This window comes from Sinohyriopsis cumingii, chromosome 17 (genome assembly GCF_028554795.1).
Source record: "Sinohyriopsis cumingii isolate HCF-2022 chromosome 17, ASM2855479v2, whole genome shotgun sequence".
Classification (NCBI taxonomy): domain Eukaryota; kingdom Metazoa; phylum Mollusca; class Bivalvia; order Unionida; family Unionidae; genus Sinohyriopsis; species Sinohyriopsis cumingii.
In genome coordinates this window covers 117,085,277-117,210,005 of record NC_142977.1, presented here as the reverse complement: position 1 = coordinate 117,210,005, position 124,729 = coordinate 117,085,277, and the positions used below count along the sequence as shown (strand labels likewise).

Below are 124,729 nucleotides of genomic sequence, written 5' to 3'. Positions count from 1 at the left end.
CAGGAATTGTGATTTTCGAAATGGACTATATCTCTCGAGTTTTATACAATACCCCTCCACTTATATCTACAATACCTTTCGCGTAATGTATCGGAGAATGCTGCTACCTCTTTGTGGCTAACGATGGTGACATCGATGGATATGTCCACATATTCAAGAGTGATTGGACAGAAGACCGCGTGACGTGTGCTATAAAAGTTGAGAGAGAAAAAATTCAAATCAATAAAAAAAGTTCATTCATCCATTAGTTTACTGATAGTGTCCATTTTAGGTCATAGCCGATGCACCAGACAGGGGAGTGACTAGAAAAAATGTGGAAGGACTATGCCAAGGATGAATAGTTATTGTACAGCTAAATTCGTATCGTTTGAGTTAATAAACATAGAAAAAACAACTATATCATGTCTAACAAATCCTAAAGAAAATAAAACAAATTTTTATGAATTGCGCTCAATCATTATTAGTTCTTCACTGCAAGAATTATTGTTAAATTTTATAACAGTAACATATATTTATCTCGTGCAGTCATTGGAAATCACACACACACACACACACACACACACACACACACATATATATATATATATATATATATATATATATATATATATATATATATATATATATATATATATATAATTTACTTGTTGCCAGCGTAGCCAGCTGTTATGCAAGTACATTTTCTTTATTGAAATCAGAGAATCATTAATTTCTACCGATATTCCATAATTTAAATATATAGAAAGTCAAGTCGATTTTAATAAAACGTCTTCAATAACTCATCCATTATATAATCGTCACACAGTATCACACGTTGCCTGGTTCCCCACCAGTCACGGGGGCCCACTGGGTGCCGTGGATAAAGTTACATGTGTCTAAATAAGCAAGAAATAGGTATAAATAAGCCTATAATACTCAGCCTAACATAACAATAATAACAATACAAATAATAGCGACAGCTTAAGGACACTTAAAGCACATATCCCCATGTCTATTTTAATTGGACCAACCCACTATTCCTTAATCAGGTCCTGTTTGCTACCCTAAAACTTATTCACATTTGAAAGTTCACTTACCTAGAGTACCCTTACCTTACTTTAACATACCGTTCAAATAATTTCATTTAAACATTGAGCCATATGGTATAACGGTACCAATTGCGCAAGTCCAGGTGGGCGGAGCTTAAGGTGTATGGAACATTGTATTCAGAATTAAAGAACAACTCTAGCTGTGATTGGTGCATTATGTAAGAGTTGTACTTTCTGTTTGGCTTAAAAAAATGTTGAGCCTCTTGGCAACATGTGAGTTTGTGTTAATTTCTATCTAGATCATATTTTGTATTTTTTATGATTTTTTTAAAATATGGTACACATGGCTGAAAATGTGCTTGTTGTGACTAGATAACTCTAACCACTGTCTAGTTCCAGTAGAGTTATCTCTCTTAAATGCAATGGAGTACCTGGTTATGTCATTGTCAAATTGACAATCTAGCATTGTTCTATATGGCAGTGTGTGACATGCATGCCCAAGTAGGACAGAAAGTATACTTATTTCACAGAACATTAGCATTGAGGTATATGGAGAAACAATTGGTACCGTGATACCATATAAAGGTTATTTAGATCTGTTAGGAATAAACTGGCAGTATTGATCTCTTTGTTGAGTTCGAGGCCAAGGCCATTAGTGACACAACACGATATACTTGAGGCTCTGAAGTGGATCAATATGTATACAATATGGGTAGATGGATTTATACCAAGATATTAAATTGTTCCATATTTTCCAATATATTTATGCTAACATTACTGTCTTGATATAGATTTTACAATATTGTGTATTGTGTTGACGTTTTCCAATGTACAATAATTTGATATTGCTAGCGCCAATTGCCAAATATAATACTATTGAAAAAAATACAGAAATAAGTGATTTATTAAAATATTGTTTTCTTATTAGTGGGGGATATATTATTATCCATCTGCCTTCACGTCCGTCCGTCTGCTGAAAACTCTGTTGGGTTGAAAATCCGCAAATGGTTAAACATAGGTTGCACTTGTGATTACATGATGCTAAAGGGAATAATTCCACACCACCTAATCTCCCTCCCCCAATATTTTCCGTCCACCTTCCCGTCCGTTTCATCTATCCGTCGGTCAGTCTATCCCTAACTATGTAGCCTTCCAAGCAAGTTGCTCTTGATCCTGGGATAATATCTTCTTCCCCGCTCACATTTGTCTTCAGCTAGATGTGGCTAATTTCGAGTACAGATGAAATCTGCCTTAATCAGACGGTTCACCCATCATAGAAAGAAGATAACTTTAGCTCCCACCCCCACCCCACGGAAAAATAGAAATCTCTGTATCTGTGTGTCCCACACAAACACACACACACACACGTCAAGACTGGTACATGGTGTTTTTAATAACTAGTGGTCTGATTCATATACAGAAAACTGTGAGATGCATGTTTCTTTTATAACCATTGCATGATCTAAATATCAGTATCATCACGTGTGTAGTGCTTTCGGAACGCGTGTTAACGGCGTTCCAGTACTTTGCGCGTTCCTTTACCATTTTTGCGCTCGCCATTATCGCCCACCCAACCCCCACCCACATACGAGTATCATGCTTTCCCTCCCTTTTGTATTGCATTCCCTCCCTTTTTTATTTAGCACTACACCTTGTTAGTACCATTTTATTATTCTAAGACTTATTATCTGTACTCTTTGTGCACGAAATGAACATTACATGCTTTTCAATTTATATTTAACTGTTTCTGTCAGATTCACGTGATAGCACGTATATGGCCATTTATCAGCACTATATAATTAATAAGTAGACCTGTTCCTTCACATGACAGTTATATTTTTTACCACTATCTTCGGTTCGTTTTAGTATGGTAGTACAGATGTGTGTTTACCTTTGAGTAATAAAACTCTATTTATATAGACATAAAAACAAGGTAGTAAGGCATGTAATTTATACATGAAACGAAAACTGATATCTTTCTGATTCAGAAATAACCACGGTGCACGATGTATCTAGCATTGTGTTATACGAACCTCAAGTAAACCCATTTACCACTTGAGCTGGCAGCTTGCCAGATTACCCGTGAGAGACAATTAAGACAGGTTCTAACTTTTAAGTAGTCAACATGCATCTACCCAATTTATAATGCCTCTCAGATTAAATTATTATTTAAAACATTCTTTTTGCGATATGGGCATCCTTAAGAAACCGCAACAAAAAGAAAGGACAACGTTGAAGAAATAATAACATATTATCTCAAACTGGATGCTATTTTATTATAGCGGATGCTATTTTATTATAGCGGATGCTATTTTATTATAGCGGATCACATGCTTCTGATAAAACCTCTATACAATAGCAAACTCGATTACTATAGTTTTGTGCCAGTATCCATAATTCATATTACTGAGCTCAGTTCGAATTTAAAATCAGTGTGTGACACTGTAATTGCTACAATTATAATGTCAGCCACAAGCCATATGAATAGCTCATTTTATTAAAACTAAATTTTCATTATATAATTCAAAATAATAAATAGAAAGTGTGAATGAAATATTTCTCATCGATTTTCATTTCCATATTTTATTATTAGCTACTTTTTATTGTTTGTGTACGTTGTCAACATGAAAGCATTATTTTATGTTTAATTTCAGAACTTGGTTCATATATATTTTAAAAAATAAAACCACACTTCAATTCCTATTCGATTCTGAGAATGGTACCAACATTTGCTGTCGATGCATTGTCCTCTTCGTGTGTCATCTGTACTTGCTTCATCTATACGAAATGGGTATCATTTTGTTTAAAAATGTTTTCTTGTTAAATCCTTGAATGTGTAAAGAATAAAATAGTGTACCGGTGTGAAATAGGAAAATTCCAGTCCTGAGCTTATAATGGTAATGCTTAGGTAGGAACTTGGAAAAGCCTTATTCTGCCCTCAGAGATGAATACAGTGATTTCGTCAGATAATATCAATATGGTTTAAGGTGTTATAGTGTCCGCCTCGGATGCGGTAGGTCGCCCCTCTCCCTTTCTACCACTGACATTGGTCTGAAGGACCTTCTCCCTTTCTCCCACTGTGATTGGACTGAAGGCCCCACTCCCTTTCTACCACTGTGACTGGTCTGAAGGCCCTTCTCCCTTTCTCCCACTGTGATTGGTCTGATGGCCCCTCTCCCTTTCTACCACTGTGATTGGTCTGAAGACCCCACTACCTTTCTCCAACTGTGATTGGTCTGAAGGCCCTTCTCCCTTTCTACCACTGTGATTGGTCTGAAGGACCTTCTCCCTTTCTCCCACTGTGATTGGACTGAAGGCCCCACTCCCTTTCTACCACTGTGACTGGTCTGAAGGCCCTTCTCCCTTTCTACCACTGTGATTGTTCTGAAGGCCCCACTCCCTTTCTACCACTGTGATTGGTCTGAAGGCCCTTCTCCCTTTCCACCACTGTGATTGGTCTGAAGGCCCCAGTCCCTTTCTGCCACTGTTATTGGTCTGAAAGCCCCACTCCCTTTCAAAACTGTGATTGGTCTGAAGACCCTTCTCCCTATCTACCACTGTGATTGGTCTGAAGGCCCCTCTCCCTTTCTCCCACTGTGATTGGTCTGAAGGCCCTTCTCCCTTTCTACCACTGTGATTGGTCTGAAGGCCCCAGTCCCATTCTGCCACTGTTATTGGTCTGAAAGCTCGACTCCCTTTCTCCCACTGTGATTGGTCTGAAGGCCCTTCTCCCTTTCTCCCACTATGATTGGTCTGAAGGCCCCACTCCCTTTCTCCCACTGTGATTGGTCTAAAGACCCCTATCTCTTTCTAGCACTGTGATTGGACTGAAGGCCCTTCTCCCTTTCTACCAATGTGATTGGTGTGTCTGTTTTACTTCACGTGATCCAAATCACTCTCTCATCTCTGTATACCTGTCTGAATCTGTAATGTTATAGTTGACAGACTAATCGACCAAATGAGGAACAGAGGGATAGGTAATAAATGTATGCCTATGGTCAGCTTTAACTCAGCCTCTCTCTCTCTCTCTCTCTCTCTCTCTCTCTCCTGACCAACATAGCAATTAATTTTAAAAATGCATGAAAAAGAGCGTAGCGAACATTTTCCAGTAGGATGAGATTGACCTATGACAGTAACACTGACAGTGAAATCGACGGAACGATAGAGAAAATTAAAGCTAAAGGATAGCAACAGTCTTAGGGTTGATGGGCTTATCCTTTTAAGGAAAAACAACCCCGATCTACATCTTGTGGCGTATCAATGATACAACTTACATAGCAGCTCTCTCTCTCTCTCTCTCTCTCTCTCTCTCTCTTATATATATATATATATATATATATATATATATATATATATATATATATATATATATATATGCTTATTAATAAGCCAGTTTATCTGATCTAACGAAATTCCAGCATATTGCTTGATTACTGCGCAAAGTTAACAGGCCACACACTTGTTGCCATTACAACCAGTCTTATAATGGACATATATACAATGTTATTAATTCTAGGCATATGCTGACCGGTTAATTTGATATTGGTCATTTATATCCAGGTCTAAACCATGAAAAACCCTGTACTATCAGAGATATGCTTAGATAATGCATAAATCAGTTCCAAATTCAGCATAACATGTCCCTATTACGACACAAAGTCAGCTTGACATGTCCCTATTACGACACAAAGTCAGCTTGACATGTCCCTATTACTACACAAAGGGTATTATAACAAGCAGAATAATACAATAAAAATTAACCTTGGTTTTTTTTTCAAAACAGAACACCAGAACAAGGTTACAAATGGAAAAACCCTAACACCCACTCCTTTGTCTTATTGTGAAGCAAATTGTTAAAACGTTTTTTTTTTAAAAAAATTGTACATAAATAGCTTAATTCTGCGATTGCCACATGTAATAAGATTAACAATTACCGAAGCTAAAGTTTAATTTCACATGTCCATTATATCAAGCGGGAACCATACACTATGCCTATACTATTTAACAGTTGTCTTGTTGCCAAATATCAGCTATATAATTGAATCCCCTTGGTTCTGGATATTCATACGATCGCTCCGTTAATAATAAGGTCTGGCCTAAAGCAGTTATGGCCTGAAGTTAGTCATACCTTAGAAAAATAGGAGAAAACATTGCCATTGATTATTTACATTGCTAGTCAATATTATGCACTACAAAGTATATCGTCTTGTATTTTATTGAACTTTGTTTTTTTTTTGTTTGGTTGAAACATTTAAAATATCTTTTTGTTTATTTTCTTGCTCTTACAATCGTTGTTTAGATGTTTATTCTACGTTTAGCATTTAATTTGTATAAGTTTTATTCCGAAATTTATTTTGTCTTTCTTTTACTATGGGATGAAGATTTCATGTTATTCTACAACATATGGAGAGAGGTTGTCATTCTCGTCAAGCTTTCTTAAAGAGTGCTCTATCTTGTACGCCTATAGTATATCTTTCTCAAAGCTACACCATTTTGGTCAACCATTTCTGATTATTTTGTTTTCGGTTTTGGTAAAGTTAATTTAAAATGAAACATTTTTTCAATTTGACCCAATCCTTCCGAAAGACAACTGGTAAGAATTAACGGACTAAACTTTTGTTTCAGTTCTTCAAAGGTTGAACTGCCTCCCGTTTCTGGTAAGTTTAATTCTCCCATGAGTATGGATATATACTGGATTTCATAATTTTCTGTTTCAGTGTATACAACAGATCCGCTATCACCTGGCTGGGCAAATGGTTCTTCATCGACACCAACTGGCACACCAACAACAAAATTATGTTTATTCAGGCCAATTTGTTGAAAATCCGTTGAAAAGATGCATCCTCTAGTTACTACACCTGTCGAACCCTTTTGTACACGTGCTCTCCTACACCTATACGTTGGATGCTATCCATATCCAATATATGACATTTCCGAGTTTCATTTTTATCCTGGAAAAAGGGGTTGCAGCGATGTCTCATATTTGGATGAATCTTAATTACAGCGATATCCAACAATTTGAAGTCCGACGGCAAAGAGTGTGCGCGCATGCCAAGTGGGATTGGGGTCGGGCCAATGGTTGTAACATCTCCAGGCTTTACAACGATGTGACTGCTTGTAACAAAATAAAGGTCGTTACTCTCAATCCCATGTTTATTCATGAATAGGCCTATTGTGCCTCGGCGACCATCTGCACTCAAAAATGCATCTCCCATTCCTATTTTTCTGGGACTTTCAACTCCATCTGCTCCCGCATAAAGAGAATCCGAGAAGACTTCTATAAATATTTCACCCGGATAATCTACTAAGCATTTTCTGACGTTCGACTGAACCTCGTTTGCACGTTCAACAGTTTCTGCTTCTTTTACGAATACACACAGCTTCCCAAGCATGTGACCGACTGCTTTAACCTCTTTTATCCTGCAAAATAAATTTGTATTCAGAAATATTCAGGTACCCTATTGTTGCATTATAATTAAAAAATTTTTTTTTTGATTTTCAACAAGTAATACGTTGACGTGATTATTTCCAATTGGCATTTCCCCTAACGTACAAATTTTATATAAGAGAAAGAAGACGAAGAATTGTATGCATTTCTACGACTCTATTCTATATGTGTTATAAAGTAAAATAATCAGTATTGTGTATAGGTAATATAAACTGAATCTGTGACAGAAATAATTAACCTTGAATAAACCAAATAAACAGGCTCCTTAAGCCTGACAGAACAGTGGTAGTAAGCTCAAGGGTAAAGACTCAAGCAGTTCTTGGAAGGAGACGAAGATTCAAACGTACAAGAGATCAGCAAAGAGGAGACATGAGTAGATTGAAAATACATGAATTTGAAGAGGAGGAAGTCCTGTAAGAAACACAAACCTGAAGATAATTACAACAATAAGTGTCGGAGACGGATCAAAGTTATTATCGAAATAAAATAACAAGGAATGAGGTATAGTTAATCATCAAGTTCTACTGATTGCAAATGAGCGTCATTGTGTACACCTTAGAGCTAAGATAGCCATTGTAAATGGAAAGTCAATTCCTACACCGATACGCTATCTGCTGAAAATTTAATAGGCAACGCAATGAAAACTGGAGCTTTCCTAATGTTAGTGAAAGCAACACTCGTGATAAATGGTACAAACTAGTCACAATGACCTTATTTAAGAAACTGCTGACAAGAAAGCATCACAGCTAAATTAACTGTTTCTTTGTTTCACTCTTATTTCCCGGTCCAGTTTTCATTATGAAGTCTGTCATATAGTTCTTAAGGCATTTCATTCCCACAGACATCCACGAAAACATGGATGGAAACACACTTATTAAGCGTTCCCTTTTAGATTGGTTGGCGGCTAAATTAAGATTATAACAGGAAAAACCAAGAGATGTATAGATTGATTAAATGGTACAACAGTAAAATTAATTCAAGATAAAATATTATTAAGTATACATAAATCTCAACTGAGAAGACGAGTATGATTATAACTCCGTATCCAGTAAGTTATATACCGCAACATTTGTGGTACGCCAACCAAGCATGTGGATTATATACAATGACTGAAAAAGTTGACATCTGCGAAGCTGAGCAGCAAAATATACTTTGATAGTAGGAAAGACTAAAATTAAATATTTCATTGGTTGGTCCCAATCTCGATAGCTCCAGCTGGTGTAGTCACACACATGTGAAGAACCATGGCCTTCACGATCAGGTGTTTGAAACAACTACATGATATTAAGGACAATACTATGTCAAGATTAATAAAGGTGTTTCTCCACAGGATTTACCGACGATACTAGTGTTGGTGTTTACACTTATTCCACTGTCGAGTTTTGAGGCAGAATTAACCAGGGTTTCAACCTAGAGCGAACTCCATAGACAGCAACTAATGTTCAAGGACGGTCTAACTAAATCTTAAATAGACGTCTTGTTTCATGGACTGTTACCACTGCTATCGACATAAAAACTGGAATCAACAAATAAGAGGTCATAATCATGAATTGTAAATCCCTAAACAAAAGACAATAAATACCTAGGTATCGTTTCAGCAGGAAACAAGAAAGATGAGTTGAGATATAAAATCAGAAAAAAGGCTGTTTGGACACAGATTAAAGTACGAAACTAAATGAAAGAATCAGAGTCTCAAACATCGATGGGTATAGTACGAAAGGAGTTATACAAAATTAACATAAAGGCTATAAATCTAGGGTTAATCCATCAGAAGATCTGAACAGACTGCAACTTCCTAAAATGATAAAGGAAGAGGCCTCAAAAGCCTTTAAGACATTTGACGAAGAAAGGATAAGCATAGAAAAGTACATCAGAATAGTTGAGAACAAAAGGAATACTGAGATGGATTGGCAACAAGGAAAGCACATAAAACGAAAATGACAGTGGCAGATCGAATAATTTTATGACATTTTGCAGGGAGACAGAATAATAAATCAATGAGATCGTATGCATTTTGGTCTTGCGATCGAAGAAATAAAATAAATAGAAGTTATATAATTGCAAGGAAAGATTATGCACGTATCGTTAACACGGTGAAAGCCGATCATTGTGCAAAACGAGAACTACTAACCATACTAAAGTCAATTATCTGATTAGGAAGCGTGCACAGTGTTAGTATAAAGTCATAACAAGAAACAACTAAGTCGTAGAATAATCTGTCCAATAAATATGGGTTTAAATTGTTAATAAATTTTACGATTAGTGGATTTATTGCATTGATAATTTTGAGCTGTTATTTTTGAGCTGTTATTTATGAATTACTGCAGAGCATTCTTAAATCTACATAATTAAAATCAATAAATAAAGTGTACTAACCTTCCAAGGAGATTTCTCCAGTTTTGCAGGTCCGGCATAACCTCAACATATTTCTTTTCATCGATTGTCTTTTCCATAATTCTCAGAAGTTCTTGCCTTAGATGTGCTAAAAGGTCTATTTTAACCCTAATTCCCTTAATTTTGCTACAAATCTCGAGAAAGTAGCTTAGTAAGACCTTCGAAACGTCATCGGCAATGGTTTTTGAAAATTCCTCGAATTGTTTCCTTAAGCTAGATTTTGCCGCTCTTTCTCTTCGCTTTCCATAAGTATTGTGTAATCTTTCAACCAGTCTACTTGTAGAAAGTAATTGCGCGACGGAATTACTTTTACTGTGCTTTTCAGCAATACTCTGCAACTGTGTGATCAGATTAAATTTCGTCAGCTCAGATTTAGGTAGGGCTCTTTCGACAAAGTTCCTTGTTTCCAAAAGCTTCATGCATTCTTCATCGTACTTTATTTCCTCTAAATACTCGTTGACTCCAACACCTTTCAGTTCGTATATGCTTACAATCTCACCTATAAGCACAGTCTTGGTGACACGAACAATTGCGATATCGATAACTTTGTCCAGTTCAGTCGTCTTTTCAGAAGACGTGGGTCCACTGGTCAGAAGTAAGTCTAATATGGTTAATGGAGTCTTTAAAAACCCCATTATTGCTGTGGACAGTCGTTCCTTTGCATCTTCTTGCCCAAAGATACATCCACGTGGATGTCTTGTTTTCCTTGTGGCCTCTATCAAGTACTCATTCAGCAAATGAAATGCATTGATAAATTTGTGCTCCATGTGGTTGCTAATGGCAGTCGACAGGTCCGTTTCACTTTGATAGACAATGTTCATTTTCTGTTTTAGAAGACTGCGCAAGATTTCCAAATTATTGACAACCAAATCTTTCTCCGATTCATTCTTGGCATCTACAAAGAACAGCATGTTTTCTACTCCAATGCAGGTTTTGAGTTTAAGCAATGTCTCCTTTCCCTAAAAACGAAATTTACATTTTAGTCGTAAGCAATGAAAAGGATTTTGCTAGATATTCAGGTAATAAACTTGGAATAAATCTTTCACAACAAAACACTGACATAGGCAATTAGTAGTACATGCACTTTGATTTCATCAATAGTGCCGAAAGTCAAGATTGAAGGCGTACTTCGTTTTTAAACCAGGCAAAGGAAAACGACATCTATAAGTTTGAAATAACTTTGAAATAAAACTGTTTGCTGATAAATGATAAGGAAAAGGTTTTATTTTTGCTAAATTTTACAAAAAGCACATTTTGGTCATTCTGCTACTTTTACACCCCTTACTGATGATAGAGAATGAACGTTTTCTTTGAAGAAAACCATAAACACAAGCTTGCAAATTTCCATGAACCTGGATCTCTCTGGACAATATAGCTAGGTAATCTTTCTGAACTGTAACAAGTGACATCAACCACAGTAGAAACAAAAAATATGTATTTGATTAATTATATTTAGCGATCAGTTTGATGTGCATCATGTCTGTCGGTCATTTAACATGGCGTAGGAGAATTTATGTGCATTGAACGTTGCCGTATTATTTTCATTCAGTTGAATACCTTGGATATATACTTGATTGTTCGGTTATATATTTCATTGTTCTGACAAACTCACCTGGGATCACACATGTACAGGCCAAACCAGATGGTCTGAAACCCTTGTCCTTCAACCTCATCTATTACTAGTGTACAGTGCATAGTATGACCCTAAATAAATTACATGTTGAAAAGATAAGCAATACCTTTGGCGTCTCAATCATCCTGATGGTACAAATAGCCCCAAACAGTTTGTGTTTCTTTTCTTTGTCATCCAACGAAGGTATTTCGTCCAGAAGGTGAGTCTCGACCTTTGTAGGTCTGAGTTCCTTGACCAAATCCGCCTTCGGGATTTTGGAATGAGTCGTGCCGAACAGGTACAACATAGCGCTGGAATTGATCAATTGATTCACGGCATCGCTGAGGCACCTTGATTTATATTTCTGCGGTTTTATACTGTCTGAAATTGGGCCTTAGAAAAGAAAGAAAAAATGATCTGCATATAGTGGAGGAGTATTTTTCTCTAAACCTTATTAAAATTAAATCTGGAGAGAATGCAGATACATTTGCATAAAGACAGTAAGAGATAGAAAGAAGTGCTTATAATAGGGATACATACACAGACACTCGTTTAGGTAGATACATATGTGTATAGGCACAGAAAGAACCTTTATGCCACTGTGTACTTCATGCAAACAAAGTTATTATAAATGGGCTAATCAGTATTTTTACAGGTTAATACCTTGTAAACATGTTATAATAGCCGTCTGTCTTGAATTGTGAACAAATTTCATACATTAAGTCTATTAATGAAAATACGATTGGTGTCCGTGTATGTATCAATATATTTTACAGGTTTTTAAGTATGATTATATATGTCACCTGGACGCACGAATTCGCCATTAGAACTTGTGTACACCAATCAGCAAACATTACATGCTGGAATCGTATGTGTTAAATGTTTGGTTGTTGTAACAGTTTTTTGCAAATGACGGCATATCGTCATTACTAACTTCATAGTTTTCCAAAAAGCGGAGACGGCATATTCTGTTCTAGGATAGCCGTGAATTTTTATCTTATGACCAAGAGGAGTCACTTAAAAAAAAAATTTCAGTTTGAATATATATCCAAAAAATAGCATTCCTCCATATATTTCATGGTTCTTATGGTTAGATGTTATGAACTCTGATGAAAGATCTCTTCAAGCCGTTATCTATAATAGAACATATGTTCAAGACAATACTGATATTTCACATTACGAAGTATGAAGCTCAACCATTTGGGGTGTGTATGTACAGAAACAACTGTTGTAGGTGGCTTAATGTTAAGGTAGAAACACAAAAACTTTAGCTTAGGAGGACCTATGACTTGCAAATAACCAAAATAATCTTACATATTTCAAGTCTCTTGTTTGAACGCTTGGAGTTTGGCGATTGACTGGTACGCAATTTAACATATTTAATAAATACATATGGTATTCGATCGACATACTTTCTCTTGGACTAGTTTAGAGTGCAAATTCTATTAAATATGGCCACATCAAGCTTTAACGGTTTGTTGTTAGTAACAAAATAATTATGCATTTTGTTGTACTCTGTTATTCCTGGATGTTTGATAGTTTCATTAGTTTATATCTGCTGTATAGATACAGCTGTTTCGACCTTTTTCGCATGGCCTGGAACACCATTTCGAAATCTATTCGTGTTTCAAAAAATGTAATAAAAACCTCTCTTAAGTCAGTAAGCTAAATATGTATTTGTTGGTCTAGTCTTTTAGACACTGGGATAAAGCTCTCTCAAGTCAGTAAGCTAACTATGTATTTGTTGGCCTAGTCTTTTAGACACTGGGATAAAGCTCTCTCAAGTCAGTAAGCTAAATATGTATTTGTTGGTCTAGTCTTTTATACACTGGGATAAAGCTCTCTCAGGTCAGTAAGCTAAATATGTATTTGTTGGCCTAGTCTTTTAGACACTAGGATAAAGCTCTCTCAAGTCAGTAAGCTAAATATGTATTTGTTGGTCTAGTCTTTTATACACTGGGATAAAGCTCTCTCAAGTCAGTAAGCTAAATATGTATTTGTTGGCCTAGTCTTTTAGACACTGGGATAAAGCTCTCTCAAGTCAGTAAGCTAAATATGTATTTGTTGGCCTAGTCTTTTAGACACTGGGATAAACCTCTCTATCTAGTCCTGTATCAATAACTGGCTATTATACATATCTCACATTACAGGGGCCCCGAGTGGCCGAGTGGTCTAAAGCGCTCTCCGTTACGGATCACTGCCATCACACCTCTGTCTGCGTGGGTTAGAGTTTCGGATTCGGCTAACGTGGGTATGTGAGAGAGGTTGCCAGTAGCTTCTTGTGGGTCGGTGGTTCTTTCCCGGGTTTTCCAGGGTTCTTCCTCCACCATTAATACTGCCCGCCATGTATAGCCTATCGTGTGCTGAAAAATGGCGTTAAACCCTACAACAACAACAACAACAGTTTAATTTTAAAATGCATCCACTTACCATAAATCTTTTCGAATCTATAGAATATGTCTTTCAGTTTAGATTGAAAGTATTTGATTCGAGGAAAGGATTCAACTGGAGCTTCAACTGTGGTGTAAAATATGTCATCCTGAAGTCCCATATCTGTGGATGAAGCTCCTTCTTGTACGTCCATGAGATTTAGCCAGTGTTCTGCAAAGTATGATTAAATATAATCATTGTCTGCAATGTGTCATGAACAAAAAAAAAGGATTATTTCAGTCGAAATATGTTCTGAAAAGGTAATGCATGTTAAGGTATTTATGCTGCTGAGGGCTTTTAGCTTTATAAACGTCTTGATATGATTGCCATGAATACCTCGCGTGGCATACAACACAGCGATATTTATCGTTTCATGTTATACGTTCACTTCATTTCATATTGCCGTAAGTTGATATAGATATTTCAGTAGTTCACAATAGTTTGTACAACTCGAGCTGGGATGTTATGAGTTTGCTATGACTAACAATTAATTATTCCTTTCTAAAATTAACTACATATAGGCTGCTTGCATCATGTGCGACTTTTAATGTATAGTCTTTCATTTCCAATGCATAATGACAAAACTATTTTGTCTTGATGCTTAATACTTTATTCGATCAAATTTACCATGAATGCACGGCACTGGTGGCCTAAGTGGTTAGAGCGTCCGCATCGGATGTGGGAGGTTGTGGGTTCGAACCACGGCCTAGTCATACCAAAACATATAAAACTGGTACTAGCACCTGCCTCGCTTGGCGTTCAGCATTAAGAGGTTAGTGTTAGGTCTGGTCTCAGTGGCAATTCTCATGGCATTACCAGAGCTCCAAGGGTGTATTTCTATATTCCACTGCATATGTATTTAGCAGTACATCAACCACGTAAACGTTATACAGAGTAAGTATGTAGTCCACTAATGACAGGGTTAAATTTTTTAATCATTCTCTTATTTATGTTGGTTATACAGAGGTTATTAAAGCGTTCCAAACAAATTTAACTGTCAAGCTTCCTTTTCGGAAGTTTAAGAGCGTGACAGTCTTAGCGATTCAACCATATTTTCTTTAGGTACTTCGAAGATATCAACCACCTGGTTAGGCATATGATAAACTAAATGTAATTAAAACCATTATATTGACAAATAGCAATGTAACATGTTGTATACACAAACCATTATATTGACAAATAGCAATGTAACATGTTGTATACACAAACCATTATATTGACAAATAGCAATGTAACATGTTGTATACACAAACCATTATATTGACAAATAGCAATGTAACATGTTGTATACACAAACCATTATATTGACAAATAGCAATGTAACATGTTGTATACACAAACCATTATATTGACAAATAGCAATGTAACATGTTGTATACACAAACCATTATATTGACAGATAGCAATGTAACATGTTGTATACACAAACCATTATATTGACAGATAGCAATGTAACATGTTGTATACACAAACCATTATATTGACAGATAGCAATGTAACATGTTGTATACACAAACCATTATATTGACAGATAGCAAAGTAACATGTTGTATACACAAACCATTATATTGTCAAATAGCAATGTAACATGTTGTATACACAAACCATTATATTGACAAATAGCAATGTAACATGTTGTATACACAAACCATTATATTGACAGATAGCAATGTAACATGTTGTATACACAAACCATTATATTGACAAATAGCAATGTAACATGTTGTATACACAAACCATTATATTGACAGATAGCAATGTAACATGTTGTATACACAAACCATTATATTGACAGATAGCAATGTAACATGTTGTATACACAAACCATTATATTGACAAATAGCAATGTAACATGTTGTATACACAAACCATTATATTGACAGATAGCAATGTAACATGTTGTATACACAAACCATTATATTGACAGATAGCAAAGTAACATGTTGTATACACAAACCATTATATTGACAAATAGCAATGTAACATGTTGTATACACAAACCATTATATTGACAAATAGCAATGTAACATGTTGTATACACAAACCATTATATTGACAAATAGCAAAGTAACATGTTGTATACACAAACCATTATATTGACAGATAGCAAAGTAACATGTTGTATACACAAACCCAGTCATATTTGTAAAAATATTTTTGTTGTTGTTGCGAACATCAAAACTATTGATATTTTATATACAAAACAAAAACAGTGGTTCAGAAAAATCAGTAAAATGAAATCGAACAACTGTGCAACAGATACCAGAATCTTCCTCCACCAGTCAAACTGGTGCCATGAACAATCGCTTTAAACCTACAAAAAAAAATGGATTTGCCTTAGCGAGCCGTGCAAGTACATTTGATTCCAAGGGTTATATGTTTCTCGTTTAGTTTCCTTTATAATCTATGGCATAGTATTTTGTAAACGGGATGATAATAGTGAAAGAGATGTAGTCACCTTGATTAATACCATTGCTAGCAATACTAATTTATTCTTAATGATACTTCTATGGCTGACAGCTTTACCAATCCAAAGAAATGGATATTTCGTACCACTTGACACACACACACACACACACACACACACACACACACACATATATATATATATATATATATATATATATATATATATATATATATATATATAATGACGGACTTAATAGAATGGACAGTAAAGTGTGGTACATGTATTTAAAACTATTAAACTTTTTGTCTCCGACAGGCTCACCACCCAAGTGACACAGGAGATCCATGACAAATATGATCAGCTGGTAACTATGCGCAAGCCGTTCACGGAAAATGGTCCACAAAATGGGTTTCAACTTGGACCCTCCGTAGCAACAGACAACAAACCAGCAGCATACATGGTCTCCCGCGCCATTGTGGAAACCAAGGCTTCACTTATAGGTAAAACTGTGGATACAGGTAACGTTGTCCAAATCGTTTCTGCCTCCGAGGGACATTCACAATCAAAATTTGTAAGCTCGTCGGTCACACCATCAACTCTAATCCTTGATAAAGTTAAGGCAAACAAATTGGCGGGCTCATACATAAGTTTTTCTACCCTCATGAATAACTCACAGGATGCTAGTTTCAAATTTCAGTTAGATACGCACAGTACTGGCCCTGTACTTAGCATTGTTCCAAAAATTAGGAACGTCCAAATCACAGTAGGACAGTGGATTCTCGATACATGTATAAAACAGCTGGGTAGGGTTTTTTTTTTATAGCAAAAACAGATATATCAAATGCTTCCATATTCTTCCTATTTGTCCTATGTAATATCATTGTTTTAGCTTTTTGTGGTGGAGCATGTATTGTTTTGACAAATGCTTACCAATGGGTTGTAGTTCCAGTTGCAAGATATTTGAGACCTTTTGCAATTCTCTTCAATGCAAACACAAAGTTATCTATAACATACATGACGCAGATTTTGGACGAGTTTTGATACTAGATGCAACTCGTGTCCAATGTCAGCAGAAGCTCGATCTCTTCCTGACTGTATGTGCCGACATCGGCGTTACTATAACTGCGGATAAAACATTTGCCTCGTCAACAAACATGACGTAACTCTGATACGAATTGGATTCCGTGAGAATGGAGGTTCGCCTTCCCACGGACAGACTAGAAAAATGTAATAAACTCGTACATTTATATCTTGCTTGAAATAAAATTACTATCAAGGAGTTGCAATCCATCATATGTACTCGTAACTTTTCTTGCGCAGTTGTTTTGCCGGGACAAGCTTTTCTTAGGCGACTCATCAACTTGACAACTGTCATCGCAAAACCACATTAGATTAACAAAAGAGGTAAAGGAAGATTTAAGGGCCTGGCAAAACGTTTAAACCGGTATTAACGGTAGATCCTTATGCCTGACATTTGGCTTACCTCCGACACGTTGGACTTGTACACAGATGCTTCTGCCTCAGTTGGATACAGTGCCATCCGGGTCACACACTATTTCTATAGCATCTGGGATCAGACATGGGCATATCAAAATATAACGCTTCCAGAATTCTACCCCATCGTTCTGGCAGTTGAGGTCTAGGGAGAACACTTATCCAATAAATGTATCTGTTTCCACAATGACAATAAAGCATTAGTTGAAACCATAAACAAACAATCCTCTAATGACACAAAAATCATGCATTTCATTCGCAAATTTGTGCTCTTTTGCCTTAAATTAAATATCTTGGTCAGGGCATAACATATACTGGGTATACGAAACAGACTCCCCGATGCCCTTTCTCGCCAACATGTTTCGAGTTTCTACGCCATGGCTCCCTATGCGGACTCACACCTTCATCGCGTTCTGCTTCTTCCAACCTTGCTCAGCTAGAGCGTACGCTTGACCATTTGCTTAAAACATCCTTCACCCAGCTATACAAACCACCTATAAGCGGGTTTGGACGCTATATAAGAGTTCACATCTGACAATTTGACCGTGTTCTCTCTATCAGTTTCAATAATCAATATTGCCCTTTCAGATGCATTTAAGAAATGCATAAGGTTAGGCAAAAAGGTCTCAGCTTTGTAACCCTTCAATAACCTTTTCTAAGATTACCATTCCGCCGTGTGTGCTAATTTCTCTTTCAGGTCTCGTGGGTTTCACAGACCTAGATCCATGGGCATCGACCGTGCTTTACTGGGATATCATTCACTCGACCCGGACTAATCTGTGTCTACCTGCCTTTTCGACCGCCAGGAGCGAACGAGGATACTCTAACACATCCGGAAGACCAACAGCGCATTCAGAAAGTACGCGCATCCGTTTTAAAGTTTCTTCCCAATCCTCCATACATGCTGGATATATCCTAACTACCAGGGACTATGAGGGTGCTCTACTGCCCCGGCAATACAGAATTCATTGGTTTGATTTTGATCAACATTAATCTTTTCTTTGATGCTGGACATTTTTGTTCTTTGCCCCACCTACCTTTTTGTGGCTGCCAGAAATACAGCAGGCTCTGTTTGCGGTATTTCTGTTTATGGCGGTTGCAGCTCAAAAAATGTCTGTATTATATGCTATGTCTCATTGTTCATTTTCTTAGCACGTTTACACTATAGACTTTGTCCACATAGTTATGTTATGCTGTAAATACATAGCAAATATTTGGTTCACTAAGATCATTTATGTCCAATACAAAGTAATGAAAGTGGCCAGCATCAAACACAACGTTTGTCTTTGTTTTAATGATGTACCCATATACTTTGACTTTGTAATATTTGCACAACTGACCTTGGGTATTCTGTCCTTTTACTCTCTATTTTCCTCTTGACTCTATCGTTTCGGAAATAGTAGGCTGGTGCATGTGCATTTCATTTTACAATCTCATCAAACAAGTTAATAATACAAACCATCGTTCTCATTCACTTTCGTTCTGACAATAACTTGCACCCCTCTTCTACGTGTGCATGAACACATCACATAAAACGATTTACGCTCGCGTAAGGACATTTATGGGATGTGTGATTGGGTCTACAATTTCCCGCCAGATTTGTCGTGTAACGCGCTGTCAAGGGCCAATATATTTAAAGCTTTCAATCACGTGTTCTGCCCAGCCAATCGCAATGCTCTCGCTCCGGCAGCGCGCGGAGGTGTTCTCTCTGATAGGGACTGCAGCGTCAGTTGAGCCAATTTCCTTCTGGGGTGTGGACGTGTTTCATTTTTCTGTATAAATGTTTTCCACCTCCACCCCATCATACCTACCTGTATATAATTGTTATATGCTATCTTGTTAATTATATGTTTGTTTATTGTTGTTTTTTGTTTTTGTTGTTTTGTTTATTTATTGTTATATTTTTACTTTCTCCATTTGTTCGGTTTTTAGGCTGTTGCATCCGCAATAATCTCTTACAAGGTTATACGGCTTCTACAGTATCGTTGTATTATAATACCGCTCGTCTCAGTGTTTCATTTGTTAGCACCTTTACTTGATATATTTTGTTCAATGTTACATTGCTGTAAATACATAGTTTAGGTTGAGTCTGCTCAGTATATAACAATCATGTTTACGGCGGTTGCAGCCTCAAAAAATGTTTGTATGTTATGCTACGTCTCATTGTACAGTTTCTTAGCAGGTTTACGCTATAGACTTTGTCCACATAGTCATGTTATGCTGTACATACATAGCAAATATTTGGTTCACTAATATCATTTATGTTCAATACAAAGTCACGAAAGTGGCCAGCATCAAACACAACGTTTGTCTTTGTTTTAATTATGCACCCGTATACTTTGACTTTGTAGTATTTGCACGACTGACCTAGGGTATTCTGTCCTTTCTGTCTCTTCCTCTTGACTCTATCGATGTCGGAAAGAGTAGGCTGGTGCATGGGCATTTCATTTTACAATCTCATCAAACAAGTTAATAATACAAACCATCGTTCTCATTCACTTTCCTTCTGACAATAACTTGCACCCCTGTTCTACATGTACATGAACATACACACACACACACACACACACACACACATGTGTGTGTGTGTGTGTGTGTGTGTTGACGGACTGTTAAAAGAATGGACAGTAAAGTGTGGCATTTAAAATTATTAAACTTTTTCAAAATCACACGGCTAAACGAAGCGGAAAAGGCACCACATCCGGCACTGAATGTATCTGGGGAAGCAGAAAACTGGTTATATTTAGATTCAGATGACGTTCAGGCCGATTATTCGGCACTGTAAGAAAAGTTTAAGAAGACATTATTCCCATCAGATGTCTAACGTCACAATCGAATGAGAAATCTTTTTCAGTGTTTCTGCTAAATGACTCTGTGCACGAATATCTGAGGAAAGTTAAATTGAAGGGGATGGACCTGGAAAAATCGACATCAGAACTCAGTGAGATTTCCATCAATGTACTCATCCAAGTTTATGGTCTTTCGTCGTGACTACGGAGCCAAAAACACTGGAAGATGGTGCCAAATATGTCAGCATGCTCATTCGGTGGAGACGATAAATTCGACAAATGTAGAATGCGAGATCTGGAACTTAAAGCTGAAATCGAACAGCTGAACCTCAAACACAATCCTCTTAATACTTTAACTGAGCAACTAGAAGGCCGAACCCGCTGGGGATTCCAGGGACTCAATACTCCTATGTGGTGAGTACCGCCATAAAACATCAGAGTGTTGGTTCCAAAATGTAAGGTGTTTAAATGCAAACAACTGGGACATATCAAGGCTGCATGTCGGTCTGCGCCATACATATCACCAAAAGCAAAATCAAGGTAGAAGCATGCGTATCCCAGAGCATCGTACATAGATACCCAGGGATAGGATTTTTAACGTAGCTTTAACAATTTTCCACTCATATCGCTACGATGTCTGCATTGTGGCAGTTTATAGTGATGTCTAGCACTGGGGAATCATGCCGCAGACATGCAGCATGATGTCCCACCCAGTCACGTTATCCTGACACCACGGCGACCAGTCCTAACACTAACCTCTTAATGCTGAGAGCCAAGCGAGGCAGATATTAGCACCATTTTGATAAGTCTTTGGTATGACTCGGCTGGGGTTCGAACCCACGACCTCCCGCAGCCGAGGCGGTTGCTCTAACCACCAGGCCACCGGAGCGGTACCATTTTTGTATGTCTTCGGTATTACTCGGCCTGGTTTCGAACCCGCGACATCCCACCTCCGAGGCGGACGCTGTAACCCATTCGCGTGTGTGTGTGTGTGTGTGATTTGGATTTTTAACGTTGCTTAAAGACTGTTTCAGTCATATCGCTACGATATATGCAGTGTGACAGTTTATAGTGATGTCTAGCACTGGGGAATCATGCCGCAGACATGTAGCATGATGTCCCCCCAGTCACATTATCCTCACACCAGGCTGACCAGTCCTAACACTAACCTCTTAATGCTGAGCGCGAAGCGAGGCAGCTGTTAGTACCATTTTTGTAAGTCTTTGGTGTGATTCGGCCGGGAATCAAACCCACGACCTCCCGCATCCGAGGCGGACGCAGTAACCCATTCGTGTTATATATATATATATATATATATATATATATATATATATATATATATATATATATATATATATAAAGAGAGAGAGAGGAGACTTACGGGATGGGTTGATCAACTAACAGCTTGCTGAAGGAATGGAAAGTTAGATTAACTGACTAATCCAGAGACCGATTTGACTTCTTGAAAAACTGTATTGTTTCCGATTCGATACGGCTGGGTAGGTAATCTTACTGTGAAGCAGACTGAACAGTTCAGCTACTTTAGGTAAAGTTCTTAACACGAAAATTACAAATACAGGATACATATCATACACTTTCATAAATTATAGTATGTCTTGATGATGGTCAATATCTGATTCGCGTTTTCAAAATGGGGATTTTGCATACTGTCTTGTACAGATAAAATAGCTAGGTCACATCTTACTATCTTGTATCTGACAATTATAGTGAGACTGGACAACGGTATACAATATTTAACTTACCTGCATATCAATCCCTATCCATACAGTCCTGCATATTCACCCCAAAACCATGCATGTGCAGGTTCCTCGCGTATGGGTTTTGAAAGTTACAAAGGTGAGTTATTCCGAGAGTACCTTTGGGCTTACGTCTGTACAAGAATGTAGCTGTTAACATAAGAATATATTTTCCTGTTTCTATTGTGCTTTGCCATACAAAACACTCAGCTTAATTAACGATTAAAGTCTGTTCAGTTTCATACTGTTGTTAAACACTCGAATCGAATTTGTTTATAAAATTAGTTTTGTGGCTCAATCTGTTGTAGTAAACTTTGGAATTTCCGATCGACTTATTTTTAGTAGCCTGTCATATAAAGCACTTCATTTCGCGTGTGACAGAGTTATCGTTCGTAACACCATGTGTCGAGCAGTTGGTGAAGCATACACAACGAAACACACACCAAAATGCAGGCTTACACTTGCCGTTTACTAAGCGGGATTTATCCCCAATTCGAGATATGATATTTCAAGCACATATCATTCTAGACAACAGGTTTGTATACGTTTTCCGTATGAATAAAAGGCCTTTGTAAGAGGTTTTTTGTGTATCTTACAAGTTTGACTATTTACACGACAACGAAGTCTAACAACCAGTCATGTATATTTTATTAATCCATCTGTATAAACCTGTATTTTAGAGGTCACATACTGTGTATGATTTCATTATTATTTCGTGCACTGTGAATATAATGGTCGAAACTTCATTCTTTTTCATTTAAAATTTAGAGAGTGCCTCGATAAACAAGGTACATCAGTAACCTGCTGTCATATACGCAGATGTAAGTACGATGTTAAATTACCAACTGCTCAAGATGTTCTTGTATTCTAATCACAAATACTAATCAATTAGGAGGAAAACATGGATCACTATATTTAGTGATGTTCTAATAAAAGGCCTTTGCAAAACCTTCGCTTCAGCCAAATGTATATACTTAAATAAATAGTTATTTCATTTTAGTCATTGTTATGTTCGTTATCACCGTCATAAATGTCATTATTATCATCAATTTAATATCAGAGCTAATGACAAACATAGAGTTAGTGCAATTTTTAAAAAGCAACCATATACATATCAATTTTCATATTTGATCGATTGATTGATTGATTGATTGATTTGTAGCTCAACTGATGGATAGGTGAATGGATTAACTGTTTAACCCATTGAAGAAGGAATAATTGCTCCTGTGCTTTAATGGACGATGTCTACATCTTTAGTCACACCGTCACTCATATCATCCCTGGGTGGAGTGGGAAGACAAAGGGAGTAGAAGAGTTTACGGTTGAGCGACTCTCGGGGGAAAACTATTTTCACACGAAAAGAACACTGCAGGTAGCATATCACACGCTGTCTAAATTGTAAATGCCTTCACGGGGTCAATATCTGAAACAAACGTAATATGTGATTCAGAAAGGAGACAAATTCACAAACGTACCATTTTTAATCTTTTTTTGGCAACACACGAGTTCAGCTCTGCTCAAGGGGAATGACCAAAATCATTCAAATTTATGTGCATTCCTACAGCTACATCCATGGATGTATATCTAAGTTACGGAAATAGCCGAACCATGTTCAGATTGCTCTATTTGTATGGCTTTGAAATTATTTGTGAACACAAGACTTTTGACATGAATTTCAGTGTAACAATGATGAACTGTCGAACAAGTTATTTACGGGGAACGAATACGTCCGTCTTCTTGGGAATATATTTCAATGTATCGTCTCTAGTTAATTTTTCTGTACAGAAAATAACAGTTTGCATAAAAGTACGTTTAGGATCAAACGGCTTCTACACATTGGAACATAATGAGAGCACAAAATTAACATGATCTGTGTATCTCAATAACAGAGCTATACTGGTTGAACTGTAAGATAGAATACGAATGTAATTATATCCGGCCCCTTCGTTGCATTGTTCGTTTCAAACTTATCCGAATAATTTTGGAAAGCATAAGAAACTAAAAGACGACACCACTCTTTATTTTTGTCAAGAAAAGGGAAACACAGTGCTCAGGATGAATCAGACCAGGGCAATATAGACTGCTCAGTGAATGGACCTTCAAAGGAAGTGAACAAGTAGAAAAGCCTTGAAACATGAATGAGCACTGGAACATTAGACCTGAAATAGACTGAGTTTGAGTTTGGTCCAAAGTAGAACAGGATTTAAAACTGGAATTTGTATTGGTGGCTTGGCTTGCAGTCACATGTCCAGACACGGATTAAGGGAGCATCCCGTAAGGATTCATTCGGAATATTACTTTATTATTTCCTTTCTGAATTTAATACACATGTTAGATAGTTTTCAAGTAGTTAAAATTATATAATTATAAGTACAGTATCCATTGACGCCATACAAATGGTGGAAATATCCATCGGTACACTCACGACGAAAAAAGTATAGTATATATAGACGGAAGGGTACTACAGACTGACTAGAGAAATATAATTCTTTCCAAAAGTCAACATTTCGCTTTCTTGGGTCATAATTTTAGTATTATCAAGTCTCAATTAAACTTGCTATGCCCTTTCTTTGTTGCACGAGGCACTTTACACAAAACACCCATCGTACAGTACAGACTTTGAACAAGCTTGATTGCTCCAGACACGTCACCAAAATACCGATCATTCATCTGTTCAGATCACCTTTGGGACCAGCAAGTTCTGCTGGATGATATATACTGCCCAATGGTTCTGAGTTATTTTAAGTATCTTTGGTTTCAGAGTAAAACACTGTATGAACGACACAGCACGGCAGTGGCATCCACTGACAAACGTGAAATCTAACAGTTTATGGAACCCTCTCCGTGAACTTTACAGTGATAAGTGGTACTGCAGGTAGTTTACGATGCATAAGACTGTTTATATAAAAATATACTCCAACGTCCAAACTTTGTTTTGCCAAATAGAAATGGAAATTTACTTATAGAGTAAACTAGTCTCGCACGGTTGTAAAACACTAGAAGAAGACGCTAGCATATATTGCCCGTGTAGGTGTCTCAAACAAGGCATAATACGTGTTGAAAATTAAAAATTACTGATACAAGTTTCACAAGTGAACCTTCACAAATATAATTCCAACCAAAGCCCCTCCTCCGTCCCCACCACATCTAGAGCATAATGCCACACCCATAGTTAATGGATCGTAACCTTTAAACCAAAGTACTTGTCCTTTCAGTCTTAACCAATCAAGGTTTTGACCGTTCTCAAATAAACAAAGTTATAGTACATAAAATGGCAACCATGTCATCACCCATTATTTGCTGTTCAAGAAGAGGGAAACAAAGTCCTTCAAAATTAATCAGACTGGAGCCTTAAAATCACTGTTAATATGGTTGTTTTGTAGACAAGTGGAAGACATTTGGGACCTAGAGGACTGGTATTAATTTCATTCTGCATATGGAGGACTGTGCGTGTGATATCTCAGAAACATCCTCATCCACATCGTCATCATCGTAAAGTGCGGGGTCTATAAATTCATTGCTGTCTGTGTGAGCATACGTGCGTTAACATTCCTTGTCGTAAATTTCGTTCTGTTCTGGAGATGGAGCATTAAAACTTTGCTTAATACCAATTGTTTGTTATAAAATGTGAATAATGATTAAGTTGTTGAATGATTCTCCTTAACATGCAACAAATGTCATGTAAAATGCCTGAAAAAACCCACAACTTAATTCTCAACAAAATGAGCCCAAAAAGAGGAACACAGTAAATGGGTGCACATTTTTAAATTATGCACATATATTTGCCCTTTAGTTCTGCGTTGATTTTGTCTTCCATGGCGAAATCACTAATATGTTTACAGGCATAGTAATGGCATTTGTTCCGATTCATTTTTGGATGCTGCATGGACTGCTCGAGGCTGCGATAGTGTCGAGATAAAACGATAAGTTAGATGTAACTTGTAAAGATGCTCAAACGTTTTATATATATATATATATATATATATATATATATATATATATATATATATATATATATATATATATATATATATATATAGTAGAACTCTAGTTGTTTTATACAGTAGTAGAAATAGTTGTAGTACATTTAAGAGTGAAATTTGCCCACAGTGCACCTGTTGGATGACGTTTCTAACTAAGAATAAGCACCACCTTGCAGAGGTAAACAACTCAGTGGACAATAGTGGAGCAGGTATTACAATTCTACTGATTCATTAGTTTGTTCAGTATACATTTTCAATATATTTTGTTTTTTTTTATTAATCGATCATTCAGTCATTCATTTGTATGTTCATTCGGTCATTAGTTATTTCATTTGTTCACTCATCCAATGGTTTATTCCTATCGTCCTAGAATCGCACAGGTCTCAAAATGGTAAAACAAATACAGGTAACAAATCGAGAAATGTATTCATTTTTATCATCACGTTTTTAATATAAAATGAAATTGTATAGGTAATACCATGCAAAGAAAAGATAAACACACGATCTGAGCTTGTTATTTCAAGTGCCTTAGTGATGAGGGCCATACTATATAATACTTAAATCATAATAAAAAAATTAAACCATAATATTGATTATAATACTTCATTGTTTATATGCATACTGATTTTCCTCATTCGTTCTTCTCCTTCAGAGAAGCTTCGTAATTTTTCTTCAACTCTTCGTAAGCGAACCATATTAATGAAAGTGAAAATAGGTATCAGATGTAGCCATCCCTACGCAATTTACGTATACACAAGACTTAAAAAATGCTGCAAAAGAAATGCAAGTTGTATTGGATTGTCTTTGACTAGCATGCATGATGTGTTACAGTTCGTCCACCACGTATGGAAATTTGTACAAAAGGTCGCCAGCTCTCTCCGCTATGTCGCATTTTGGTGGCAATTAAACAATTGTATATCTTAATGATATAAAACACGATGAAAGGTACGTTTAGTTACAGCTTCCATTCATGTATATATTGACAAGATACCATATATCTGAATCATATGCAATAATTTAGATTAATGCTGCTGAAAAGTGACAATTTTGCCACACTGCTACATGGGACCCGGAGTAGCCGATTAGTCTAAAACGCTCACCATTACGGATTACTGCCATCTCACCTCTGTCTGCGTGGGTTCGATCCTCGGATTCGGCCAATGTGGGTATGTGAGAAAGCTTCCAGTAGCTTCTCGTGGTCGGTGGTTCTTTCCTAGGTTTTCCCCGAGTTCATCCTCCATCATTAATACTGGCCGCCTTGTATAGCCTATCTTGTGCTGATAAATGGCGCTAAACCCTACTACAACAACATCACACTGCTACATTATCTCAGAATTGTTGCACTTGATGTAAATGTGTGTTATCCACACGAAAATGTACTTGTGTTTCGTTACGGCATACATTTTACCCTATGGTAGTTTATTTATGTCTTTAGATATTTCAGAACAATGAGTTTGCTTCACCAAATATTGCTGTCCACTTTACCAATGGCTTCCTAGACAAACATAAACCATGTAAGGCAACATAACTTACAGCTGGCTTTGCCCAACTAATCCAAGTATTTATTGTGTGTTGAAAAAGACATACATCAGTAACGTTTACGGGCAGCTTCCTGAACAAACAAAAATAATATAAGACAAAATAGCTTACAGCGGGTTCTGCCCAACCTTACCAGGTACTGATTGTATGTTTCTGACACACACCTACAACCTTTACGGGCAACTTCCTGAACAAACAAAAAGCCTGTCAGGCACTTTTATTAGAGTGGGCTCTGCATGACGAAATTAGGCATTGCTTGTGTGCTGGAAAAAATATACACCAATAACCTTTACTTGAGCAATCTTCAGCTGTAGGGTTAAGTGAAATATAAAATTGCATTATTTCTTTGCTAGCCGTTTTATGCGAAATAATTATTTGATATATTGGATGTTCCAATATTCATTCTAAATTAAACATTTAGTCAGACATATGCCATATAACATCATACTATCAAATAGACTATAGTCTGTTTCAAGTTAGCCATTTTCTTTTTCTGAACAGACGAATTCAATTCATTTATTGGATGCATGCATTATTAAAGGACGAGAAAATGCTTGAGTTCATTTGAGTTCCTTTAAATCAGTAAGATTATTCTTAACGGACACAGATTCGTGCATGAAATTGGTAATTACAATAATAATCTTGTACAATAGTTCTGATGAAATGATTAAAGATGTAGCGAAGAACATTCAAGTGGGTGCATGAGTGACATATCCCTGCATTCGAACTTAACCATGTCACGTTTGCTACACGGGTCTAGCTAATATGTTTTAAGCTGATTTTAGATGGATAATCGTATAACTCTGTCGGGTTTGGGACGTTACTTTCAGTGGTGACGTTGGCTTGGAGGACGGTATTAGCTTTCTCGCAGTGAGACCAAAGTTTCGGGACCAACGGGTATGCAGCGAATAAGTGGGGTTCTTGGGGATCCGTCGGCTGACTTAAAGTGAACAGGACTTGTGTGGTGGCTCCTTGACCATTCTAGAACAGCTGTGGGAGCAGAAATACTTCGTCAACTGAACACAACGAGTTGCAAAATTTGTGTATTTAAATCAATATTAGGTATCACTATACAAGTAAAAATCAAAGCATTTATATCCTGTTAAAAATCAAAGCATTTATATCCTGTTTGTGGATGAAACATTGTTCATATTTATTTTAGAAAGTATGCACTTTGATCACCCTTGGTCACATAATCATACAATATTCATAGTTGTGTAAATCCTCTACTTCGATACCTCTGGTGATAGATGAAACTATGTTCTTTATGTATTAAAATTCTAAACATTGATTATCCATGGTGATAGATCAATATATTAATCACATTTATTGATCAGCATTATATCGCATTCTTGTTTGGTAACTCTTTGCGTTTCATGTTCTGATTAGTTTCGTTTAGGAACGATATAATTTTTCTTCATTCAATTGTGCATCATTCTGTTAAATCCATTTTAGACTTTATGCGCACGAGTTTGGTGTCAGATTTAGAGATCTAATTACATTATAAATATGCAATTCATTTATAAAATTACTTTCAGAGTCTTTACTGAAACTTAATCTCAACTTGTCTTCATTCTGTTCCATCCACTGTATTCTGGCTTTTCTTTTAGAGATTTCAAGAGTCAAGAAACACAAAGATATAATGGTTGTTATGTCTGAGACAATACACCAAGAACATAAGATACGTCCCGAGATTTCTCCAATGTCAACAGCGTTATTGACCAAGCCAAAACGCAAGACATCATTTTCTGCTAGACTATGATCAGGCATCGACTATTGCCCTAAAACTCGGGATCTCTTAGGCTTAGATCAGCACGTACTGGCCGGAACATTACATAGCACATGGTTGGCAATGCGCAGTGGACAGCGGACGGATTATAAATCGAAGACAGAACTAAATAATTTTTTAAAGTCTGTTCTGTTGTCAGATCATATGTTATAATCTTTGGAATAATTACATGATATCTACTAAACCCTCCACTGATATGTCAGAAATATGGTGCTTCAAATCCCACACAGAGCAGTTAGAAACACCTCAGCTAAATCTGGATATCCTAATTGGAGATGTTATCCTACCATTTTGAGGCTCCGCGATGTGACATTAGAACAGGAACATGATTGCTTCATTTGCCTGTCCAGATAAGTCGTGTTTAATCGAGTTAGCAATCAAGATAACCTAAGATCAATTCAATTCACACAGAAAACATATATCTAATATCTCGCTACACGACCCATAATATCTAATCAGATCAGTTACAATATACGTCAGTATTACATAGCATAACTGCTTTAGAAGCAAGTCGTAATCATTAAGGACATGTTTAGTAAAACGGAGATAGAAGCAGAATACAGAACGAAAGGAACAATGTAGCTAGATACTTCCAATCTACGTGAAACTGGTTTCAAGTAGGCTGATTTCACTGAATGAGAGGCATCGCCAAACTATCATATAAACGCTGAATTATAAGCGATCTAGACGATACGGTAATTGTAAGTCGATGCTTGCAGTAAATGTAAATCACAGTGACATTATACATTAGTGATGGAGGAATGGAGATGCATTCAATATAATGGATAAAGTTATAGTTAGTGGAGATGAACGTGCTGAATGAACTGCGGATGCAATGATGTAGGTGGGCATCATACGTCATGGATTTGTTGTAGTTTATACTCCTCATTCGTTATCGTTTCTTCAGGTATCAAATCACATAACGACCTTTAAAACCATTGTAAAACAGCGGAGTGCTGGCAATAATTATCATACGTAACAATACAAAACGTTTTAATCTGTTTAGACTCATTGTAAACGTATCTTATACTGACAGAAGTGTAACTGTTATATCTAAGGATCCGGTGTATATTTTTTTACTGAGGTCTGCACTTTGCCTACAATGCATCCAAAGAATTGGTTTAGTTTTTGTTTACAAAATACGTTTAAAGTTGTGTTCTTAGAAAGAGGAAGCTGATTCTTTATATTAATGTTTGCATGTAAAACAGTCATTTTGTCTACTACCTTAATACAGATAATTTTTCATGTAAAACAGCCATGCGTTCCTGTACCTTAATACAGATAATCTTAGCATGTAAAGCAATCCTGCTGTCTGCTACTCTAATACAGATAATAATTGCAGTATTTACCTGAAATGTATCGCCTTAAGGTTTCTTGTTTATCAACATCGGTAGACATTTAATACTCTGCTATTACAATAACCATGAATCAAGTACCGACGGTTTCACACAAAAACCACAAACTTTATAAACTTCTTTTTCCAATCATTAAAGGAAGGCTAATAATAATAATAATAATGAAAATACTACTACTACTACTACTACTAATAATAATAATAATAATTATCAAATGCATTGTGGAAAAGTTGTTATTTGTGGTTTTCCTTATCCCATTCTCTACTTATGTGTCGCACGAACATTCCTTCTACAGGATTAACAATTAAATGAAAAATGTCCATTTAATGAAAGATTTTAAGACAGTCTGAAGATCAAATGAATAGGGATAATGGAAAATAATTTTTAAGCTAGAGGTTGTTTTTTATAGTTGTTATGAAATTATACTTAGAGTTGAAAATTAAATAAACAGCCTGGCCGATACAATAATGTGTGTTGTTAAGAGTTAAATCATTATGTTCAAGATTTGTTTTGTTGATTCATAAAAGGTTTGCTTTGTAAACCACTCAAAGATTTTTCTCAGTTTTCGTAGGTAGTGTTTGAAACAATTTTTAATTAAAATTATTACTGCCAATAATAATGTTCACGACACAACAAATAGTATCCCAATGCATTTTAAAAATATTATTTTATTATATCTTCCTGTATGTCCGTCTCTCTGTCTCTAAGCTGGAAATGAAGTGCTTCTCCAACACCGTTTAAAGCACATACTGAAACTTTTGAATTTCATTATGGGTAGCATTTCAATCTACAGATAGTTTTAACAATGTTCATTGTTACTCTTGGGATAAGATCAATGTCCAGGAGAGTGAATTTAAAAAATACATTATATATATATATATATATATATATATATATATATATATATATATATATATATATATATATATATATATATATAATTGAAAGTGTTTATTGTAGGTTGAAATATTAACTTTTTATGTCATCTTCAAGGCCAGGGCTATAATATATCCATTGGACAGTGTTACAATCTTAGGTCTTGCCCATTGATAGCCCCACTTGGTAAGCTACCCCGGGTTCACAACTTGCAAAACTATTAAGATCCCCAGTCAATAACCATATACGGGGGTGAAGGACATTGGATAAAACTAGACACAGCGGTATGTCCAATACAGAAAGTGTATCATGGCCATTAGATTGGAAACAGTTGAATCCTCACTTTCCAACCATACATTGTTAAAGGATATGAGAAGGAATCGTACATATTTCCAGTACAGACGCTGTGGAAGCAGACTTGCACTTGGGTCATCACTTGAAAAATATCGAGATCACCAGCCTATTGCATAGTCTTTGAATCAATTTCTTTCAAATTACCATCTCCTCCTTTTGTGGTTCCTAATGTCCTTGCTTTTACATATGTTAACAGTTATGCGTTTGCAGGTGATATTTTACAATCCAATCGATCAGATGATATATATATATATATGTATATTTGTATATATATCTATATATATATATATATATATATATATATATATATATATATATATATATATATATATATATATATATATATATATATATATATATATAGATATATATATATATATATATATATATATATATATATATATATATATATATATATATATATATATATATATATATATGTGTGTGTGTGTGTGTGTGTGTGTGTGTGTGTGTATATATATGATGAGTAGACCTTACAGATTTTTGTGTAATCGAACAAACATGCCTCTACTTAACTTTAAAAATTATGTTTTAAATATCAAACTTAGATTATTCAAGTCTTATTGCTGCACAATGTATTGCGCTCCTGTAGACAAACTTTCGTGAATTTATGAAAAAGCTAGATTTTGGTTATGATAATAGTTTCCGTTTTCTACATTGCCTTCTAAGGCGGAGCAGTGCGTCTAACATGTTTGTAAGCTCTAATGTATTTAACTTTGAAAAGGTTATGAGAAAGTACATGTTCTCAGTGATGGCAAGAGTATATAATATTACGATTTATATCGTCAGTTTTGAAATCTCTGTGGATGTATGACAGTCCTTTAAATTCACGTATAGATGGAACAATTTACTCCTTAAACGTCTTAGGTTCATTCTACACAATGTTGGACACTGCATTGTTCCTACGTGTCTGTTGTTGTTGTTGTTGTGGGCTTTAACGCCATTTTCAGCGCACGATAGGCTATACATGGCGGCCAGTATTAATGGTGGAGGAAGAACCACCGACTCACGAGAAGCTACTGGCAAGCTTTCTCACATACCCACATTGGCCGAATCCGAGACTCGAACCCACGCAGACAGAGGTGAGATGGCAGTGATCTGTAACGGAGAGCGTTTTAGACCAGTCGGCCACTCGGGGCCCGTCCTATGTGTATGTATGTCTGTACATAAGATATCTACGACATTTTGTTTAAAATACTTTATTTAATATTGATATTTAGTTTAGATGTATGGACTGTGCTGTCTGAAGTAAAGAATTTATATATATATATATATATATATATATATATATATATATATATATATATATATATATATATATATATATATGCTGGATATAAGCAGAGAAATACACTTGTGCAGTATTGAACAGTTTGCCCTTAAGGCCATACTCACTGCTATGCAGATTGAAAGCGTGGTGATATGCAATGTCAGTTTACCTAATTCTCCATGTTCTCACTTTGGATCACACTAAATGTGATGTTTACGGAAGCAATCATCCAGTGTAAAACTGTGCAAGTGACACTGCCCACATGTGTCTTGAAAATGTGCAATCGGATTGCACGTGTACTTGTGTGAGCGTGTAAAACTGTGCAAGTGACACTGCCCACATGTGTCTTGAAAATGTGCAATCGGATTGCACGTGTACCTGTGTGAGCTTGTAAAACTGTGCAAGTGACATTGACAACATGCTTTTTGAAGAAATGTGCAATCAGATTGCATGGGTATTTGTGTGAGCTTGCATAAAACCTTCCAAAATTATCCACCTTGGAAGGTGTGCCGAAATTGACCTATTGGATCGATGACGTTTTATACATGTACATATCGGAACTTGAGAGTGTTATGTTATTCTTCTTGAAGGCGATGGTCACAGATTAAGGTTACATTTAGTGTGTTACTTGCAGTCTGAGAGAGGTAGTGCTGTAAACATTGTTCAACATTTGCACAGATGTACTACAGGGGTGTAAACATTCCGATTTCATGGTTCTCATATCAATTAGACATATAATTAATCGCAAAATGTCCGCACGTGATTGCCATTGAGAACATTGCCGTTAATCCTTAAAACAAATCGACACCTTACCTGTTCTCACTCCAATCTACCCTTGTGCGGTTTCCGGATTCTAAAATTTTGTTTGCAAATATTCATGATCTAGATATATGATTTCAAACTGTGATTAGCCTTTTCCAATCAGTGTGGATACATACATTGGATGCATACATTGGATACATACATTGGATACATACACTGGATACATACACTGGATATATACGTTGGATGCATACACTGGATACATACATTGGATACATACATTGAATACATACATTGGATACATACACTGGATACATACGTTGGATACATACATTGGATACATACACTGGATACATACACTGGATACATACGTTGGATACATACATTGGATACATACGTTGGATACATACATTTGATACATACATTGGATACATACACTGGATACATACACTGGATACATACGTTGGAAATTATAATCGTAATCAGCTCCATTCCCTACCATAAGAAGTACATAGGGATCTGAAAATTCTACTTTATTCCACTCTTAGTTTGCGAAATGGAATATGAAACCTGATTACGTTCTCTTAATTCATACCAACAAACTTAAATAAGAATGACCGGATGAATTGCTGGCTGGCTGGACCTAGACACATGCATAAAGACAGATAAACATGACGGATCCCAATAAATTCGCAAAAGATCATAGTTATGTACGATAAAATAGGAGTTAACAAATGAATAAAGAATTTGCTTGACTTGGAGAAATATACAGTAATGCAGAAACGTTATGAACTTTACGTTCTGCAAGCAATTACTACACCGAATAAGTGACGTGATCTAAATATGAATTTCTGTTCCTAATTTTACATTTCAGTAGGTGGAAGAATGGGAGCTCCCTCAGATTGGTTTAGCTATAATATGTCTAATTTGTATAAGTATATTGGAAAAATGAGGTGAAACTTTATAAGAGAACTAAAATCCTGAAGACAAATATCAAATATTTGAACACAAATAATAATATTACAAACAAATTAAATACACAATAGTTTTATAAATAACGGATGAATGTGGAAATAAAAATTAGAAAATCGATGTTTTACTGTACACCTTATTATAATATCTTAACGTTAATTTAGCACGATATTAAAACTATCATAATCAGTTTCATCTGTAAGAAAAGCTACCAACTAAATAGAAATAGTTTCCTTTTGCACAAAAAAATGTGTATTTTTTTCGTGGAGATTATGTTGAAGATTGATTTGCTTAACATTTTTTTCCAATATATATAGTTTAATATCGTGATATATATATATATATATATATATATATATATATATATATATATATATATATATATATATATATATATATATATATATATATATATTGACTGAACAGAGACACTTATTCATCGGACAAAGGAAACAGTCCATATTAACTGAATACGATTTGAATGATATGGGACATTCTTTAAAATAACATATTTTTTTATAGAAATGTATGTTAAATGTTTCGAAAAAATATCATGCAAATGCCGATATATGCAAACAATTGTATCCAATAATCACATATTCAATTGTGTAAAGAACGTAAATAATAGTACGATTTAATTTCCCCATACCATTTATCCTTTCGCTTGATTGCGGAAACATTTATTTTAAAATCTGAGCCATGCTTGTATCTTGGAAGAATTGTTCTTCTTTATTAGACAGTTAAGCGTTGTCTATTTGAAAACAAATCTGACAGTAGCATGCTTTTTCTAAACAACCTCACATTAGAAAGAAACACCCTACTCCTGTGCCCTGTTTTAAGGAAATTTGTAACCAGGAGTTACATAAATCTGACATATAATTTATTCATTCTGAATGACTACATGCAATATTTGTAACAAGCAAAGGAAATAAAATTTTGATAAACAAATTCCTTGTATCAAGGGTTTCCATATAAAGTTGCATTTACTCTTAAAGTGTCTTCATTTTACCAAGCGTCACCTACACAATTAAAACCACGGACTGTTTTTGTAAAACTATTTCTATAATTACTATGTTAGTAATGTGATTGACATGAACAAAATTTGTGTAGTTGTTATGAACTTTAAAATTTCAGAGACTGACTTTTCTCCCATAAATTAACGGTTTGAATCCGAAAAATCCATTGTGCCGTGCTGTACGTAACATCGATTATTTCAACAACTGAAACATCTGTGTTCATTTTCGTTGTCTTACTCATAAACGAACAGTTTTAATGTAGGTTCTGAAGTTTACGTTAAGCTTGAGTAAGATGAATCCTGATTTTTCTGCATCCTTTATTTTCAAAGTTCGATGAACAATGCAATGTATTCTTTAAATAAACTCTTGACAAGGTTTCTTTTGTGAGTACTTGGATATTTAGTAGATTATTGCTCTGTTAAAAACCATTCGGGTTTTCCTCTTCTGCCTGATTTTCTTCTGATTGTGGTAGCGTTAATATATATCCAAGTTCTTCTTCAATTTGATTCAAGCCCTCATGGAGACAGCTAGTCACAATTAAAGGGCCATGCGATTGTTTCAAGTCCTCAAGGCTAGAAATGCCTCTCAGTTCGTCCGATGAACATTCTCCCATAAGAATGCTTATATAATGGATTTCATTAGGTGCTGGTTCGGTATACACTACAGCCCCGCTATCACCTTTTTGTGCAAACCCCTTCTCTACAATTTCGTCTTCACTCCCAGGTGGCACACCAATGACGAAATTATGATTCCTGAGTCCAACGCATTGAAAATCTCTAGACAAGATGCATCCTTGTGTCAGCCCACTTGTTGAACCAATTTTATAAACGTGTTCACAGTCATCTAGTTCACTGATACCACACATGTCCAGAATCTTACATTTGTGAGGTTCGCTGTCATCCGGGAAGAAGGGATTACAGCGATGGGTCATTTCTGGATGAACCTGAATGACAGCAATATCTAACAGATTGTCTTCAGTCGTGAGGACCACTGTGCGTTCTCCAAAGGGAACTGGATTCCGTTCAGCGGTTGTGACTTTATGAGACTCTAAAACGACATGACTGCTTGTAAGAAAATGAAGGCTTTTATCTCCATTTTCCATTTTATACATGAAGAGGCCAATGGTGCCGCGACGAGAATTACACAAAAATGCGTCACCCATGGCTATTGGTATAGCTGCTCCAGGCGCGCCTCTTCCACCAAAGAGAGATCCAGAAAAATATTCAACAAGAATTTCACCAGGATAATCTAACAAACATTTTACGATTTTTGTCTGAACCTCGCTTGCACGTTCAACAGATTCTGGCTTCTGTACGAATACACTAAGCTGCCCGCAAATGTGGCCAACTGCTTTAACCTCTTTTATCCTGCAAAAGAATGTATTTTTTTTTCATTTGAAATTCTCTAAATACCTTATTAACATAAAATTATTTCGTTCTTTACAATTATCTTAGAAATAATCGGCTGTCTTTACAATTCTTCAAATTGTAAATTACCATATTCTATAATAATAATAATAATAATAATAATAGTGATAATAATACGGTAGTGTTGTGGTGCTGTCTATCTTCTCCATCTATGCCTTCCACAATGCAGAGGCGGCAGTGGGGTACACAAGTAGCAGAAAACAGGACTTTTATGGGGGCTGCATCAGCAATCGGCTTGAAAACTGTTAAAATCAAACTCATTACTACGGACTGGAAACAAAAATCATACCAGCAGCCTCTGCTCGAACATTTGTTGACTAGCTTAGTTGGTTTCATATCCAAGCATGGTTTTGTTCACTTATGGGCCGATAACAGAGATCAGAGAAATGGTTGCATCAAAATATAACAATAAGCATGAAACATATTCCTCCTTGTGACTAAAACTGCAAAGTAAGCATAGAAGCATACATGATGAGATCATTTCCTTCAAACAAAATATATAAATGAAAGAAATGAAATTGAAAAACCACGAAGTAACTAAAGAAACTTACTCTTTCAGCCAGCCAAAACAGTGGTAGAAAGCAAAGCACAAGGTATAAACCAAGCAGCAAATTCAGCGAAAGGCAAAAACTTCTTGCCTAGAGAAAACGGTTTCATACGACAATAGATAAGGAGAGAAATCTTATATGCAGGCAGGAAGATCTAAAATAATTCCGAATTAAGTGCGAATTTCATTAGCAGAGCCTGGAAAGCTGACAAATTAGCAACACACATAATAAACGGCCAAAATGATACGATGAAATTACTTGAGAAATAGTTGACAAAGAAGCATATAGCTAAATTAATTTTACTATTGTCACTCTCAACAACCCTGCTAATTTAATTTTAGAATCTGTAGATAATTGTGGGATATTTCATTCATAAAGCATATACAAATCGAAGTAAAAATAGAAGATCTTCTTATATAGTTATATAACAAATTAACGCGGGGGTGGGTGGGTGGGTCATCATCAACAATACCGAGGTAGTAGTGGACAATACACGATAAAAAATAACTTAAGATAAACCAATAACAAGTATACGAGGTCCTCAACGGGGACAAAGTATAATACAATACTCATCAAGCAGGAAACAATAACATTATGAAGCCTCGTTTTCGTTTCAATAACCAAGCACAGCAACAACGCGCAATAACTCGAAAAGGTATTATATTAATACACGGCAACGTGGCTTGAAATGTCGATATATGACCTGAGGAATATTGGCTAACAAAAACGCAACAATATAAGGAAGACTTACGACGATTTAATCAACCTATGGTTCCTGGACTAGACTAATCCGGTTGTCATACCGATAAGCTCGTTAATAATCATGAGTAGTGTTATGTATATTTAATTAGTATTATTTATTAGTTTTGTAATGTTGTCTCTGTGATTATCTGTTATATATATATGGATTAAGTACGGGACCTTCTTCTCCAAAGTCAAGTTCATTTTGTACATGGCCAGGAACCTTTATTTTATAAACAAGATAATACATTACATTCATTTCCTTAAGTGTGGATTAAATATTTAGATCATTATCGATAGAAGTAAACATGTTCATTTGGATCTGAGCCAAGGACAATGGAATTCCCTCAAAAAACTGGTCTATTTGAGGTTTGCCACTACTTTTATTATAAATTTAGTAAAAGACCTTATGTTGTTGACAACTTGAAATGTTCTAGAAATGAGCTTTTAACTCTTCTCCTGGTTCTATTCCTGTGTCTAAGTTTTGTTTAATATAATCTCGTTTACTTGAAAGATTTTTTTTGAATTCTTGCTTTAACATCTTATGCAGAATCATTCTTATTGTTGTGTGCTGTATTTGATTTGGGTGGAATTATTTATTCAAATTATTATTCACTAGCAGTAGAAAGTGCTCATCAATAATATTATTAGACTTGAACATGTATTACCATAGCGAAATCAGAAAAACATGTTGGGATTATATTACTGTGATACATCAAAAGACGGTTAGTACATCATCCCAATCCAGGCAACTGTTATCATTAGCATATTCGAAACTACAGGCACATCAATACGTCAAATATTGAAATATATTTCGAATACCACTTGACTTCAATTGAAACATCATTCATTTGGTCTTGTGAGAAGTTATTTAGGACTAGTTGGGATTTAATTCGCATTACCGTAAAATCTTTACAAATGTTTACTTTGTATTATATTGAAATAAATTATTTGCTGAATTTTACAAAACGTGTTGGTAATCGCTTTTTTCTGCAACTTATGTTAAGATCATATAGTCGTTACAGTAGCACCACCATGTTTTGGAGATCGCTACTCATGATAACGGTAAATATTCTGAGGACTTCAAACTATTTCCGAAATGATCATGTTTTTATCGCTAGTGTTCATGTTTACACTCGTTTCCTTGAGGTGTTTTCAGGCAGCATTGTACATATATCATCTGCCTAATTTATATTTGAGAAGAGAGTCTTACACATACTCCTTGTTCCAGATAATAGTGACTGTCACCGCTGCCATCCTAATTAAAATTCGGAATCTAAAGGCGCAAAACGTTATTATCATGACGAAAACAACTAAAGGAATGCCGATGTCAGAAAACTACAACTTGGTAGAGGAGGTGGAAGCTACTGATATATTGGCGGTGTCGAAACAGACAACAAAAAAATATTAAAACCTGAAAAAACTCAGAGAAACTACGATCAAAGGCGAAAGAACGTATTAAGTTCGAATACATTTTATCTCCTAAAAGATTAGAGAAATGGCATGTTAAGCCGCTCAAACAGCCACAACAACCTAAGCCATTTAAATTATCAAATATCACACCTGCAATGGTGGCTATGACAACATAAAAATAATAGTTTGAAAGACTATCTTCCGAAATTGATACGGGAGTAGGCCCTATAAGCCGCTAAGAACTTTAGCGAAGAAAATATAGGCCTATAACTGTACCTAAAGAAAGTAAGAATAGATAGAAAGAAAAGAGCATAATTACTAGCCGAGGGTGTGCACTGACATAATATAGCAATACAGATTCAAGCTAATTCATGGCTCCTGACAAGGAAACGGAACCAAGGATCAGAGAAGGCACGTGGTGATTTCTTTTGTGGATCAAATGATTGGATAAAATGCATGTGGTTGTTAATGACAGTGCAGAACCAAGCACCTATGGCCAGGAAGGTGAGAGCAGACTTCAAAAAATCAAGGCGTCTCATCTTTGTATATAAATGTGCAAACGTAAGGATTAGACAGTCAGTCTAATAATGAAATAGCACAGGAAGCTACACCAGTGGAAGTACAAACATCAACCTTGCAAACTACCCTGAACGGTTGGATATTAGAACTATGGTCTTAAGTGCGTCACAAATGGTACGGTCACAAAGCCTGGTAACAGGCTGAAATCACCAAACTGAAAATAATGCGATATTTCATTATTCAGACAGACTACTGGCTACAGAACGGGAACGTGAGATCGGTTTAAAAACCAGACTTACACAAAAAGACTCTTGTGAAACAAGCAAAAGTAATCAAAGACAACGGTAGAGAAGTTGGAATGGTCTTGGAAACATAGACGGAAAAAGTAACGGTTGTGGTACGCTTACTATAACAAGTAGGACAACTGGCTTGTTATGTCATCCACCATTGCTTTGCTACTTCATAAAAGTTAATTCGTTTTGTTTTTGTTTACATTATATTTTTCTTCATGACTAAAATAATGTATTGTTTATTGAAAGCCAATTTAGAGACCTCATATTTCCAAAATATCATTTGTGTCTCATGCCCTGCTATTTTCTTAGCATCGTAATAGAAAAAATGAAATTAAACAGGATGTACCAAAGCATCTGGTACAAATGGTATGCCGTATTATCTTATTTATATTATTGGAATGGCAGTTACGAGTGAGTGCGGCACATCGTATTTCGAACTTACATATTACTAAAAGTAGAATGAAGCTTACTAACCTTTCGAGGTGATCTCTCCAGTTTTGCAGTTCCGGCATTACTTCACCGTATTTCTTTTCATCTATCGTCTTTTCCATAATTCTCAGAAGTTCCTTCCGTACACGTGCTAACAGATTTATTTTAATCATTATGTCCCTAATATTGCTACCTATATCGATGAAGAAACCTAATAAGGCCTTCGCAGATTCCACAGCAATTGCTTCTGAAAATGTTACGAACTCTTTATGTAATCCGCTTTTCGCCCCTTTTGCACTTTGCTTGCCATAACAATTGCATAATCTTTCAACCAGTGCATATTTAGAACGTAGTGTCTCAATGGATGTTCTAGTCTTGTGTTTTTCAGCAATCTCAACTAACTTTTTGATCAGACGAGCTTTAGGAAGGGCTTCTGGGACAATATTGCTCTTTTCCAAGAGCATCATGCATTTTGCATTGAATTGTACTTCCTCCAAGTAGTCGATGACCCTAATAACTTGCAGTTTATATGCATTAACAATTGTTTTGATGATCACATCCTTGGTGACTTTTGAAGTCGCAATCACGATTTCCTTTTCAGCAGATTCTTGATCTGTGGTTAAAAATAAGTCTAATATAGTTAAAGGAGTCCTGAAAAACTTTGCTATGGCAGTGGCAAGTTGCTTTTTTGTGTCTTCATTTCCAAAGATACATTCACGCGAATGTGTTGTTTTGTTTGTGACCTCTTGCAAGTACTGGTTCATAAAATGAAATGCGTCGATAAACTTCTGTTCCATGTGGTCGCTGATGACAGTAGACAGTTTGTGTTCACTTTGAGAGACAAAAGTGATTTTGTGACTCATAAAATCTTGTAAGCATTGCAGATTGGTGTCCACTAAGTCCTTGTCAGATTCGTATTCATCATCTACAAAGAACAACATGTTTTCTACTCCGACGCCGTCTTTCAGTTTCTGCAATGACTCCTTTCCCTATAAATGAAATGTATGTGTTTTTCTTTTTGTACAAGATGAAATTATTGAGATGTCTTTATGTTTCTAGATAATAAGGTCTTGAAGTATAGATACATATTTTATATCAAACCAATGACAGCGACAAGCAACAATAGATACATATTTTATATCAAACCAATGACAGCGACAAGCAACAATAGATACAATTTGGTATATGTGTTCATGAGTATTTATAAACTGTAAACCAGTACTGAAGAAGTATTTCACGTTTAAAACTCCTCACGTTTGCATATTATTTGACATTTATGATGTTTACAGCGGCATGCTCGATGTATTACATTCTTAATGATGTTTCGAATGAATGTGTACTAAAAAAAAGAACAAAAAGAAGATACACATATCTAAATTCTAGCATACAGTTTTGGTGCATACTTAAAGATACTAGCTGCTATCAACTGTATGATTTTATGCCTGTATTATCAACGAAGAAGCATAGTTTTCTTACTTGTGTCATTGTTATTCGGAGTATGGGGCCAATCAGAACCCTACAAAGATCCATTTGTATGTCTGGTTTTTCTAAAAAGCTCACTTGGCATCATATATGTACAAGTTCGAATGGCTTTTGTGCATCACGATAATTAGTGCTTGAGCGATTCGTCGTTGCATATTATAATACTGAATGGTAATTGCATGGCAAATATTCATATATAGGAAATACCTGTTGTGTCGCAATCATTCTAATGGTACAAACAACTCCAAACAGCTTGTGTTTCTTCTCTATGACATCTAAAGACGGTATTTCTTCTAGCTCGTGGGTCTCGCACCTCGTATCTCCGAATTTGGTGAACAAATCGGTCTTTGGAATTTTGGAATGTGTCGGACCGAACAGGTAAATAACTGGGCTAGATACGGTCAATTGATGCATGGCATCGTTGAGAGCATTAAATATTATTTCAGGCGGTTTTAGACTCCCTGGAATTTGTTCTTAAAGAAAAGAAAAACGAATAATGATAACAGTGAAATGCACAAAGCGAAAGATGACTCTTCGTTACATTGTATTCAAATTTAAATGAGGAGACAATGCATATTCATGTGCAGAAGAAAGAAAGAGAGAGAGAGAGATTTCATATCAAATTATAATTATTGTTTTAGCACAAACCATCGAAATTAAACAAGGTTGTGATTGCTGGCAACAGTAACAGTAATGGAACGTTCACTTAGCCAATTTGTCATTGGCAAGTATATAATAATAAATTTCAGTTTATTCAGGAAAGAATGTTGGTATAGAAAGCAAGCGTTGCAAACACGTCAATTAGACGAGCAGACACTACAATTTAATTAGAAAGAACTTATATACAGTATTAAACTTCCAAGTCAATTTCTGGAGCATGGGAATATTGCGTAGTAACAAAGTGTCATATAATACACTCGACGAATTCATTATGCCTTATATGGAATTACGTTTGTCACAGCTTGGTAGATTGATTGTGTATTTGTCTGTCTGTATCTCTATCTGCCACAACATCACAAACGAATATGAAAATGTATATGCCTACTATGCAATCTCTGGAATCTAGGGTACAGGTCCTTCAGTCTAGACTGGAAGTACTTGATTCTTGGGAAGGATTCAACTGGAGCTGAAAATGTAGTAAAACATATCTCATCCTTAATTCCCATGGCATCGGATGAAACTCCGTCTCGTAAGGCCATGAGGTTTAGTCAGTGTTCTGAAAGATATTACAAAATTGCTCTGTATTAGGTACATCAAGAATGCATACGGATCCTCTTGATATAAATTTAGCATGAAGGATGCAGAATGTTAATGCAGGTGTTTTTTGACGGCCGGTTGGTGTGAGTACATTGTGACCACATCTTGTTCTTTTTTACTAAACGTGATTTATTGTTACTATTCTCTGTAGAGTAACTATCCTCATTCATTGTAGAAATAATGTTGGATTTTTTCTTCCAAATTTACCCATTCCTTGCATTCATGAACTTCCAGCTGGGAATATAAATTATTATTCTGTCTTCCTCACCTTCGACAATCTGATAAAGCCAATGGCTGTGTTACCTAATTGCCACCACAACTAGTCTTCGTATGTCATTTGTGTAGCGAGGATTACACTTCCTTTTTTGTCATACGAATAAATAATTTACTCATTTAATTATTTCACCCCTTAAAGGCTATTTTCAATAACAGTCCGCTGGTTTAGTGATCGTTTCGTTCAAGTCCCAGTCATATCATTGATGAACATGAAAACGAAATACACGAGGTTCTGTTGGGAATTAGTATTTATACATTTACAGGTAATACGTTTGTTTAATAATTAACGTAGTCGTATCGTACATTTTAGGATTAATTTCTTTTCTAAATCATCTACGTTTATTATGCAAAATATCTTTGTGCGTGTGCGTGTTTGGTCAAGTAGCTTGCGTTTAGAAAGCTAAGTACACATTTAGTATTAACTATACTGACACCATTTTCGTGGGTCTAGTTGATTTGAGTTGTAGATTATACACTTGTAAGTGACTTTTTTTGCTGCATATATAATCATGTTTCTATAAATAAAGTTATATTTATATACTTAATTGTACATTTTCTAATTGGTACACTCAGTTATGCATAGGTAAACCATAACAGTCATCCATGTATATATACATTCTTGAATATTCGAGGTTCTGGAGAGGATTAATATGTATGCAATACAGGTAGATGTGTTTGTACCGTGGTATTGGCTTGTTCCATATTATCCAGTATCTGTATACGAATGTTACCGTCATGATATAAATTTTACAATATTGTGGATACGTATACTTTTTTTTCAGAGATAAAATAATCTTATATTGCTAGTTAGATTGCCGAATACAGTGCCATTACAATGAGAAATATTCAAAGGTTGCAGTCAGATTTACATTGCAGTACCTTAGAATCCATTCTGTATCTTTCAAAGTGAACGAACAAAAAAGAACCCAATCATGTTCTGACTTCAATTTGCAATCGATCAATGAGTGTAGTAATATTTTACAAGATATTTGTAATTTCAGGTCATTCGAATATCAAGGGATCAGACAACCAATTCAATTTGGGCAGACATCGAGTTTAACATCTGAGAAAATATAATTATTGTGTGCCCTAGCACACAGATGCCCCTAGCACACAGATGTCCCTAGCACACAAAACATACTCTTCTTGATTGAAGTAAGGGTAACATTTTTAACATTGTGCTGTTTTCAATATTTTAATGGAAAAAAGGGTGGCGACAAAAACTCTTGTAATACTGTTTTGCACTAGGTAGGCTCAAAGTAATTGTAGCCTGCCGGAAGGAAGAAAAATAATCATGTACCTGTACAGACATGGTCTATGCGAAGTTCTGACAAAAGTCTAAAAGCAATATTAAATAGTCCACATCGATGTTATAGAGAAACCAACGGCCTGATCTTCAATGATTAAGTACGGCTTCTGATGTTCCCCCATTTCAAGACTAGTACCCTGGTTATTTAATAATTAGAAGTATGATTATTCCTACACTATATCATTGTGTCATATTACTCTTAAAACTTATTGCATGATCTAAATGTTACTATCATGTTATTATTCTCATTGCCAGGGTTGACAGAGTGGTATAAAGCGCATGTCTTTGCAGGTCACTTCCATCCATCTCACATATGTCTGCGTGGATTCATATCTCTGGTTCGGCCAACGTGGGTATGTTAGAAGGCTTGCCAGTAATTTTCTGTTGGTCGTGGTTATTCCCGTGATTTGTCCGTGTTCTTCCTTCACCAATTATACTGGCCGCCATGTTGAGCTTATTGTGGGTTGAGAAATGGCGTTAAACCAACAATTATTATTCTACGCCTTGCAAGTTATACTTCACCCCATTCAAATTACGTTCATGGTAACACCTACATGTACCTTTATCAGCGCATCATATTAGACATGGAGCCTTGCACTTTGACATACATTATTTCATTACTCGTTATTTAATTGGTTTTAACGAAGCAGTACACGTGTCGTTTGTTTAAATATATCTAAGAAGATTATTTTTAAAGGCACATTTCACTCTTTTTAAAGGCACATGCCATACGTAAAAAAGCGTACTGAAAGCGGATCAATACCGTTTATCGGGGAATGAGGGGTCTAGAGCAATAATGACTATGCCCAATTTATCTAGCATGTGTGTATGTATATATATCAAGATAAGATCTATGTATGTATTATGTGACCTGGCACCGTGCCAATCAAGCCCATTAAGCACAACGAGGGTTAGTTTCTATTTTGTATTAACAACACCTGTACATTTTACTTGTAACTACCGATCTATAATATTGATGTTTGAAGCCTTTTTATTATGATAGGTTCATCCCTAAAAAGCCAGTAAGAAAAGACAATTTGATTGAATATATACTTTTGCTACCTTTTCCAGCGAGTACTGGAAAGGACTGACTGATCACAGACATAAATATTTGTAAATGGGGAAAATCTGTGAACAATCGTTTCAGCTTTATATCAGTCATAAATATTGGGAGTTAACTCAAGCATAAAATCAAGGTGATATTGCTATGTGTATTTGATTTAAGTTTTATTTGATTTAATTTACTCGCTTGTTTGCTAGTTTTATTATTTTTATTCCCATACATGCTATTGTAATGTAACTTTATTTACTGGAAACGAGTTCAGTTCTGACTGATTTTTAAAAATATTTGTGACGTAAACAACTTTATATAAGCATTGCATGTAATGCTGACCTAGCTCCTGACCTTGATTCAGGATCAGAGATAATTTATAGTGATCACCTATCTTTTTGTTGAAAATTGTTTCTCAAAGTTACTCAGATTCATAAAGTTGAATCGAAGCCATGCTTGGACTACGTGTTCAATAACATGTAGCTATTGTTTCTAACGCTAGATTTTCCAGTTGATTGACCACCATCCGGGCATCTGGTTTGCGTTATAGTTAGATTTATTGCTGATGTTTTGAGATATAATAGTGATTCTTGCCTTAAGACTTGACAAGTTAAAGTGTTTCATGTTTGACCAGTTTTTGGCTAATGATTTTGTTTTCTTCAATTTATTTGGATTTCAAATTTGTTTTCCCTGGAAATACTAGTGCTGTAAATTAATTCTTGGACAAAAACATTTACCGAACTTTACACAGAATTCACAAATTAGAATATTATTTTCTGTGATTAAACAAAGAACTGTTGACACATCAGTACGACGCTGGCCACAGCATACGTCTTCGATTTCCATTTTTGATTTTGTCGGGACTCGAACTCAGATTCAGTTAGGACTTTTTAATAATAGGACCTCTATTTTTTAATTCTTGGATTATTTTGGCATTTGATTCGTAAAACCGTAAGTTTTTGTCTCATTTTTACCTTGTTTTTCTAGGGAAATAAATTATTTGTTAAATTTTATAAAGCTTGTTGTCTCGGCTTTTTTTCTTGTTACGTTTTGTAAAAGCCTAAACATATATATATATATATATATATATATATATATATATATATATATATATATATATATATATATATACACACACACACACATTTATAACTTTTAGAAACATGTTCCTACAGACATTACGCTATCAACACACTCAGATAAGTATTCTACGAACGACATTAGCAACTGGAAACTGAATGATATATTTGTTAAATTTTAGCCATGTGAATTTTTTTTTTGCTACCGACGAACCACGCCAGCTGTACATGTGTAATGTCCTTCAGCTCCTCATAAGGTGTTAAATCTAGATACGTGATGCTTACCTTGACGCTAGAGTTATGGGACTTGGTTGTATACCAAGACTTTAGGAACATTGCATGGGGCGTTGGTGCCGGGGTTAGGGCTGGTTAGAAAAATTGCAATAATTTTTTTTTAAAAACACTTCACTTTTATATCCGTAAGAAATAGAGATACAATATAGTGCCTTGCTCACAATTACTGAAACTTAGTTAATCATGGTGCCATGTTGAGACTAAAACAAATACAACCAGGTCAAGTTCAATAAACGGGTTTTGTTATGGCCCATGCTTGACAGTAGTTTATCGTGACACTTTGGACCAGGTTTATTTAGTTATGTTATAGTGGCAGATTCGTTTTCGACGCTCAAACCTGTCTTGATATTATTATCTATGTTGAGGAAATCACTAGTCTTCATCAGTTTGTCTTAGATTTCTTACACAACGTAGTTTCTGAACTAAACTTTTGTTAAGCGACCACCTGTCTTTAGAGACTAGTCTCCCCACTTCCAAGTGCGTCTTCATGAGGGAAGTATGACACTAATTAGATTTTATTCTGTCACGTGATATTCATTTATTAACCCCTCTGTCTATCCATTAATCAATTCCTTACCAAGCATTGTTGCAACACAACATTGGGTAGACTTACATGCATATACAAACTGTACTTAAAAGAAAGAGTAAATATAATCCTGTCCGACCATACTAGCCCTGAACACATCGAATTATCATACAAGCTTCACCATCAATCTAAAATTAATAGCTAGGGAAATTTTGTGTGTGCATCCTTTGTTAACATGTGTGTGTGCTTCTTCAATCAACGGAATTGATGTTTTGCTGACAAACGTTGAAATATAATACTTCAGAAAATATAATGTAAACATTTTTTAACCCAGCCCCAGGTCTGTAGTTGAAGTATGGTCCTGATTGCAGTGGATATGTCCATGTCTTATTTGTGATTTCTTTCCGGAAGTAATATTTAGCATAATGATTTTTTTATACTATATTTGAATGTTATTCAATACTATAAAGCTGCGTGTGCCCTGCAATTTTAGTAACATCATTTCTCTTTCGCAACCTTCTTTGTAATCTAATCATTCTCTTATAAGGGCATATCATATATGATTACACCTCTTCAATGGAGGACCAACTGGTACACTAATTGACCTACTGACGTTTCAAAATATCTCCGCAGATACACCACCCTCCAGACTCACAATTAGTGAAAAGAGGGATTAAAAATTAGCAAATTTTAACACAATTAACGAAACTTTCTAGCATGACACTATCTCCAACCTCTTTGATGGTCAGTACTGCGTTATATGAAAAACTCCAACTAAAACTAAAACACACAATTTACACTGATTACAAGTACAAATTTACTTAAAGTCAAATTTGCTGATATACACAAACTTCACGCTATTTGCCATGATATAACGCTGTGACAGACCTGAACTTCCTCACTTGGGCTATGTTAAATTTGTTTTCAAAACTGTTCAGGATTCTTGCCTGATGGTGGATCTTGGTGACACACACACACACACACACACTTATCTATCTATGTATGTATGTATATATATATATATATATATATATATATATATATATATATATATATATATATATATATATATTTACCCATGCCTGTACTAAGGTCATATGTTGAGGGTTCTTTTTCTGTTTTTATTTGTCTAAACCTTCTTCTTAAATGACACTGAAGCAAATCTTCCAAAGGAAAATCTCCGTTATTAAACCATTACACGAGGTTTTGTTTTCTTTTTTCTTATCTCCACCAAAAGCCAAACAAGGAAGATCTCGTTTGATTTGGTACAATTTGGAGCAAGTCACTTTTGTCAACGTCATGTTACCCCCGTCCATTCCTCATACACATAGAACGATAAAGAGCTGTATAAAAAAGAAAGAAGTCTTATTTTAGTAATGACCTTTAGAGTGGTCTTTTCCGAACTTACAGTATAGCCAAATAAATAAAATGATAAATAACGATTACTTCTGGAGACGGATATGTGGATATATCAACTGATTAAACCAGGGAAATGGCTCGTGTCATTTACTGGACGAGGTCAGAACTATACAATCACTGTCACCCATCACACCTCCTAGTTGGGTATGAATACTTACTCTGAAGTAGATTGGACAGTTGAGCTGCACTCTGTTAAACCGATTCGTAACAAGGAAGTTACAAATAATTTTTCAGTTTTTAATATTATCGGGTATCTGACACAAAAACAACACTCGATAAGTCAGGGTATGTAGCATAGTGATAATATATACTATCTTATAAACATACAATGCAAAATTTAGGTAACAGTTAACTTCATTGTAGACAACTATGTATAGTATGACAGGAACAAGGTATGAAATTAAACTTACCTTCGTATCAATCGCTATCCATTAAATTCAACGGAGTCGTCGAGACACCTACGTGTACATTGCGTTGAAATCTCCTCTTAAGATAGGTTCCTCGTATGTGGACTTGGGAAAACTACAAGTGAGCTAATCGGCGACCGCTTACGAACTAACCGTAACCATGAGATCATACTTCCCGGCATTCATTCTGTTTTGTAATACAGAAGATAATACGTTTATAAAAGCTGTCCAGTATCAGGTTGTCGTAAAACACGTAAAGCAGACAACATAATACAATTATCAATGCGGATCAATCTGAGTAAAATCAATAACTCAGACATAATGGAGATTTGATAAACACCAATGAAATCTCAGGTTCTGGTGACCTTTGGAATTTCCGATCCATTTAAATTTAGCAGTCTTTTGTATAAAGCGTCGACTGTATCGAGAGTTAAAGTAGGTATCGATGTTTTAAAAGTTTAATTTTCGAAGTTTTAATTTGACAGGTGAAAGAAAAGGTCAACAGAACATGACATATTATAGGAGTCAGGTTTTGATTAGATTCAATGTCGGAGAGTCACAGCCAATGTAAGTTTAAGAAAGTCAACATATGCATACATGAATTACTTCAAGAAGCTTATGTAAAGATATTTTTGTCTTTGCAAAAACAGGAAAGAAGGAAATTTTAAATTATTGTTTTGAAATTATGTCTAATTTAGAGCAGGATAAATGCACACTTATTCACTTTCAAATCTTGATAATTTCAAACTACATCATGCTCATGTATACTAATCAGGTAATAATTCGTTATAAGTCTTTGTTTCGTCATATCACTCAGAGAATAAATGTTGCTAAAGAAAGAAAAAAAAACATACAGGAAATACGATATATTTCTACTTGTATAGGTTAGTCTATATAATCATTGTACGCCGCTTTATGTTACATATAGGTGCTGTATGCAGTAATCTGAGTCACGTGGTAGTGATAACTTCATACAACTGTTTATAGACTAGAATTCTACACATACCGTTCTTGAATAGATACGGCAATATGCGTGGCTGTGTTCATACTGTATTCCAGTCTTGCATGTACATTTTCAAATTACATAACTTCACCTGCTCCGATACACAGCTGTGAATATATTAGTAGTTAAGGACTCTTATATTTAAAAGGGTTGGGTCGATATGGCGGCAAGGTGGGACCCTTTGGCGGCAATGGGACTTTAACATGTGGGACGATATAGAGACAGCGACAAGGGGAATATAACATGGGTGGGATTGTCTAGAGAGAAATGGAACAGGGTGGGACTGTCTAGCGTCAAATGAAAATTGACAGGGTCTATATATGGTCAAGGTTTGTAGGGGGACAAAGACAACATAGACATAGACGTAGACAGACATATACATATATAAACAAACAAACAAACAACTATACAACAGAAAGACAAAAAGTGTTTTTGGCAAAGAGAATATACATCTTTTCGAAACATATGAGTGACCCTGAAAATGGCCTTAGGGAGTTTTGTTAACACCACGGAGTTAACATAGAGAACATCGCATAGGTCTTCTTATCTTCCTCAAACTTCGTCTGATATCCGGACCGTAGATTAAGACTCGCTTCAGACAGCCTTGCCTCTCCACATATATCCTTCGTTCCAAATAGCCGTATATGTGATCTTGCTGATAGCCCATGATGATTTCACATATATGGGAAAGCCCGGGTGGAGCAACATCGACGATAGGAGAGTAGACGCTTATATGTTAGTCCACATCTTGTGACGAGAACAGGTAAATGGAATGAGGTGAACCGCGTGTATTTATAGTGGAAGAACGGGATGAAACGAACTGACCTCTTTCACCACTCCAAACACGCGTTACAAAATTCAGTCACAGTGCGGAGTCTCTCTTCAAATCCGAAGAGAGCTACACGTGACGTCACATTCCCTATTTAGGTGCGCTAGCGTCAGTTGCAGTGAACCGACGCAATAGAGTTAGAACATGACAAAAACTACGAAGACGAGGAATTGGGGTGCACCAGCCGTGGAGACGAGATGTGATGGCATAGCAGTGGCTACTAAAGCAAAAACGGTCATATTTCCAGAAGAGACCAAATTGGGATTTAGTGGATTTTCTCTCTTCTTAGCAAGAATTTGTACCGGTATCAGCACTCTCACCACCTTCTCCTTCCTTACTGCAAATCGAGGATTTCAGACAGAGGCAGAAAGATGAATAGGAGCAATGTTTGCAACAGCAGATAGAAGCAGAACAAGTCTTTCTCATTCAGCAGTAACAGTGAGAAGAAGAGGCAAGACTAATACCAGAGGAAGAAGAAGAAGAAGCTAAGAAGAAACAAGGCCAACGAGAGACGGAGGACAGTGAAAGTCAAATGGTGACTGCACTCTTAGACATCTTGGCAGAGTTAATGAGTCTGAAACAAATGAATCAGATTTCTTTAATACGACCCAAGAGAAAAAGACGTTCCCGAGCCAAACAGTCCAACCCCGTCCAAACGCCCAATACTCTTGAGATTCCAACAGTAGTGATATCTAGCAAATCATCGACATCAGCGGGTCAAAAAGTAGGTCTTCGCCGTGGCAAAGGAATAAGGCATTTAAAGCTCATTACCTCCCATTCCTGAGTTGCTTTAAAAAACGAACGCCCAACTGTCATTTTCATGGCTACCCCCCTCTATCGAAAATAGCGACTATTCAGCGTTTGCCAAATCAAGTAAAAGGTAAATCCCCTTTTTCTCATGATGCACGTGTGTGAGTGCATGAGTAAAGGTTCTTATTATTATTATTATAAAAACCAAAACCAAGAGACACTTACATTTTTTCTGGTCTATTCTCTTAGAAGTAACACTCAGATTTCACAACACATCGAGTTTAGCAGCCGAGCACAGTTGACACGTTCCAGAGTCATTGACACGAATAAACACGTGCAGCAATACAACGACCAGTTTCACATTGCCGATGGAAAAGCAATACTGTATATGACCCACATTTCTCTTCCCAAAGGGACGGGACAACGCAAAAACGTGTTATTGGTAGACCGCCTTCGTAGCTTCAAGCGAAGCCTTGTCCAAATTAACAACATTCAAGGCAAAATGTGTTTAGCACCTATGCCGACAAGACCAACGCGGAAGAATGGACAAGAGCCTGGAAAACTATTTAACGATCGGACCGAGCCAAACAACGGAGAGAAGCAGAACTCCTGTTACAGCAAGCAGGCCTATCCAAAGACACACCCTGTGGCATTCCTGAACTGCAATAATTACAAGACTTCTTAGCTCCACCTTACACATTAAAAGTGCGCCTTCAAGATGTGCGTGGAAAACCTTTGTTTCGAGGTGACAATTTTAAAGACGGAAAATACATTCAAGTCTATCATCATGATGAATATGTCGATGCCATTATCAGTACCACTGAACTCCTTGGATACGGTTATTACTGTGAGAAATGTGACTATGAGTATAACGGTCGAAGAGCAACAGAAGCATTGTGGATCGAAATGTCCAGGATGTTTGGTCTCTAAACCCTGTCTTGACGAAGGACTCGAACGAGTGCATTGCCCAGCTTGACAGGGAACGCTTGTCAGACCTACCAGCTACCAGCAATATCAGAAGACGCCATGTTTACAGCAGAAAAGTGCTTGCCAACTGATGAAATCGTGTTCTACTTGTGGACAAGTCATACGTACCAATAGTGCCAAGGCTCACATTTGTTCAGGAAAGAAACGCTGTCCCATTTGTCACCAAATCGTGGACTTGGAACACGAATTCTACATTCAAAATATCAATCCAAACTCGAAGAGGATGAGGATCAGAAAAAGAAAGGGAATTTCATTTATTTTGATTTCGAAATCATGCAAGAGAACGGCATTCACATTTCTAATTCTTCTTGGCTCATTAAGCGTGCGAGAGGTGCATCCAAGAACCTATCTTTAGTCATTGCCCGCACTGTAGCAATATTCCTGGAGAATGTTAAAAAGTCTTTCGTGGGTTGAACACGCTGATCGATTTCGCCCAATGGATCTTAGACCCTATCGACGAGACGTGGAATCAAGAGGACTTCGGACGTTAGAGAGATTGCCATCGCTATGCCACGGTGATTGCTCACAAAATTTCCAGATACGTTGTATAACATCTAAAATAGTTTGTATGGAGGACGGACGAATGCCACCTGTTTGCTGTACCACGATGACGAAGAGAAACGCATGGGAGCATGTTCACTGTATGGTTCCGTGTGCAAATATTGTCAGTTTTCCTCAGCTCACCTGCAATTGCTGACAAAACGCAACGACCTGGACAACATTCGACAATAAAAAGTATCGATCAAATGTAATGTGTTGCCTCCCACGAACTAGTGTCATTACGTTTTACCTCACCACTGCCAAGGAAAACTGATGTTTACATTGTACCTTACTTGTGTTGACTCTTGTAACCAAAGTCAACCTTGTCTTTACACTCAGGAAGAACGTACCTTGATGGGAACGTGGATCAGCGCGGAATTGTTTAAAGCTCTGGACCTGCGATTCCAATTGTTAGAGGTTTACGTAATTTACCACTTTCCCAAGACAGAACAGTAGCACAAGCAGGACGAGACTCAGAAAGACATTTTCGCAGACTACGTTCATGCCTTTTCGAAAATGAAACAAGAAACCAGCGGCTTTCCTTCTTGGTGTCAAACTCTCGAAGACCGAAATAAATTCAGAGAAATACTTTGAGCAAGAGGGTATCAATTTAGGCTAGGCGGAGAAAAACGAAAGAAGACGATTGTTTGACAAAGTGATGTTGAATCGGAAAAATTGCACAACGACCATTTTTTAAAAGACGTAGAATTTGACAGAACCTTCCCGCTACTTCCAGATGATAAACGACAAAACAAAATACATGAAACACGTGGAAGTCACTTGTGAAGGGTTGATCTTAGTCAGTTGCGAAGAATAACTCGAGTGTGTACAGGCCGACAAATTTGGAAATGTCATCACTGCGGGCAACGTGACAGCCAATATTCGCTTAAAATTGTATGAAGCCTTACACCAGTTAGGACATTGCGTCCTGTACCTTTACACAGACAGGTGCCTCTACATTGTTCGAACTGGTCACCGTCACCCTGACATCGAAGGAGACCATTTAGGAGCCTAGACGGACGATCACCCAAACGACAAAATTCTAAGTTCTGCTAGGGGCAGTCCTAACAATTACTGCTACGAATACTGGGACCAACGAGAAGTGCACACTGAGTATAAAGTGAACTGATTAACTCTAAATCATTGCACGAGTAAAGCAGTGAACGTGATGTGCTGAAAGAAGCCTTGCACACTGGAGAGGATCAACATTTTAAAGTGACCATCTAGGAACCAGACAAGAATGTACGTTTACCTAATTATTGAATCATCACGCGACCCTTGGAAAAACTGTGACACGAGGACTACACGCCTTGAAATATGCCGCTTTGCTTGCTAAATCGTTATAATGCAATGATTTCTAATGTCTGTGTCGGAGAGGAAGCGATTCTTAATTAAGCCTTCGTTTATTTAACCGTAATACAACTAGAAAAGAGACGGGAGCCTTCAATTTTATATCGGAACTGTCAGATTTGAAATTTTCCAGATCTGTTGTTTGGAATTCTATAAGTCATGCTGACCACAATTTTGGTGTCTAGGTATAAAAGGTGGTACATATATTTAATCCTGATTTGTAACACTAAAAATGAGGCTGGGTTCCCACACAAAAAGTTTGTGGGGTTCAATTTCCCTCATCGAACGAAATCTAGTCAGTCTACAATTTTTCTGCAGGAGTGAAGATATAAGGGAGTCCGCGACTGAATTTGGAAGAAATTCATTCGTAAAATATTGGTTAAAAAGACCGGATGTCTGGAAAGTCAACGAACACAATTTTGGCGTAGAAAGAAACAAAGCTTGAACGCACAAGGGGAAATATCTCCACGACGTATCCACAAACGTATCCAAAGAAGAATCCACTGACATTTCCACGTACCTACTTATCCAAGTATCTACGTACTTACGTATCCACCTACCCACACAAAGTTTGAGGGCCGAAAAGAGGCGAGACAGTAAGGAGGTTGGAATAGAGAAAAAGCGAAAGGACCTAGAGGAACCATCATACTGAAGTTGGAGTGGACCGGAATAACAGGTTATGAAGTTGTACATGGCAATGACATCGATCGTTCACTCGATTATATGATGAACCATTTCTATCATTTAAACAGATCGGCTAATTATATAAATATATTTGTGTTTTAAATTCGGTGAAAGATTTATTTAAAAAAGAAGTTTATCTTTCTAATGTAATGTACTACCCCAGTTGTTTATGTAATTGATTAAATTTTTGTTTTTCAATGTACGGGGGCTTGTGTTCTATATATCAGCTCAGATCTCTATTGATTCTATTTATAAGCATTACACCTTATTTTAATATTTACTCGATCCAAGCAACGACAATACCAAGTCGATCACCCTCTAGATAACGATAGCCAAATAAAGCTGTCACCTTACAAGAAGGTACAACCTCACAACACCACCACCAGTAGAAAAAATGATGCACCGAGAGTCTTGCGCATGTTCAAAGTCGGTAGGGATCTGTTTGCCATCACACCGACTATTATGACGATGCAATAATCCCACTGGGTAGAATTTCATCCCGTCTCCTCTATGACGGATTCAGCTCCCATCGAATTTGAAATGAAAGGATAGCATGAAGATTAGATCGATCTAAATAGCAGTTACTTTAACTTGAAATTCAAAGTGATCAAAACAGGCGACACTGTTCCAGATGGCAATTCCAGACTATCTCCCGTCAACAATTGCTTGCATTCCTTATTCAGCAAAGTGAATTTGTACTTGAATAACAAACTAGTCATCAGCAGCATGGATACATGCCCTCACCGAGCGTACCTGGAAAATATATTGACGTACGGAAAACATGCCAAGAGCACTTATCTGTATGCTTGCGTCGTATTGAAACCTAACACAGCGGGAGAGGACAAGTTTAACAACACAGCCCTGATAGAAGTTGGCAATACTCATAATGTGGGCTGCAAGTACATAATTTAGAACTGATGGATCGTTTGCATTTGGACATATGGTTGCAAGTAATCTACTTGTTGATCGTAGTGGATATCCGCCTGAGACTGAATCGTAGCAGTACCGTTTTCCATTTGATGGTCTATTCCAACAAATACACAACCATCATCCAAGAAGCCAGACTTTACTTGCGACGAGTGAAAGTATTACCTAAAGTGGGAAAGGACATCAGTCACACTTTGAGCAAAACGACCGGCAAGTATCCCATACGAAGCGTGGAAGTGAAAACTTTCACCATTGATACTGGACTCCGATCCAAGATCGAAACCATCTGTTCCAAGGACAGTTACCCAAGCGATTAATCATTGGTATCCTCAGTAAAGAAGCCCTCAACGGAGATTACGATTAAAATCATTTCGAGTTTAACCACTACAGAGTGTCAAAGATTGAAGTCAGTTGCGATGGCAAGACATTGTGTACCAGACCCTTCGAACCTAACTTTGTACAGAAAAATTACTTGATGTCGTACTTTTCCTTGTACGAAGCTGCTGGACAGCTAGGGACCAATACCAGTCACGGTATATCGTACGACTATTATGCAGGAGGTTATGCTTTCTGGGCCTTTGATTTCTCTCCAGACCAAGGAAGCGACGAGGAACATTTGCACCGTATAAAATCCGGTCAACTGCGTTTGGGGACTTCAGTTTGCTACACCTCAAACGTAGACGGTGTACGTCATCTTGTATGCCGAATTCGACAATACGATAGAAATCAACAGTTTGAGAGAAGTCATTCTAGACTATTAGAAGCTATGGAAGGCTCTTATTTCTCTTTGAATGGTAGAGAATCTTTGGAAATGGAATGGGAGAATAGCGTGGAAGCAGAACCACCCGCCAAAAAGAAACAAAGACGAAGAGGTGACTGTCATGTCCAGATGTCCAGAACAAGAACAACATTTAGTCTCCTGTTTTGCCAAACACCTGAAAGAAACCATTACAGGCTTTAGCAATACAGATTGCTAGGTATGTCAAAACGATCATCCCAGTCAAATTCAACATGATGATTGTTTGATGATAAATCAAGAAGAAAAATTGGATGAGTATCTGGCTGACGCTTGGGGTCTCATCTCGGAAGAATCAGTGTTGCATCAGTGGTATAAAGACTTGCGTGATCATTCCTCCCCTCCATTGACTGCTCTAGAGATCCATCACATAGAATCTCTCTTGGCTCTGTGTGCGGAGACGAAACAAAGAAACGGTTACTTGTCGGAGATCTTTTAAGAGATGAAACAAAGAGACGATTACTTTTGACAGAAAAAACAAAACAAAATGGATACCTGGGAACTTTATTACCTTTCGAAAAACAGTTCGTACACCGCTTCTTGGAATCCTGCCGTGTGCGCTAAAGATGAACTGCCTCATCTCAAATCTAAAGACCATCGAGTTTATGTCATCAACACGGACAACAGTCATCTCTCAGAAACCCACTGGTTAGCGATCTTCTTTCCTCAAGATGCCTGTGTGGAGTATTTTGATTCGTTTTGATTACCGCCTTTTGAAGACGACACCATCGACTTTATGAGAAGAAATGCCCAGACGACACGATTCAATAATGTGAAATTACAAGGCACAGATTCCATAGGGTGAGTACAATATGGTGTGTGTTTTCTTCACCAACGCAGTCTTTGATATCCCTTAGAACATTTAGTGACTTATTTTGATAATGACTCTTCTAGAAACGATAATAAAGTAGATCGATGGTTTTGTGACCATTATGGATATCTCTTGCTTATAGCTAGGAAACGTAACGTACATCAATGGCTAAATCACCGCCATCAGTGGAAGTCTAACTTGACTTCGCAACGTTGTCACCCTTGTCAAAAATATGTTATTTGATATAGCATGAATTGTTATATTATGTGTTAGTTAATTGTGGGTTGAATACAAATTTTATGTTTGGAAAAAATTGTTGGTTGTTTGTTTTTAAAAAGAAACTTTTTTCAATATCTATGCTCTTTGATTTCTCCCTATCCCTCACCATAAGACGAGCTATAGCGTTAATACCCTAAAAACTGAAGAAATATTTTCTATCGCGTCCGCGCTTGAGACATATAAAGCGGGGAGGTCTCCAGTCTGACTATCCATTGTTGACTCGTCAACGTATGAAGATTACTTCCAATTTAGCTAAACTGAACGAAGCCCACGTAAATTTACATCGTATCAGGCAAAACCTGATACCCAAACCTGAAAAGATAGAGAATGTCAAGATATTAAAAAGTGGCCCAAGACCTAATAGAAGAGGTGTTTAAAGATGAAATCGAGAAGAATTGACCGAGAAGTATAGACTTCAGAACCAGAGAGAGAGCAGTAACAACAGCAGTAGCATTAACAGGAGCCAAAAAGAGGCTTTGTGAGGTGTCGAGTGGATACGAAAAAGTTCTTCATCTCCTTTCGCAGAAGCAGACCCTATTCTGTGGGAAATCCTGCAGCCAGGCGAGGACGCAATCTTAGATGATAAGAGATTGCCATAACTCCCCAACGAAACAGCCCTTTTCTGGGCTACCCCAACAATCTAGAAAAATGATAGTAGTAAAAATGTCAAAATATTTGTCTGTCATTGTATTTGTCTGTACGTTATAGAATAGACGTGTGTCTATAAACACTTCGTTTTCATCCTTTTAAGATAGTCTATGTGTATTTTTTGTATGAATGAGTGGTAATAAAGAGTGTTTGAAGGTAAAAAAAGTGAACGTGAATGTTGTTTTTAGGTCCTTGATTTCCATGTTATGAGCGATGAAGTGGGTATTGTTAACTTTTGTTTAAGGGGATGTTTTCCATTACGTCCGCGCTTCAGGGATATAAAGCGGAGAGTTCGTCAGTCTGGCTACCCTTCGTCAACGATACAAGATGAAAAACAATGCGCAGAATCAGTAAATTACTGGAACTTCAGATGCACGTGAAGAATGTCAGATGCCTCCTGGACGAGCTGGCCATACAGGAGATTCAGGAAAGTGTCAGCATAGTAGAAGGGGAGGAGGAAAAAAAGAAGAAAGAAAAGGAGAAGTAAAATAAAAGAACAATTTTGCCTCGTCTCATGATTAGGCCTCTGTCAAGCCTGAGGTGAGGAAGCCAACACCACCACGTCAGCCACATCCACAACCACTACCACCAGTACTGAGAGCCGCCGTCTCCCAGATTGAAAATTCGGACGAAGAGTTGGAGAGACAGCGGCAAAGGTTGGAGCCGCAGAGGCCTCATCATCCCTGGATCTGGCATACGAGAAGACAGAGGGAAATCTTCACTATCCCTCAATGTGAGAACTGGGTTGATGAGCCACTCAACCCCCTCTCCGCTCCCAAACATTCAAATCAATTGAGACAACGCCTGGAGCCGCCGTTGTGTGTGTGGTGCCCGGCGTGGGAGGTGCCACCATTGAAAGGTGCATCTGAAGTTGAATAAAAAAACAGCTCTTCTCAGGGCTAACCAATTCTATAGAAAAGATACTGATCAAATTGACAATCCTATAATTTTGTGTGCTTGTTTATGTGTGTGTTCACGCGCGTACGTTTGTGTGTATAAGTGTGTGTATGTGTGTCTGTGTGTAAGTGTGCGCGTAAGTTTGTGTGTGTGTTTTTGTGTATGTGTGCACGTGTACGTTTGTGTGTGTTTCTTTTTTATCTTAACAACAAAACCTTATCCCTGCACAATTTTCCTTCCAACTATGTATTGATAGAAAGTATAAAATTATTTGTTGGTATTAGTGTGTTGTTTTGTATAAAAATTTATTTTAGGTTTGCATTCTAATTACTTTGAATTGTTTAGTAGGTGATATTTATAGTTGGTGAGAGGGGATGTTTTCCTTCTAGTCCGTGCTTGAGCCATAAAGTGGATCGTTCGTCATTCGCTCAATTCAAACCTGAATAATCAAAGAAGATGGCTTCAAACAAATTGATATAATGAAGACATTGCAAGAGGCAGTAGTTCACATCGGGATGGTGGAGGATTTTTTTTTTATTAGGTTGGAATTTGGTGCCTATAGCCTTCACAGGTTAAAAATGGAAATAAAGAAATGGAAGAAGACCAAGGAAAGACGTAGAGAGTTGATGAAACAGGAAAAGGAGGACGAGGAGGACAAATAAGAAAATAGCAAATTAGAGAAAGGAACGAAAAAGCTGAAAAAGAAGAGGAAAACGACAAGAGGAAACAAGAGGAGAAGGAGAAGGAGAAAACGGAGAATGAAAAGTAGGAGAAGAAAATGAAGAGTAAAGTAGCAAAGAAAAAAAAAAAGTTGGTAGAGGAGAAAAAGAAATTAGAAAAAGAAGAAGAAACCCAAAGGCCATTTTCATGGCCACTCCATTGCCTTGAGATGATTTACTCTCTTGCCAAACATCTTTAGTCCATGTTTTATATGATAGATTTATGTTCTTAAATCTATGTTTGTGTCATATTTCTATGTCTCTGTCTATGTCTCTAACCCTGTCTCTAACCACGTCTCTGTGTCTCTATGTCTTTGTCTCTATTTGTTCCTAGAGTAACACGTAAACATGTCTGCCCCTTGCAACACTGTTTCTCCCGATTGAGGTCAGCCACTTCCAACATTGTTGCCTGTGCCCAGTACCGTGACGTCACCCCTGTTCAATTCCTATTGTCCGTACATAGTCCAACTCCGTTTATACCTTTTGTCCGTATAGTACAAAGACCCTCTCTGTAATGCTAATTGCCATTGTCCGTATAGTACAACCCCTAAATTTAACGGAGAAGTCCCATTGTCCGTATAGTATCCCCACTCTGTACTCACGACGAAATGTGGTGGAACTATTTCCACTCGTTTAAATTAACAGGTTCTTCGATAAGCGTGCAAGCACCGAAACGCGGTGGCGCTATGAATGGGTTGTTATCCCCATTAAGCGTCTTACAATAAATACAGACTAAGACGATGGGCATGTGTGTTTCTATTCCCGCCCACTGTATGTTCCGTGGGGCATAAATGCACCGGAATCGGACTAACTAAATAGCACGCTTTGTGTGCATAAATGCATACCGGAGTGTGGCTCTAATTCCTTCCCGTACGAGTAACTAAATATCCAGCGGTGCTGGACCCTAACTAGGCGCACATGTCCGAATGGGCGAAAGCTTCTCATTGAACGAACGAACGAACAGTGTGGCTACCCATACTTGAGGTATCAACTTCAACAAAATGAGCAGAATTGCAAAACTGCTAGAGCTCCAGATGCACCTGGAGTGTGTCCGTCACCTCCTGGTGAACTGGCTATGGAGGAAATTGCCGAAAGAGCAATGATAGAGGAGGAAGAAAGGAAGAAGAAATAAGAGGAGGAAGAAAAGAAAAATCCGATACTAATCATGAGCCGAACGTGTGAGTTGAGGCATGTGGTGAGGACACAATCACCACCACATCGCCTGCCACAACCCCATCTAGCACCAACAGCCGCTGTCCCCCTGGTTGAAAACTGGAAGAAGAATTGGAGAGACAGAGGCAAGAGTAAGTGTCGCTGCGCCAACAACAACAACCACAGGTGCCACATCATCCGTGGATCTGGAATAGAAGAAGAGGGAGGGAACAAGTCTTCACTATCAATTAGACTGAAGAATGGGATAGTGAAGCCACGCAATCCCCATCCGCGCTCCCATCAACACAAATCAATTGGGAGCAGGATTGGAGCCGACGCTGTCTATTTTGTGCTAGATCAGGGAGGTGCGGACATTGACCAGGTATATCCGGAGTTAGAAAAACAGCCCTTATTCAGATCTCTAGAAAAGAGAGACTGATCAAGTTGCCAAATATATATATATATATATATATATATATATATATATATATATATATATATATATATATATATATATATATATATATATATATATATATATATATATATATATATTAGAAGAAAAGAAAAAATCCCTTTCAGGGTCACTCATATGTCTCGAATAGAAAACCAAAGGCATCAACTCTGGTATATAATTATCTTTAATCTTAAATGAACAGACCATTAGAAAAGTCATTGTACCCTCTAACTCGTTGTGTGTGTGTGCGTGTTTGTGCGTGTGTGTGTGTCTGTGTGTGAGAGAGAGAGAGAGAGTTTGTAAAATGGGGGATACTGGGACATCAGTGTGAATACACACCAACAAACCGGGAACACAACTCGAAACGGGGACATCCCCGTTTTGTAATGTCGGCTTCAATGGAATCCCAATGCCTTATTTAATGATACAAACATTAAAATAAGCGTATCTGAGCATGTCCCCGTTTTGTTCGTATTTTATTTCAGATCATGCTGTACACAACAATACACACGTTCCACTCGACTCTAAACCTCGGTGTATCAGTTGGAAAACTGCGTCCCCGTTTACGCGGTAAAAATTCACTTAGTTTTCCTGTCGGCTTGCGCACTTTGCTTCCGAATTACTCACCGAAGATTGTATCAAGAAGGGCTAACAGGATTTAAATCATTTATGTAAACATAGACAAATATATGATATATTTACTATTTTAACACAGACAGCAATAACGATATACATGTTTAATAATGGGTATTTAGTTACTCGTACGGGAAGGAATTAGAGCCACACTCCGGCATGCATTTATGCACACAATGCGTGCTATTTAGTTAGTCTGGAGCATTTATGCCCCACGGAACATACAGTGGGAGGGAATAGAAACACACACGCCCATCGTCTTAGTCTGTATTTATTGTAAGACGCTTAATGGGGATAACAACCCATTCATAGCGCCACCGCGTTTCGGTGCTTGCACGCTTATTGAAGAACCTCTTAATTTAAACGAGTGGAAATAGTTCCACCACATTTCGTCGTGAATACAGAGTGGGGATACTGTACGGACAATGGGACTTCTCTGTTAAATTTAGGGGTTGTACTATACGGATAATGGCAATTAGCATTACAGAGAGGGTCTTTGTACTATACGGACAAAAGGTATAAACGGAGTTGGACTATGTACGGACAATAGGAATTGAACAGGGGTGACGTCACGGTACTGGGCACAGGTAACAATGTTGCAAGTGGCTGACCTCAATCGGGCGAAACAGTGTTGCAAGGGGCAGACATGTTTACGTGTTACTTTAGTAACAAATAGAGACAAAGACATATAGGCATAGAGCCGTGGTTAGAGACAGGGTTAGAGACATAGTCAGAGACATAGAAATATGACACAAACATAGATTTAAGAACATCTATCAAATAAAACATGGACTAAAGATGTTTGGCAAGAGAGTAAATCATCTCGAGGGAATGGAGTGGCCATGAAAATGGCCTTTAGGTTTCTTCTTCTTTTTCTAATTTCTTTTTCTCCTCTACCAACTTCTTTTTTTCTTTGCTACTCTACTCTTCCTTTTCTTCTACTTTTCATTCTCCGTTTTCTCCTTCTCCTCCTCCTCTTGTTTCCTCTTGTCGTTTTCCTCTTCTTTTTCAGCTTTTTCGTTCCTTTCTCTAATTTGTTATTTTTCTTATTTGTCTTCCTCGTCATCCTTTTCCTGTTTCATCAACTCTTTAAGTCTTTCCTTGGTCTTCTTCCAATTCTTTATTTCCATTTTTAACCTGTGAAGGCTATAGGCACCAAATTCCAATCTAATAAAAAAAAAATTCGTCCACCATCCCGATGTGAACGACTGCCTCTTGCAATGTCTTCATTATATCAATTTGTTTGAAGCCATCTTCTTTGATTATTCAGGTTTGAATTGAGCGAATGACGAACGATCCACTTTATGGCTCAAGCACGGGCTAGAAGGAAAACATCCCCTCTCACCAACTATAAATATCACCTACTAAACAATTCACAGTAATTAGAATGCTAACCTAAAATAAATTTTTATACAAAACAACACACTAATACCAACAAATAATTTTATACTTTCTATCAATACATAGTGGGAAGGAAAATTGTGCAGGGACAAGGTTTTGTTGTTAAGATAAAAAAAAACACACAAACGTACACGTGCACACATATACATAAACACACACACAAACTTTCGCGCACACTTACACACAAACACACATACACACTTATACACACAAACGTACGCGCGTGAACACACACACATAAACAAGCACACATAATTATAGGATTGTCAATTTGATCAGTCTCTTTTCTATAGATTTGGTTAGCCCTGAGAAGGGCTGTTTTTTTATTCAACTTCAGATGCACCTTTCAATGGTGGCACCTCCCACGCCGGGCACCACACACACAACGGCGGCTCAAGACGTTGTCCCAATTGATTTGAATGTTTGGAAGCGGCGAGGGGGTTGAGTGGCTCATCAACCCAGTTTTCACATTGAGGGATAGTGAAGATTTCCCTCTGTCTTCTCGTATGCCAGATCCTGGGATGATGAGGCCTCTGCGGCTCCAACCTTTGCCGCTGTCTCTCCAACTCTTCGTCCGAATTTTCAATCTGGGAGACGGCGGCTCTCAGTATTGGTGGTAGTGATTGTGAATGTGGCTGACGTGGTGGTGTTGGCGTCCTCACCTCAGGCTTGACAGAGGCCTAATCATGAGACGAGGCAAAATTGTTCTTTTATTTTACTTCTCCTTTTCTTTCTTTTTTTGTCCTCCTCCCCTTCTACTATGCTGGCACTTTCCTGGATCTCCTTTATGGCCAGCTCGTCCAGGAGGCATCTGACATTCTTCACGTGCATCAGAAGTTCCAGTAATTAACTGATTCTTTTTGCACATGTATGTATGTGTCTGTGTGTGTATATGTAGGTATGCAAGTATGTATGTACGTATGTATTCATATATGTATGTATGCACTTTTTGCACATGTATGTATGTATGTGTCTGTGTGTGTATATGTATGTATGTAAGTATGTATGTACGTATGTATGCATATATGTATGTATGCACTTTTTGCACATGTATGTATGTATGTATGTGTCTGTGTGTGTATATGTATGTATGTAAGTATGTATGTACGTATGTATGCATATATGTATGTATGCACTTTTTGCACATGTATGTATGTATGTGTCTGTGTGTGTATATGTATGTATGTAAGTATGTATGTACGTATGTATGCATATATGTATGTATGCACTTTTTGCACATGTATGTATGTATGTGTCTGTGTGTGTATATGTATGTATGTAAGTATGTATGTACGTATGTATGCATATATGTATGTATGCACTTTTTGCACATGTATGTATGTATGTGTCTGTGTGTGTATATGTATGTATGTAAGTATGTATGTACGTATGTATGCATATATGTATGTATGCACTTTTTGCACATGTATGTATGTATGTGTCTGTGTGTTTATATGTATGTATGTAAGTATGTATGTACGTATGTATGCATATATGTATGTATGCACTTTTTGCACATGTATGTATGTATGTGTCTGTGTGTTTATATGTATGTATGTAAGTATGTATGTATGTATGTATGTATGTAAGTATGTATGTATGTATGTATGTATGTAAGTATGTATGTAAGTATGTATGTATGTATGTATGTATGTATGTAAGTATGTATGTACTTTTTTAATAAAACGATTGACATTGACCTTACTCTGCCTCTTTGTTTGTACACTTTTTTGGTAAGATGTTTTTGGCAGGTCTACTGTACCTAATGGATAATACTGCCCTGCTAAGATGATAGACATTTTTCATCCACTGTCAATTAATTGATGATAATGATGAAATGCTTTCCTTACATGTTCAATATTACTGATGTTTTAGGTTTTATAAGACAGTATTTTATGCTAATGTTAATTTTATATCGCTTCTCTGATTTTATCAAATAACAAATGTGCGTGAACTATGATTATTTGAAAGAAGTTTTCACACTGCAAGTTTTGGTTTTTGTTTGTTTATTTGTGTTTACTTCATTACGCTTTTACGCAACTTGATCATTTTGAAAATGTTTGGTTCACACCTGTATTAATCAAAAGAAACAATTATAAAAGAAGAAGAAGAAAAAACATTTCACTTCATTTCGCCCAACCCACTGGAATACTTTTCAGACCATTCGCAGTGGATCTGGACAAATTAAATTTAAAGCTAATCGTTGTTTGTAAGGATATTATATTGGAAATGTACAGTGTAAGCTAATCGTTGTTTGTGAGGATACTATATTGGAAATGTTCAGTCTAAGCTAATCTTTGCTTACATTGACTACGAGGGCAGTACATTGGAAATGTCTAAGCTAATCTTTGTTTACATTGACTATGAGGGCAGTACATTGGAAATGTCTAAGCTAATCTTTGTTTACATTGACTACGAGGGCAGTACATTGGAAATGTCTAAGCTAATCTTTGTTTACACTGACTACGAGGGCAGTACATTGGAAATGTCTAAGCTAATCTTTATTTGCATTGACTACGAGGGCAGTACTTTGGAAATGTCTAAGCTAATCTTTGTTTGCATTGACTACGAGGGCAGTACATTGGAAATGTCTAAGCTAATCTTTGTTTACATTGACTACGAGGGCAGTACATTGGAAATGTCTAAGCTAATCTTTGTTTACATTGAATACGAGGGCAGTACATTGGAAATGTCTAAGCTAATCTTTGTTTACACTGACTACGAGGGCAGTACATTGGAAATGTCTAAGCTAATCTTTGTTTGCATTGACTACGAGGGCAGTACATTGGAAATGTCTAAGCTAATCGTTGTTTACATTGACTACGAGGGCAGTACATTGGAAATGTCTAAGCTAATCTTTGTTTACATTGACTACGAGGATAGTACATTGGATAAAATGATGTGAATGACGATATCTATCAACCTTACAAATCGTCTAAACGATGGTAATATACAATCGATTAACATTGTAAATAATATGGAGAGAAATGGGAATATTCTTATCTCATTAACATTTCGCACATTAAGCGTAAATATCTTGAACTTTATGAAATTAATAATCGACAAAAGTTAAATCCGTTTAGTAGCCAGTGGAATCAGCTCAAAATATTTAGTACTCTATTTTTATTTCCCGCCAGTAGCATGTTCTTTGACCGTAAATTAATTAATGTCCCAATACTTAAAGATGGCCGTACATTATTTCGTAGCATTTCCTCTCCCCCTCCAGGACATCCGAGATTTGAACACTTGGTTATATTATGCTCCTTCTTGCAAGTCGTCATACAAAATATTATTAATGTCTCTCCCCATAAAGTGCTAAAAGTTCAGTAAAACACTCCTAAAAAGCAATGACAGTCGGAGATACGGCCTACCAGCAGAACCAAGATGGGTCGGAGGGGGGGGGCAAACATTTTAACAATAATGTAAGTCTTAAAGACATATATCACGCATATGAAAACAATTTTATACTATCAAAAGAAACTGAAACTGACAAAATACTTCAAACACTGAAGAGCAAATGATCCTAAATTAAAACGTCGATGCACTGATTTCAAACTATGTAAATTACTGTTTCTTTAATCGTTCATGTTCAATATGCTAAGACAATCCGAACATCAGTGAAATGCCAAGGCAATAATAAAATCAGAAATATGCCGAGGCAATCATAACATCAGTAATATGTCAAGGCAATCATAGCATTAGTAATATGCCAATGCATTAATAATATCATAAATATACCAAGGCAATAATATCATCAATAATGTGCCAAGGTCATCATAACATCAGTAATATGCCAAAGTAATCCTAACTTCAGCAATATGCCAAAGCAATCATAGCATAGCATCAGCAATATGCCAATGCAATCATAGCATCAACAATATGCCAAGGTAATCCTAACATCAGCAGTATGCCAGGGAAATCATAGCATCAGCAATATGCCAAGGCAATCATAGCATCAGCAATATGCCAAGGCAATCATAGCATCAGCAATATGTCAATTTAATCATAGCATCAGCAATATGCTAAGGTAATCCTAACATCGGCAGTATGTCAAGGCAATCATTGCATCAGCAATATTTACATCTGCGATGCAAGCTTGTAGACTAAGTAGAAACGTCATCCTTTCTAAAAACAAATGTTTCTGACATTTTTCGTCAGGGTTTGCACAGGATTTCTTTCATTTTGATAATATCACATGCAATAGAATAATAAATTGCTGTAGAAAATGTTTATAACACCTGTCCCATAAATGTTGAGCGAACCATACATTTTGTTTTTAGTCTTTAATTGTTGCCTTGTAACCCATGATCACCTCTAAAATTCAAGCTTCTAGTTTTGTAGTATTCTTATGATTGCTCAATTTGTAAGGAGACCGGGGAGAGAATAATTAGGATCTGAGGTTATTTTTAACCTTCGAAGACAAAATTAAAGAAAATAAAAATATTGAGATTAATTTTCAATGCTCTTAGTGAACGTGATGGAAATATGAATGAGAAGATATATTGACCTAGGTTTCACGTAGCTTCGATTGTTTAGTTGTTTTTATTTTGTTCGTTCATTTGAAATATTTGTTATTGTTTTCCTCATGAAATAATCATTTTGAAATAGATTCTACTGCTAGCATTTTAATCGAACGAGTTTCATCTCGAAATCTCTAATCTTTTTATTTTTACAGTGAGATGAAGATTTCTTCGAATAATATATATGTAGAAACTAGCATTGTCACAAACGTTTGCTAGAAAGTGCTTTGTCATTTGCGGCTAAATATCTTCTCTAAGCAACAGTATTCAAGTTATCTTTTCGTAATATCGGATTGTTTTGCTCATGAATTTGGTAATGTTAATTTACAATTAAACTCTTTTTCGAGTTCATTCAATCCTTCCGAGAGACAACTTGTTGTAATATAAGGATCTATCACTGATTTCAAGTCACAAAAGGTAGAATTGCCTCTCGTTCCTCGTAATTCTAATTCCCCCATGAGTATGGCTATATAAAGGATTTCGTCATTTTTTATTTCAGTGTACACTACAGCTCCACTATCACCTGGTTGAGCAAAGGTTCCTTCGTCGCATCCAACTGGTACACCAACTACAAAATTATGTTTATTCAGGTTAATGTATTGAAAATCGGAAAATAGGATACATCCTCTGGTAACCCCACTTGACGAACCTCTTTTATAGACGTGCTCACCTTCTCCAATCAGCTTCTTGATAGACTCCATATCCGGTATATGACATTTGCGAAGTTTATTGTCATCGTGGAATAAAGGATTGCAGCGATGTTTCATGGATGAATAAATCTGAATGGCACTGATATCTAACAGCTTGTTTTCTGATGTCAAAGAGTGTGCGCACCTACCAAGGGGGACTGGAGTCGGCTTAGTGGTTTTAACATCTCCAGGCTTTAAAACAACATGATTGCTTGTAACGAAATGAAGGTCGTTACTCTCATTCTCAATTTTATTCATGAAAAGACCGATTATACCAAGATAACCATCCACACCTTAAAAATGCATCACCCATTGTAATTTTTCTGGAACTTTCAATGCAATCTCCTCCTGCATAACGAGAATCAGAGAAAACTTCTATAAGAATTTCACCCGGATAATCTACTAAGCATTTTCGGACGTTCAACTGGACCTCGTTTGCACGTTCGCCAGGTTCTGGTTCTTTCACGAATACAAAGAGCTTCCCAAGCATGTGACCTGTAAAAGAAGAATGTTCATTTAGAAGATTTAACTACCGTAGTGTTACATTAAAGTAAAATCATTTAATTCTTTTTATTTTTAAAATATGATGCGATACATTGACCTGTTTCAAAATTATAAATTACTTTGTCCTATTAATTTTATATAGCCACAACTTAAAATAATAATAATAATAATAATAATAATAATAATAATAATAATAAATAAATAAATAAATAAATAAGTGAAGGCGTCTCTGCGTTGTAATTCTATTTTTTCATGAAGACAAATTAATCATTGGATCTATATGTAGCAGACATCAAGACCATGTCAGAAATAACTGGGATTCTCGCTGAAGAACTTTGAAGCAGCTAAAGAAATACACTCTAGTTGCTTGCCAGAAAAATAGTAAAGAGCGAGTCAAATGGGCAAATCCTATTCAACAAAACAATTAAGAAGACAAATGGAGACAACGATTCAAATGGAAAATAGTTGTTAAAATAGGAAACGTAAACGGGCTGAAACTACTGGAAAAAAAAGAGAAGGAAGCACTGTAAAAAGCAAGCCTAATCGTCATTCCTAATACATGCTACAAAATCTTTACAATGGCATTAGCCAAGAAACTGATGACAACCATGCATCACAGCTAAATTTATTGTTTCGTTGTTTCACTCTAAATTCAAGTTACAAATTTGTCTGTCAAACGGCTTTAAGGAATGTAGTTCCCACAGACATGCTGGCACAGATCAAAAGAACCAAATAGCCATTCTTTGCAGACTGGTTCTCAGACTAATTAAGGTTATATCAGCAAAGGCCAAGAAGTAAAAAGATATAGTCAAGGGCACTACAATAATAATAATAATAATAATAATAATAATAACAATAATAATAATCATAATTCCAGATAAAACAAAAATACAAACATTTCAACGGGGTCAACACGTATGAATACAACTCAATGCTAATAGTCTATAAACCATTTGGGGGACGCCAACTATCAAATGAATGACACAACATCGCTGAAAAAGGTGACATCAGCAATGCTGACCAACACCATGAGCTATAGCTAAATAAAAGCCTACAAAGATATAACCCATCCGTTGATCTAATCTCAACGGATACAATTGGCGTTGTCAAAACCACACGAATAATCGTCGCTAACATTATCAGGTGTTTGCGATTAAAACGTCAGGTTAAGGATAATGCACTGTGAATGTCAAGATCAATAAAGGTGTTTCTACAAAGGTCTTACTAACGGCGGTAAGGTAAGGTTTGTCTTTGTACTCATTCTCCTGACGAGTTTGCAGACAGAACTAGATGGATAAAAAACAAAGCCCAAGTCCATAAAGAGCAGCAACCAGCTCTTCATGGACGGTCTAAAATTTTGAAATTAATCTTAAAAGGACTTCTGGTTCCTGTGAATGTTACCGCTGCTATCCAAATAAAATCTGGAATCGGCAAATGAGAGGTTATAATCATGGATTGTGTAAAATCAGAGACAAACACTGAAGTCATATAGCTCCCAAGACACTGCAATTCGGAAAAAAAGAAGAGACTGCAAATATACAGCAGTTCGTTCAGCACATAACATGAAAGATGAGATGAAGTATACAATCAAAAACAAATACATTTGGAGACAAAGTAAATTACCCGGTTCGAAGAGGTGGAAATAGTAACACGGATTGTCGCAATTACCATTGGGTATGTCATAAAAAGTGTTGTAGGAAATCAACAGTAATGCTGAAACCTCTATAGTTCACCCATCTGTAGATTTGAACAGAGTGTACCCTCCTAATGGATAAGAAGAGGCCTTATCAACCTTTAAGATATTTGACCCAGATATATAAGCCTATAAATGTATTCAAAACAGTAAGAATAAAGGGAAAAAGTAAATCGATTACCAAAAGGAAGTGTATAAAAAGAACATTTCAATGAGGTTAAATTCATTTATAGGCATATGAGAAGGTACACATACCAATAAACCAATCACTTACTTGTGAATCTTTGAGGGCGAACAGATGAAATAAATATAACGATTTTGTAATGGCAACGTAGGACCAGGCACGTATGATCAACATGGTCAAAGTAAGTGTACACAATCAATTATTATGATTGTTTTGCATAATGAGCAAGCGCAACGATGACACGGTCAGTTATCTAATTAGTAAGCTTGTCCAGTATGTGCATACAATTCGTCATAGCAAACTATGTTATAGAATATTATCTGCCTAATAACAGTAGGATTAAGTGATTACCAAATGGAACGATTGATGAATTTATTTTATTGATTGTATGAAGCGGTAATTTATGAGTAAATGAGCCACAGTGTTCCTTAAATATACATAATATTTAAAAAAATACAGTGTACCAACCTTCCATGGAGATCTTTCCAGTTTTGTAGTTCCGGCATAACCTCAACATATTTCTTTTCATCGATTGTCTTTTCCATAATTCTCAGAAGTTCTTGCCTTAGATGTGCTAAAAGGTCTATCTTAACCCTAATTCCATTAATTCTGCTACATATATCCAGGACGTAGTTCAGTAAGACCGTAGAAACGTCTTCGGCAATGGTTTTTGAAAATGCTTCGAATTGTTTTCGTAAACTATTTTTTGCCTTTCTTTCTTTTCGCTTTCCATAAGTGTTGTATAATCTTTCAGTTAGTCTACTTTCAGAAAGTAGTTGCTCGACATAGATACTTTCCTTGTGATTTTTAGCAATTATCTGTAATTGTGTTATTAGATCAAATTTCACCTGGTGAGATTTCTGTAGGGCTTTCCCGACAACATTGCTTGTTATCAGAAGCTTCATGGATTGTTCATCGTAATTTAATTCCTGTAAATATTCAGCGACTACATCACCTTTCAGTTCGTATGTGCTCATAATCTCTCTAATAACCACAATCTTTGTGAAACGAACAATTGCAATTTCCATCGCCTTTTCCGTTTCAATCACATTTTCGTCAGATGCAGGCTGTCTGGTTAGAAGTAAGTCTAATATCGTTAATGGAGTCTTGTAAAAAGCCATTATTGCTGCGGTCAGTCGGTCCTTTGCGTCTTCTTGTCCAAAGATGCATCCACATGGATATCTTGTTCTCCTAGTGGCCTCTATCAAATACTGGTTCAATATATGAAATGCGTTAATAAACTTGTGCTCCATGTGGTTGCTGATGACAGTAGACATGTCGTTTTTACTTTGATAGACAACATTCATTTTCTGTGCAAGAAAATTGCGTAAAATTTCCAAATTATTGACAACTAAATCCTTGTTCGATTCAGACGTTGCATCTATAAAGAACAGTATGTTTTCTACTCCGACGCAGTTTTTCAGTCTTAGCAACGTCTCTTTTCCCTAGAAACGAAATTTATACTTTTTGTTATAAGTAATGCAACAGATCAGATGTCCATATTTTGCTAGATAATTATGTCATGAACTCGGAATAAATGTCTCACAACACGACACAATTATAAGTACATGAGTAGCGCAAAAGGTAAAGATTAACGACGTATTGCACTTTTAAGCCGGTATATACGGTAAACAGCACCTTAATGTCTGACACTTGTTGTTGTTGTTGTTGTGGGGTTTAACGCCATTTTGCAGCACATGATAGGCTATACATGGCGGCCAGTATTAATGGTGGAGGAAGAACCAGAGAAAACCCCGGAAAGAACCACCGACCCACGAGAAGCTACTGGCAAGCTTTCTCACATACCCACATTGGCTGAATCTTAGACTCGAACCGCCGCAGACAGAGGTGAGATGGCAGTGATCCGTAACAAAGAGCGCTTTAGACCACTCGGCCACTCGGGGCCCCAATGTCTGACACAAATTTAGAACAAAAATATTTAGTGAAACTTCATGGGCAAAAAGGTTTGAGTTTTTCAAAGCTGTAATAATAAGGACTGCTGACTGTTGTTTGATTTGGATTTCGTGTCAGAGGATGAATGTATACTAAAGATGAAAACCATAAGCATACGCCTACACACATACACGAAGTTTCGAGGATATTAGAAAAAATAAATAGGTTTACGTTCTTATTATGACATGTGACGTCAATCAGACTTGGAAATATGAAAACAAAAATCATTTCATTAAACATTTTACCGATCAAGTTCATGTTCATCATGTCTGTGTTGTTAGTTAACATTCCGACTGTTGAGTACCTTGTAAATGATTGTTCAATTATATATTTGATTATTGGCCTAATAAAACGACTTGACAGCACATATGTACAAGCTAAACCGGCTGGTTTAAAACCCATGTCTTAGATTCTTATCATTATTACTGATAGACCTTTTGATTATCAGATATTACTATACTAAATGATAAAAGAATGACAACATGTCAAACCAAAACAATACCTTTAGTGTCTCTATCATCCTGATGGTACAAATAGCCCCAAACAGTTTGTGTTTCTTCTCTTTGTCATCCAACGAAGGTATTTCGTCCAGTAGGTGAGTCTCGACCTTTGTAGGTCTGGATTCCTTGACTAAATCCGCCTTCGGGATTTTGGAATGTGTCGAGCCAAACAGGAACAGCATGGGATTGGAACTGGTCAAATGAAACACGGCATCACTGAGAGAGCAGGAGTTAATTTTTGGAGGTTTCAGACTCTCTGGAATTGTGTCTGAAAGACAAGAAGAATAATGATCTGCATATAGTGGAGGAGGAATTTTCTATAATTCTTATTTAAATATAAATCTGGAGAGAATGCACATCCCTTGTATGACGACAGTCAGAGATTGAAAGACATGTACAGAATAGGGATACAGACACAAACACTCATTCAGATCAACAGGTATGTAGGCACAAAGTATTACTCTATGAATGTTTTCTGCCTTTGTGTATTTTATACTAAAACAGCTCTTAAAACACCCACTTACCCAGACTTCACCTCTTAACACGTTTTGGCCTACATCCGTAAAGCATAATAGCTGACTACTACATTTTCGCCCCCCCCCCTCCCCCCCATTCTGTGTCGCTCCTGAAATACAAGAAACTAGTGTACGCAGGCAATATCAAATATAATGGAACATTTATTTGATTTTTTGTTAGTTTTTGAATATATGCAGAAAAGTATAGTGGCACAGGAATAGGTCGTTATAAATACGTCAATACGACCATCTTAGAACTTCGAAACAGCTGTTAAACACAATCAGAATTCGATTCAGTTCCAGTGAGTATTGGAATATAAATAAAATAAAAGGCTTGATGCAATAAGCACACTGATGAATTGAATACGCCATATGTGAAATTAGTTTGATGCATTATACTGCCTGTCTGTCTATTTTTGTTTTAATGCTGCTTACTCTATATATGTATCAACATCACCACCTAATGCGAAAACGCATACACCTACCATAAATTTTGTGTTACCTAGAAAATATATCCTTCAGGTTAGATTGGAAGTATTTGGTTCGCGGGAAGGATTCAACAGGAGCTTCAACCGATGTGTAAAATATCTCATCCTGAAGTCCCATCGTATTGGATTTTGTTCTTTCTGGTACGGCCATGAGGTTTATCCAGCGTTCTGAAAAATATGACATTACAATCATTTTCGTTGTATATCATGAACAAATAGGGCATCTTTTAATGGAAATGTGTTATACGTAGATTATATATGTTAAAGCATGTGAGTCATTATGGTCGGTTTTATGGAGTTGTTGATACGATACGTAGGAGAAATTAATATTTTATATAAAGCCAGTATACATTAGCCTGTGTAGATAACTGTACTATATTGGTTGCCATCTATCCACCACTGCAATATGTTTTCGTTTTATGTTACAGGTTTACTTGCTTGCTTCGTGACTGCAAGTTGAGATATGTATGCCAATAGTTCCACATGGTATGTATAATTTGATTCCGATAATAATGCTTTGCTATAACTACCAATTAATTCTTCATAATGAAATTATGTAGATAAGAGCTACAAGTATTATAGTTCAGAGCTTCTATTATTGATGTTCATGAATTGTGTTTTAGCTTTCATATAAAGTGATAAACTAATTTGTTTTAATACCTAATATTTGTAATCGACTTGTAATTGAACAAATCTAATGAATTTAATTTACCATAAATAAATACAAATGATAGCGACATGAAAAAATGACTGACATAGATATTTTAGTCAATTCATCGTTCACTTTATTAATATAGTCCTATCTATTCAGCACTGTTTTATTTAAATAATTATTTGCATGAACAATCCGTTATGAAAAAATAAAATGATCAATCCCTCAAAATTATATATGGAAATTGATAGTATCTTTTAACTGTTGTTCAATATTTTACAGACCAAATTAGAATAGAAAATACGTAAATGCATAAAATGTATATTTGACGGGATTGGGTCGTTCTCTGTGTTTGGTGTAAACATAAGGTCTTGGTAAAAATTCAGCTGAACATTTTGACCACATGAACAAGATACCTAAACGACCTACACATCGACGTATCCAATATGATACTGTGTCGTTTGAACTTGTATCATTTCTTTCCATTAGTATGGTTTGCAACGTTTAATGTTGTGCATTGTGCAGTCGTCGAGATCATAGAACATGATGTTTTGTATTTATACGTCGTTCAGATTTGCTTTAAAATTATGCGAACGTTTTCGAAGTGCGTTTCTATGAGTGCGCCTTCTGGATTTTAAAAGGTCATATTGTTTAGGTACGTTAATAACTTATTTGAGTCGTTCTTTTTGTAGTTGCTATCGTCATTTAAATTTATAAAATTATGTTTAAATTAGATAAATATAAATTTAACTTACAAGTCATGTTTCCATGTTTGCTTTATTAGCGAACAATAATTTGAAATCTAATTGGCGAAATGTAGATGTGTTCTTTACGTGGAGGAGAGAATGTTGGTTTGGTGGTATTTATTGAAAACGATGCACAATCACTGCAGCAGCCAATGGTAAAAGGAAAGCTATGAGCATATATGAAAATACAGATAAAAAATAAAGAGCGCCATAAGAAATAAAAGAAACAAAAATATGCAACAGAGATTATATAATGCTAAACTAATGTAAATTAATTCAGGCAACAAAATTTAGAATTTCCAAAGCACTGAAACAGACCATTAAATCAAGCAAACGTTTTATAAAAAATGCTTCTATCAAGCTTTGTTGAATTTTAAAAAGCCTGAAAGTGTTAATGAACATTATTTAGTCAGTCCTGATATTTCAATTATTTCTTCAATATTTTTTGTTCTCTTGTCTATTAAAAATGAATTTACCTGAACATATCAAACTACTGCTCAATGTATACAGAGGTAAACCTGTTTAAATGACAGAGCCAATAAAACATATGATACCATTTGAAGGCAGTTCATTCCGTAAACCGCCTATAATATTGATCGGCAATTATGTTCCAATACACGATGTTACAGTGTAAATTACAACACGTGACAATAACTTGAAAATTTAAGCAGCTCAAGGATCGACAAAGCTGTCAGATATATTTGATCTATTTTTATTTATATTCTTTAACTGTTTCCGTTAAATATTTACTCGTTATCTCTTGGCATGTTTTTGCAATGCATATTTTAAGGTCCTTTTTGTGCTTTTTGGTTATTTAGAAATCGAGTTATTGCTAGTTTTCTATTCAGAAAAACGTACTTATTTAACGTGTTCTGCTTTGGTAAGTTAATATGACATTTGAAAACCTGAAATTGAATAAATGCACACGATCAAATGCACGTTTATGAGTATGTAAGTCTTGCGCGTTGCTTTTGTCTTAGTAAAGGTTTCTATATGTTGTTGCAAGTGCTTGACTTATTTTACTTAAAGTTCTCGACATGTACACAATGGACATGAATAAAAGCTAAATGAATTACAATGTGAACTGAAAAAGGAAACATAGCTTTGGAATTAAAAAAAACCATGATCATAAAACGATTAATATGTCGAGAAAAGAAGACACCAAATCAGTGTTAGCACACGTCAATCCAGATATGCAATAAGGCAATTGTTCATAGGATTCAACCAAACAAGCCCATTATTGTGTGTTACGTAATAACGACACATACCATAGAAAGATGGTTACAATTTGCTGGTTTTCGAAAGATTATCAATACGACTAACAAAGGAAACATATTTGTGATTAGTAGACAACACAGATTCTTGTGATGAAATGGGAACAGAGAAGCTTAAACAACAAATGAATATCACGGAATACTTTACCCGCAGTTAGACGATTGTTCCCTATACATGTTGAGCGAGGAGTAGATAGTTATGTAAATACTGCCTAAGTTATCAATACTTGATTTAATTGATGAGATATGAGACTAAAACGTATGTTAGGCAAACTATATAGTGAAGGAAACATATCAGGAAATAGACAGACTCTGAGTGTATAACTGGTGTATCATTGAAAAGAAAACAAAGATTCAAAGAATTATTTACGCGTACTTTGTTATTTTGGCAGTCCATCAATTCTTTCAAATGGAAGGTACTTTCATATTTTGTGTCACATTTTGCAATTCTTATGGCTAAATATGCCGCCGTTACTCACTATATATATATATATATATATATATATATATATATATATATATATAGATATAGATATGTGTGTGTGTGTGTGTGTGTGTGTGTGTGTGTGGTTCAACAAGGACCCCAGCACCTAAACATATAGGTTCTTTCTGAACAGAAGTTCCCAAATGGGTTTATTTGTTTGTTTAATAGTTTTGACAATGCATCGGGTCAAGACAGCGAGGCAGACACGTCATGTATATATCCCTCACACAGCGAGCTGACGTGGGTTTGATCCAAAAATAGCCATTGTGCATAATATCTCTAGTATGGGTGTACAAAGGTGAAGTAAATCTATGTATCGTGTGACCTGGCATCGTGCCAAACAACTCGTGATAATGTTCTCGGATCTTTCTACTAAGGTATGTTCATCCTTAAAAACCTAAAGAAAGCAGCCTATAACAAATACATATTACATCAAACAATATTTTTTTTTCTATTCTAGCTGGTGATTTGTTGTTGTTGTTGTTGTTGTAGGGTTTAACGCCATTTTCAGCACAAGATAGGCTATACATGGCGGCCAGTATAAATGGTGGAGGAAGAACCCTGGAATCCCCGGAAAGAATCACCGACTTACGAGAAGCTTCCAGCTGGTGAAATAAAGGAATTCACACACTTTCTAATTGGACAGAATCTGCGAACAATAATTTTGATATTGTATCCATTATCCAACTTATATTTGAAATAATAGTGACATCTGCAATGTTTCAAGTTATTAATGTATCAACGTTTGAATGAGTCAACATCTAGAACATGCACGTTGTGCATATTTTACAAAAATAATCATCGGTATCATATACTTGAGAGTGATCATATCGTCCATTTGATTCTCCTTTTATTTTTCTTGAAGCTTATTAGAAAATAGCAAACGTATCACCATCAAAGTGTTTTCTTGAGTTTATGACACCATGAAAGTGTAACATTCCCTCATTTGGTCTAAACTGAGTTTCATCGTTTCAAGCCAGTCCAAATCTCTTTATCTTGATGCCAAACTTTAAAAACCGGTTTATTAGAAGCCGATTTTATGGCTTAAGACTCAATAGGACATGTTTCAACCGATCTAAATCGGTCCAAACCGGTCAAACCCGAATGGAACTGCTTAAATCCCGTTAGAACCGGTTCATACTGGATTATTAGAAGCTGATATTATTGCTGAAGACTCGATTTATCCAAGTTCAAAAGATGTTTAAAACGGTTTATTACCAGTCAAGTTTATGGCATAAGACTTTATTGGACAGGATTTTCACCGGTTCAGACCGACTCTATCCGTTTCGAACCAGTTCAAACCTGTTCATCCTGGATCAAACAAGATCAAACCGGTTAAGTCCGTTTAAATCGGTTCCATCCTTTCAAACCAGTTCAAACCTGTTTATCCTGGTTCAAAGCCTATTGAAACATGTTTATGACAAGACGAATCTATGGCTTAAGACTCGACTGGACATGTTTCAATCTATCTAAATCGGTTTAAACCGGTTCAATCCGATTGGAACTGGTTACACCCAGTTCGAACCAGTTCATACGGGATCAAACCAACTGAAACCGGTTTATTAGAAGCTGATAATATGGCTGAAGACTCGATTTATCCTAGTTTAAAAGCTGTACAAAACGATTTATTACAAGCTGATTTTATGACTGAAGACATTATTGGACAGGAATTTTACTGGTTCAAACCGGTTTCATCCGTTTAAAACCAGTCCTGGATCAAACCAGATCAAAACGATTTATTACAAGCCGATTTTATGGCTTAACGCTCGATTTGATAGATTTCAACCGGTTTTTAACGGTTTAAGCTGGTTCAGTCCATTCAGTTAGTTCCATTATTTTCAAATCAGTTCAAACCTGTTTATCCTGGTTCAAAGCCTAGATAAACATATTTATTACAAGACGATCTTATGGCTTAATACTTGATTGGACATGTTTCAACCTATCTAAATAGTTTCAAACCGGTTCAATCCGATTGGAACCGGTTACACCCTGTTCAAATCAGTTCATACTGGATCAAATCATGTTAAAACCAGTCTATTATAAGCTGATATTTTGGATGAAAACTCGGTTTATCCGCATTCAAAAGCAATTCAAAATGGTTTATTACAATCCGATTTTATGGCTTAAGACTTTATTGGACAGCTTTTTTACCGGTTCTAACCGATTCAATACGTTCCATCCGTTTCTAATCACCTTAAACATTTTCATCCTGGATCAAACCAGATCAAACCGATTTGCTACAAACCGATTTTATGCCTTAACATTCGATTTGATAGGTTTCAACCGGTCTTAACCGGATCAGACATATTCAATCCGTTCAAATCGGTTCCATCCGTTTCAAATCAATTCAGACCTGTTATCCTGGTTCAAAGGCAAGTGAAACCTGTTTACTACATGCCGATTGTATGGCTTAAGACTCGATTGGACATGGTTTAACCGGGTATAGCCGGTTTAAACAGGTTCCATCCGACTAAGGCCGATTCCATCTGCTACAAACCCGGTGAAACTGGTGTATCCTGGTTCAAAACAGTTAGAACCGATTTATAATATGCGATTAGATAACTTAAGACTCGATTGGAGAGGTTTCAATCGGTTTTGACTAGTTCAATGCCGGTTTGATCTAGTTAAAACTGCATCAGTGCGTTTTCAACCAGTTCAAACCTGCTTGTCTTGGTACAAAACCGGTTCAAACCGGTTTATTACAAGCTGATGTTATAGCTTAAGACTCGACTGGACAGGATTAAACAAGTTCGAATCGGTTTAAACCGGTTCATTCCGATTGGAACCGGTTACATCCGGCTCAAACAAGATCATCTTGGATCAAACCAGTTCAAACCTGTTTAATGCAGCAAACATTATCGCTTAAGATTCGATTTGGCAAGTTTTTACTGGTCTTAACCGGTTCAAACTGGTTCAATATGTTCAAATCAGTTCAATGCTTTTTTAAGCCAGTTAAAACCAGATTATCCTGTATCAAGCCAGTTCAAATCGGTATTACAAGCCGATTTCATGACAAGACTAGGTTTGATAGGTTTTAACTATTTTGAACCTTTCCAAACTGGATTAATTCGGTTATAAACGGTTCGATCCGTTTCAACTCATTTAAAACCTGCTTATCCTAGTTCAACACCTGTTCATACCGGTTTAATCCTAGACGATTTTATGGCTTTAGACTCGATTGGACAGGTTTTAACCGGTTTCAAACGGTTGTATCCGGTTGAAACTGGTTGATCGGTCTCACACCAGTTCAATCCTGTTTATCTTGAGTCAATAACAATTTAAATCGGCTTATTAGAAGCTGATATTATGGCTTAAGACTTGTTTGGGCAGGCTTTACTTTGTTCAAACCGGTTGAAACCAATTCAGTCCGGTTCAAACCTGTTCAATCCAGTTCATACGTGTTAAAAACCTGTTTATCCTGGTTCAAAGACAGTAGAAATCGGCTTATTACAAGTAGATGTTATGTCTCCAGGTTCGATTAGACATATTTGACCGTTTTCAACCGGTTATAACGCGATGAATCCTGTTCAAAAGGTTCCATCCGATTTAAACCAGTTCAAGCATGTTTGTCCTGGTTCTAAACCGGTTGCAACCGGTTTAAGACAGTCCGATTGTATGGCTTAAGACTCAACAGGACAGTTTTAACCTGGTATATCCGGTTCAGACCGGTTCCATCCTGTTAAAGCCGATTCTCAGCGGTTCCATCCTTTTAAAGCCGATTCCCAGCGGTAGAAATCGGTTTATCCTGGTTCAAACCAGTTCCAACCGGTTTACATAAAGCCAATTTTATGGCTTAAGACTCGATGGGACATATTTAAACCGGTTTTAACCGGTTCAAACTGGTTCAAAATGATTCAATCCGGTTCAAATCAGGTCGAACTGGTTTATCCTGGAGCAGACTAGAGCAAAACCCGGTTTATTAACGGCCGGTTTTAAGACTCAAGACTCGATTTGACAGGTTTTAACCAGTTTGAACCTTTTGAAACCGATTCAATTCGGTTCAAAACGGGTTGATCCGTTTCAAATCATTTCAGACCTGTTTATCCTAGTTGAACACCAGTTCATACTGGTTTATTCCTAGTCGATTTTATGGCTTTGGACCCGATTAAACAGGTTAAACCGGTTTAGTCCGGTTCTATTAGAAATTGATTTTATGGCTTTATCTGATTATAACCAGATCATGCTCTATTTAACAAGTTCAAACCGCTTAATTAAAAGCGGATTGTATGGCTTCAGACTCGATTCGACAGGTTTTAAGAGGTTTAACCTGTTTAACCGGTTCAATCCGGTTCATTCCGGTACCGTCTGTTCCAAACAAGTTTATGCCTGTTTACCCTGCTGAAAAACCAGTTCCTACCGGTTTATTGCAAGCCGATTGTATGGTTTAAGGCTGGAATGGACAGGTTCAAACCGGTTCTCTTCGTTTCAACCCAGTTGAAACCTGTTTATCCCGATTTAAAACTGGTCAGAAATAGGTTTAATAGAAGCCGATTTTATGTCTTGAGACTCAAGTAGGCATGTTTTAACCGAATCGAAACGGTTCCATCCTGTACACACTTGTTCTATCCGTTTGAAACTATTTCAGTACTGTTTCTCCCGGTCGAATGCCATTTCAAACCGGTTTAATATAAGCCGATTTTATGTATTAAGACTCGACTGGACAGAATTTAACAAGTTTTAATCACCTCAGATCTATTAATCCGGCTCACACCGGTTGCACCCGTTTCAAACCAGTTAAAACCTGTTTATTACAAGGGGATTTTATGGCTTGAAACTAGATTGGACGGTATTCAACTAAATGGATCAAATATGTTCAATCAGATTCAAACCGATCCAATCCAGTTACAACCGGTTCAGGCCTGTTTATCATTGTTCAAACCAGTTCAAACCCGTTTAATCTGCTCATTACAGTTCACCAAACTAGTTCAAACCAGGTTATTGCAAGGCGATTGTTTGGCTTCAGACTAGATTGGACGGGTTTTAAGCGGTTTTAAGCGGTTGACTCCATCTCAATCCAGTTTGTACCAGTTTAATATGGCTCAAACCGGTTCAAACTGGTTTACTAAAAGCCGATTTTGTCGCTCAAGACTCGAAGAATGATTTTAATCGGTTTTATTCTGTTTAAACCGGTACATTCGGCTTCCAACTGGTCGAATCGTGTTCCAAACTGTTCAGTTCAGTTTATATGGACTCCATTAGAAAGGGTTTAACCGGATGTAACCGGTTCAATACGGTTCAGTCTGGTTCGATTCGGTTCATGCCAGTTTATCCTGGGTCAAATCAATTCAAACCTCTGTGTTACAAGCCTAATTTATCGCACAACACTCGATTGGACGGGTTTAAAAAGGTTTCAACCAGTACAAACCTGACCAATCCGGTTGAAACGTGTTCAAGCCAGGTTATCGTGGATCAAACCAGCTCAAACAGGGTTGCTTCCAGTCGTGTTTTGTGGTTAACACTCGATTGGACGGGTTTTATCGGGTTCAAACCGGCCCAATCCCGTTCAATCCTGCCTAATTCGCTTCTAACCCGTTCAAGCCAGTTTATCCGGGATCAAACGAGTTCATACCTTTTTATTGCAAGCCTATTTTATCTCTTAAGTCTACATTTAACCGGTTTAAACCGGTTCAAACCAATTCAGTCTGGTTCCAGCCGGTTCATGCTAGTTTATGATGAATCAAAACAGTTCAAACATGTTTATTACAAGCATATTTTCTCGAGTAAGACCAGGACAAGTTTTAACCAGTTGCAACCGGTTCAATCCGGTTGGAACTGGTTCAAAATAGTTTATCCTGGATCAAAAAAGTTCAAACCGGTTTTCTAGAAGCCGGTGTTATCGCTTAGATCTAAATTGGATAGATTTTAACAGTTTTAACTGCTTCATACAGATTTAAGACGGTTGAAACTGGTCCAATCCATTTTTTCGAACCGGTCTATCCTGGACCAGACCAGTTCTAACCGTTTCATTGCAAGCCTATTTTATCGCTTAAAACTCGAATGAACAGGTTTAAACCGGTTGTAAATGTTCAGTCCGGTTGAAACAGGTCCAGTCCGGTTCGTTGCAGTTCAGGTTGCAAACCTGTTCATCTTAGACCAAAAAGGTTCAAAATGGTTTATCTGAAGCCTATTTTATTGCTTGAGTCTCAATTGGGCATGTTTTATATGGTTTTAACAAGTTCGAACAGGTTCTAACCGGTTCAAACCGGTACAGTCTGGTTTTAACCGGTTCAGTCCGGTTCCAACTGGTTCAAGCCAGTTTATCTCGGATCAAACTAGTTGCAACCGGTTTATTACAGTCCGATTTTATCGTTTAAGTCTACATTGGACACGTTTAAACCTTTCATTAACTGGTTCAAACCGGTTAATCCGGTTAAGACTGGTCCAATCCGTTTCGAGCCGTTACACGCCGGTTTTGTTCTGGAGCAAACCATTTCAAGCGGGTTTATCACAAGCCGATTCTATAACAGGTTATACAGGTTGGACTGGTTTTAACATGATTTAACCGGTTTAGTCCTGTTCAGTCCGGTCATATCCTGTTCCAACCGGTTTATCCTAGATCAAGCAAGATAAAATCGTTCTATTACATGCCGATCACATCGCTTAAGATTCGATTCGACAGACTTTAACCGGTTCAATTTGGTTCAAACCGATCAAATCCAGCTCGAACCGATGAATCGATTTTAACCCTTTGAACCTGTTCAGTCCAATTCAAAACGGTCCAGTCTAGTTTGAACCGGTTCAACTCAATTTTTCCTGGATCTAGCCGTTTGTGTCGCTTAAGTCTCGACTGGACAGGATTTAACAACATATAACCAGGTCATGGAGGTTCATTATGGTTCATACCTGTAAACACCGATTTCAACCGGTTCAAGCCAGTTTCTTTTGGATCCAACCAGTGCAAGGCGGTTGATTAAAAAGAGATGTTACCGCTTATGACTCGATTTGAATGGTTTTAGCCGGTTTTAACCGTTCGAACCCGTTACATCTTGGTGAAACCTGTCCAATTCGGTTAAAACCGGTTCAAACCAATTTAGCATGTATCAAAACCAGTTCAAAACAGTTTATTAATTATATGCTGTTCTTTTTCACCGTTAACTTTGCATTGCCAGACCCATTCAGTATTTTACGATACTGAACTCGCGCGCAACTTTATATTGCACTCATAAAGGAACCACTTTCTATTGTAAACAAACTGGACGCAGATGGCCAGCACTTTCTGTAAACAATTCATGTACACTCACATAGTATGCTGTTTACGTTTTGGTTGATTACATTTGTTTCTTAATGAAGTAAAGCAAATGTTTCGTGGACTGCCACATACCAGCTGCTTTGCTACATTCTGCGTTAACTTTTTTGATACAGTGTTTCGGATTTAGGCGCGAGATGCCAGCTTTCATAAAATTGCTGGTACCTACATATAACATGCAAGTGACAAGGCAGAGACCGTCTTCTTTAGCTGGTAATAAGAATGGAGAAAAATATGCTTACAGTTTTACATCCTGAATTTCCTTTCTTAGTTCTGAAAATCCTAGTTACATGAGCCATGTCATGGGTTCTCAAGCTTGATTGCACATTTCGAAATTGTACTGTAATTTGGACTATATTCCAAATGCAATTACATCCTCCTTACTGCACTCAAAATGAAATAAACATTAAATTCCATAGCGTATTTTTGATATTTGCAATTGAAAGACTTCATATTTTCCCACATTATGATTTCAAATGTTAAATGACAGAACAGAAACACACTTGCAGATGTCAACATGCTTTTTCCTCGCTATTTCAATCCGATATATTTCAGATTGATCCAGTTTATAATCACAATATCAAGACATATTCATTCCAGATCAAATGGAAGAGTTGTTACAATGTGCAGTCATTAAAAATATAAATCTATATTTCAAGTTTAAGTACACCAAAACGTCATTTTCTTGCAAAGGTTATGTCTAGCTCGCGACTAAGTTCAAATTTATCTGGGCGGAGTTATGTGCGCATTAATAATATTATTGTTGTGTAATGATTAAACTGCGCTTCTGTATTTTTTAGTTTGGAATACGACATACATTCAGTTACTTTGTTTCTTGTAGTGTATTTTGTTTATATAATTAAGCCTTAGGTAGAATAAGAAAAATGAGCATATAATAAAAGGTTACTGCATTTGAATAGGAAAATATGAATTCGTTTTGTCGGATGGATATACTGCACTCCCAAGATCGTGCAGTATTCCATCTAAAAAACTCATTCATATTTTCCCATACAAATACAGTAACCTATAAGTACAAGCCGATTGTATCGTTTCGACTCAATTTGACATGATTTAGCTGCATTTAACCGGTTCAGTCTGGTTCAAACCGGTCCAATCGGGTCATTTCCAGGTTAAAACCTGTTTATCCTGGATCAAGCCAGGTCAAATCAGTTTATTTTATGCCGATTTTATAGCTTAAGTTTCGATTGGATAGTTTTTAACCGGTTTGAACAGCTATAACCAGTTCTAGTTTAAACTGGTCGAATCCGGTTCCAACCGGTTCCAACCGGTTAATTCTTGATCAATCGAGTTAAAACCGGTTGATTACAAGCCGATTTTATCGCTTAAGACTCGATTGTACAGGTTTTAATCGTTTGAAATTGGTTCAATCCGGTTGAAACCGGTCCAATCCAGTTCGAACTGTTTCTAGCCAGATCATCATCAATCAAACCAGTTTAAACAAGATTTTTACAAGCCAGTTTTGTCGCTTTAGTCTCTATTTGTTCAAACCGGTTCATTCCGGTTCCGACTGGTTCAATGCAGTTTATCATGGATCAAACAGTTGAAACCGATTAATCACTGATTTTATCGCTTAAGACTCGATTGGATAGGTTTTGAAGGATTTATCCTGTTCAAACCTGTTCAGTCTGGTTCAAACTGGTCCAATGGTGTTTGAACTGGTTCTAGTCAGTTTATCCTAGATCAAACCAGTTCTAACCGGTGTATTATATTACAAACCAAATTTATCCCTTAAGACTCGATTGGGCAGGTTTTAACCGGCTTTAAAGGGTTAAAACCAGTTGAATCTGGTTTAGACCTGCCTAATCCTTTTCGAACCGGTTAATGCCAGATTATTATTAATCAAAACAGTTCCAATCGCTTTATTATTAATCAATTTTATCGTTTTAGTCACGATCTAGTTCAAGCCGGTCAAATCCGTCTCGATCCAATTCAAACAGATTTTTCCTGGAGCAAACCGGATCAAACCGGTTTATTAGAAGCCGGTTCAAACCGGTTCAATCCAGTTCATACCGGTTCTTTCCCGTTCACATCTTTTCAAACCTGTTTTTTCATGTTCAAACCAGTTCAAAACGGTTTACTGCAAACCTGTTTTATTGCTTAAGTCTCGATTTGACAGGTTTTAACCGGGTTTAACCATTTCTGACTGGTCCAACCCGTTGTGAACAGGTTCAAACCGCTTTATCCTGGATCGAACCATTTCCAGCCCGTTTATTACAAGCCGATTTTATCGCTTAAGACTCGATTGGTCAGGTTTTATCTCCCGGTCAGTCCAGTTCAAACCGGTCCAATCCGCTTTGGCCTGGTTTTCGCCAGCTTATCCTTAATCAAACTAGATCAAACCGGTTAATGACAAGCCGATTGTATCGCTTAAGACTCGATTGAACGGGTTTAACGAGGTTTTAGCCTGTTCAAACTGGTTCAATTCGGTTCGAACCTATTCTAGCCGTTTTGATCAAGATCCGAATCGTTTCTAATCGGTTCCGTCCTATTTATCCAAGATGAAACCAGTTAAAATCGGTTCATTACGAGCCGATTTTATCGCTTACGTCTCGATTCGACAGGTTTTAACCGGTTCAAACCGGTTCAATCCGGTTCTAACCGGACCTGTCCAATCAACCTTACTCGATAATATTCGCTTGTAATAAACCGGTTTGAATTGGTTTTATCCAGCATAAACCGGTTCGAGCCTGTTTGATCCAGGATAAATCGGTATGAACATGTTTGCCAGGTTTTGAACCCGATTGAAAAGGTTTGATTCGAACTAAACCAGTTAAAACGTGACCAATCGGGTCTTATGCAATCAAACAGGCTTTGAGGAAACCACTTTTAAATGGTTTGGTAAGGATGAAACGGTTGGAACCGGACTGAATCAGATTTAACAGGCTTGCAACGGATTGAACTAGTTTGAACCGGAAAAATCCTGTCCAATAGAGTCATAAGCGATAAAATCGGCTTACCATAAAACGGATTAAACTTGTTTGATACGGGATTATTCGGTTTGAACCGGATGGAACCAGTCTGAACAGGAATGAACTGATTTGATAAGTTTAATCTGATCCAGTTGAGTTTTACGTGATAACATCGGCAAGCAGAAAAAGTGGTTTGAACACTAGGATAGACCGGTTTAAACCGCATTGACCGAGAATGAAATTGCATGGACATGATCGCAGAGGTTTTACCCGGACTGAACCGGTTTGACCTGGATAAAACATATCCAATTGAGTCTTAAACGACAAAATCAGCTTCTAATTTACCGGCTTGGACTTGTTTAAACAGGATTGAACAAGTTTGAACAGGTTTTAACCGAATACTGACGGTTCGAACCAGAATTAACGGGTTTGAACCGCCTTAAACCCGTCCAGTCGAGTCATAAGTGATACAATCGGTCTTTAGTAAACTGGTTTGAATTTGTTTTGATCCAGGAGAAACCGATTCAAACTGGCTTGAACCAGATTAAACTTTTTAAAACTGAATGAACCAGTATAAACGGGTTAAGACCTATCCAATGAAGTCTTAAGCGAAAACAATCGGCTTGCAATAAATCGGTTTGAACTGGTCCGATAAAGGATAAACCGGCTTGAACCGGTTTCAGCCGGATTGAACTGGTTTTCAACGGAATAAAACCTGTCTAATCGAGTCTTAAACAATAAAATTGGCATTAAATAAATCCGTTTAAACTAGTTTTATCAAGAGCAAACTGGCTTGAACCGATATGAACGGATTTTGGCCATCATTTAAAGGTACCATATTAAAGAAAAGCTCAATCTCCGGCAATGTCTAAAACTGAAAGCCTGACTTACTCACCCTGAATCATTTCCAAATGTATATGTCAGTCAACGTGATCTGGCAGTTTAGTTTGCATGGGTTATAAAATTTTCTTACTAACAAAGTTTATATTTGTCCATCCCTCCTTTCTAGGTCCTGCTGAGAACAAGTTCTGAGTTCCTGTTTAAAGCTGTACGTAAAAGGATTGTTATCCACGGAATGTTTGTATTATGTGTCCATAAGCATGTACATGGTTAGGAGAATAAACTATATAATAGATTTATAACTATAATGCCCCAAATAATGGCACGGTAACAGAGAAAAAATCACACTTATAATGTACAACCGATAGAGTTTGCAGCTTAAATTCGGTTACAAGAGAACCAATAGCAAGGACGTAAGAAATCATGTCCGAAACAAACAATAAATGAGTGATGTTAGATTCCAATTAGAATGTGCATGTTTGTGTTCCATTGCAGAAAAGTATTTGGATACAATGTACCAGGCTACAATTTATACATCTGAGAGCGTCTATGGTATTGACCGTGTGGGTTTTGTTGAAATGCCGATAATGTACGAAATTGCATTCTTTGGTGAAATTCACACAACTAATTCTAGCGTTGTGACATTTTACTAACAGGTAATAAGAACATTTCATTTTCTTAGAAAGATAGACATACCTCCATATAAGATAAGTGAAAGGATGTGAAAATTAATTAAAAGTCAAAATAATGATATATGCAAACATTCAACTTTCATTGCAACAATGATGTCTGTTTTAAAATTAACGTTGATATATAAACGTGCTTCATAAAACATTTCAAGGTATCATGGACAAAACTCAGACCAGACAATGATGGATTAGTCAAGATGGTCCGGAAAAGACATGGACAGATATACATTATTTTACATGAATCTATTAGTATAAGTCATCTGTGAATACTGGATGCATACATCTATTGATCTTTATGAGACTTTCTTTCGGCACCTAATTCACTTTCCAACACCTAATTCACTTTCCGACATTTACGGGCTGCGCATATTACATTAAATTCATTTATATTATTTTATAATGATCACACATAAATTACAACTCGTAAACTTAGCATCATAAAAAAAGATTAAATGCCAATCAAATGTTCTAGCACAATAAACTAATGAATCAAAACAACCAAATTCATCCTAGCAAAATAATTCAAGAATTACAAAATTCACAAATTGGCAAAAAACTTGAAAATAAGGGTTATATATATATATATATATATATATATATATATATATATATATATATATATATATATATATATATATATATATATATATAAGACAGCAAAGACAGCACCAGTTCCCAACATATTTCCTCAGAAAACTTTCAAGACTTAGACATTAATTGCATCTGCTGCATTCATACAAAATTTTTAACATTTGGCATTGGTACCGGCAATGTAATCTCGAGAGTGGTGTGGGGTAAATGAAGGTTAAATAAATCAGACCCTTATGTAAATTTGCTGAAAAAATTCAAAATAGTTTGCTCTGATCGGTTCTCCTGTTGTACACATCCGTCTCGTATTAGCCGAATGAACATGTCTGTTCCTCACCCAGAGATAGACCCCCCTCAAACAAATATATCAGCCCCCTTCCCCATCGAAAATTAAATTATACAGCGCCTCATTACTATAAAATGTGGTAAAGCATGGGTTAGGTGACATACCATTACAAAACAATTATTATCTTATTGCTTAAATTATGTAGCAAAGATATGTTTAATAACTCAGTATGGGGGATAAATGCATACGTACATACATACATGCATACATACATACATCTGCTAAAGATTTAATGTATTCAGCCAGTCATACATACATAAAGAAGCATATATTATTGGCTTGGAAAAAATAAATAATAGATTTGTTTCTACTTATCGTTGTAATTCTGAAAGGGATTGTGGAGGGTTGATAAACGTCTGATTTTAACATAATCCACAACACTTGATTTTCATAGTTGTCGGTGTGATGTTTTTGTTCCCAGCACGCCTTTTCGTACAGCGAATTCTCCAGTGCACATATCATTGTGGACACAATTAAAGTATTATGCACGTTAGTTCTCATTTGTTTTGTGAGTTTGAGAACTAACAGCACAGTGGATAGACTGGTAACATATGGATAATGAGTTTGGATTCAGCCAATCGAAACATGTGCTATGTATTTCGAATGTCGTGTGGGTTTTGTTTTATCCCCTAATCAGAATGCAGGAGGACGTGTAGCATGACTATCAGACTTGGGCGGGAGGCAAAATATAGTGTACAGTACCCATGGCTCAGTTGTAAAGACATAAACTTCGTGTTGGGCTGGATCAGCACTAGATTCGTATAACAAGAGCGACATCACTATCATTGCTAACAATGGTGCTGTTGCTTAGCTGATGGTAGTATGGTTCCAGAAGATGTAATAAATTTTGCTTCTTTGGCTTTCTACGATTTCGTTTGGTCGTAGCTGGAATTTCTAACATCACTTCCCTCATCGTAATATTTGCCTTGAGGCACAAAGTAGAGCTTAAAACATATTTACAAACAAGATAAAGTTACCTTTGCACAACAAGAAGAAGAGAAAACGGGAAGAAAGAAATGAAGCATCATAATGCCGACGTGACTAGATACTAAGTTGTCAGAAGATGTATGAACTATCTTTCAAAACATTAGATTGTTGCTGTTGTTGTAGGGTTTAACGCCATTTTTCAGTACAGGATAGGCTATACATGACGGCCAGTATTAGTGGTGGAGGAAGAACCCGGGAAAACCCCGGAAAGAACCACCGATCCACGAGAAGCTACTGGCAAGCTTTCTCACATACCCACATTGGCCGAATCCGAGACTCGAACCCACGTAGACAGAGGTGAGATGGCAGTGATCCGTTACGGAGAGCGCTTTAGACCACTCGGCCACAAAACATTAGAGGAATAGTTACAATTTCAAAGATTTCATATGTGTCCATTACTGAATCAAACCTTACAACTACTGTTACATATGCAGCAGCAATAATGATGTTAGAAAATTTAGAGGTGTAGCTACAGCTGATGAAGGAAAATACACGGAATTTTGCGGATATATATATATATATATATATATATATATATATATATATATATATATATATATATATATATATATATATATATATATGTGTGTGTGTGTGTGTGTGTGTGTGTGTGTGTGTGGGTGGGTGTGTATGTGTGCGTGTGTGTGGTGTGATGTGCGTGTGAATATCATAAATAATAATAATAATAATAGCAATAATAATAATAAGGGCGTTTTCTCACTGAAGTCTGGTCCCATTTCATGATATATGATTCACAATACATTTTGAAAACACACTGCTTCATAAAAACCCATTGGTTCTTTGAGCGTCTGTGTATTTCGTAGTGTGAACGAAGTCTCATGTTGACCCTTCAGATATATCTGTTGTATCTGCTTTTAAAATATACTCGGACATTCTGGCCACCCTGAAGTCGAATATCCTGCTGCTGCACACCATAGGGTTAAATTATAACCCTGAAAATAGAGCATGTTGTGTAAATCTTCAACGGTAACATATTGTCTTTTCAATCTCTGGGTTTATTTTTGTATATTTATTTTATATGAAGTATATAGAGTCCTTTCAAATATTTTCATTGTGAATCAAGCGTGATAATCGTATTAGCTGAAATGTTAGTTACGTTTGTTATTGTGATGCATTCATGGAAGAAAGGAATTCCGTTCTGGTGGTTGTTTTTAACAAAGTGTGCCATTAAATCTGAAATAATCATGTCGTTCTGAAGACAAAGAATTTCCAATTCATCGTCAAGGTTGCACTTTCTATCTAGCAAAAGGCTTTTTGCGATGTAAATGCTGATATCAGTTTCAAAGGAGAAGGACAATAACATAATATACAAACACTGATCAGTATCTAGTTCTGTTCTAAAACATTCTGAGCAACATTCCTTCTAGCGTTTAGTTCAATTCCTACTCCTGCTTTGACCTTTCTCTATGTTTCATTAATAAAGCATTTCTTTCTCACTCACACAGACACTCATAACCAATCTCGTGCATCATTATAGTGATTTTGTCATTCAAATCAAAAAGATCAGGAAGCATGTTCCATAAAATTACTATTGCATTACTTATATACCATTACCAAATTATCATGTAGTGTCCACTGACACATAACGATATGAAAAATGATCAAGCTGCAATCGTATCATATGTACATACCTTTTGTATGTGAGACACCAGGCAAGAGATAATACAAGTCATCTTCAAAAATAACAACAACAATTGGGTAGACTTAAGTTGGGTAACATTTAACTTTGTAAAATTTACTTTCACAGGCAAAGTTTGACATTATCAGACGATCCGTGGTGAGACGCCGTTATAATATTTGTGTTTTGTTGAGCGGCCTGAATAATTTAGCGGTGAAGAAATCTTACGTGTGAATAAGCGATTCTTACACGAACAATGTGCTGTTACGGACCTATGATCTTAAAATAAATAAAAGAAAGAGTAAAATTCAACAAACTCTTTAAAATTTTACAAATAATTTATTTCCTAGAATGCAAAGTACAAAAGAGAAGAAAAAAAAAGAACTTATGGTACAAAATCCCTAAATAATCCAAGAATTACAGTTATAAGTCCTAGTTATTTAAAGTCTTGAATTAAAGTCTGTAAAACTCCAGAACAAATCCCAAAACTGAAGTCGATGATGTGTCTTTAATATCTTATGCAGTGCTGATGTGTCAACGCTCTTTTGTTGAATCACATCAATATAATTACTGGTTTGAATATACTATAAATTTCAGTGGGTATCTTTATCCAAGAATTTCATCAGTGCACTTTTGTATTTCCAGCGAAAACAATCACTTGAATTCAATAATTTCAACAAAAGAAGATTCCAGCCTAAAACTCATCGTCACATCATATAAAACGTTTACCCAAATCAATATATTTACTTTTTATATTAATAATATTTCTGATATTAGGCTCATACATATATAGAACAATGAAGCTATGTATTAGTTGTTTACATAAAATGAAATAAAAAATAAAACGTGTGAATCAGAAATTAACTCAGTTTTGAACAAGGTCAAGTCCTGCATAAAATGTTATATTACAGCAGCATGTAATGAAATAAAGCTAACAATTACATTAACTATATATAAATATATAACTTGTACCCACACAGCAAACACAATTTTAAAAGGTAGACGTTGCATCCTTGAATTCAGTACACAACAGATGCTTGACAGAAATAGGTTTTACTGTTTCGAAATTTGTGAAAGGCCGAGGCGTTCAATCATCACACAGCCTGGTGTAAATATTTACTGCGGTGCAAAATAAATAATATTAAAGTGCAGCAACTTATCTACGTGTAGTTTCAATATATTGACATTCCTGAGGAAGATTCCAACAACCTGCTACGTATTCCTGTATTGTGTGTTTAACATTTGATCCCTGATTGTAGATTCTTTTGTGGGTAGATCTATAAATATGTTGCTGATTAGTTTTAAACACACCCTTGATCATAAACCTGTTCAAAGTTTGGAGTAATGCTCTGTTTGGGTGATTAAGTATTGAAATGAATTGCGACTCAGAGTCATTACAGTGTCGTAGGGATATATACCATGTCTGATTTGAACAATGATTCATAATCATATTTCCTATTACTATTTTTGTTTTAATACCAGTCTTTAAATGTATTTAGTGATGTGTTTAGGCAGAGTTTGAGAGGAATACTTAAGGTATTTAAATTAATTTGCTGAATTTACAAGTGATAGTTTGAAGGTCTGGACTAAATGAACATTTATGAATAATTGTGAGTTCTTACAAAGTCGTTCAGGACAATGCCATTGTGATACATCAAGATTACTATCACATCAGCACATTCAAGAAAGGTGGTACGTCAAAACGTTTAAGATTGTTGACACTTTAGCACATATTAGATATAAATCAGCACATTCATTACCTGTAATTCAATTCGTTGGTCTTGTGATGGAACGGGTAGGACTTTTGGGATTTGGTTCACAAAACTAAGGTTTTCTTGACATATTTTCATATGGAACTTAAGAGTATAGAGCTTAGAGAATTAAATCATTTGTTACAGTTTACAAAACGTGTTGGTTTTGTTTATGTTTTATTAATTACCTAAAGACCGTAGATTCTAAAGAAACCAACAATCTGAAGACAACTTGCTGAACAACTTCAATGCATGTTTCTTTACACTGTTGTAAGATGTGATTTAGCAAATAAGAAAGCACTGTTGTATGATGGCCAGGACTCTGTTGATATTTTTCGTGAATTTGTTCATGTATGAGCCAAATGGGTCCGAACTCAGAAGATGGCTTTATTCGCCCACCAATGTGATATTAATCGTGAGATTTCCGCAGCTAATTATTGCTGGATTATTCGTTCCTCATTTAGCCATGTGCTGAAAAAGTACGCGATCATTGTCATGTCACTCGTGCGTACATAGGAGTTGCAAAAACCCTCGCAATCTACAGTTATGAATTTATTGAAGGAAAACATATCTGGTTGTGCTGCATAACGTGATTGGCTATGCTGGTCACATCATAATGCAACGAGCCGCAACGATAAGCGTCATAGTAAATAATATGGAAAATGATATAACCTTTTGACAAAGTCATCTGCAATTTATCAGCGTTTATAGTTTCTGAGTTCAAGTCAAAACCAACTAGTTAATAACCTCGCAGTAGACGGTAATGATCGATTTAAGATTACTTGCCCATACGCTGGTACCGCTAATGTATTGGAAAAGTTCAGCATTGGGGATCGTAATGATCTAACCCTAATAACAGATGTTCTGCTCCTAGCATATTTGTTTGAAGCATTTTGAGACACAATCACAAAGGTGTATATGCTAAAACATTCTTTACTATACAAAACTGGAGCCGAACTTGAATTGCAAACTGTTTTTGACCGACATTTAGTCACAGAGGGGCGTATGAGATGGAATTTATATGTCCATCCATATATATGTTCCAGGATGGCAAAAAGTTAGGTAATTGGGCAATGATGCAGCCGATGCCTGCATGCACGTTTCAGTAGATTTATCCCGAGATTAAAAGTTATAGAAATGCACTATCTGGTAATATGCAACAGCGACTATGGATGTTTCTTAGTAGTTGATATAAAATATCCAGATGTTCTTCACCACACTCATAACAAGTATCCTTTTGCACAGTAAGTGCTGTTGGTACCGCATAGTCAGCGTATTACTTTGAAATTATAATGATGCTAGAAGCACGTATAACAGGATACATTAAAGAAGAGCAAAATCGTCAAAATAGTCCACGGATGTAATTTGCAGTTATATTTATGATTGCCAAGACGTGTAAACAAACTTCGTCGGAAGATGTAATTTCACCTACGCACTTGGATTGCCCCGTACATCAAGGTGAATATGTATCTTTGCAAAGAGACCTTCGTTGGTGCGTTAGTGTTGAACCTATCTTAGCTGTTAATTTATAAGTGTGATTACAACAATATCAACCTGTAGTACAGCAACAATGTAAAAATACTGTACTTGGTTTCATGTTCGTTGTCGAAGAATATTACCACGTATGATAAATAAACAGTGAACGAATTTCATGCCAGCGCCTATTCGAAAGATCATTCACACCAATTAAAAGGTTGCAGGCAAGTTCAAAGACTAATATGCAGGCAAGATACTCGAAGACTATTTGGGATTGCGCCTAAAATGTATTCAAATGTGGTTTGATCCGACAGATACATCAAACAGTAGAAACAAATGTCATGCGTGATTATTCATAAGGATCTCAAACACCGTGAACTATATGACCTTGCACACACAGCAAATATGAACCAGTCAAAGAAACATGGTAAAATATTGCACTGCTGCAGCTTGGTGAGTTTGTAACCGCTTGACATCAAACCATGGACATTCCCATGTGTGATTACTACATTTCCGTTCGGACACCACGACATTGTTAATCAATTTGCTATTGATATACATTGATACAATAGCGCTGTCATAGGTTACAATATTAAAATTGATATTGCTGGTTGTTCCGTATCCATTGGAACGAACTGCATTTCATCTGGCACAAGGACTCTACTTGGTGGCTTCATGTATGCCTTTCTCATACCCTTTGTGTCCTCCACAACATCCCGCTCCCAATTCTTTCTATATTTGTCTTGAAAACTCAGCATTAATAAACACCTCTATGTTCAGAAAGTTTTATTTGAATAACAAACATATTGATTAGAGTAGTACCATATATTACATGATATAAAATATGTAATTCAAGAATTCTGATGTTATACCAATTGCACTAAATTTAATGGAGATCGATAATACATTATTCATGCTGCAGGCGTACGGATAGATGTATACTATAACTACGTATACTATTAATACTGCTAAAAACAGTTAGAATAAAATAATAATAATAATCATAATAATAATATCATTAGTATTATTTGCGTTATGTTAAGGTTCTGAATAAATGTATTAATTGACAGACCGATGAAAGTTAACGCGTACAATGTTTTGATCATGTGTTATTATATAGGTATTGAAATACTTTCTTGAGTTGGAATGATTGTCTCCCTTTTGTACTGATTTCACAAAAGGTTGATTTCTGTGTTATGTTAGTTCAATTTAAATCCATTTGTTTATTTTGGCTTGCATGCACACACATGCTGATAATGTCACTAGCGACAGAAATGGCACGTGGAAAATAATTGCTTTACTCTACGTTGCAAATTTATGAGAGGTCATGCGCAGGTGACAACATCATGCCCAGAAACAGACAAGGACATTGACACACACACACACAGACACTCATAAGGAGCAACATGCATATATAACTACATTTGATAGAGAGAAACAATAATATCCAGAATATTTTACATCTTCGGCATATAAGCTAAAGGAAACGATGGAAAATAACAGAATAGGTAATTACATGACTTGACAATGTGCCGTAATGTGTGGACGTTCACTCCCTTTCAATTAGATGTTTATTGTTTTATTCATTTTGAATGATACCATAGTTTTCGTTTAAAGAGCTTTGTAATATGCAACATTAGGAGGGAAAACGGCGAAAAACAGATATTAATGAAGAGCTGTATAAGTGTGTTACATGGTAGTAAGGACCAATGAGACAAATATATGTTAGGTACAAAATTAGATTTATATTATTTGGAACAAAACTGTACAACGGAAGCAGATCCAATTAAGAATTAAATTAATTAAAAGACTCTTACGTTAAATGATACATTTAAGAAATGCTATAGGTAAAAACATAGAATCAAATAAAAAATAAATAAGAATAAATAATCTAGAATTAACGTTATCATGCAAATTTAAAAAAAGAAGCACACACATGAATGGAGCCTGGAGAAAAATATTAAAGGAATACATGGATGACTAGTACCTTCTGAACAATGTATACAAGGTCAAGAGAATCAGAATTATATCTCTTTACCTCTAAAAGGTGAAACATTGTTAGTTAAAGATGTTGCTAGGTGACTTTACCATGTGTTGTTGGATAGTTTCAAGTCTAAAACTCTCCATTGAGCGTAAGTTGAAATTCATGTAGTTTGCTTAATTTATATTATTAGCTGCATGTCGTTTGCAGCCGTCATATGCTGTTATAAGTAAGAAAATGGGATTATATACAATTAATTTATCGGGAACAATGAAGTTGCAGATAATACTGAATTTGTACTGGTATGACATGAAGAATTAACTTATTAATCACACCATGGTTGTTTAAAAAATAATTAAATCTTCACAGTGTGAGTAATTCACGGACAAATTTAGAACAGAAGAACATTTAAATATTAATACTACAGTTTTTCATTTCGCATATGACTGATGTCTTGTCAAACCTGTCGGTTGAATTCAAATATGATAGATCCATTTACTTGCTATTGCATGACAACAACAGTTACATTGATTACCAGGGTTGCAATAGCTAAAATTATATTATTCACAAGAACTAAATATATATCATAATATCTACTGCTGTTTTGTAAACTATTTTTCAGTTTTCAAATTTATATTTCTGCGAGAAAAGTCTCGTTTAAAGTCTCTTTTTATTTTTTATAAATTCAACACTAACAGGGAGCACCTGCAAGTGTTCGATGATTCTTTAAAAACAGCACTTTTATTGTTTATTCACTGTTTTCTAAGTAAATGGATTACTGACAACATGCATGTACATGAAAAGTACGTACATAATTTTCATGCTTGACACAAAGAAGCAAATATGGTTATCGTATTTGCAGTATCCAAATTTAGATAGATTAATTATGTTACGTATTGTTATATTTAATAGCCAATATTTTATCGGAATAAGTCCAAAATGTATAACCCACTTTTTAATGCTTTAGGTTAAGACTGTATATAAGAAAGACACCATGTCATGCAAATAATGCTATCACGACAATTTTTAATTCGCATATAACCCCACACATAGAAGAAAACAATTAAATACTAACCAATTACATCGGGGATATTCTGGGATATTCTAAATTAATATTCCTGTAATTGGAAATCGTTAACATTCGTCAGTAATAACAAATATGGTTTTAAAATCTTTTCATTTAAGTGTTGAAATTCTCGCTCACTATATGCTTGATGTTATTTCAGTCTTAGTCAAATCTGAGAGCCTCTAAATTTGGAATGATAAACAACTTATATTTCAATTTCTTGATTCATTAAATTATATTTGTATGCATCTTCCATTGTTGTTTACAGTCATACAATTAATTATGTATTTAACAAGAAATAGTAAAGATGTTAAACTTACCATTGTAACGTATGCTGTTATTGGTTCGAGTTCGAGGATGACACGATATTGCTAACTGGTTTGATTTATGTGAGTACGTGAATAATTTATCAATGCAGTTTGTGTTCAGAACTATCCGTAGCACATTGGATAAGAAATGTTGCTTGAGTTTGCTTTATCAATAGAAGATATGCTGCAGTTAGATTGTTTACACCACTCCAGCCACTGTGTCGCTTCAACAAGTATCTTTCGTTCAAAGTCTGTAGCTAAAGTATGGATGTAACTCCACCAGGGTGAGTGATCATGTGTGCGATCTTCCCGAGACTTTGATTCAAGGCTGAAGTGTTTCACGGATTACTAGAGGGAATCTTTCACATGTTTCTTCTGACCACTTTCCCATTTTCAGCTCTTGTTACTCTTACATCCTGGGGACATGGCCTGTTCATTTCAACTGTAATTTCACTAGCAGAGTGTACATGCTTTGTTTGCCCACCAGTGCGATAACCTCATCGTCTGGATCTAATTCTCATCAGTTTTCTCCAGCAGCCCAAGCAAAATTGATTCATTTCCTAGGAAAAGGGTCTCCACACTCAATAAACTTTGCAAGCATGCACATTGGTCAGCAACACAAATGTTTGTTTCTAGACTGGTCGCTCTACGCTTTCACACATTTAAACGTAGTATGCCATAGACCATATTTATTTTAGCAATTCTGGTTTGTAGCTTCATCATCTATGTGGACTGCATGTAAGTACCACTGTGTTGCCCAGATGGCATTAACTTTTCACCTGCCACTTGGGTTTCACTATTTACTGTTTCAGGAAACTGTGAGTAAAGCTGTCATTGTGTAAGTTGGTGCATCACCTCTGCCTTCTTGATGTTAATTAGGAGACCGAAATTGCCACAAGCAGAAGAGAAATTGCTTGCACTTTACTGCATGCTAAACTCATATTTTGTCATTTAGAGAACACTAACAGCATTTAGGAAATCACGAAGAGTCATGTCCTGTAACTGTGTCTTCAATTGTAGTCTCCTCAAATTAATGATCTTGCTATCAGACTGTTATCTAATGTTCATCCCAGTATCATAATCACGGAACTACGAATGGCATATAACATCATGGTGAAGAGGGTTGGGACCAACACACAGCCATGCGCGATTCCATTGGTGACTGGGAACGGGACGTCGTCCACGACACGAGCAAGCATGCCATCATGGAACTGCTGAACTGTAAAGAAATATTCCTCCTCGGAAATAAGTTTCGAAATGATCTTTCATAGACCTTGACGGCTGATTGAGTCTGTGAATTTTGTAATGTCGATGAATTTCTTTTACAGGTTGGTTTTATGTTCCTTGACGTTCTCCTTAAGTTGACGACTGCAAACACCATGTATGGTGCCCCTCGTACTTTCTTGAAGTCACACTGACTGAATTGGCTGTTGTCTTTCCGCATTACATACGCAGTATCTACTATTTTCGCCCAACAGTTTTGTGCCAGGTTTTGTCCATGCTATCCTCATATAGGAAGGGTCAATTTACGATTATCATTGGTTTACATGAAGTCGACCAATCGGTTCTAGAAATGAACAGCATTCAAATATTCTACAACATATTTATTATATACTAAGTGACATGACGTGTAGACTGGTACTAATGAACTAAACATAACTTCCATATAATGTAAACAGTTATTTCTAGCTGGAAGCAAACATCTCCGGACGTACACAAAATCAAAACCAGATGATGGTGAGAAACCCAAGGGATACGGTTTTGTTTGCCAACCTATGATGTATCTAATTTTCAAACATTGTTCAAGTCTGACTATTTTATTCGCAAGAATGTTATCAAAGGCTATTTAAGCACATTACTTGCGAGCAGTGTGATCATCTTTAAGTCGAATAGCTATAATTTACGCTAGTTATGTCATGCCGTTGCACACGTATAATAGGTTTAACTTTCATGTCTTAATTATCCATCTTCTCACCAATAAAAATTTGCTTTTATTAAAATAATCTTTGTATAGTAGTATCCTCATTTCACGCAATATTAAAAACAAACTCAGAAACATCATAACCAAAACTTCAAGAAATCCTGCTTAGAAAATAATGTTATATCACTTTTAGAAAATATTCAAATTTCATTACCTATCGACCACACCTTAGATTTTTGTAAGCAGAGTCTAATGTCATTTTAGATAAATATGCGAATTCCGATGCTCAAACATTCTAAATGATAAACATGTCAGGGGAGAACAAGATTCATATGGGATGCATATGTTAAAATTTTATATATGTTTAATAGTAGTTCCGTAAGGAAAAGGAAATGTTAACTTCGGGATTGAAATGGGCACATTCCAGGTCGATAAAGTGATACGTCTCTACTTAAAATGTAATGCAATACTTTTCAGATTCCATGCAACAGACACAAATTTCATCTACTATCCCATACGTGGCTTTTGATTATCATCCATCGCACATATTTTGATATACATGTATTATCCAACTCTGCTCTTTGATCACAGTCTAACATATACTTTCTGATACAGCACCCAACACACACTTTCGATGTACTATGAAACACTTCCTTTTTGATTTACTATCAAACCCTCACATGTTTATTCTATCCGACATACACCATACTATCCAACAAAAAGTGAAAATACTATCACACACTAATAAGGAGATGATTGTTTAGTACCCGTTGTATATACATGCATATACGCATATTATCACATGCAAACAAGGGCAGAAACATTATTAAGCATACTATACCTACAGAAGCATACTATCGCACACACGAGTGTGAAAGACTTGTTGGGTTATGAACAAAGACGTACACTCATATATCCATACGTATACTGCCAATAGGTTTTGCATAGTTGCATGTTTCAGGACGCAAATTGGTGTCCCTATATATCAACTCTAGCCCAAGTTGATTTAGGTGAGAAAATTAAACGTGTCTCGATGACTTTTTTCTCCCATTCTTTTTTTAAACCTCCTCATTTGTATTTTCCGACGGATTCACATATATTGGATCCTGATCCAAATGTAGTGGAGGCGATCAAAGACCATCACTCTCTTCTGCCACACATTTCATTCCTTTCTCCAGTCCAGGCTACTTTGATTTTTGGCTTTAGCGACAGGACGTCTCAAACAATCGTCGCAATGTTTGTTACAATTTCTTTTTTTTCTTCGAGCTCTGCACACGATCGACGATGAATGGCATAACTGCCTCGCCGACTTTTATAGGATGTAAGACTTGTTTAGCCGTTCGGCCACTCAAACGTGGTCAAATATGTATGCGCTGAGTAAATAAGTAAAGAATACACCAGCAAATCAAACAATTAGAACTTAATTCATTTACATAAATTTATTTTAATTTAACCTATCAACAGTCATAGCCAAATATTGGCTGAAAAGATCAAGTACTTATATGTGACTATAAAGCATATTCAACCTGGCTTTACCGTGAAAAAGATGAATAAAAAGAAGTCAAGGAAAAATTACAACACGAAACGCATAATTTGGTTTTGTGGGTCTAACGCCATTTTTCAGCCTATGATTGGCTGTATATGGCAGCAAGTATAATTTGTGGTGGAAGAAACCTGGAAAACCAAGGAAAGAACTATCGTTCCAGCACCGAGTGAAGAAAGTTCTTCAATTTAAATGAGATCTATTATAATAAGTTACTTTACACGATGAAACAAGTTTGCTTACAATCGTGCAACTTGAGTTCTACAAAATCAAAGTTTCTTCTCATGTCAGTCAATGATTCGACTAGATCGTTTCAATTTTCAGCCTAATTGACATCGCTTTGATAAAACAGGTCTAAAATCTTCCTCCTTAGGAAATGTACATAAACTATTTTCACTAAATTCATTGTGAATACTATGGTAAAGCATGTAGTTAGCTAAACATTAGCTCACTATGTATGATAATTTATCATATTTTGTCCGTTTATTAGCACAACTATTTCAAGTCCCTCTTAATATGTAATACAAATTCACATCCTTACAATGAATTATTGACCTTCCTTCCTTTTTATGGTTAAGCATGTAGTTAGTTGAATGTTAGCTCACTATGTATGATAATTTATCATATTTTGTCCGTTTATTAGCACAACTATTTCGAGTCCCTATTGCGTATGTATTCATGTCAGCAGAAAGAAACAAACCTATGCTGTCTTGTTACATAATAAAATGTATACCTTCCTGATTCCTGGTCCAGTAGTGTAACACTTTTAAATCGTTGACTATATTGTAGAAAATGCGTATTTTGGAATGATTGTCCCTTTTCAATTTGTTTTAACTCATGAATAATATTATCACCATACCACTTACTTAATCAGTTATTAAATACGTTAGTACAATGAAATACACAGACAGTGTATCTGTTAACAAAATACCACCGACATGTTTCTGATCTTGAATTGCGCCTTTATTGCATAATGGGTGTTCCAGAATTCTTCTGATAATTACCAAAGTCAACATTTTGCTGAACATAATCAGTAGCAACGAAACAATAACCATGCACATGTCTTTGAAAATCTCAGTTAGCAAGCTGTCAGGTCTTTTGAATTCTAATAGCATGTACAAGTATTTGGTTCATTTCACGTTTATCGTAAATACAGTTAATTGAATATCTGAGTTCTATATCACCACATGCAGTATATATGACATCTCTAGTAAGGTAATTCATAAAACAACCGAAATCCATTGATAGGATTAGTGCTTCTCCTTACCTTAGAACATATTTTAATATTTTTTAAAACTTAATGCAGGGTTATTTTCTGACTGAAAAGGTCTTTCTCACTACATTTAAAATATATATTGTTCTTATGTAAAACAAAGGTTTTACGGTGTACAATAATGGTCTGTACCATCATGTAAAATGAAAGACGTGCACATCAATGTACTAAAACATGGAGAATGTAAACAAGGATTATGTACAAAGATGGGACCCAAATGGATCTGTATTAAAGGAAAACACATCGCATAATAATGAAAAAAGTATGATATGAGGAACGCGAGTCTCAACATTGTCACCATGAATATTATTGCAACAATCAAATGGATACAAATATACAACAACAAGCACGTTGACTCTAATTATTAACAGCCATACACACGATGACACAATTAAGAGAAATTATACTCCTCTCATGAACACTTAAAGGAAAAGAATCATTCATTAAATGATTATACTGGAAGTATGTTATTAAACATACAAAATGAGTATGGTTCATATAACCATTTGCACTGAAATGCACTGACAACTCATATTTACAACTCCATATCTTATTACAGTTTAAAATTCACATCCTTGGAATCAATTCTTTATCCTCTGTTCCTTTATCGGTGACGTTACTGTATTGTTATGTTGTCAGTTATGAGGCTGTACTGTCAGACACTACGCTATAATACTGCCAGTTCTACTATCACACTACCAGCTATACCGACAGGCTGGAAGCTATGTTGCCACACTTCCAGCTATGTTGCCATATTGGCATCCCTATGATATCACACTAAGGTCCGTAATAGCTATACATAGATCAAACTGACTACCGTATTATATTAAGTAACCACCTTTAATAAAAAAATTATACATCTCATGAATCATAAAGAGCATTTAAAACAGTATATTATTTGATAACCAACCAATATGTGTAGCATTTTCTTGATGGGTATGTACAGGCTTTGAAAATAATCCTTTAACTAGAATCAAACGTTTGAGTCAAATTATGCTTCTAAAAGAAGTTATCTAATGGAAAAAGCTTTTAGAATGAGCTAATGTTTACATAATCAAAACCATAACCGTAAAATTCACTTAGGAAAGTTCTAACCCTGATCGGAATCTACATATTTACGTCTTTTATTAATTAAGAGCCTGATAACAAGCCCATAAACATAGAGAATAATTTAGCTATGTATTAGTTGTTCACATGAAAATGAAATAAAAATTTTAAAAAGTGAATCAGATCAACCAGAATGAATTCAATTTTAGACAAGTTCAGTTCTAGCATACACTGTGTCATCACAATATACTGTAATGAATATTTGTAAAGCTAACAAATAAGCAATATAATATGCATAAATATTCTCCTCATAAAGAAATAAAAAGGATTTACACAATAAAGTTTTCTTGTTAGTATAAATCAAATATACATGTGGTAGCACAAACTAAGATGAAATCTTATGAATGACACAAAGTATACATGAAACAATATAGTTCTATACACGTGAAAGTGCATTTGCTATTACATTGTCTTTTCCCTTGATATGCCTGATGTCAATGTTATATTCCTGTAACAACGAACTCTATCTTAATAAGCTCTGATTTTTGTTTTTTATCTTGCCGGTGAAAGTAAGGGGGTTGTGATTACCAAACTCAATAATCGGAGAAGGAGCTGAATTAATGTAGAATTCAAAGCATTGTAATGCCAATATCAAAGCCAAACGTATCTTCTCGATTGTGGAATAATTTCTCTGGTGCTTATCTAATTTCTTAGAAAAATAGCACACTGGATGATCTACACCATATTTGTCTTCTTGAATTAATACAGTACTAACCCCAACATCGCTTGCATCAACAAACAGTTTAAATGATTGACTGAAATTTGGAGCTGTAAGAACTGATGCATTCTTAAGTATGGTTATTAACTTAACAAAAGCCTCCTGAAATTTTTACAATAAATGAAACTTGGTTTTTTGCTCAATAAATTTGTCGGAAGTTCAGGAATTATGGACAAATTGGAACAAAATTTCAGATGGTGTCCAGCCATAGCCGAAAATATGTTGCTTTATTCCTAATAGGCATAGGGAACTCAGAGATAGACCTAAGCATAGATAAGTGTAACACATCTATGTCCCACGACATATCCTAGAAATGTTGCACAAGCATGGCAAAACTCACTTTTGGATAAAGGAATTGTCACATTTGCATCAGTGAGTCGGTCCAAGAATTTCCGAATTGTTTCTAAATGATCTTTCCAGGAGTCGTTCTAGATGGTGGCAGCATCGTTGTAAGCATCACAATTATAGAAACCAGATGTAACCATGTTCATTAAACGTTGAAAAGCACTTGGCGAACCTTTCATCCCAAAGGGCATCACATTATATTGATAAGCTCTATCTTGAGTCACGAATGCCGAAATTTCTTTTGCCCTTTCCGTTAGTAGGATTTGCGAACATCGTTTCAGAAGGTCAAATTTGGTTATATACATTTCATTTCCAATTTTATGAATGCAGTCATCGATTCCTGGTAATGGAAATAAATTTGTTTTAGTCAAACTGTTCATCTTTCTATAATCAGTGCACATGCGGAAAGATTTAACTGGTTTCGGATCAAGTGTAAATGGCGAATTCCATTCACTTTTACTCGACTCTATGAAATCATTCTCCAGCAAATACTGAATTTCTTTTTTGAAACCTTCTTGTTTGAAAGGCGTTATCTTGTACGCTATCCTGTACGAGTGTTGTTTCATAGGTGTGAAAATTACAATTTCAACGTCGTAGTAGATTTTATTTGTTCTTGTAGGAACATGTGTAAATAAGTCCTCATATTCAAGTAAGAACTGTTTTTGTTCATTCTTGTCTTATTGCTACAAATGTGAACGTTTCTGGTACAGATTGTTCATAATTTCTGAATTTCGAAGATTTGTTATATGGCAAAGTTGTTTTTGTTTTTGCTTCCCTGGAGTATTAAAATATAATTTAAGTCATTTACGTTCTTTTCAACTGTTTAAGGACCACACTACTTTGCCTGAAGAGAATTTTGTGGTAAAGGCCAGAGAGCCAGAACTCTATTAACAGGCTCAAAGCTCTTATCCTCTGTATCTGTATCATACGTTAATTTTAGTTTTGACTGAGTGGATTAGAGATTATTTCTTGCAACGTCACAAGCCCCTGATAATGTATACCTAATATTGGAAACATAATGGATGAGATTCATTTCGGGATCTTCATTAGAATGTAGTTTCTCTTTTAACACCTTCAATGTTCCACGCATAGTACGTTCAAAAACTAGTTCAAAAGGACTGATTCCTAAAGATTCTTGAACTGATTCTCTAACAGCAAACAAAAATAAATGAACGCCTTCATCCAAATCTCTACCTGTATAAAAAATATGACAGAATCATAATTGTCAAAGTTTGATGAAATCTTTCTAAAGTCAGTTGACTCTCAGGGTTATAGGCAAAAGAATTGTATTGTTGGATGCCCAATTCGAAAATAATTTGCTGGAAAATTTTATACGTAAAATTTGGTCATTGATCAAATTAGGCTGATTTGGTAAGGTCAAGTTCAGTAACAAACTATATCGAAGCTTTTACTATTGTTTTAGTTTTAATATTCCTCAAAGGAATTGCCTCTTGGAATGATGGTCAACAAGTATTAGTCACCTGACTTGATATTAAGTAAGGGACCAACACAATATACCATTATTCTGCTAAATGCTTCGTCAAACGCAGGAATAAGTTGCAGATAAGCCTTAGGTATCCTCTGATTGGGCTTTTCTACCGTTTGATAAGTATGACAAGATCTGCAGTATTTACAAACATCACTTCTAATTTTTAGCCAATAGATGTGATTCAAGATCTAGTGATAGTCTTATTAATCCCTAAATGACCAGCCAAAGGAGTTTCACGGCCCAGACTAAGAATTTTCTGCTGTACGATTTTGGAACTACAATTTGATAGGTCACGAACAACTCGTTGCCAGCAAGTATCTCAGGTGGTCTCCATTTTCTCATAAGATAATCATTTGTAACGATATAACAAACAGGTACTTCTGTGGCCTCGGTTTCATTAATGGCCATTTGAAACAAACAGGAGATCTCAGGCTCTTTTGTTGATGACACGTGATTGTCGTTTGTCACCCTGATTAGAATAAAGATAATGAGTAGCTAAAAGAGGATCAACACAAGGAGTGAAAGTGACCCCATCAATAGCTTGACCAATACAAGTGTTAGCTGAAGAAATACTTTCTTGATCAATATCATTCTCAAGAGCTTTCTTTGACATAACTCTTGTAACTGCACAAAAAAAGGTATAAATCAGGGATTTATCTTTCAATATGATCGACGTTCTGATCCAAACAAGGCTTGTCAGTTACATATGGATTAACTGCATCCTTATCTTCAGCTAGTTTTTTGCCTAGTAATAAATGAACGTCCTCAGTGGGTATATCAATCACTGTTCCGACTGTCATGGGTCCTGACACTATCATGATGACAACTTTACACAATGGAGAGGAACATTAACAAAGCCACACTCTACTCCCTGTTTAAAAACACCCTCATTAGTAGAAGAATTTTCCGAAAAAGGCAAAGTACATGATAATAAGATACTCTGAGAAGCTGCTGTATCCCTTAAAATTGTAAGTGGGATTGGATTTGCCTAAAAACCCATGAGTGATATAGAACCCTTCGACATGAATGGTTCATAATTCTTCATAATAAAATCAGACTGTTTTTTGTATAGACCCAACCAATGTATTGTTCTGAAGACATGACTGTGACCTTAACCTCGTAGAAATAAGAGAATTTGGAATAGGTTTGTCTCGATTCTGTTTCTTTTTTGGATGTGTACCAATCAGAAATAAGGTGTACTTTCTTCTTGCAACAGGTACACGAAGAAAGAAATAAGGATTTCTGATCAATCTTATCAGAAAATTGATTTATATAAGTTTTGTTTGACAGAGATTTAGAAGGGCTCTTATTAGGCTGAAATACTCTTTTCCTAGACGACTGCTGAGTGGAAGACTTACTTACGAAAGAAACTTTATGAGCTTCGGAATACGCTTCAGCAATGCGAGCAGCATTTTCTAAAGTTTCAACCATATACTCATCAAGATAAGATAAGTCTTAACCTCATTATGGACGCAAGTCTTGAATTCTACAAGTTGTCTTAAATCTTCGTATTCTTGATCAACTTTCGTGACTAAGTACCAACTATAAAACACCTGCTATTTTTCTCTTGCTAACTCGACAAGAGTTTGTCCAGTTTCTTCATTATTGTTCCTGAAATTTTTCCGATAAGCCTCAAGGACTATCTCATAAACCTTTAAGATGCATTTCTTAGGCAGATCATAGTCAGTGCCCTGATATACTGACAGATGTCTCGTGCTTTGACAAAATGTGTACTTTGTAATAATACGGTCGAATGCTCTCTTGGCCATCTCTATTTTTTATGAATTATTTGAGGAAATATTTATCTACTTTTTCTAAAACGAGGCTAATCGAATATTCTTAGTAAACTTAGTTATTTTTCTTTTTTCTGTAACTATATTTGTCTTTCTCTCGTCATTCTCCAATTGCACATTATTCTTTCTTTCTTCTTTAACTAATTGCATTTCTCGAATAGATTGTTCTCTTTTTTTTTCCTCTTAATGTAACTGCATTTGCGTCTCCTCATTCTCTTTCTGAAGCACAAGCTTTCCTAACTCTAACTCCATCTTTTATTTAATTTTAATTTCTTTACTTTTACGTTAGAGACTGATCCACACTTATTAATTAAATAGAAAGCACTTTTATTCAAGACATTCATTTCCACCAAGCAAATTATCTTTATAGCTTGCTTCGTTTAAGGAGCTTTTGTCTCAGAAAGATCATTTTTTCTCACAAGCTAAAGTAATTCATCTTTTTTCAAGAAGACTATTCCTGGATAGGATTTGAAATATAGATCTCCGCTTTAGATGACACTATAAAAAACTTGTTGATTTCACTAAAGAATTTCGAAATGTGAATGATATCCGGGATTTTGAAAATTCTTAAACAAATTGAATCAAAATTTTAAAAATAAAGCTTTTAAAAAAATAATTTAGAGAAATTTGTATCCCAAGAATGAGCGCCCAGTTTTCTGTTTCGAGTTTATGCTCTTAAAATAAGTGATAGAAAAAAGTGAAAGACAACAAGCTTTGTAAAATTTAAAAAGTATATTTATTTCTCTAGAACGCAAAGCGAAATAGAGAACTAACATCTTACGCTATTGCAAATTAAATCCCAAAATAATCCAAGAATTACAGACACAAGTTCTAGTAGATTAAAATCCTGAGTAAAACTCATTTTAATATAAACTATACGTTCTAGTAATTTAGAATCTTGAATTAATTTCATTAATATAACCTAAACGATCGCTAAATTACGCTCCTTTCTTTTCTTTAGAGAAATACTGAAATGAAAGGTTTTGTTTTATAGATCTTGTATTATAAACTTAAAAAAACATATATTCATTTGGTGAAGAATCATTGAAAATAAGCACACAAATTAGTTGTATTTTTTCCAAGAATTTATATTTTCATGGGATTAAAGAAAGGACCTAGCTGTCAATTGGTTTCCAAGCCAAAAAAATAATATATCTTCCTGTTTAATCATAAGAATCTTCCAATGCAAAAATAGTGGAAACATTGTGTTATTTACAGAATTTAGCAGAACTAATGGGTAATATAAAAGTTATAAAAGTAATAAACCAATTAAAATACTTAAAATGAACAACCAAAAACATAAGGAAAATCATTAAGAGTATAGATAAACAGATAAAAAGCAATATATTTTCATTGCCTCTTCCTCTTCAAGCTATAAGTTGTTCAAATACCTTAACATAAAGCGGTAAAGAAACGGGAAATAACTCTTCCATCTTTTTGCCTAATGGATAAGTAGGCCGCATATGTATTTTCTCCCCTGATCACTTTAAAACGTTAACTCTATCATTCATTGAATACTAAAATAATATATAAACTAACTGATATTTCGCTTTCAGATTCGTTTAATACATCAAAAGCTATTTATAATACAAAAGAGAACAAAATATGCGCCTATTTACTTATCTATTAAATTATTTAAAACCAAGCTGTAATTAACCAAATGGAAATATTAAAAACAAATGAAATATAACCAATCTGTTTCATATAAAATTGATCGTGACTAGTATTCTGATATTTTTAGAAACGAGAATGACAATATGTAATTTATGATTATTGTATGATGAAACGATAAGAGCCAAGGTATTCAAAATTGAACATAAATTTAAGGATAAATCTAACAATCACGGATAAACTGGTCAGATATTTTTGGGGGGACTAGAATGTACTTATTTAAATTATTTATTCACTGGAGGTACAACGTACTCATCAAAATTAACATTCTTGACAATAGAGACTTATAATTATGGTGAAATTTTCAATAACGATTTTTAGATTGTGTTTTTGCGATTCAACATAAGGTTAATGGTACATCATCACTACATTGGCCACCAAAGGCACAACAACACTTCCAAAATTGGATTTATTCTGGATTTCCACTAACGTTTATTCAGAACCTAATTGTTAGTACTTGTGACAAAATTCTAAGATTACGAAGGATTCAATTCGCAATATGTAGGTATTTTTTACGTTGTTTAGTTTGATTTCTAGGAAAATAATTTTGCTGTTGCTGAATTTTACAAAGTTTGCTGCTTCGCACTTTTTCCTAATACTTATTTTAAGTACATATAGTCCTTATACTATAAAGCGTATGCACTGAACTGGTAATATTCCAACAGTATGTTTAAACAATGTATCTTTGTTAAATGAAGGTACAGACCATGAAATTACCATAAAACACTCTTCGTTACTTAACATGACTGCGTTTCTTAAAATTATAAAGATTTTTTATAAATGGGCTGATATTGAATAATTAAAATTGCAAAAGTAGTTCCAAGCTTGGTGTGGAATACGGAATCACAGACTGAATAACTGTATCGAGTGACAGATCATCCATGTAAGATTAAATTAGTATGTAATGTCTAATAAAGCCAAATTAGTTTTAAAACTAACACGTAACTATGAATAAATATTCTTAGCTCTAATAAACTGGTCTTACTAATATTGTATGCTATCTTGATTTTGGCATAATAAATACATATTGAAATTTTTTAATTTTACCAAGATGATGTGCGATGTATGTAATGTTCCATGTTATAAATGACCGAGTTACAATTTGAGAAGTTTTCACAGCATATTCAGTCTATATTGAATGAATAATATTAACATATTGATACATATCACGTTCAACTGGACTCAGTATGATGGTAATTGCTGAAAGCTAGTACCATTAAATACAATTTCACAGTGAATTAGAAGCATTGATTTCGAGGAAGTTATTTTTCACAGCTGATTCCAGATGGATCTGTTATCAGTGATTAAGGTAATGATCATTCGAGAAATTATTTGTTTCTAAAATGGGAAATTTTACACCATATAATAATTTACAAACTAACGGATACTATTTACAAATCGCATGCATATATATTAATCGGATCTTATTGCATCTTGACATGCAGAACCTGAATAGGTTAGTTACCCTATCTGAAATGCAAACAGAAAGATGAAAGAACGGTAAATTAATGGAAATGGAACGCAGAGCGAACTCGAGAAAATGCAGATCAAACAATAAATAAACGGAGAAAGAATAATACAAAACATATTCCAAGCGCTGCTGATCGCCACCACACACACTGTGAACCAAAACCTATAAAACTCTCGAAAGAACAGATGAAAAATTAACAAGGAAAGCCTTTTTGTTTTTATACAGCCTTTTCTCATCGCTATGAAGTCGACTGTACAACATTTGTAAAGAATATTAACAAAAGCAAAATTCAGAAATGTTTTCATATACACATGCATATTCATGCACCCATTCACACATTCAGTTCTGCTTTATGGTTGATTCTTTAAATGCTTGTATCTGCGACCAGCGGATCATCGAAATAAATGATCGTGCTACAAGAGTGCAGAACGTTTTGTAAACAATAAAATGTGCCAACTGCGAGAAATTAAGTTTCACATATTTCAAGTCAATATTACAATTGTTATAAGAGATGACTATATATTTCATTAATATTGTATATACCGTCAATGCTAACACTAAAATGGACCTGCAATTCGCAATATTAAGGAAATGGCTACTGATTTAGCTTGATCAGCATAAAATTGTAAAAAAAGAGCTTTTGTCCAGCAGTGAATGATTTTAATTAGCTTCTGTTATAGATTTATACAGACCGATTATGAGAAAGGTGCATCAACATAATACATGAATAATCACTTTATAGTTGAATGTCAATTATTCTTTAGTGATGCCTTGAATCAAAATATCACAAATACTCTATTACAAAGCTGAAAGAACTTATATTGTTTTTCAGTTTAGAAATCATACATTGTAGATTGAACGTTTGTTTAATATTCAATATTTCAAATGCATTTATGTTACTGCCCATATATTATCTCACCTTTCAAAACCTGGGAAAATATTCACGAATAATTGTTTTCACCTTATTTAATGCGAAATATATTCTTACATTTAAGATAAGAAATATTTTATTGACGTACGTTCCAAGTTTTCATATCACCCACATAGTCCCCTTTCGATTAATGCTATTTTCTATTCTATGATACGTTACTGAATGAAGATTTATGTTTCAATGCAAGTGTAAAACTTAACCGACATGGCTGACCTCATTTTTATCATTTGATTTACTATCGACCACCTACTGATGCAAGATTAGTTTTATGTTAATTGAACAGTTCTTGTTTCATGTTTGCTGTATAATAATTGTTCACTTTTTAGTCATATTATCCGAGCTAGTAGTATATGGATATTACATCTACATCAATTAATAATCGTTGACTAAAATTTTGTGCTTATCTTCATAAAAGTTAATTAAAGTCTAGACGGTGACCTCTTATTCACTGTTTGGGCTGGTATCGTATTTGAGATACGATTATCATGTTTAAGAATAAAGAGAAAAAGGGATTTTCAATATATGTAAGATATTGGAAATAAAATAAAATCCTATTGCAACGGAAATGGCATTATTTTTTAGTTTTTTTTTCTAACTTCTTTTTTGCGTGTTATATTCCACTTTATCGGAATATTGTAGTTAACATTTGTTACTTATGATAAAGTTTTGGTCTTTGTTCATCCATCTTTTCCATCATTAATTTCCATGTAATATTATCTAAATGATCTATTATGTATGAGACAAATGTACCATGTAATTGTCTGAACTTATTATAGTTATTTACGGACTATACTTAAGTGTGTGTATGTCTGTGTGTGTGAATAGGATCTTTAACGTAGCTTTAACAATTTTTGAGTCCGATCGCTATGATGTCTGCAGTGTGGTACTTAATAGTGATGTCTAGCACTTGGGAATCATGCAGCAGAGATGTAGCATGATGTCTCACCCAGTCACATTATCCCAACCAGGCTGACCCGTCCTAACACTAACCTCGTAATGCTGAGCACGTAGCGAGGCTGCTGTTAGTACCATTTTTATAAGTCTTTGGTATGCCTCGTCCTGGGTTCGACCCGCAACCTTCTGCATCCGAGACGGACGCTCTAACGACTCGGTCACTGGAGCGGTCTATGCAGTCATACAGTTAATATGAAGATAAACCTTTGACTAAATATGGACATATTTGTGGAGTCGTGTCTTCTTTTAATCATCTCGAGTAACATTGCATCCAGTCCACCAAAATGTTCTGATTTCAGACTTGTGTACCTTTGAGAATTCAGATAAAAGTTTCAATATGATTTTCTGAACTTTCTGTCACACAGTTAACGCTGATTAATTTCTGAGCCATTACGATACAGTAACGATCTGAAGTAATCTTACCATTAGTAGTACGAAACTTCGGGTTTTGCCTTACTGGCCAAATTTACAGCCTTTCCACCCGTCCTCTACTCACCATTTAGCCCTTATGTGATCGTTGACTGTAGTTTACCTTGAATTTTAATCGTGCACACAGTCAGGAGAGGTGACGCGAATAATTAGGTCATGGCTGGTAGAGGTTCTACCAGACGGAAATGCCGCGAAGAAGGTGAGTGTGGCAATTATCAGCGTTTCGTACCATTATACAATGCTGCTATAGTCTTCAGGTATTGTATAAACGACGAAAAGATAAATAAATAATCCTGCACAGAGAGAAAGAGTACTTAGGTAAGTGAATGGTAGCTTTTAAAATACACAATGCGAACTAATGTGCTTCATATCGATAATCCGTTTTTTGCGTGAAGATTTTTTATTTGACTTTTCTGTTTGTAAATCCTTGTTGTTTCTTATTTGTGCGCGTAACTGTCAGTGATTTTCTTTCTTCAACAGCATAGTTACATCGACATTAATTTTCTTGCACCACCAGAGACAGCATTTATTATCGATATAACGCCGACAATAATATCGATGCTGCACCTATTCTGGTTGAATTTGTTGTTTTTACAGTCACACGAAGATCAACAGTTGCTGCTTAAGTATGACCATAAATATCATCTACAACCAAACACGCCCCTATGTATTTCATGATCAACACTGTTCTCTTGGTTATTTCATATTTCATCTCCTAACTATTGTTCCGCTTCGATTATTTGTTAATCAAAAATTAATCCAAAAATTAAAGACCCAAGTCCTAGTAATAAAAAGTCCTGAATAAAACGTTGTTCAAGTCCGAAGAGATCCGAAATTAAAGGTGTCAACAGTCTCTTGTTGAATCACAGAAATATTATTCCATGTTTAAATAGTATAAATTCCAATAAATGTTTTTATACAATAATTTTTCCAGAGCACTTTTGTATTTCCAGAGAAAATCATCACTTGAATTCAATAATTCGAAGAAAATAAAATACATCAATAACTGTTCAAAGCTCAAACAACTTAAAGTGCTAGATGTTAAAGGACGATTGTTAAATTCTTCACAGTCACAATATAATATAGTTCTCTGCTTGACATCAGGTCACATTAGCAGTTTCTGAGAACAACAATTACCTAATGGAAAATAACTTTCTAGATTAGTTTAATGAGCCTTGTTTAGTTACAACACAATTACCTATAAAATCCACGTGGGAATCTCCAAACCCCTGACCCTGATCAACATATTTACCATTTCCTGTTTACCTGAATAATAATTTGGTTAATAAGCTCATACACATCGAGAAAAATGAAGCTATTTTTAGTTGTTAACATAAATGAAATATAAACGAAACTAAAAGACTTCAATCAGGTCAAGCAGAAATGAACTTAGATTTGAACAAGGTCAAGTTCAGAAAACAATGTTACATTACAATAACATGTAATGAAAAAAAATTAAAACTAACAAACAAGTAATTATATTAAATATACATAACAAAAGCCTTTATCGGCACCTCCATACGCCTTTTATGTTTGTCGTAGTGTCAGTGATCGGGTCTGTTGAAGATCGATCCGATAAAATTTTTCAGTTTCAGCTTTCCCCCGATGACTCACGATCTCTTTTTTAAGTTCGAGCAATGCTGCTCTTGTTTTGGGATATTCCAATGTTTCCCCCGTGAGCATCTTGTACTAGTCGTGTAGTTATTTTGCATACCGCTGTGAGGTGATGGTCTCTTGGTCGGTGAGATTGTTAAAATCCGTCAGTAGTCGTTAACGACTCTCGTCGCCCATGAATCCAGTTCACGTATCTGCGCGATGAATTCATCAAATTCAGCATTCCACCGAGGGTAACATGCTTGTCGCTGGGTGATCCCGAAATAAATCTCTCTCAGACCGCGGATCAGTTCATTTCGTCAAATTAAATTTTGTCCAGGGCTGAGCATAACATTCATCCTTTGTTTCCTACTCTCCATCCATGTGGCAATGGTACAGATAATTTTTTGAAAATATATATTATATGCTTTTAAAACATATCTCTAATTACTTGCCATTTTTTCGATTTCTTTAATTATTTGTATTTTTCGAATTAGAGATAACATTTCTATCTAAATAATAATATGGCATAAGGAAAATGTCATTACATAGAAATAACCGATGTCAGTGATTATTTCAGATCACGATGGAGAGATGCAAATTGAACCTGCGAAGGTGAATACTGTGATCAACACAGCACGATCATCAAAAAAGGAAGCTCAGGACCCCTAGCATGCCTAAAATGTGGAGTTTATGTTCGTGGACGCTTACAAGTGTACAGGTGGTTTCTGATTTCATACTTATAATGTCTAAATTTAAACAGATTCGGATAGATCTTCATCTGTCAGAAGCTAATTATTAGTTATTATTCGTATGCAATTTAGGCAGCTAATATTTTCTAATAAATCTTGTACGTATTTAGAATGAACATTTTTGTTTTAAAATCAAGAGAGAAGAACAAATTTGAACATCTAGTATAATTGTTCTTGATATGCTACACTTGTCCTCTCTTTGTTTCCTGCTCTCCTTGAAATATTTATCGTTTTTGTTACTAGACAAAAAATGACACAAATAGGTTCAAGCCAGATACGTCGATGATTTAAACGTAATTTTAAACATGTGTTGACAAAATATTCCTGACCAGAGAGAGAAGAATTGATAACAAAGCCACGAGCATGTCTTGGTTCTCATCTGACAATGTTGTTTTGTACATAGATAACAATTAAAAAATAATACGTTTAAATATGCATTCAGCCACTCCTCTAAATTCCACATTAATTGAAAGTATTGAGCTTTCGTCAACATGACCATGCCATATTATATGTGATCAAGATGATTTTCTTCGCGTATACAAGACTAGTTTCCGATTTTCTGACAGGAACAGATAGTAGTGAGGAGAAATGAATGAACGAATGTTACATTTACATCCTTTGGTTATTATATTGTGTTAGAGTGTCATTAATACATATCCATTTGACAATATCTGCATAACAAATGATCTATGATTAGCAACTAATATAAATTATCCTTTATATACCATTACATTTTTGTATATACATGAGGTCAAATCGATGAATAGTGTTAAATGTGTACTCATCTAGTAAACCATAAAACAACACAACTATCACGTTGATTAAAAGGCTGAATCATAAGACAGAGATCAAAATCATCACTATAAACATTTCGAAAATGTTTCCGATGTTAAACTAATTAGGAGCCGTATTATCATCTGTAAGTCATATCGATGCAAGTTAAGTTGGCGATAACATAGCCTTGCATGATAGACTGAAATGACGAAGAAGTTAAGCTGTTATGATGCCGGGCAGCCTTCTTGAGATTATTGATTTAAGTTCCAAGCATGAGATTGTCTTTTCAAGACATTGTTTCCTGCAATAATAACTTTCTTTAAATCATTCAAAGAAAAAATAAAACTTAGAAATATCATACTGAAAACTCATGACATTCTGTGTAGAAAACAAGTCAAGCATCCTTTTAGTAATGCTCTAATTTATTACCTGTATAACCTACCTGAGAGCCGTTCCCGAACCTAATATTTAGGTCATCTAACGTTGCTAGATCTACAGCCTGTAGGAATATAAACACTCTGACTGTATTATATTCCCACTTCCTGAGCAAACACCAAATTTAATTAAACCATGATTATAAATATATCCCCTAAGCATTACTGACGGACGCACAAGTTATCACCTTAATTAGCAACACCGCTTTATATACTCGATGGATCAGAAACATCATGTCCATGTATTGTCTTTTTTGCCCTCATTACTACTACTACTACTACTACTATTATTATTATTATTATTATTATTATTATTATTATTATAAAGTTTAAAAATCAAACTATTGCAAATGTACTTTTCAATAATAATGTATATTGATATAACATGTATTTCTTTGTTTATTATTTTATGCAATTACTCCTTATTCTGTCAGTTTGAAAAAATGTCTTTTTCACGAAATAAAAGCCACTAAGCTAAATGTCATACATTTTTTTCAGAAACAGAAATTATTTCTACATGGGTACATTAGACACCATGACAAATCATGATCTATAGTAACGTGCATTTATTTAATTTATCTTATGTCAACATTTCCTCGTTTTGATTAACTCACAGACTTTATTACACTATTCGAAATTTTCAAAAAAAAGAAAGAAAGGTATAAAAAGAAAGAGTAATGAATAAATCAATCGATATAGATTGATGTGAAAAATCTGTTCAAAGTAATAGAATGTAAGATTAACGGGTTCTTCGAGAAATGAATTGTGTCTCATATTACCCATGAGGTACTTCATAGGATTGTATGAACAATAACGTTTATGCAAACACGGCAACAACTGTTTAAAATGATCGCATATTTTTCCTCCAAGAAGTTGAATTTTCGTAACTATTTTTCTCTTTTCAGTTTACTACAATATGCTAACTTCTTTATCTCTTTTTATAAGACGAAAAGTTAATGAAACGCATATTTTGGTGCAGAAATAAAATATTTTATATGGGCCAGCCCCCCAAAAAAAGGTTGAGTCACGCTCTTGGATGTAATCAGCCGAAACACGACAATAGTTTGTAACAGAATTCCTTATTAAGCTTGTTGGATGGTTTTAGAGATAAGAAATCCATCGTTATGAACTCTTTTATCCTTGAACACGCCAGAAGTATTGTGCAACGATCTGACTGAATCATATTTGTCAGTTAAAATTCCATCCCCCAACGACACGTCCCGTCTTAAATCCCATCATTCAAGGCATATTTTAGGGTTTGTGTTCATACCTGTTATCATAATGGTATAGATAGGCTTCACATATAAATGTATGAAACTTGAGTAAAGAAATTAGATTTTTGAATACCTTAATGAGTAGCATGGCATGGTTGATTACTCAGCAACCGGTATGATATTTCTAACCTATATTCAATTAATCACCGGGATTCTACCAGGAGACAAACTAGACAACCTATATTTGGTACTATATACTAACGTTCTCAAAGCACACACACACACACACATATATATATAAATATTTGTGTGTCTTTTAATGGAAACCTGTATTCGTGTTGCTAACACAGTTATGCCAGAGTTTCCAAATAAAACTTGACAAAGTATGAGAGATAAATAGGTTTTAAAAAAGCAGCAATAACCACCAGAAGGTTTTTAAATAATTCGTCCCAGCACATATCTGTAGTATACATACTCCAAAAGGTAACAAAGCTTAACAAAAGCTGTAATCTAGGTTACAGCCAAACATACTAATTCCACATATCGTTTCAATTGTTTGATTTAAATGTGAAGGTAGATGTCTTGTCGCTTTTGCAGTAAATTAAATCAAATCTACAATACTACTTAACAATAAGTTACAAAGAGATCACATCGTTCTACCCAGAACTAAAATGTACAGTTTAACACATAATATATCACACGCTATAGATAGGTTAATCGATTTTAAAAATATAAAACGACTAAGTGTTTTTTCTTTTGCTCTAGCAAGAAGAATTAAAAAGAAACTGTTTGGGATGAAAGCACCATAGTAATAAATTCTCAATCGTGAGCTAGTTGTAATGTACAAAGAAGCAAACAAAATTGTCTTTAATTACGACCGGGTACTTTATCACTAGATTTAGATCATACTTTAAACTGTTTCAACTAAGTAACATTTGTCGTTGAAAAACTTAAAATGGCTTGTTTCAGATGTAATCTTAAATAAAAATGTTTGCTTTATTCATAAATGTCATTTGCTTCTTGGCAAGATTTTATGGGTGATGGGCAAGTCCTCAAGACTTGCACGGGAAGGTAGACGCTCCCGTCCCCACGAGTCTTCCAGCTATGGATAAATAGTGTGATGTCAACATGGCATCACTAAGCGAAAGAACTTCCGAGACGAAGTCAACGGCCAAGCGGAAAGGCTGCCAAACAGTTCACCGGCTATGTATTCGTGACAAAGGTGAGCCACTAAGTTGGAGGAAATCAGCTGTGGTCAGGCCTGGAGAGAGATGGGCTCTGCCGGGAGGCAGCTGCCCTAGACACACCACATAAAAATGACAACCATTAGTCATCCCATACCGGCTCGGTCGTCGCCCGGTTCAACAAGGGTCGCGCCTTTCCCCGTGCACCAGGGAGGAGGTGGAAAGTATGCGACTGGTGCTCGGAGCAGCAATATTCGTGCTAGAACAACATCATCATGGGCACCTCGAATGTGAGAACACTGATAGCAGCAGGAAAATTTAAGGAGTTTACATAATAGATACCGCTGGAACATCGTAGGACTCTGAAATACGATGGAAGAACATTGGAGAAACAACTACTTTGGGAGGCTACACACTGTACTTCAGTGGCAGAAAAGACAAACATGAGCAGGAAGTTGGGCTCCTTGTCCACAAGGACAGCATGAGTACTGTCATTGGATGTCGGGAAATCTACAGCCGGCTCATCACCATCTGCCAAGTCTCGAAACTTTCCCGGAGCGGACAGAGGACATACGAAGTGGCCATGATCTGGTGATAATGACCAAAAGGGTACATCTAAAACAGGTTAAGAAAGAGAGCCACACACGAATAAAGTTTGATCTCGACCAATTGAATGATCCCAAATTAACAGAGGCCTTCGGGACAATGATTGGTGGGAAAATTGCACTGCTCACCATCCTCGACGCTCACAATAATGTCATGGACACGTTGATTACCATCTTCAATACAGCAACGATTGAAACAGCCAGCAGGATCCTTGGTAGACATGGCCTAGTCAAGATGCTCTGGGTCACAGCTGAGGTCCTGTACCTGTGTGACAAGGGGAGGGATTTGAAGAAGAAAAAGAACGATACAGAAGGGGCAGTATAAGGCAGTCAACCAGGTAGTCAAGAAAAGCATGAAAAAAGAGACTACTGGAAAGAAGAACAGTTCAAAGATATTGAGTCAAACATGAAAAGGAACGACAGCAAGAAAGCATACCAACTGGTCCAAGATCTAACAAGCACAAAACAACGGCAAGTTGCCTTCTTACAGGACAAAGCCGGAAACTGTCTCGCAGAAGAAAAATACATTCTGAAAATATGGACAGAGTACTGCGCAGAACTTTACAACCACTGAGCCACACTTGATTGAGAGGGCCGAATGTCCTTCCAGCAACAAACAACAACAATCACCCTATCCTACGTCAAGAAGTTGAATCCGCAGTGAGATCGCTGAAAAAAGAGGAAGTCAACAGGAGTGGACAACATCCCATCAGAACTGGTCCAAGCTGGGGAATAAGCAATGATTAGCACCCACACAAACAACTGCAACAAGAAATGGCAAACAGGAGTATGGCAATCGTCTTGGAGCCAATCACTTGTCATCACTCTCCCTAAGAGAGTCAACTTG

The 124,729-nt window shown here is 36.0% G+C and overlaps 2 protein-coding genes and 1 long non-coding RNA gene across 3 annotated transcripts; 1 reads left to right on the top strand and 2 right to left on the bottom strand.

Annotated features, from left to right (window-relative positions):
* Window positions 1-5,780: 5,780 nt before the first annotated feature.
* Window positions 5,781-22,678, bottom strand: LOC149779728 (uncharacterized). The gene is made up of 5 exons (XM_089940587.1): window positions 22,369-22,678; window positions 13,913-14,083; window positions 11,610-11,875; window positions 9,853-10,829; window positions 5,781-7,448 (listed from the first exon to the last, which is right to left on the bottom strand). The coding sequence occupies exons 2-5, from the start codon at window positions 14,064-14,066 to the stop codon at window positions 6,881-6,883; spliced, it is 1,965 nt and encodes a 654-aa protein (XP_089796713.1). The 5' UTR covers window positions 14,067-14,083; window positions 22,369-22,678; the 3' UTR covers window positions 5,781-6,880.
* A 12,613-nt stretch (window positions 22,679-35,291) lies between these two features.
* On the bottom strand, window positions 35,292-50,941 carry LOC149779727 (uncharacterized). Its single transcript, XM_089940586.1, has 5 exons — window positions 50,773-50,941; window positions 44,197-44,367; window positions 43,359-43,624; window positions 41,715-42,658; window positions 35,292-37,666 (listed from the first exon to the last, which is right to left on the bottom strand). Exons 2-5 carry the CDS (start codon window positions 44,348-44,350, stop codon window positions 36,718-36,720), a joined length of 2,313 nt encoding a protein of 770 aa, XP_089796712.1. The 5' UTR covers window positions 44,351-44,367; window positions 50,773-50,941; the 3' UTR covers window positions 35,292-36,717.
* A 264-nt stretch (window positions 50,942-51,205) lies between these two features.
* Window positions 51,206-71,562, top strand: LOC149779726 (uncharacterized). The gene is made up of 2 exons (XR_016415424.1): window positions 51,206-51,336; window positions 70,652-71,562. It is a non-coding gene; the product is annotated as an uncharacterized LOC149779726 (long non-coding RNA).
* Window positions 71,563-124,729: the final 53,167 nt, after the last annotated feature.

What these genes read in the sequence shown, in the direction of transcription:
- LOC149779727 (XM_089940586.1), bottom strand. Translation starts at nt 44,350, where the DNA reads ATGGCCTTACGAGACGGAGTTTCATCCGATGCCATGGGAATTAAGGAT. An exon ending in TAGATTCCAGAGATTGCATA is followed by an intron (nt 43,625 to 44,196) that starts GTAGGCATATAC and finishes CTTTTCTTTAAG; the next exon opens with AACAAATTCCAGGGAGTCTA. An exon ending in GAATGATTGCGACACAACAG is followed by an intron (nt 42,659 to 43,358) that starts GTATTTCCTATA and finishes TTTCATTTATAG; the next exon opens with GGAAAGGAGTCATTGCAGAA.
- LOC149779728 (XM_089940587.1), bottom strand. Translation starts at nt 14,066, where the DNA reads ATGGACGTACAAGAAGGAGCTTCATCCACAGATATGGGACTTCAGGAT. An exon ending in TAGATTCGAAAAGATTTATG is followed by an intron (nt 11,876 to 13,912) that starts GTAAGTGGATGC and finishes TTCTTTTCTAAG; the next exon opens with GCCCAATTTCAGACAGTATA. An exon ending in GGATGATTGAGACGCCAAAG is followed by an intron (nt 10,830 to 11,609) that starts GTATTGCTTATC and finishes TTTCGTTTTTAG; the next exon opens with GGAAAGGAGACATTGCTTAA.